Source organism: Oncorhynchus mykiss, chromosome 25, assembly GCF_057628025.1.
Source record: "Oncorhynchus mykiss isolate SJ-2025 chromosome 25, ASM5762802v1, whole genome shotgun sequence".
Lineage (NCBI taxonomy): Eukaryota > Metazoa > Chordata > Actinopteri > Salmoniformes > Salmonidae > Oncorhynchus > Oncorhynchus mykiss.
In genome coordinates, this window is record NC_143046.1 from 50,911,909 (window position 1) to 51,056,087 (window position 144,179).

A 144,179-nucleotide genomic window follows, 5' to 3' on the forward strand; every position below is an offset into this window, starting at 1 on the left:
GCCCCTACCTGGGGTCGAACCAGGGACCCTCTGCACACATCAACAACAGCCACCTTCGAAGCATCGTTACCCATTGCTCCACAAAAGCCGCAGAACAAATTCTGCAAGGTCTCAGAGCGAGTGACGTCACCGATTAAAACGTTATTAGCGCGCACCCCGCTAACTAGCTAGTCATTTCACATTGGTTACACTAGCTCACTTGATTCATCTCATCAAGGGCTTGATGATTATTTGACAAGTTGAATCAGGTGTGCTAGCTCTGGAATAGATCAAATACATGGAACAAATCTCTCTCCCCGAGGAGAGGTTTAAGAACCACTGCTCTAGTCAACCCGACAGACAGATTCTGTGACCCAAATGGCACCCTAATCCCTGTCTAGTGCATTACATTTGAAGGGACCATGAGGCTCTGGTCAAAAGTAGTGCATTATAGTAATACGGTGCCATTTGGGACACAAGACTGTGACTAATGTTCAAGAGATCATAAGATCAGGACAAAGCAAGCTAAATCAGTTTTTTTGTCCCTTGTACACTATTCAATTGACTTGATGTTTTGGAGTGTTTCGCTTTTTTCTTCAAGCTAGAGAAGGTTTTCTTTTGGGCCTTAGCATTAGACAGTTTTCATTGAAGTCCAACATGGCTTCATATTACAGTTAGAGTCCCATATTCTTTGCAGTAACATAAAAAATAACTGGCTCATCCCACCAATTCGGTGCATTTTAAGAAGTGTAACTTGGTTTCACCTAGTTTTAACATTCTGTCACAAAGAGCACATTTTCAAGTTCATAAAAAACAAGTGTTCCCATCTCAAGAGGTTAAATATCCAAATTAGCAGGTGCCAAATAAAGTAACAGGGTTGACCGTAGCAGGGTTGATGATTTCATCTTGAAGGAAAATGTAGCTTTCTTACAACCAAACTATCTTTGATGTAAATAGCATGTTATAGAAGGGTCCAGACACTTTACTACACTTTACTACACTTTGCTACAAAACACCTAAATATGTCCTTTTAGAAATGGACAAGCCTAGCAGTATAGTGATTCAGGTCTTTAGATGTTGTACACATGAAATTGTGTCATTCCAAACTTTATCCGCAATGTTATATTCCATAGTAGCTTCGTTTCACTGTTTCAAAGACGCATTAGTGACATGGCAGGATATTTTTTTAAACAATTACTGCTTTGCATACAAGACAGTGAAATCTATGTGTTACAGCGGGATCAGTCATCAGACGTGGCGGGCCCGGCATAGCTCTTGGTATATGTCTGTTTACGTTTATGGGTGGTCAATTAAGGAAGACATCCTCTTCTGCAAACTACTGGAAACCAGGACAACAGGAGAGGATATTTTGAAAGTACTGGACAGATTTGTGACATCAAATGGACTTTGGTGGTCAAGATGTGTTGGTATCTGTACTGATGGTGCAAAAGCCATGACAGGGAGATATAGTGGAGTGGTAACGCGAGTGCAAGCAGTTGCTTCCGACGCCACTTGGGTACACTGCAGCATCCACCGAGAGGCTCTTGCTGCCAAGGGAATGCCTGACAGCTTGAAATATGTATTTCACTACAGTGAAAATGGTTAACTTTGTTACCCTTTCTAGCGCTGGCGTTCCACTAGCGGAAGCCCTCGACAACATTCCGCTGAAAAGGCAGCGCACGAAATTCAAAAATATTTTTTAGACGTGTCATTTTCACACATTAACAAGTCCAATACAGGAAATGAAAGATAACCTTCTTGTTAATATACCCATTGTGTCCAATTTCAAAAATGCTTTACAGCGAAAACACAATATATGATTATGTTAGGTCATAGCCAAGTAAAAAAAACACAGCCATTTTTCCAGACAAAGATAGGAGTCACAAAAAGCAGAAATATAGATCAAATTAATCCCTAACCTTTGATGATCTTCATCAGATGACACTCATAGGACATCATGTTACACAATATATGCATGTTTTGTTCGATAATGTGCATATTTATATCCAAAAGTCTCAGTTTACATTGTCGAGTTACGTGCAGTAATGTTTTGATTCCAAAACATCTGGGGATTTTGCAGAAATACTCATAATAAACTGTTATTCACAGAATTAAAGATAGACTTCTCCTTAATGCAACCGCTGTGTCAGATTTTTTTAAAACTTTACGGAAAAAACATAAACTGAGAACGGCGCCCAATCCAGCCAGAGAAACATCTGCAATTTTGGGGTCAACAGAAGTTAGAAATAACACTATAAATATTCACTTACATTTGATGATCTTCATCAGAAGGCACTCCCAGGAATCCCAGTTTGAAACAAGTCAAACGATGTATGGAATCAATCTTTAGGATGTTTTTAACATAAAACATCATAAGCTTCCAACCGGAGAAGTACATGTGTCTGAAGAAAACACCATGGAACGAGAGCTAACTCTGTCGGGAGCGCGCGTCACGAGCCTGAGACGCTCTGCCCGACCACTCACTCAAACAGCCCCCAACGATCCCCTCCTTTATAGTAGAGCCCTCAACCTAGTTTCTAAAGATGGTTGACATCTAGTGGAAGCCGTAGGAATTGCAACTTGACTCCATATTTGGTAGGCCAAGCTTTGAAAAACCACAAACCTCAGATTTCTGATTCCTGTTTGGATTTTTTCTCAGGTTTTTGCCTGACATATGAGTTCTGTTATACTCACAGACATCATTCAAACAGTTTTATATCCAATACTAATAATAATATGCATATATTAGTATCTGGGACAGAGTAGGAGGCAGTTCACTCTGGGCACGCTATTCATCCAAAAGTGGAAATGCTGCCCCCTATCCCAAAGAAGTTAAAGCAAGGCCCCTGAACTCTCGTGTATTTTCTGCATTATGCAATGATATGGGCAGCGACCATGTAACGCTTTTACAACATGCCGAAGTTCGCTGGTTGTCAAAGTATTGACACTTTTTTAAATTGAGAGACGAGCTTAAAGTTTCCTTTACTGACCATCATTTCCACTTGTCTGACCGCTTGATGATGACGAGTTTCTCACACGACTGGCCTATCTGGGTGATGTTTTTTCTCATCTGGATGATCTGAATCTGGGATTACAGGGACTCTCCGCAACTATATTCAATGTGTGGGACAAGAAGTTGGAGCTCTTTTCTGTCTGCATTAACAAGGACAACACACAAATCTTTCCATCATTGTATGATTTTTTGTGTGCAAATTAACACAAGTTTACGGACAATGTCAAATGTGATATAGCAAAGCACCTGAGTGAACTGGGTGCGCAGTTACGCAGGTACTTTCCCGAAACGGACAGCACAAACAACTGGATTCGTTATACCTTTCATGCCCTGCCTCCAGTCCACTTATCTGAACAAGAGAGCCTCATCGAAATTGCAACATGTGGTTCAGTGAAAATTGAATTTAATCAGAAGCCACTGCCAGATTTCTGGATAGGGCTGCGCTCAGAGTATACTGCCTTGGCAAATCATACTGTTAAGACACCGATGCCCTTTGCAAACATGTACCTATGTGAAAGTGGATTCTCAGCCCTCACTAGCATGAAAACTAAATACGGGCACAGACTGTGTGTGGAAAATAATTTAAGACTGAGACTCTCCAATACAACCCAACAATGCAGAGTTATGTGCATCCTTTCAAGCACACCCTTCTCATTAACCTGTGGTGAGTTATTCACAATTTTTCATGAACATGTAAGATGGTGAAATAAAAAGCAAAATTATTAATTATTGTTATATTATTATTTGTGCCCTGGTCCTATAAGAGCTCTTTGTCACTTCCCACGAGCCATGTTGTGACAAAAACTCACACTCAAACAGTTCTATTTTTGTTTCATCGGACCAGAGGATATTTCTCCAAAAAATACAATCTTTGTCCCCATGTGCAGTTGCAAACTGTATTCTGGCTTTTCTATGGCGGGTTTGGAGCAGTGGCTTCTTCCTTGCTGAGCGGCCTTTCAGGTTATGTCGATATAGGACTTTTACTGTGGATGTAGATACTTTTGTACCTGTTCGCTCCAGCATCTTCACAAGGTCCTTTGCTGTTCTGGGATTGATTTGCACGTACCAAAGTGCGTTCATCTCTAGGAGACAGAACGCATCTCCTTCCAGAGCAATATGACAGCTGTGTGATCCAATGGTGTTTATACTTGCGTACTATTGTTTGTGCAGATGAACGTGGTACCTTCAGGCGTTTGGAAATTGCTCCCATGGATGATCCAGACTTGTGGAGGTCTACAATTTTTTCTTTGAGGTCTTGGCTGATTTATTTTGATTTTCCCATGATGTCAAGCAAAGAGGCACTGATTTTGAAGGTAGGCCTTGAAATACTGTACATCCACAGCTACACCTCCAATAGGCTAATTGACATCATTTGAGTCAATCAGAAGCTTCTAAAGCCATGACATCATTTGAACTGTTTGGCCATAATGACCGTTATTATGTTTGGAGGAAAAGCTGGGAGGCTTGCAAGCCGAAGAACACCATCCCAACCGTGAAGCACGGGGGTGGAAGCATCATGTTGTGGGGGTGCTTTGCTGCAGGAGAGACTGTTGCACATATATTGAAGCAACATCTCAAGACATTAGTCAGGAAGTTAAAGCTTGGTCGCAAATGGGTCTTCCAAATGGACAATGACCCCAAGCATACTTCCAAAGTTGTGGCAAAATGGCTTAAGGACAACAAAGTCAAGGTATTGGAGTGGCCATCACAAAGCCCTGACGTCAATCCCATAGAAAATCTGTGGACAGAACTGAAAAAGCGTGTGCGAGCAAGGAGGCCAACAAATCTGACTCAGTTACATCGATCTGTCAGGAGGAATGGGCCAAAATTCAGCCAATTTATTGTGGGAAGCTTGTGGTAGGCTACCCGAAACATTTGACCCAAGTTAAACCATTTTAAGGCAATGCTAACAAATACTAATTGAGTGTATGTAAACTTGTGATGTAATGAAAGAAATATAAGCTGAAATAAATCATTCTCTCTACTATTATTCTGACATTTCACATTCTTAAAATAACGTGGTGATCCTAACTGACCTGAAACAGGGACATTTTACTGGGATTAAATGTCAGGAATGGTGAAAAACTGAGTTTAAATGTAGTATTTGGCTAAGGTGTGTGTAAACATCCGACTTCACCTCTTGTATATTTATTTCTATAATTTATTACAGCCCGGCCACAAACAAAGCAATGCATATAAAACATCAAAACAGGTACAGATTAACTAAGAATAAAATATTAAATTCTTAATAATATTTAGCAAAAAACTTTTCTCTCTTGCTTCAGAAAGAGCTGTAAAACCTGGACCTGTACAAATCAGCTGGGCTTGACAATCTGGACCCTCTATTTCTGAAACTATCCGCCGCCATCGTCGCAACCCCTATTACCAGCCTGTTCAACCTCTCTTTCATATCGTCTGAGATCCCCAAGGATTGGAAATCTGCCGCAGTCATCCCCTTCTTCAAAGGGGGAGACACCCTGGACCCAAACTGTTACAGACCTATATCCATCCTGCCCTGCCTATCTAAGGTCTTCGAAAGCCAAGTCAACAAACAGGTCACTGACCATCTCGAATCCCACCGTACCTTCTCCGCTGTGCAATTTGGTTTCCGATCCAGTCACGGATGCACAGCAGCCACGCTCAAGGTACTAAACGATATCATAACCGCCATCGATAAAAGATAGTACTGTGCAGCCGTCTTCATCGACCTGGCCAAGGCTTTCGACTCTGTCAATCACCATATTCTTATCGGCAGACTCAGTAGCCTCGGTTTTTCTAATGACTGTCTTGCCTGGTTCACCAACTACTTTGCAGACAGAGTTCAGTGTGTCAAATCGGAGGGCATGTTGTCCGGTCCTCTGGCAGTCTCTATGGGGGTGCCACAGGGTTCAATTCTATGGCCGACTCTTTTCTCTGTATATATCAATGATATTGCTCTTGCTGCGGGCGATTCCCTGATCCACCTCTACGCAGACGACACCATTCTGTATACCTCTGGCCCTTCCTTGGACACTGTGCTATCTAACCTCCAAACGAGCTTCAATGCCATACAACACTCCTTCTGTGGCTTTCCAACTGCTCTTAAATGCTAGTAATACCAACATTTTCAACCGTTCGCTGCCTGCACCCGCACTCCCGACTAGCTTCACCACCCTGGATGGTTCCGACCTAGAATATGTGGACATCTATAAGTACCTAGGTGTCTGGCTAGACTGTAAACTCCCCTTCCAGACTCATATCAAACATCTCCAATCTAAAAATCAAATCTAGAGTCGGCTTTCTATTCTGCAACAAAGCCTCCTTCACTCACGCCGCCAAACTTACCCTAGTAAAACTGACTATCCTACCGATCCTCGACTTTGGCGATGTCATCTACAAAATAGCTTCCAATACTCTACTCAGCAAACTGGATGCAGTTTATCACAGTGCCATCCGTTTTGTTACTAAAGCACCTTATACCACCCACCACTGGGACCTGTATGCTCTAGTCGGCTGGCCCTCGCTACATATTCGTCGCCAGACCCACTGGCTCCAGGTCATCTACAAGTCCATGCTAGGTAAAGCTCCGCCTTATCTCAGTTCACTGGTCACGATGGCAACACCCACCCGTAGCACGCGCTCCAGCAGGTGTATCTCACTGATCATCCCTAAAGCCAACACCTCATTTGGCCACCTTTCGTTCCAGTTCTCTGCTGCCTGTGACTGGAACGAATTGCAAAAATCGCTGAAGTTGGAGACCTTTATCTCCCTCACCAACTTCAAACATCTGCTATCTGAGCAGCTAACCAATCGCTGCAGCTGTACATACAGTGCCTTGCGAAAGTATTCGGCCCCCTTGAACTTTGCGACCTTTTGCCACATTTCAGGCTTCAAACATAAAGATATAAAACTGTATTTTTTTGTGAAGAATCAACAACAAGTGGGACACAATCATGAAGTGGAACGACATTTATTGGATATTTATAACTTTTTTAACAAATCAAAAACTGAAAAATTGGGCGTGCAAAATTATTCAGCCCCTTTACTTTCAGTGCAGCAAACTCTCTCCAGAAGTTCAGTGAGGATCTCTGAATTATCCAATGTTGACCTAAATGACTAATGATGATAAATACAATCCACCTGTGTGTAATCAAGTCTCCGTATAAATGCACCTGCACTGTGATAGTCTCAGAGGTCCGTTAAAAGCGCAGAGAGCATCATGAAGAACAAGGAACACACCAGGCAGGTCTGAGATACTGTTGTGAAGAAGTTTAAAGTCGGATTTGGATACAAAAAGATTTCCCAAGCTTTAAACATCCCAAGGAGCACTGTGCAAGCGATAATATTGAAATGGAAGGAGTATCAGACCACTGCAAATCTACCAAGACCTGGCCGTCCCTCTAAACTTTCAGCTTATACAAGGAGAAGACTGATCAGAGATGCAGCCAAGAGGCCCATGATCACTCTGGATGAACTGCAGAGATCTACAGCTGAGGTGGGAGACTCTGTCCATAGGACAACAATCAGTCGTATATTGCACAAATCTGGCCTTTATGGAAGAGTGGCAAGAAGAAAGCCATTTCTTAAAGATATCCATAAAAAGTGTTGGTTAAAGTTTGCCACAAGCCACCTGGGAGACACACCAAACGTGGAAGAAGGTGCTCTGGTCAGATTAAACCAAAATTGAACTTTTTGGCAACAATGCAAAACGTTATGTTTGGCGTAAAAGCAACACACCATCCCCACTGTCAAACATGGTGGTGGCAGCATCATGGTTTCGGCCTGCTTTTCTTCCGCAGGGACAGGGAAGATGATTAAAATTGATGGGAAGATAGATGGAGCCAAATACAGGACCATTCTGGAAGAAAACCTGATGGAGTCTGCAAAAGACCTGAGACTGGGACGGAGATTTGTCTTCCAACAAGACAATGATCCAAAACATAAAGCAAAATCTACAATGGAATGGTTGAAAAATAAACATATCCAGGTGTTAGAATGGCCAAGTCAAAGTCCAGACCTGAATCCAATCGAGAATCTGTGGAAAGAACTGAAAACTGCTGTTCACAAATGGTCTCCATCCAACCTCACTGAGCTCAAGCTGTTTTGCAAGGAGGAATGGGAAAAAATTTCAGTCTCTCGATGTGCAAAACTGATAGAGACATACCCCAAGCGACTTACAGCTGTAATCGCAGCAAAAGGTGGCGCTACAAAGTATTAACTTAAGGGGGCTGAATAATTTTGCACGCCCAATTTTTCCGTTTTTGATTTGTTAAAAAGGTTTGAAATATCCAATAAATGTCGTTCCACTTCATGATTGTGTCCCACTTGTTGTTGATTCTTCACAAAAAAATACAGTTTTATATCTTTATGTTTGAAGCCTGAAATGTGGCAAAAGGTCGCAAAGTTCAAGGGGGCCGAATACTTTCGCAAGGCACTGTAGTCTATCGGTAAATTGCCCACCCAATTTACCTACCTCATCCCCATACTGTTTATATTTGTTTACTTTTCTGCTCTTTTGCACACCAGTATCTCTACCTGTACATGCCCATCTGATCATTTATCACTCCAGTGTTAATCTGCAAAATTGTAATTATTCGCCTACCTCCTCATGCCTTTTGCACACAATGTATATAGACTCTTTTTTTTCTGCTGTGTTATTGACTTGTTAATTGTTTACTCAATGTGTAATTCTGTGTTGTTGTCTGTTCACACTGCTATGCTTTATTTTGGCCAGGTCACGGTTGTAAATGAGAACTTGTTCTCAACTAGCCTACCTGGTTAAATAAAGGTGAAATAAAAATAAATTAAAAAAATAAAAAGTGATTTGACTGTGTTGCCCATGTGCTTTTTGTGTGGCATTGTAGTTTGAATATTAATAAATATAGTATGTGAACTGCTACTGTGTTTAACTTTGGTAGTGTTAAATTTTTTACCACAATGTTAAGTAATTTACTGTAATCTAATGGATTCAGTTTATACAGTACACAACTGTTGATTAGATAATAATTTACTGTGATAGTTAAGGGATTTTCTTACAGTGGAGCTAACCCAAAATTCACAACAATATCCAAGCAAATAACTGCCATTAGGTTACTGTGAAATGCATAATAAACTCAACAGTGCAGCTCTTTATTGTCACATGCTTTTGAAAAGATGGCAGTACTAACTGTATTAAAAGTGGTGATAAACCTTTGATCAACATAACCATCAGCCACGTAAACTGGTACAACACTTCCGCTGAACGCCATAGGATGTTTTTGTGTTGGTTAAGGGCAGTCAGGTCTACCTGTTACTGGTTCTAAATTTCTTGAATGGGGCATGCTTATTTAAGATGGTGAGGAAGGCATTTTTTTAAAATAACCAGGCATCCTCTACTGACGGGATGAGGTCAATGTCCTTCCAGGATATCCCAGCCAGGTCGATTAGAAAGGCCTGCTCGCTGAAGTGTTTCAGGGAGCGTTTGACAGTGATGAGTAGAGGTCGTTTGACCTCTGACCCATTACGGATGCAGGCAACGAGGCAGTCATCGCTGAGATCTTGGTTGAAAACAGCAGAGTTGTATTAAGAGGGCAAGTTGGTTAGGATGATATCTATGAGGGTGCCCGTGTTTACGGCTTTGGGGTGGTAACTGGTAGGTTCATTGATATTGTGTGTGAGATTGAGGGCATCAAGCTTAGATTGTAGGATGGCTGGGGTATTAAGCAAGTTCCAGTTTCGGTCGCCTAGCTGCACGAGCTCTGAAGACAGATGGGGGGCAATCAGTTCACATATGTTGTCCAGAGCACAGCGGGGGGCAGAGGGTGGTCTATAGCAGGTGGCAACAGTGAGAGAATTGTTTTTAGAGAGGTGGATTTTTAAAAGTAGACGTTCAAATTGTTTGGGTACAGACCTGGATAGTAGGACAGAACTCTGCAGGCTATCTCTGCAGTAGATCGCAACACCGCCCCCTTTGGCCGTTCTATCTTGTCTGAAAATGTTGTAGTTCTGAATTTTTGGTGGTCTTCCTAAACCAGGATTCAGACACTGCTAGAACATCCGGGATGACAGAGTGTGCTAAAGCAGTGACTAAAACAAGCTTAGGGAGGAAGCTTCTAATGTTAACATGCATGAAACCAAGGCTATTACGGCTACAGAAGTCATCAAAAGAGAGCGCCTCGGGAATAGGAGTGGAACTCGGCACTGCAGGGCCTGGATTCACCTCTATATCACCAGAGGAACAGAGGAGGAGTAGGATAAGGGTACGGCTAAAAGCTATGAGAATTGGTTGTTTAGAATGTCCAGAACAGAGAGTAAAAGGAGGTTTCTTGGGACGATAAAATAGCTTAAGTACGATAATGTACAGACAAAGGTATGGTAGGATGTGAATACAGTGGAGGTAAACCTAGGTATTGAGTGATGATGAGAGACATAATGTCTCTAGAAACATCATTGAAACCTGGTGATGTCATCGCATGTGTGGGTGGTGGCACTGAAAGGTTGGATAAGGTATAATGAGCAGGGCTAGAGGCTCTACAGTGAAATAATCCAATAAACACTAACCAGATCTGCAATGGACAAGGCATATTGACATTAAGGAGAGGCATGCTTAGTCGAGTGATCATAAGGGTTCAGTTAGTAGTGAGGTTGGTTGGGGTAACGGCGATTCAGACAGCTAGCCGGGCCATCGGTAGCAAGCTAGCGTAGGACGGTGTTCTGTTTTTAGCCACTTCGTGCGTTTCCGTTAGTAGATTAGTGGGGTTCCGTGGTAGAGGGGATCAATCCAATTGGCAAAATAGATATAGCTATAGTGACCCAAGAAAAATTGTCCGAGAGACCTATTCAGATAGCAGGCAGCTAATGATTAGCGGGCCGCAGATGGCCGTTCAGGTAACGTCGCGACGGAGGAGCCAGTCGGATAACTCCCTCGTGCAGATAACGTCGTTAGTACAGTTGTGAAGGCCCGGTGGGGCTCCGCATCGGCAGTAAAACGTGTCCGGATAGGTGATTGTAGCCCAGGAGTGGTTGATGGAACTCGTCAGCTGGCTAGCTCCGGAATAATTGAAGTTTGCTCCGGGACCGATGTAAGCCAATAGTCACACGGATAGCAGCTAGCTAGCTGCGAGATCCAGGTGTAAATGTTCAGAGCTTTCGGTTGAAATCCGGGGATATGGAGAGAAAAATAGGTCCGGTATATTCTGGTCTGGGTCGCATTGTACAAAACTGGCGATAGCTTTTCAAGCTAAATGACAGCTGATGACCATCAACCGTGGTTAGCTAAATACTAACGTTAGCCAGTAAACTGGCTAGCTTCTGGCTAGCTTCTGGCTAGCTTCTGGTTAGCTCCTGGTTAGCTCCTGGTTAGCTCCTGGCTAGCTTTTGGCTAGCTTCTGGCTAGTTTCTGGTTAGCTTCTGGTTAGCTTCAGGCTAGCTTCTATTGTGGATTTCAGATTTGAGGTAAATAATACTTTTTTTTAAAATTGGTGAGGCGGGTTGCAGGAAAGTGTTTTGAAGTTGAGTTTTTGAAAAAGGAAATATATAAAAAATATGCGAAGAAAGATGTAAATATATATATATACACACTGGACACGACAAGACGAGGACAAAGGACGTCTGACTGCTATGCCATCTTGGATTGATGGTAAAGAGCGAAAGAACAGAATGGTTGTACAACCACACGAAATCAAGGTTATTAAGTAGTTATTTGTCAGGGGTGAGGGTGATACGTCTAACAATTTTTTGTTGTTGCATATCATTGAGGGTTCTTTACTGCTGTGATGGTTTAAAAAGTTTTACCTTAAACTACAGGCTACTGGTTGCAGTGAAAGGGTTCTTTACAGCTGTGATGGTTTAAAAAGTTTTACCGTACACTACAGGCTACTGGTTGCAGTGAAAGGGTTCTTTACAGCTGTGATGGTTTAAAAAGTTTTACCGTACACTACAGGCTACTGGTTGCAGTGAAAGGGTTCTTTACAGCTGTGATGGTTTAAAAAGTTTTACCGTACACTACAGGCTACTGGTTGCAGTGAAAGGGTTCTTTACAGCTGTGATGGTTTAAAACGTTTTACTGTACACTACAGGCTACTGGTTGCAGTGAAAGCACGGTAAACAACAAGTTACTGATTTTTTTGTATTCGTGCCAATGGTCTTGGAAGTGTACCAGTTTAAGTTGTTATGGTTATGGGTAACACTTTATTTGGATAATCCATCTTTAGATGCTCTACAGACTATCAGTAACATTTACCAGCCCTAAACCTTATTCTAACTGTAACTTTAGCAATCAGTTGCTTATCAACAGATAGTTTGTTGACAATATGTCCATCTGTAGAGCATCTATCTATCTATCTAACTATCCGGACTATCCAAATTAAGTGTGTTCTGTTATGTTGCAAAGGTTGAGCACCTTTCATCACATTTCACAGTAACTTAATAGCAGTTAGTTGCCTATGAATTTTGCATTACCTAACTGGCACCCAAGTGTTTCTAAGTTTTTGTAAATATCACAGCTCCTCATCTCGGGATGGGCCACGCTTTTTATGTGGACAATTGGTACAGCAGTCCCACACTCTTCCAGCATCTGCTCTCCAACAGCACAGGGGGCCGGGGCACAGTCAAGGCACAAAATTCCATGTTGAACTGCATCTTCGACGATTAATGTCCCTTTGCAGTTGCCCTTTTTTCTCCTCCCAGACGCGACCCTGTCTTTTTTTCCTCCTTTGTCTGCTCTTGAGTGTTTTGTTTCACTCTTCCCGGCCTTGCCTTCTGCATTTCCAATGTGTTGAGCTGCTATCGATCTCTGACAAGCGTTCTGATGTTTTTTGCCCTCTCTATGGTCTCTGCATACTGTATTTAAGGTCATTCAACAGTTGTTCCATAAAGGACAGTTATGAAATTAGAAAAACTTGACTTTTTAATTGTTTTGGTGGCTTATGACTTGACGGCGGTCACAATTCCTGCCATGGAATTAATTTGCAATCGATGCAGCTATTCAAGTACTATGTAACAAATGTAAATATAATGTTATTACTAGTTTTACTACAAAGTTATGAGAAACTTAATGTAAAGTATTTCCGACTAATGCTGTATGGGGTGTATAGGTAACAAGACCAAATGGACATATATCCTTTCAAAATGAATAATGTCTGTTTAAGGGAGTGAGTGTGATGCCCACATTCTTTCCATCTGTCTCTGGATCAACAGAAATGAGAGGTAAAGGGAACATTTAATAGAGCTTGCTTTACAAATCAACACAGATGTATCCAACAGGTCAACTGTATCTTTTTAACCCTTTCAAATACCACATGTTGCTATTTAGTTATCAAATGACACAGTGAGTGCACTGCCATAATCTTACTCTTAGAAAATGATATTGATTTAGCTCATATCTTATTAGTGAAGAGTATTTTGAATCTGCTTTAGATTACTTGTTTGGTGCACTTTGTCCGTGTCTAGTTGTTTGGGGACTCCAAGAGAGGGATGCTTGTAATCCAGTCTTTAATGAATGTGGTTGAAGACCGACACAGAGCTAAAGATATAAGCTACATTTAACGTCTACACAGCTCTGGGTTTACAGTGTGTGTGTGTGTGTGTGTGTGTGTGTGTGTGTGTGTGTGTGTGTGTGTGTGTGTGTGTGTGTGTGTGTGTGTGTGTGTGTGTGTGTGTGCGTGTGTGTGTGTGGATGCGTATGGAATGCGTACATGAATCTGTGAGCCATCACTGTCTCCACTCCCACTCTTCCTGAGTTCCCCCTGCTCTCTGTCTAACAACAATGTAGAAAATTCCATGAATACATATTTAAACAATGACAAACTCACACCTTCGCCACTCTTCTCCCCCTCCTCTTCCCTCAGCTCCCCCTGCTCTACGGCTTTCTGTCAACGAATCCTTGGTGGTAGACCCCGGGAAGGACGTGACCCTGTCATGCGAGGTGACCGCCGGATTGCCTAAACCCACCGTCACCTGGTCGCGCCACCTCAACCCGTTGCCGAGAAACTCGTTGGTAAGAGACGGGACTCTGGAGTTGCGCTCGGTGACGCCCGCCGACTCAGGCTTCTACAACTGCACTGCAGTCAACAATGTGGGGAACCCAGCCAAGAGGAACGTCAACCTCCTCGTCCGAAGTCAGTGTGTGTTTATGTTTGACTGTTTGGGCATGTCTAGAGGGTTTGAATTTGCACTGATACACAGTAGTGAGTGTATGTTCGACTGTTTGCAGTGATATACAGTAGGATCTGAAATTATTGGCACCCTTGATAAAGTTTAGCAAAAAAGACAACACAAAAACTGAGCTACAGTATATTGTATGCTAAAATGATGGGGAAATTATATTATTTTATACCAATACAATTGCTCAGAGAAAGAGATTTTGTTAACAAGTAATATTTTTCTCAAAAAGATAGGGGTCAAAATGATTGGCACCTCTGTTTTCAATACCATTCAATACCTCACCTTGCGAGGATAATGGCACGGAGCCTTTTCTAAAAACCCTTCCTTCCTCTATACAGAATATTGGCAGATCCTTGATATCCTTCGACTGCCGTCTTCAATTTAAAGCAGAGGTTTTCAATGGGGTTCAAAAAACTTATATGGCCATTGCAACATTTAGATTTTGTGGTCAATTAACCATTTCTTTGTGGATTTTGTGTGTGATTGGGGTTATTGTCTTGCTGAAAGATCCACTTGCGAAGTTTTTGGCTAAAATGTCCTTGTAATGGATAAAGTTCAGTGTGCCATTGACCTTAAGTGCCCCAGGACCAGTGGAAGCAAAACAGGCCCATAACATCAAAGATCCACCATCTTTGAGGTTATTTTTTTCTCATGCATCACTATTTCAACACCAAGAGCTCTATTTTCATGTAATCTGACTATGGCACCGGTTCCAATCTAAGTGCCAATGCTTTAAGCAAACTTTACATTTGTTGGATGACATGAAAATAGAGCTCTTTGGGTAAAACACCAGTGGAGGGTTTGGCATCGAAATAAGAATGCATGAGCAGAAAAATAACCCCACAAAAATAAGGTGGTGGATATTTTGTTTTGTGACTATCTTGCCAGGTCCATAGAACAGTTGCCCCAGGATTTAAGCTTGTTTAGGTGGGGTTTTGAGAAGGTCAATCAGGCTTTCTTGTGTCTCCTTCAGCAGTGGTATCTTCCTATGTTTACCAATGACCAAATTAAGTGTTCAAAGAAAAGAACCCCATCCCTACAATCAATTAGAGTGGAGGTTAGAACATGCTGTGGGATTGCTTTGCTGCTTCTGGTACTACAACGGGCCTTGAATATGTGCAAGACATCATGAAATCAAAAGATTCCACTCCAAAACACAATGTTCAACCTAGAGTCCAAAAACTGTGTGAGTCTTCCAGCATGACAACAACCTCAAACACACATAAAAGAGTGGCCAGTGAAGAGTCCAGATGTTTTATTTTTTATTCAAGAGCACATAAAGAGCATGTACAATACATACAAATTAACACTTCAGTCTTTTCACAAGTGCATAATGAGATTCATATGTTGAGTAAATGTTTTCTGTACAGAGCAAAGAGTCTGAATAAGAATACAATATGGATAAAGCCACATCAGAAAAAACTAAAATCCAGAAATTACAAAATGAAACCAGTACAATGTCAGGAACTCTGACCAGACATCTTCTTACCTATGCTGTCTTTGTTGCAAGATTGATGTAATTCTCTCCATGTCAGCAAGTTCCCCACATAGACCTAACCACATTTCAATCTAGTACACACTTAACTGTACTGGGAAAATGGGAATCTGATGACGGACTTTCAGTTGGTGGTGGGGAGGTGGAAGGTCGTGGAAGACCTGTTGCAAAACAGTAAGTGGGAGACACAAGGTTTGAGTTAACATAAATACTCCACTAGCTTCATGCCCATTGGTTGAAAGAAAGGAAAGTGATTATTGCATAGGTTAATAATTAATGATGGTGGAATTGCCTTAGTGTGCCACGCTCATAGGCCAAATTTAATAGGTGAATGACATTCCACACGTTTGCTTATAGTAGGAGAGAGGTGACACTAAGCTGATGAGGTACCATTATGACACTACCCTATAAATATCTGCTATGCTGATGAGGTATCATTATAACCACTACCTGCTATGCTGATGAGTGAGATAGGAAGCGATGTGAACCTCTACCTACATGTACATATTAGCTCAATTACCTCGACACCGGTGCCTCCGCACATTGACATTGACTCTGTACCAGTACCCCCTGTACAGTTGTGGCCAAAAGTTTTGAGAATTACACAAATATTAATTTCCACAAAGTTTGCTTCTTCAGTGTCTTTAGATATTTTTGTCAGATGTTAGTATGGAACACTGAAGTGTAATTACAAGCATTTCATAAGTGTCAAAGGATTTTATTGACAAATACATGAGGTTGATGCAAAGAGTCAATATTTGCAGTGTTGACCCTTCTTTTTCAAGACCTCTGCAATCCACACTGGCATGCTGTCAATTAACTTCTGGGCCACATCCTGACTGATGGCAGCCCATTCTTGCATAATAAATGCTTGGAGTTTGTCAGAATATGTGGGTTTTTGTTTGTCCACCCGCCTCTTGAGGATTAACCACAAGTTCTCAATGGGATGAAGGTCTGGGGAGTGTCCTGGCCATGGACCCAAAATATTGATGTTTTGTTCCCCGAGCCACTTAGTTATCACTTTGTCTTATGGCAAGGTGCTCCATCATGCTGGAAAAGGCATTGTTCGTCACCAAACTGTTCCTGGATGGTTGGGAGAAGTTGCTCTCGGAGGATGTGTTGGTACCATTCTTTATTCATGGCTGTGTTCTTAGGCAAAATTGTGTGTGAGCCCACCCCCTTGGCTGAGAAGCAACCCCAAATATGAATGGTCTCAGGATGCTTTACTGTTGGCATGACACAGGACTTGATGGTAGCGCTCACCTTGTCTTCTCTTGACAAGCTTTTTTCCAGATTCCCCAAACAATCGGACAGGGGATTCATCAGAGAAAATGACTTTATCCCAGTCCTCAGCAGTCCAATCCCAGAATATCAGTCTGTCCCTGATGTTTTTCCTGGAGAGAAGTGGCTTCTTTGCTGCCCTTCTTGTCACCGGGCCATCCTCCAAAAGTCTTTGCCTCACTGTGCATGCAGATGCACTCACACCTGCCTGCTGCCATTCCTGAGCAAGCTTTGTACTGGTGGTGCCCCGATCCCGCAGCTGAAACAACTTTAGGAGACGATCCTGGCTCTTGCTGGACTTTTCTTCACAACAATTGAAACGCTCTTCTTGAAGTTTTTGATGATCCGATAAATGGTTGATTTATGATTCCAAGCACCACCCTCCTTTTGAAGCTTCCAGTCTGTTATTCAAACTCAATCAACATGACAGAGTGATCTCCAGCTTTGTCCGCGTCAACACTCACACCTGTGTTAACGAGAGAATCACTGACATGATGTTAGCTGGTCCTTTTGTGGCAGGGCTGAAATGCAGTCAATATTTTTTGGGGGGGATTCAGTTAATTTGCATGGCAAAGAGGGACTTTGCAATCCCGCAGCTGAATCAACTTTAGGAGACAGTCCTGGCGCCTGCTGGACTTTCTTGGGCGCCCTGAAGCCTTCTTTGCAACAACTGAACCGCTCTCCTTGAAGATCTTGATGATCCGATAAATCATACTGGCAGCAAAATCCTTGCCTGTGAAGCCCTTTTTGTGTAAAGCAATGATAACGGCACGTGTTTCCTTGCAGGTACCCACGATTGACAGAGGAAGAAAAATGTTTCCAAGCACCACCCTCCTTTTTAACTTCCAGTCTGTTATTCGAACTCAATCAGCATGACAGAGTGATCTTCAGCCTTGTCCTCGTCAACACTCACACCTGTGTTAACAAGAGAATCACTGACATGATGTCAGCTGATCATTTTGTGGCAGGGCTGAAATGCAGAGGAAATGTTTTTTGGGGATTCAGTTCATTTGCATGGCAAAGAGGGACTTTGCAATTAATTGCAATTCATCTGATCACTCTTCATAACATTCTGGAGTATATGCAAAGGCAGCAGACATTGTGAAAATGTATTTTTGTGTCATTCTCAAAACTTTTGGCCACGACTGTATATAGCCCCGCTATTATTATTTACTGCAGCTATTTAATTAGTTGTTATTCTTATCTCCTACTCTTGTTGTATTTTTTAAAACTGCATTGTTGGTTAAGGGCTTGTAAGTAAGCATTTCACTGTAAGGTTGGTAATTGGCACCTGACAAATACAATTTAAAATTGATTTGATTTGAATTGTACGACTTCACTTGATGAATGAAAAGTGACGATCCATTCAGACCACTATTTATCTGTTCAATATGTCAGTGTATTGTGTCTGTTTGTAACATATGTGATAATGTGAACGTATTATAAATTGTATTTTAATGTTTAATGACTCTTGGAAGATTAGTCCAAATGACGACTAAAAGAGATTCAAATCAGACCAGCCTTACTGATTGAACTTTTGTCAATCTTTTGAGGATGCATGTTCATTTTTCCAGCATTTTTTAAGATGATCTTTTAGCCAAAGCAAAGAAATATGTATCAGTTTAAGTGGATAGGAGTGGAATGTATGCACAGGAACAATACCTAGAAGGAGATTAAATGTGTCTGGGTGAATATCAATGATATATCAGAATTTCTAAACCAAATTACTGGATTTTGCCTAAAGTACCTATTGATCCACACTTCGTCCAACACATAGCAGATATTTCTTTGTTCATTTTATACATTTTATCAGGACTCATGAGAAAATGATTTTGTACTTTGAATTGGAATGCCCTTGTCTGGTTATGTAGTGGCTTTGTATAGTGTTTTCCATACATTCCCCCAACTCTCCTCTGATATCTGCACATGTATTTCAACTTACCATAAATTCCTACGATTCTCGGGCTCTTGACCAATTCTGCTATTTTGTGTTATTTTTGAGCTGATCTTAACTTGTTTCTTCTATTGTTTCATATGACCGAAAATAGCTTCTGGACATTAAAACAGCTATCACTAACCTCAATTTGGATGAAGATTTATTTTTCAATGAACTGGCGGCGCAGGACATACTGCTCACCCCGGACCAGGCCCCAATCCCTGACACTCGGAAGAGAAAGACGGCAATATAGAGGCCGACGTGCGGGTACCCTGATGAAACTACGGCGGCGATGAAATACAACACCTCTACCATCTGTTCTATTGGCGAATGTACATTCACTGGAGAACAAACTGGATAAGCTTCGTTCGAGACTATCCTATCAACGGGACCTGAAGAACTGGAATACCCTATGTTTCTCTGAAAATTGGCTGAACAAGGACATGGATAATATTCTAGTTGTTTTTTTATATGCATCCGCAGGACAGAACGGCAGTGTTGGGTACAGTGCCTTGCAAAAGTATTCATCCATTTTGGCATTTTTCCTATTTTGTTGCAATCAGAAGACATTCATTTACTCAATAAATGTTCCTTTTGTTCGATGAAGTCTCTTTATATCCAAAAACCTTTCTTCAGTAATCCACAGGCTCAAACTCAGTCAAAACAATCAGACAAAAAAATCTAAATTGTATCCGTAAAGTTCATAGAAACATGTCAAAAGATGTTTATATTCAAGCCTCAGGTTGTTTTTTAGCCGAAATTATCTTTAAGATTTCAACCGGACAACAACGTTGTCAATATAAAAGGTAAACAAGAAATGCACATGCACCTGAAAAAGCTCTGCGACACGTTAGGGTCCACTCGTTCAGACTGGTCTTACTCCCTCATTTATAAGAATACAAGCCTGAAATGATTTCTAAAGACTGTTTACATCTAGTGGAAGGCATAGGAACTGCAAATGGAGTCCTAAGTCAATAGATACTGTAATGGCATTGAATAGAAAACTACAAAACCCCCCAAAAAACTACTTCCTGACTGGATTCTTCTCAGGTTTTCACCTGCTAAATCAGTTCTGTTATACTCACAGACACTATTTCAACAGTTTCGGAAACTCTAGAAGGTTATCTATCCACATCTACCATATGCATATCATATCTTCTGGGCCCGAGTAGCAGGCCGTTGAATTTGGGCATGTTTTTCATCCAAAATTCCGAATGCTGCCCCCTACCCTAGAGAGGTTAATCTATATCTAAGACCTTGCTGCTGTCTTCTACCGTACTTCCCATTCTCTTTGCTAATGATACCAATTAGATTTTTGATTCACTAATTAATGAAGCCAACTCAGGCATGCCCATATTTTCTGAATGGTTCCAGATAAAAACAAACATATTTAAATGTTTTAAAAAAATCCAAGAATAAGAAATATTGTTTAAAAAAATCACATCCACTAGACTCCTAATAGATTTTTTTTTACATAATCTTTTTTTTACTAGGCAAGTCAATTGACAATGACAGCCTACCCTGGCCAAACCCTAACCCGGATGACGCTGGGCCAATTGTGCACCACCCTATTGGACTACCAATCACGGCCTTTTGTGATACATCCTGGAATCAAACCAGGGTCTATAGTGACACTTCTAGCACTGTGATGCAGTGCCTTAGACCGCTGCACCACTCAGGAGCCCTGATGAAACATTGTACTGGAAAGACCATTGATCAGAAATACAGTGTAGACATTGGTAATGTTGTAAATGACTATTGTAGCTGGAAACGGCAGATTTTTTTTAATGGAAAATCTACATAGGCGTACAGAGGCCCATTATCAGCAACCATCACTCCTGTGTTCCAATGGCACGTTGTGTTAGCTAATCCAAGATTATCATTTTAAAAGGCTAATTGATCATTAGAAAACACTTGTTAGCACAGCTGAAAACTGTTCTGATCAAGAAGCAATAAAACTGACCTTCTTTAGACTAGTTGAGTATCTGGAGCATTAGCATTTATGGGTTCGATAACAGGCTCAAAATGTCTTTCTTCTGAAACTCGTCAGTCTATCCTTGTTCTGAGAAATCAAGGCTATTCCATGCGAGAAATTGCCAAGAAACTGATGATCTCGTACAATGCTGTGTACTACTCCCTTCACAGAACAGTGCAAACTGTCTCTAACCAGAATAGAAAGAGTGGGAGGCCCCGGTGCACAACTGAGCAAGAGGACAAGTACGTTAGTGTCTAGTTTGAGAAACAGATGCCTGACAAGTCCTCAACTGGCAGCTTCATTAAATAGTACCCGCAAAACACCAGTCTCAAAATCAACAGTGAAGAGGCGACTCCGGGATGCTGACCTTCTAGTGTAATATATATATATATATATATTTATTTATTTAAAAAATTACGAGCACCTTATAAACTGTATGCACCAAAAACCCTGTTGTTTTGACAAATGGCAATTCATCACTCATACTGATTAGGGGGTAAATCAGGTTGTATGCGCTGTCTGCAGCAAAGTGATGATATCTGTTGGTATTATCACAAAGATTAGTGCTTTGGTTCATCAGGCTTGCGTTCTAACGCTATGCTATAGCTTAATTTACCCATATCTCATTTACTATAATATTGTCTGGGCCAGTACATATGCATCCTACCTATACAAATTACTCATCATCCAAGGCTAGACACCTTCTCTAATTACCTTGCTCCATCTGCACCTTTGTTTAAGAAACACTAATGATTGAATCTACAAATACTCATACCTCCCAGGTTACCTAAACCCTTCAATGGATTCATCCAAGTTAATTTTGAAGTGCATCTACAGTATATAACACAAGACACTGTGATATCCTTCACCCTCCCCAATGCTGCACCTCACATGGTCAAATCTCTATAAGATATAGAGGTACCATACTCTGGAATTCTTATCTTCACATTGACAAAACATCATCCCTCAAAAGCTTCAAGAAAAGACTGGGGGTCAACCTGATAACCCAAGCTACTCAGTAATCAACTCCATATAATCTAACTCTCACATGCACACACACACATTTAAACAAGATCTCACCCCGTGGGGTCAAAATGATTACAAGAACGGTGAGCAAAAATCCCAGAACCACACACCTAGTGAATGACCTAGGGGGGACCAAAGTAACAAAGCCTACCATCAGCAAGGGCATTGAAGCTGAAACGTGGCTGGATCTTTCAGCATGACAATGATCCCAAACACACCGCCCGGGCAAAGGACAGGCTTCGTAAGAAGCATTTCAAGGTCCTGGAATGACCTAGCCAGTCTCCAGATCTCAACCCCATAGAACATCTTTGGAGGGAGTTGAAAGTCCGTGTTGCCCAGCAACAGCCCCAAAATATCACTGCTCTAGAGGAGATCTGCATGGAGGAATGGGCCAAAATACCAGCAACAGTGTGTGAAAACCTTGTGAAGAATTACAGAAAACGTTTGACCTCTGTCATTGCCAACAAAGGGTATATAACAAAGTATTGAGACAAACTTTTGTTATTGACCAAATACTTATTTTCCACCATAATTTGCAAATACATTCATTAAAAATCCTACAATGTGATTTTCTGATTTTTTTTCTCCTTTTGTCTGTCATAGTTGAAGTGTACCTATGATGAAAATTACAGGCCTCGCTCATCTTTATAGGTGGGAGAACTTGCACAATTTGTGGCTGACTAAATACTTTTTTGCTCCGCTGTATATAAGAATTTATCAACTCGACAAACAACACTAGGCTCTATTATTATGGTGGGAGATTTTAATACAGTCTTAAATACCTCTATGGACCGGAAAGGAAATCACACCACAAACTATCACCTTCAGGCACTTAAGGAAATCATGAATGTCATGGATATATTGGAATTAGTGGATATATCGAGACTTAAATACCCTGACCTAGTGAGATATACATGGCGGAGGCTTAATCAAGCTAGTCGTCTTGACTACTTTCTTATGCCATTTTCTCTGGCACCAAAAGTTTAAAAAGTGTTGATAGGGGACAGAATGCGGTCGGATCATCACATAACTGGCATATATATTACTCTTACAGAATTTCCACGTGGGCGAGGATATTGGACATTTTATCAAAGCCTACTAGATGATAAATTGTTTAGATCTAGGACAGAATAATTTATAAGATACTTTTTCAGACATAACATAGGTACAGCAGATCCCCTTATTGTATGGGACACTTTTAAGTGTGCCTTTAGAGGCCATGCAATTCAGTACTCATCAATAAAACAATAGCAATTTAGATCAAAAGAGTCCATATTAACAAAGGAAATTGAAGGACTGACAGTACAGTTAGATAGCAATTTAAACGGTACCATAGAGGCACAGAATAAGTTAGAGGAAAAACAAAAAGAAATGGAGGAACTTATTCAAGAATGATCCAATGTAATAGACTATAAAAATGTAGCGAACTGGATGGAATATGGGGGAAAATTAACCAAATTCTTTTTCAATCTTCAATATAGAAATGCTACCAAAAACAATGTCACGCATAATTCATCAAATTTTATTTTGAAAGAAGAAGTAAAGTACTTTGTTTTCGTTTCAGGCTCCTCCATCTCCACTAACTGAAACTAATTGTATGGATTTTTTTCCTAATAATATTGTAAAATCAACATCTGTACAGAAAGACTCATGTGAAGGCCAAATTACACAGGAGGAACTGCTTGATGCAATTGGGGCCTTTAAGGATGGGAAAACTCCAGGGCTGGATGGCATACCAGTGGAAGTATACAAAACTTTTTTTGATATACTCAAAGGACCATTATTAGCATGTTTTAACCACTCCTATATGAATGGTAGATTATCAGACACACAACAAGAAGGTCTGATATCATTATTACTGTAACAGGACCCAAGTGGTGTATATATAAAGATCCAGTCCATTTAAAAATTGGAGACCTCATACACTTCAGTGTTGTGATGCAAAGATCCTAGCAAAATGCTTGGCGCATAGAATTTAAAAAGTATTTTCAGATATTATTTATCCTAATCAGACAGGTTTTTTACATGGATGATACATTGGAGATAATATAAGACAAGTACTGGAAACAATAGCATACTATGAAATATCGGGTGCACCAGGCCTGGTTTTCATAGCTGATTTTGAAAAGGCTTTTGATAAAGTATGACTGGAGTTTATATATAAATGCCTAGATGGTTGGGATGGTGTTCTTCGGCTTGCAAGCGTCCCCCTTTTTCCTCCAAACATAACGATGGTCATTATGGTCAAACAGTTCTATTTTTGTTTCATCACACCAGAAGACCTGATCTTTGCCCCATGTGCAGTTGCAAACCGTTTTTATGGCGGTTTTGGAGCAGTGGCTTCTTCCTTGCTGTTGTCAAAGTGTGTTCATCTCTCGGAGACAGAATGCGTCTCCTTCCTGAGCGGAATGACGGCTGCGTGGTCCCATGGTGTTCATACTTGCTTACTATTGTTTGTACAGATGAACGTGGTACCTTCAGATGTTTGGAAATTGCTCCCAACGATGAACCAGACTTGTGGAGGCCTACAATGTTTTTTCTGACGTCTTGGCTGATTTCTTTTGATTTTCCCATGATGTCAAGCAAGAGGCACTGAGTTTGAAGGTCGTCCTTGAAATACATACACAGATACACCTCCAATATACTCAAATTATGTCAATTAGCCTATCAGAAGTTTCTGGGGCAATGACAACATTTTCTGGAATTTTCCAAGTTGTTAAAAGACACAGTCAATAATGTAACGTAAACTTCCTAACCGACTTGTCAAAACTATAGTTTTAAAAATACATTTGTGGAGTGTTTTGAAAAACTAGTTTTAATGTGTCACAATAGTAATCATACAGTACCAGTCAAAAGTTTGGACACACCTACTCATTCCAGGGTTTATCTTTAGTTTTACTATTTTCTAGTAATAATATTGATGACATCAAAACTATGAAATAGCACATATGGAATCATGTAGTAACCAAAAAAGTGTCAAACAGATTTTATATTACATTTGAGATTCTTCAAAGAAGCCACCCTTTGTCTTGATGACAGCTTTGCACACTCTTGGCATTCTCTCAACCAGCTTCATGAGGTGGTCACCTGGAATACATTTGATTTAACAGGTGTGCCTTGTTAAAAGTTAATTTGTGGAATTTCTTTCCTTCTTAATGTGTTTGAGCCAATCAGTTGTGTTGTGACAAGGTTGGGGTGGTATATAGAAGATGGCCCTATTTGGTAAAAGACCAAGTCCATATTATGCAAGAACAGCTCAAGTAAACAAAGAGAAATGACAGTCCATCATTACTTTAAGGCATGAAGGTCGGTCAAAACGGAAAATTTCAAGAACTTTGAGTCCAGTCGCAAAAACCATTATGACGAAACTGGCTCTCATGAGGACCGCAACAGGAAGGGAAGACCCAGAGTTACCTCTGTTGCAGAGGATAACTTCATTAGAGTTACCAGCCTCAGAAATTGCTGCCCAAATAAATGCTTCAGAGTTCAAGTAACAGACACATCTCAACATCAACTGTTCAGAGGAGACTGCGTGAATCACTTCAAAAGGACACCAATAGGAAGAAGAGACTTGCTTGGGCCAAGAAACACAAGCAATGGACATTAAACCGGTAGAGTAGGTGAACTTATGATCTCTGTATGTGTGGTTCCCAACGTGAAGCATGGAGGAGGAGGTGTGATGGTGTGGGGGTGCTTTGCTGGTGACACTGTGATTTATTTAGATATCAAGACACACTTAACCAGCATGGCTACCACAGCATTCTGCAACGATATGCCATCCCATCTGGTTTACGCTTAGTGGGACTATCATTTGTTTTTCAACAGGGCAGTGACCCAAAACACACATTCAGGCTGTGTAATTTTAATTTACCAAGAAGGCGAGTGATGGAGTGCTGCATCAGATGACCTGGCCTCCACAATCTTCCGACCTCAACCCAATTGAGATGGTCCGGGATGATTTGGATCTCAGAGTAAAGGAAAAGCAGCCAACAAGTGCTCACCAAATGTGGGAACTCGAAATGGAAAAGCATTCCTCATGAAGCTGGTTGAGAGAATGCCAAGAGTGATCAAAGCTGTCATCAAGGCACAGGGTGCCTACTTTGAATAATCACACATTTTGATTAGGGGGGAAATGGGGTTATATGCGCTGTTGAAACTAACACAACTAAAAAAACACATGGAAGCCGTAAATATTGTTAACTTCACTCATTAGAGGACAATCTGCTGAGAAAACCAGTTACATTTTGGAGTGATTCATTTTGATTTTAGGGTCGCCAAAACAGAAAAAGAAACGCAACACTTATTTGTCAAACACTCATTGTTACATCATGTTGAAATCAATAGATTGAGAGAGGATGGATTGCACTTCCAGCTCAAACTAACCTTTCAAAAAAAACACACAGATTCTGTGAATAATATGTATATCACTGGTTAGAGGACAACGTGTAGAAGAAAGCCAGCTACATTTTGGATTGTTGCATTTTGTTTCAATTGGGCAGTCAACGCAGAAAGGTCAACACAACACTATTTTGTTAATCACTCATATCGATATCAATTTGAAGACAGCAATGATTTGTCCGCTGGGCGCTGTTCTCAGATAATCACATGGTATGCTTTCGCCATAAAGCCTTTTTGAAATCTGACACCTTGGCTGGGTTAACAACAAGATAAGCTTTATTTTGATGTATTGCACTTGTGATTTTATGAAAGTAAAATACTTATAGTAATTTAATTTGAATTTGGCGCTCTTCAATTTCACCAGATCTTCCATAAGAAGATTTTAAAAAAGGAGCAGACAAAGTGTGTTCCGGGATGTATGTTTTTGTCTTGCACATATGTGTATGTGTGTGTGTTTTCCCCTTCCATGTTAATGGCAGTCACACGAGCACAGGTGGCGAGATAGCACGCAGACGAGTGCTTCGTAAGCGCCTCGCTAATGTATAAAGTGCAACACATGGTCTCCATCTACTTGAGCGCGGAGGGCTAGCCATATGACGGTGACGTTAAGTCTCCCGTCATCACCAACCCACTTGCCGAGCTAGTTTGCATGCTTGGCAAAGCATGGAGTTGCAATGTTTTTATTTTTCCTCTCCTGCACTCTCACTGGTACTAGAGATGTTACATCAAAGCAGCTAACTTCAAAGCAGTGTGCTGATGTGTGTATCACTTTATCAGAAGCACGTCATCAATGAAGTCCGAAGCGTGTTGCAAGATCCCACTTATTTCGCCGTGGCCTTTTCTGATTTCCAGCTGCTTTCAAACACGGACCTCTACTGCACGTGTATTTACAAATATAGTTAGGATTTTGTACAAAAATAATCACCTGACTGGTATGCAACATTCAGCGATGTAAGGGTATGAGGTGGAATACTGTTGAATGCAAACTATTTTTTAAATTTAGTATGGTATAAGCTTCTGTCTTAAGGATCTTAAATATTGCCATATGTTCAGTTTCTTTTAAATAGTCAACTTGAAGGCAAAAAAGAGAAGCATGATGTAAGATGCAAACCTGGTATTCTATCTGATTATAATTTACTAAAGCCAATGACTTTACCGCGGCTCCACAGTGTTTAAATGAAAATGGAGAAAAAATACTTCTGTCAATCACACACTGCTATTTATTGCTGACCAGCAGATGTATTTAATATGCGTTGTTAACAGATAATGAAGCTCTGGTTAATGAACTGTTTTTCGGAAACAATTTGGTGAAATCGCCGAAAAAACTATGCCTCTTGTTAAGGTTTTCCTCCGTCGAAGGAGAGGAGGACCAAAATGCAGCGTGGTTATTTGTAAACATCTTTAACAAAGATGAAAAACGAACAATACAAAAACAATAAACGTAACGTGAAAAACCTAAACAGCCTTATCTGGTGCAAACAAACACAGAGACAGGAACAATCACCCACGAAACACTCAAAGAATATGGCTGCCTAAATATGGTTCCCAATCAGAGACAATGATAAACACCTGCCTCTGATTGAGAACCACTCCAGGCAACCATAGACTTTTTTAGACAACCCCACTAACCACAATCCCATAACCTACAAAAAAACCCTAGACAAAACACACCACATAAATAACCCATGTCACACCCTGGCCTGACCAAAATAATAAAGAAAACACAAAATACTAAGACCAGGGCGTGACACCTCTACCATAGACCACTTGTAATTCCTATTGGAATCCAGCAATAGTTATGATTTTTGAGAATGACTACCAGGAACATTGTGAGGTGACTGCCTAAGCCATTTAAACTGGAACAACCATTTCAGTTATGGGTGCACAAAAAATCCAACTTACTGATTGGATAGTTGAGAAATGTATGTTATTCATCTTTGTGTAGCATTATACAAAAACACAGATATAAAAAAAACGATTTAAAACATCTACATGTAATTGAGCATGATTATGGTACACATTTGGCTTTTAAGGGTACCACCTCAGTGACAAAGCCATTAGTTCCATTTATTTGGCAGAAATGTACCTTCACATGAACCCTTTTTTAGAGTGAGAGTGTGATGACTGTACCTTTTTTTAATTCAAAATATTGGCTACATAAATGTACCATTATACTCTTTATCCGCACATTTTACTAAAAGGTACTGCACAGTACCTGAAGGTACATTATGTGTATTTTGATATTTTCGATGGGACAGCCATTGTTGTTAGGGTGGATCTCTCTCCTTTTCTCATTGTTTATTCTCTTTTTAAAATCCCTACTCTTCTCCCTCCCTCCCTACCTCCCTGATCACACCTACGTGCCTTGATTGTTCCCTCCCTCATTCTTACTTCATCACTTCTACCTTTTCCTCTTCTTTCTTCCTCTTCCCATTCTCTCTTTCTTATGCTCTCTCCTTCCTCCTTATTTCTTTCTCTTATACTTTCCACCTTCTCCCACCCCATTCTTCCTTACCCATCTCTCCCATTCTCCTTCCTTACCCCTCTTTCCCTCCTCTTGCCTTCCTTTCCTCCTCTTCCCCTCTACACACCCTTCTCTCCTTCCTCCTTCAACCAACTCCTTCCCTCCCTACACCCCCCCTCCTCACCCCCTTCTATTCCCCTTCCCTCCATCTCTCACTTCAGGTATGGGTAACCTTACCTTCCAGATCACACCCGACTCCAACAAGGACAGTGAGAGCATCCAGATGGGCCGTGACCTCAAGCTTTCATGCCATGTGGACGCGGAGCCCCAGGACAAGGTCAACTGAATAATAATAATAATAATAATAATAGGGACCTCTTTATAATGGTCTCATAATGATGCTGACTAAATAAGTTGAGAGAATTGAGAGGGATGAACATTTTATTTAAAGAGACATATGCCTTGTTAAAATACATTATAAAAGGTTGTTACATGCTTATAACAAGTTAATTAATTCAGTAAAGTACAGTACCAGTCAAAGGTTTGGCCAAGCCTACTCATTCAATGTTTTTTCTTTATTTTACTATTTCCTACATTGTAGAATAATAGTGAAGACATCAACACTGTGAAATGACACATATGGAATCATGTAGTAACAAAAAAAGTGTTAAACATATTTTAGATTTTAGATTATTTAAAGTAGCCACCCTTTCCCTTGATGACAGCTTTGCACACTCTTCAGCATTCTCTCAACCACTGCACCTGGAATGCTTTTTCAACAGTCTTGAAGGAGTTCCCACATATGCTGAGCACTTGTTGGCTGCTTTTCCTTTACTCTGCGGTCCAACTCATCCTCAATTGGGTTTAGGTTGGGTGATTGTGAAGACCAGGTCATCTGATGCAGCACCTCATCACTCACCTTCTTGGTCAAATAGCCCTTACACGGCCTGGAGGTGTGTTGGGTCATTGACCTGTTGAAAAACAAATGATAGTCCACCAAGTGCAAGCCAGATAGGATGGCATATCACTGCAGAGTGCTTGTGTTTCCTGGCCCAAGCAAGTCTCTTTTTATTATTGGTGTCCTTTAGTAGTGGTTTCCTTGCAGCAATTTGACAGTTGATGTTGAGATGTGTCTGTTCCTTGAACTCTGTGAAGCATTTATTTGGGCTGCCATTTCTGAGGCTGGTAACTCTAATGAATGTATCTTCTGCAGCAGAGGTAAACCTGAGTCTTCCATTCCTGTGGCGGTCCTCATGAGAGCCAGTTTCATCATAGTGCCTGAAGGTTTTTGCTACTGCACTTGAAGAAACTTTAAATGTTCTTGAAATTTTCCGAATTAAATTACCTTCATGTCTTAAAGTAATTATGGACTCTCGTTTCTCCTTGCTTATTTGAGATGTTCTTGCTATAGTATGGACTTTCAGTACGCACACCTGCCTTTCCCCGTCATGTGCATCAACGCTCATTGGACTCACGTGGACTCAATTACTTGTGTAATTTCCTTCCCTACATCTGTCTGTTTCCTAGCTCTGTTTTCTGCTTCGGGATTGTTTGTCATATGTCCTTGTTTACCCATGTGCTGATGCTGTTCCTGTCGTGTTATTTGTCCGTTCCTGAATAAATGTTTGACTTCCTGTACCTGCTTCTCCTGTCTGCCGTTGGTCCTCACAAACACATTAATTGAAATGCATTCCAGGTGACTAACTCATGAAACTATTTTAGAGAATGCCAAGAGTATGCAAAGATGTCATCAAGGTAAAGGGTGGCTACTTTGAAGAATCTCAAATATAAATATATTTGGATTTGCTTAACACTTTCTTGGTTACTTCATGATTCCATATGTGTAATTTCATAGTGTTGACTTCTTCACTACTATTCCACAATGTAAAAATGTTTAAACATAAAGAAAAACCCTTGAATGAGTAGGTGTTTCCAAACTTTTGACTGGTACTATGTGTGTGTGTGTGTGTGTGTGTGTGTGTGTGTGTGTGTGTGTGTGTAGCAATATATTAACACAATTAAATAACATCTTGCTATATTATTATACTATTAGGTGAACTACACGTGGTACCAGAATGCGGTGCTCATCTACAACTCGGACAGCCTGATTGTGCTGCACAGCGACCCAGACATGGCGCCTGGTACTAGCAGTCTGGAGATCGTGGACATGAAGTTCCACGACCAGGCCACCTACAGCTGCGTGGCCAACTTCCCCGGGAGCACAGTGCCCGAGCTGAGGGTAGATGTCAACATCACCCAGAACAGCGGTAAGGGAACTGTTCCTTTGTTCTGTTGCCATGTTCACGTGCTATTAGAGTTATTGGACGCTCCTAGTTCCAAGTGGGAAATTTCACTTTACCATCCAAGTCGGATTTACAAGTGGGAAACACAGAGAGGATGTTGTTACCCGAGTTGCCGAGTAGTGACGTTTCACCACTGACCTTTCACCTTTTCAACCAAAAGATGACAACAAATCCATTTATGATAATTACAACCTTATCAGTAGGGATAATTGAATTTGTTTGATCAGGGAATCATACTGAGATCAAGGTCTCTTTTACAGATGAATTACATAAATGACAGAAAATACACACATCAAATATAAATACAAAATGCAAGCAGAAAGAAGAACACAGTCAAAAAAAACGAACACATTCATCAGTAATAAGGTCCTCAATCAGCTTTCTGAATTACCCAGGAGGCACCAGAACATCAAATTGAAGAACATGTTGAAGAAAACTAAAAGCTGATTTCTAAAACTCAGTTGAGACAAAAGCAATTTCCAGAGTTAGCCATCCCTGAGACTGGGTGTGGTACGTCATATGTCTAAAGTTTACCAATGACTTTTAGTAAAAAGGGCTTTATAAATTAAAACATTTTTTTCTGAGGTCTTGGCTGATATCTTTTGATTTTCCCATGATGTCAAGCAAAGAGGCATTGAGTTTGAAGGTCGGCCTTGAAATACATCCACGGGTACACCTCCAATTGACTCAAATGATGTCAATTAGCCTATCAGAAGCTTCTAAAGCCATGACAACATTTTCTGGAATTTTCCAAGCTGTTAAAAGGCACAGTCAATAGTGTAACGTAAACGTCTGACCCACTGGATTGTGATACAGTGAATTAATCTGTCTGTAAATGGTTGTTAAAAAATTACTTGTGTCATGCACAAAGTGGATGTCCTAACCATCTTGCCAAAACTATAGTTTGTTAACAAGAAATGTGTGGAGTGGTTGAAAAACGAGTTTTAATGACTCCAACCTAAGTGTATGTAATCTTCCGACTTCAACTGTATATATAACCACTTTAATATCCAATAGAAATAGCCTTGCTAATGTCAACATTTAACCTCACTCACTCTCCCCCTCCACCCTTCGTCCGGCTGTCCTCATCTTTCTTTATCTTTCTTTCTATAAACCCTGGTTTTCCTTTGGGCAACCCTTTCTAAAATATTTTCTTGCCCTCCTCCCTCTTCCTCTCTCTTCCACTCTTCTCTTTATTTCCCTCCTCACTCCCCCCTCTCTCCCATCCCACTCCCTTCACACGCCCTCTTACACCCATCCCCCTTTCTGCCCCCCCTCACAGTTACTCCCCCAATTTTAACGGTGCCAGAAGGGGGCCAGGTGGTGAGCGTGAGGGAGGGAGGCACCACCGAGCTGGTGTGCCTGGTTGATGGCAAGCCCCGCCCACCCGTGCTTTGGTCGCGCGCCGACAAGGACCTGACCATGCCCACGGGTGAGTGGGCGGTGGAAACACGCGACGGGCGCCTCCGCCTGACCAACGTCACCCGCGACCTGATGGGTGCCTACCGCTGCCAGACGGCGCCATACAATGGCCTCAACGTCAAGCCACGTCAGGCACAGGTTCAGCTGAATGTACAATGTGAGTCGCAAAGTGCTACATTTTCCATGAGATGTCTGTTTATTGTTTATTGACCTATATGGTGTGCAAGGTTTTGTTCAGTCCAGTAGTAACACACCTAATGAACGAATCAAGCAATCTTCACATTTTTTGATTGGTTGAATAAGCTGTGTTACTGTAACAGAGGTCATTCAGAACCACAGTTGTAATGAGTGATGTTTGCCTGAGACCTGAAGACCTGATTCAGTTTGCCCAGCTAACAATATTCTGTCATTAAAACTCAATCAACAATTTTTTCAAATCGATAGCTAGTAGTATTAGATTAGAATGGACTGCCGTCACTGTCTCAATTCAATTTCCAACTCTGTTACTAACATACAGAACAACGTTGCTAATTAACAAATGGTATCAGAAACCAACCCGTCTAAGTGTGCATACCCTGTTTATTGCTTGTGCGAGCAATTAGCGACTAAGCTATTAACAAACACCCCCCTTGTTTACATTTAGACTTCTTGGTAGTCTGCAGTAAGAGTGCTTTTGCCTGCTGCGCTTCAATAATGCTTCCATTATGAAGCGGGCTCGTTCATAAAGTTCAAAACCCTAAAAGCCTTAGAATTCATGAAGATTTCTCTTCTCTTGGCCCCATCACAAAGGCAAGCCAGAGAGCCTATTCATTAACTGTATGGTATGTGATGTTGCTTGACGCTCATGAAAATACACCTTCCCACTTTACAGTTTTGTAATGGTGCCATTGAAGGTGTGTTAGTGTGTTTTGTTTTCAATGTGAGCTGTGCCATTGTTGAAAAGAACTGTGTCCTCATTTTCTCACCATCCTATACAGTTCACTTTAGTATGCGCTATTGTGTAAACTGTGAAATAAAATAATATAAATCGGTGGATGAGGCAAACAATACAATCCTGGCCATAGAGAAACAGAGGCTCAAAGGATAGCCCTGAAACGCACATTGTTCCGCTGCCTGTATTTCCCATGAAATGTGATGTGCAGTATGGCCCCCTTGATGTCCACCCAACTATACCCTTAGCCGCTGAAGAATAAGGAACAGAGGAGTATTCAATTGTGTCAGGCCCATGGGGCCAAACAGAAAGGAAACTATGTGGTCCGGTCAAAAATGCAACTCATTTCTACTTTTGATGGATTGGTTGTCCGTGAATGCTTTGATTGGACTGATCATGTCAACATCATACTTTCAAAATCTTAGCTAGCAAGATAGCAGTCATCATCATGAATTAAGTCAACAATCTACTGGCAAATCCTTTTCATTCCTTGTCATATGAAGAGAAATAATGAAGAGAAATTATATATAATACGTATCGGTGCTCATCGGCCATTGGACATAAACATTACACAACAAGTTGGAAATCGCAAATGCCAGTGGTTCAGATAAAATCAGTGGCTAACTGCAGGCATTGCAAAGCAATCAATTTCTGCTATTCAGTGGAGTAGGTGTGTTGTCCAAGTCTGGGATTAAGGGTATATTTTCCAAGCTTTAAAGGACATTTGCCATGCTGTCAATCCAGCATGACTTCTGCCATGCTCAAAACAACTGGAAGCTCGGAACTGGGAAATCTCAGACTTGAATGAGTTCAAGACAACTGGGAACTCTGACTGGGAAAATACGTTTTGAAGTTGGGAACTCGAGCCTCTTTCTCGAGCTTTGACCTTGAAATCTCTGACGTCATCATCATTCAACCTTTTTCCTAAGTTCCCAGTTGTCTTGAAAGCACCATTAATCCATAGAATGCCAGCCTTTGATGACAAAGTTTGATGACAAAATTTGACCACGAGGGACCCCTGCGCCACTGTCCTGTTGAAGTGAGCACAACAACGTGAGTCCAAAATTGTATTGTATGCTACTGCATAAATTATGTAATATGCCAGGGAGATATGACCAGTATACTGTAGCTAAGAAAGTAATACTAAGTGTATGTTGTGTAGTAAACTGTTAGTAGCCCATGTGACTCACCCTAATAATTGTGTCCCTTTTCCCCACATAATTTAGCCTATTGTTCTGACTTGGTGGCGCAAATGTAGCCTATAGCCTGTTTTAGAAACATTTAATCATTGAATATTGTAGGAGCTTTCATTGTCAGCTTCTTTGCCCCCTTTATTTATCCTACGGTTCTGATGTTGTGTACAGGGAGAATTCTGTAAGAACGGCCCATGTTCTGAGTTCTGTCACTGTAAATTTCAAAAGTGCTGAACACATAGCTATATTGACTACGTCTGTCCTAACTCGCTCATTAATGTCTTAATCGAAATTACGGATGTTTATGCCATAGTTTGTACATCTCAATTGTCAGTAGAAACCACATTTGTTTAAGCAAGTCAGCCATATCAGCTATGTTTTTAAAAGGCAGTAAATTAGTCTGAATGAACTGTTTTGCTTCCAGACAAGGCTCCGTTGATAGCTAGGTGTAGCAGTGGTAAGGTGTTGGGACAGCTTTATGTAGGCCCTAACAGTTTGTGGGCACTGTTTGTTACCGTTATTGTGCAATGAATGTGTTGTTTAGTGTTGTGTAGTGACTTTGCTGGCATGCATCTAAAAATTTGTTTTTTTGCCCCACCAAGATTTTCCAGCTAAAATTGCCACTGGATAGGCTAGATGGGTTGTTGTTGCAGACACCTATTCAATCCTCTCAGATCTCCACAAGTGCCTTGTGGATAGGGCCTTAAAGGTTGTTTGGGATTCATGGTAAAGGATATGCCCAAACCAGCTTGCTTAGCGAATGAAGCTAGTTTAGCCCCAAATGCATGCTAGCTTCAGTAAAGACTACTATGACATGGAGCTGTCATTCCAAACCCTTGCAACCCACATCCACTGTCCGTCCACATCGTGAGAAAGATACTGCTAGATTTACAAGACTGGCTAATGCAGGTGGGGCGGAAGGGCGACACTAGTCCACTTCAATGATTTATTGGAGAGAGAGAGAGAGAGGGATTAGAGAGAGAGACAGAAGAAGATAAAGTGTAACTGAGAGAAGATAGTTAGTGATCAAGAGAGGTAAGGAGAGAGAAATGGAAGGAGAAAAGAGAACCAGGGAGAGGAGGGAGAAGGGTGAGAATAAAAAACGGAGAGGAAGAGAGAGTGAGGTAGAAGTTGCAGAAGCCCTTTGCCAGGGAGCAATCGGCGCTTTGGAAACCAACGATTCCCCCTTCCTTTCCCCCCTCCCTCCTTCCCTCCTGGTTTGTATTTATTTATTTGTTTATTAATTTTGTTTTGTACCCTTCATTTGTTTTTGTACCCTTCATTTAGCATTTTTGATCGATACCCGGGGAAGATGCTTCTCTATAGTTAAGGGAACTCCCCTCTTTCTCTCTTCCTCCATCCTTCTCTCCTTTTCTCCTCTTCCTTCTTTTATACTCCCTAGCCCTCCCTCTCTTTCTAGCTCCTCTTACCATGACATGGATGTTGTTCCTCATTGCTATTCTCATCATCAATTAGGCAGCATCTCACTCTGTCTCCCTCTATCGCTCTCTCACTCTTGTCTATTGCATATCACCTCTCTCCCTTCTGTGTCCCTTTTGTTTTTCCTCCCTCCCTCGCTCCGTCTAGCTGACTCAATCATCTCCAGTCTCTCTCTCATTCACTCTAACACTACACTCTCTCCGTCATCCGTCTTCCTCCATCACTTTCTCTTTTCACTACACACACACACACACATACACATACACATACCACCTTTTCTCCCTTGCACTCAATGCAGATCAATCTACCCAATCTACCCTGTCTACCATACTGTAAATGTCTGGGGACTAAGTGATATGTCTGGATGTGTTTGTGTGTGGATTTGTGTTTGTGAGAGAGTGTCTGTCTGCCTCTATGTCTGTCCACCCTGGTTCGAATCCAGGCTGTATCACAACCCCCCGTGATTGGAAGTCCCATAGGGCGGCGCACAATTGGCCCAGCGTCGTCTGGGTTTGGCCGGTGTAGGCCGTCATTGTAAATAAGAATTTGTTCTTAACTGACTTGCCTAGTTAAATAAAATACAATACACAGCTCTGGAAAAAAAATAAAGACACCTGCAAAATGATCAGTTTCTCTGGTTTTATAGGTATCTGTTTGGGTAAAATTAACATTTTTGTTTTGCTCTATAAACTACAGACAACATTTCTCCCATATTCCAAATAAAACTAGTGTCATTTAGAGCATATATTTGCAGAAAATGACAAGTGGAGAAAATAATAAAAAAAGATGCAGTGTTGTCAGGTAGGTAGTTGGCTGGATGGGCTATTTACAGATTGGCTATGTACAGCTGCAGCGATCAGTAAGCTGCTCTGACAGCTGATGCTTAAAGTTAGTGAGGGAGATATGTCTCCAACTTCAGTGATTTTTGCAATTCGTTCCAGTCATTGGCAGCAGAGAACGAGAAGGAAAGGCGGCCAAAAGAGGTGTTGGCTTTGGCGATGACCAGTGAAATATACCTGCTGGAGTGCGTGTTACGTGTAGGTGTTGCTATGGTGACCAGTGAGCTGACATAAGGCGAAGCTTTACCTAGCAAAGACTTATAGATGACCTGGAGCCAGTGGGTTTGGCGACGAATATGTAGCGTGGACCAGCCAACGAGAGTATACAAGTCGCAATGCTGGGTAGTATATGGGGCTTCGGTGACAAAATGGATGGCACTGTGAACGACTGCATCCAATTTTCTGAGTGGAGTGTTGGAGGCTATTTTGTAAATGACATTGGCGAAGTCAAGGATCGGTACGATAGTCAGTTTTAAGGGTATGTTTGGCAGCATGAGTGAAGGAGGCTTTTTTGCGAAATAGGAAGCTGATTCTAGATTTAATTTTGGATTGGAGATACTTAATATGAGTCTGGAAGGAGAGTTTACAGTCTAGCCAGACACCTATGTATTTATAGTTGTCCACATGTTCTAAGTCAGAACCGTCCAGAGTAGTGATGCTAGTCCGGCGGGCGGGTGTGGTCAGTGATAAGTTGAAGAGCATGCATATAGTTTTTCTAGCATTAAAGGGCAGTTGGAGGCCACGGAAGGAGTGCTGCACGGCATTGAAGCTCATTTGTAGGTTTGTTAACACAGTGTCCAAAGAAGGGCCAGATGTATATAAAATGGTGTCGTCTGCGTAGAGGTGGATCAAAGATTCACCCCCAGCAAGGGCGGCATCATGGATATATACAGAGAAAAGAGTCGGCCCGAGAAGTGAACCCTGTGGCACCCCCATAGAGACTGACAGAGGTCCGGACAACATGACCTCCAATTTGACACATTGAACTCTATCTGAGGAGTAGTTAGTGAATCAGGCGAGGCAGTCTGCCAATAAGAATGTGGTGATTGACAGAGTCAAACGCCTTGGCCAGGTCGATGAAGACGGCTGCACAGTACTGTCTTTTATCAATGGCGGATATGATATCGTTTAGAACCTTGAGCGTGGCTGAGATGCACCCGTGACCAGCGGAGAAGGTACTGTGGGATTCGAAATGGTCGGTGATCTGTTTGTTCACTTGGCTTTCGAAGACTTTAGAAAGACAGGGTAGGATGGATATAGGTCTGTAACAGTTTGGATATATAGTGTCTCCCTCTTTGAAGAGGGGAAGACCTCGGCCACTTTCCAATGTTTGGGAATCTCAGATGAGTGTTGGCGGATAATTTTAGGAAGAGAGTGTCCAGATTGTCTAACCCAGCAGATTTGCAGGGATCCATATTTTGCAGCTCTTTCAGTTGAACATCAGCCGTCTGGATTTGGGTGAAGGAGAAGCGTTGGGGGCTTGGGCCAGTTGCTGAAGGGGTTGCACAGCTGTTGGCCGGGGTTGGGGTAGCCAGGTTGTCGGTATCAGGTCCTTATTTAAAGATAGATTGTTTCGCCCCTTCCACAACCACTTGGTGGAACTCAAAACTACAGTGCTGGTTTTTCATTATTTGGTCCATTATGCATGAATGTGAAGACTCAACATTTTTTGTTTGCATGTCATGCTTAAATTTGTTAATCTTCTCAACCAAAATGTTATTCAAGTGGTTGGCAATATCAAAGGGTTTTGTCATGAACAAGCCATCTGCCTCAATGAAGGATGGAGCCGAGCTTGCTTTTTTGCCAAAAATTTCATTGAACCTCTTGACACATACCAACAAACAGGTGTGATCATTCTCCATGGTACCTGCAGCATACGCTCAAACCGGTGGGATTAGAACGCTTATTTAGAATGTCTAGTTTCGATTGACGCAACAGTCGGTGTTTAAGCTAGCCATATTGTTCTTTCACAGAAACATTTTGTATCAAACACAGTCCTTAGAAAGTTTTTGTATGCAATCAGATGCAGTTCAGATATTCACATAAGTAGCTACAGCATATCACAATAATCCAAACTGAAAAATGTAGGCTACATTAGTCCTAGCTTTAACTGAGAAGAGATTGACATAACACAAGAGATCATATTTAGCTAACTCTCGGCTGACAGAAACCACAATATGAATTAGCTAATTGCAATTACAATTAATCACGTCACGGGGGAGCTCACCATTGCTCAACATAATTGTGCACAACACTTTCTAAAAATCTAAAGTAATAGCCACCATGTTTGTTTTTTTGCTTCAACCAAAGATAAGAGGAGGAGACTAGAAGAGTTTGGTCTGTTAACAGTCTGCATGTTGAAGGGGGTGTGTCGTCTACGATTATTCACTTCCCTTCATTTCCTTCCAGAACTTTACTCAAAAGATAAGTGAAGCATTCCTTCATCTAATTTTAACATCTTTGGTCTGACAGATGTTTACGTGACACCCAGAATACAGTGTATAATGTCAACAAACATGTTGCAACACATAGCTTGCAAATAACTTAGCATTAGCTCATTATAATCAGTAGATCTTTCAAAAAGTGTTTTACAAACATCACAGGTGTCATATTTGTCCCCAGTACTTGAAAACATGTGAATAAAACTGTAAATACATTATATTCATATACATGCATACTGGATGCTACAGTAAACCTTCAATACGATATACAGAAAATAAGGCACTTACTTTGATAGGAACGCACACATGTCCAAAGTTATTATTTGGAAGTAAAACAACAGTGAATGCAATATTAGCACCAGCCAGAAAATGTGCCGCAGGGGGGAAAGTATATGCAAGACTGTGCAAATGTCTGCATTCTTGTTCTGCGGAAACACCTTGTTTGTCCAGCTCATTATTGCTTCAAACATAAATTGTCTGCAACAGTGAAATGGGCTACTTCTATGTGTTAAATTTGTACAGCATTCTCACTCACGGGTGCAACAAATACAGTATATTTCAAGGCATGCCTCAAAATATGTAAATAAGCCAGAAACAACAATAGCATGCACCCACTAGTGGTCAAAAGGTTTTTGGCGCTTCAAAATGACTGTAAGGAACTATATTCTGTGGGGTGGAATTACCAATGAAAATACTGCAATTCTTTTCCCAGCCCACAGCATTTTCCCACAATGCACCATCATTTAAACCAGTATGCTGCAGTATAATGTTTCAGAGTATTTTACTGTTGATCATGCCAAAAATGTATTTGTATAATTTACAGTTTTCTGTTACAGCGCACTGCTGTGAGGCTGGGGTTTTAGCCCACATAATGTATTTATTATCATTAATACATCTCTCCCTCCCTCACTATCTTCCAATATTGATATTTCTCTCCTTTAAACCTAGGAGAGGAGCTGCTTCTACTACTAGACTATGTGGGGACACTTTATTTGAAGAGTATCTACATAAGGAAATCATAACCCGTTTATAACGCATATATAACCAAATCATTAACACCATTTTTCCTCCCTACACTCAGATGCTCCAGTCCTGGACCCGGTTTTCCAGGATGTTCGCTCGCCCAACTACCAGTTTGTAACCCTGCGCTGCATCATTCAGAAGTCCAACCCGCCACACATGGCCAGCATCCGCTGGACGCGAAACGGCGAGCCCCTGACCTCCCTGACCCCAAACCCCCAGGAGAACCCGCAGCTGAAATTCAAATTGGACCCCAGCAACAACGGCACGTACAAGTGCCATGTCAACAACGGTGTGGGCTCTTCTACCTGCACCTTCAACATCTCATGTGAGTACCAGAAGCTGCTGAAGTTTCTAGTGGGGTTGTGGTCAATTCCATTTAAATTCAATCAATTTGGGATGTAAATTGGAATTTCCATTTACATCCTGAATGGGCTAAATTGAAATGGAATTGTCCCAGGTTACTGGAAATTGATTTGACCTTGTTTCCTGGTTTCATTTCATAAATTTGCACCTTGACTTGACAGGTTAGAAAAAAGACTGGATAGGTGGGGAGCAGAAATATCGTTATGGCTACACCTACAAAAGAGAGTTTCGCTTTGTGTGAAATATAGGACTGAAAATTAAGTATATGAAAACTTTGAAAACTTTTACTAATGGACTTAATCTGACCCACTGATACGCAATAGATAAAAGTATTAAACCAACCAACCAACTAACTCTCCCCCTCTCTCCTTCCCCCTGTTCTTCTCCCTCTCTCCCTCCCTCACCTTTCCCTCACCTCTCCCTCCCCCAACACTGTAGCCCGTCCATACAACGCTGAGTTCTACTTTGACACGCCCAACCCCATCCGCAATCTGAAGGGCAACAACTTCTCCTACAACCTCCAGTGGACCCAGAGAGAGCCCGTGGCTACAGACCGGATCATTGGCTACTGGGTCAACGTTCGCAATGTGAGTCACTCATACAGACACTCACTCACTCACTAGGGATGTGCACAGGGTTTTGAATATTATCCTTTCCTTTTCTCTTCCTCTCTATCCTCCCTTCATATTCCCCATCTCCTTCCTTTATTCTCCTTTCTCCCTTTCTCTTAAAACTTCTTGTAACTAGGGGGCAGTATTTTCATTTTTGGAAAAATAACGTTCCCAGAGTAAACGGGCTATTTTGTCAGGACAAGATGCTAGAATATGCATATAATTGACAGCTTAGGATAGAAAACACTCTAAAGTTTCCAAAACTGTAAAAATATTGTCTGTGAGTATAACATAACTGATATTGCAGGCGAAAGCCTGAGAATATCCGGGAAGTGACTCATGTTTTGAAAGCTCTGCGTTCCGATGCATCTCTATTGAGCAGTGAATGGGCTATCAACCAGATTCCTTTTTCTACGTATTCCCCAAGGTGTCTACAGCATTTTGCCGTAGTTTCACGCATTTATGTCGAAGAATGAGCGTAAGCGACTATATTGCGTAAGTGGTCACCTGATGGCTCTGAGTGATTCTTGCGTAAAATACAGAGGTAGCCATTTTTCCTCTCGGTCCTACTGAAAAGCCAACTGTCCTTGTTGATATATTATCGAATAGATATTTGAAAAACACCTTGAGGATTGATTATAAACAACGTTTGCCATGTTTCTGTCGATATTATGGAGCTAATTTGGGATATTTTTCGGTGTTTTCGTGACTGCAATTTCCGGTCGATTTCTCAGCCAAACGTGAAGAACAAACGGAGCTATTTCGCCTACAAAAATAATATTTTTGGAAAAAAGGAACATTTGCTATCTAACTGGGCGACTCTTGAGTGAAAACATCCGAAGCTCAAAGGTAAACGATTTAATATGATTGCTTTTCTGATTTTCCTGACCAAGTTGCCTACTGCTAGCTGGACATAATGCTATGCTAGGCTATCGATAAACTTACACAAATGCTTGTCTTGCTTTGGCTGTAAAGCATATTTTCAAAATCTGAGATGACAGGGTGATTACCAAACGGCTAAGCTGTGTTTCAATATATTTAACTTTTGATTAGGAATATTTTCTAGTAATATGTCCGTTGCGTTATGCTAATTAGTGTCAGATGATGACAGCGATCCCGGACACGGGTAGTTACAACAGGTTTTAAAGCCTGTGATGACAAATGAACCCCCCTCCCTCACTTTTGGTTTTTGGAATATGGGAAACACATCTGAGAGTGTTTAGGCCTATATGTAAATGTAATCTTAAATGTAATATACGTTAATGTCTTTCCTGTCTTGAAGGTGATACGTCATGACATTGCATGTGTTGCAAAATCTATACCTATGTAGCTATGCAAAATGGCAATCCTGCATAGTTGTGTAGCAAAAACATGCAGATGTGTTCAGCCCCACAATGAATTATTACCCAGCAGCATACCACCCTGCATTCCACTAATGACTTGCCTTTGAAGTTAAGCATGGTTGATCCTGGATGGGAGACCAGATACAGCTGTAAGTGGGTTTTGAGGGCCAGTAGGAGGCACTCTTTCCTCTTCTGTAAAAAACATTGCCCTGTGTAGGGTGCGGGATGTTAAATGGGTCCTATCTGTGGTCACTAAAGATCCGATGGCACTTATCGTAAGAGTAGGGGTGTTAACCCTGGTGTCCTAGTTAACTTCCCAACCTGGCCACCTACTGTAAACATCTGCATCTTCCAATTGGCTCATTCCTCACCCATTTAACTATTCCCCAGGTCGTTGCTGTAATTGAGAATGTGTTCTCAGTCAACTTATCTGGAAAAAATAAATTAATTAACTTGATGCGTTTTTGCATTGTGAAAGTGAATCATAAATACGGCTTTAATGTCTCGGCCCTTTTACTTTATTTATTTTTTCTTTTTCACCTTTATTTAACCAGGTAGGCAGGTTGAGAACAAGTTCTCATTTACAATTGCGACCTGGCCAAGATAAAGCAAAGCAGTTCGACACATACAACCACACTGTTACACATGGAGTAAAACTAACATACAGTCATTAATACAGTATAAACAAGTCTATATACGATGTGAGCAAATGAGGTGAGATAAGGGAGGTAAAGGCAAAAAAAGGCCAAGGTGGCAAAGTAAATACAATATAGCAAGTAAAACACTGGAATGGTAGATTTGCAGTGGAAGAATGTGCAAAGTAGAAATAAAAATAATGGGGTACAAAGGAGCAAAATAAATAAAATAAATACAGTAGGGAAAGAGGTAGTTGTTTGGGCTAAATTATAGGTGGGCTATGTACAGGTGCAGTAATCTGTGAGCTGCTCTGACAGTTGGTGCTTAAAGCTAGTGAGGGAGATAAGTGTTTCCAGTTTCAGAGATTTTTGTAGTTCGTTCCAGTCATTGGCAGCAGAGAACTGGAAGGAGAGGCGGCCAAAGAAAGAATTGGTTTTGGGGGTGACCAGAGAGATATACCTGCTGGAGCGCGTGCTACAGGTAGGTGATGCTATGGTGACCAGCGAGCTGAGATAAGGGGGGACTTTACCTAGCAGGGTCTTGTAGATGACATGGAGCCAGTGGGTTTGGCGACGGGTATGAAGCGAGGGCCAGCCAAGGAGAGCGTACAGGTCGCAATGGTGGGTAGTATATGGGGCTTTGGTGACAAAACGGATTGCAACGGCCCTGAGGTGGTCTTTCTAAGCATCAGTGTAAGGCATTGAGGCAACATTGTGTGGTGGTTGTTTGTTCACTGGGAAGGGCCTGAAGTTGTCTTCCATCAATGATCCAATGTAGGCTAGTGGTCTAAAGTACACCCTGGGTACAAACACTCTGAACATGCACATGAAACGTTGGTTTGACCACTTACTTTCTTTGTTGTAAATTTGTAAATTTCAGGTGTGGCAGTTGACAGGACATGTGACAGTTGACAGGACATAGCAATGTTCCCCCTTAGCAACTCTCTCTCTCACTCTCTTTCTCACTCTTCCCGATGGCCTCCTAATTTCCCCATTAAACAACGTAATCAGCTATTCATAGAAACCTTGGCCCACATTAAGAGAAGGAAAGACAAAGAGAGAAAGAAAAAGAGAGAGAGAAAGATAAAGAGAGAGAGAGGTAAATAGGGAGATGGGGAAGAGAGGGAAATAAAGGGAAAGAGAGGGAGAGGGGAAGAGAGCAAGTATGTTGTTGAATTATACAAGAGCTGCAGTATTCAAAGAAAAAAGCGCACACACACAATTGAAGCCAGAAAGGGAGAGAGTGAGTTAGGGGGCTGGATTAGTCAGCTTGGTTTTGTGCAGCTGAAAGCTAAACGCCATGCTCTTTAAAACTCATTCCTTAAGTAAGCATCTGCTGGGAGACACAGGAATTAGCATCTTGCATGCTAGTTGGTAGGATAAGTTTCGTGAATGAGTTTGCACACTCCTTCTGCTGCTTGGACATGTACAGTATGCATTGTTGTTGATGCCCAACTAGCACATAATGTTCTGAGAACCATATGTTTCTTAGAGCATGGTGACAGCATGGTTGTCCTATGGTTATTTTGCACACAACCTTCCCCAATCTTCTGGAAATGGCTGCGGATACCCAGCCTACACATAACGTTCTGAGATGGGAATATTTCTCAGCTGGGAATTTCAGTACTTGAGCGTAACATTTCCTAAAAGTTTCCTCATGGTTCTAATTAAATACATTTTCTCAGACCATTTCACACATACCAAGAAATGGGTGTGATCATTTTACAATGGTCCCTGCAGCGTACGCTCAAACCAATGTGATTAGAACGTCCAGTTTCGATTGACGCAACAGTCAGCATTTCAGCTAGCCAAACTGTTTTTCACAGAAACATCTTGCGCCAACACAGTCCTACAAAGTTATATCCTGAATGTGACCAGTTCATTTTTGGATGCAATGTTCAGACATTCACAGAAGTAGCTACAGCATAACACAATCATCCAAACCGGAAAATGTAGGCTACATTTGTCCTTGTGCTAACTGAGGAAAGATTGAAGTAACATAAGCAGTCATATTTAGATAACGCCCAATTTTTCAGTTTTTGATTTGTTAAAAAAGTTTTAAATATCCAATAAATGTCGTTCCACTTCATGATTGTGTCCCACTTGTTGTTGATTCTTCACAAAAAAATACAGTTTTATATCTTTATGTTTGAAGCCTGAAATGTGGCAAAAGGTCGCAAAGTTCAAGGGGGCCGAATACTTTCGCAAGGCACTGTACATACACCTTAGCCAAACACATTTAAACTCAGTTTTTCACAATTCCTGACATTTAATCCAAGTAAAAATCCCCTGTTTTAGGTCAGTTAGGATCACCACTTCATTTTAAGAGTGTGAAATGTCAGAATAATAGTAGAGAGGATGATTTATTTCAGCTTTTATTTCTTTCATCACATTCCAAGTGGGTCAGAAGTTGACATACACTCAATTAGTATTTGATAGCATTGCATTTAAATAGTTTGATTTGGGTCAAACATTTTGGGTTGCCTTCCAAAAGCTTCCCACAATAAGTTGGATGAATTTTGGCACATTCCTCCTGACAGAGCTGGTGTAACTGAGTCAGGTTTGTAGCCCTCCTTGCTCGCACACACTTTTTCAGTTCTGCCAACAAATGTTCTAAAATATTGAGGTCATGGATTTGCGATGGCCACTCCAATACCTTGACTTTGTTGTCTTTAAGCCATTTTGCCACAACTTTGGAAGTATGCTTGAGGTTATTGTCCATTTGGGAGGCCCATTTTCGACCAAGCTTTAACTTCCTGACTGATGTCTTGAGATGTTGCTTCAATATATCCACCAAATGTTCTCCTCATGATGCCATCTATTTTGTGAAGTGCACCAGTTCCTCCTGCAGCAAAGCACCCCCACAACATGATGCCGCCACCCCTGTGCTTCAAGTTTGGGATGGTGCTCTTCGGCTTGCAAGCCTCCCCCTTTTTCCTCCAAACATAACGGTGGTCATGATGGCCAAACAGTTCTATTTTTGTATCATCAGACCAGAAGACATTTCAGCAGTGGCTTCTTCCTTGTTGAGCGACCTTTCAGGTTGTCGATATAGGACTCGTTTTACTGTGGATACAGATACTTTTGTACCTGTTTACTCCAGCATTTTCACAAGGGCCTTTGCTGTTGTTCTGGTATTGTTTTGCACTTTTCTCACCAAAGTACGTTCATCTCTAGGAGTCTTCTTCCTGAGCGGAATAACGGCTGGGTGGTCCCATGGTATTTATACTTGCATACTATTGTTTGTACAGATGAACGTGGTACATTCAGGCATTTGGAAATTGTTCCCAAGGATGAACCAGACTTGTGGAGGTCTCACATTGTTTTTTCTGAGGTCTTGTCTCATTTATTTCGTTTTTTCCATGATGTCAAGCAAAGAGGCGCTGAGTTTGAAGGTAGGCCTTGAAATACATCCACAGGAACACCTGACTCAAATGATGTCAATTAGCCCTTCAGAATATTCTAAAGCCATGACATAATTTTCTGTAATTTTCCAAGCTGTTCAAAGGCACAGTCAACTTGGTGTATGTAAACTTCTGACCCACTGGAATTGTGATACAGTGAATTAAAAGTGAAATAATCTGTCTGTAAACAATTGTTGGAAAAATGACTTGTGTCATGCACAAAGTAGATCTCCCAACGGACTTGCCAAAACTATAGTTTGTTAACAAGACATTTGTGGAGTGGTTGAAAAACGAGTTTTAATGACTTCAACCTGAGTGTATTTAAACTTCTGACTTCAACTGAAGGACCCTCTCTTATCCAATGTGTCGTACTCCCACACTTAAAACAACCAATTTCTCCACCCCTGGCAGGCTTTCCAGATTTATAGTTTTTTTCCCCCAGTTTTTTAATCCCCCCCCGTAATTATATATGTCCATGCACTAAGGGCATCTACCACTCCCAATACAGCAGATTTGACAGGAGACCCGCCAGGAGTTGCGATTTCCCTACTACAGTACTTATTTTCCACCATAATTTGCAAATAAATTCATTAATAATCCTACAATGTGATTTTCTGGATTTTTTTTCCTCATTTTGTCTGTCATAGTCGAAGTGTACCTATGATGAAAATGACAGGCCTCTATCATCTTTTTAAGTGGGAGAACTTGCACAATTGGTGGCTGACTAAATACTTTTTGCCCCACTGTATAAGGTCCCACAATTGACTGTGCATGTCAGAGCAAAAATAAAGCCATGAGTTTGAAGGATTTGTCTGTAGAGTACCGAGACAGGATTGTGTTGAGGCACGGATCTGTGAAAGGGTACCAAAACAGTTCTGCAGCATTGAAGGTCCCCAAGGACACAATGTCACCATCATTCTTAAATGGAAAAAGTTTGGAACCACCAGGACTCTTCCTCGAGCCAGGCCAAACTAAGTAATCGGGGGAGAAGGGCCTTGGTCAGTGAGGTGACAAAGAACCCGATGTTCACTCTGACAGAGCTCCAGAGTTCCTCTGTGTAGATGAGAGAACCATCCAGAAATACACCCAGAAACACTCTGAAGTTTCTAAAACTGTTTCATTGATGTCTGTGAGTATAACAGAACTCATATGGCAGGCGAAAACCTGAGAAAAATCCAACCAGGAAGTGGGAAATCTGAGGTTTGTAGTTTTTCAACTCTTGGCCTACTGAATATTCAGTGTCTATGTGGTCTAATTGCACTTCCTAAGGCTTCTACTAGATGTCAACAGTCTTTGGAACCTTGTTTGAGGCTTCTACTGTAAAGGAGGGGCTCATCAGGGCTCTTTGAGTCAATGGTCTGGCAGAGGGCCATGAGCTCGTGACTCGCGGTCATGTGAGAGGTAGCTCTCGTTCCATTGCATAAGAAGACAAAGGAATTCTCCGGTTGGGACTTTATTGAAAATTTATGTTAAAAACATCCTAAAGATTGATTCTATACATCGTGTGACATGTTTCTACGGCCTGTAACGGAACTTTTGGACTTTTTCTGGACCTAGTGCTCGTGCCTCATGAAGATGGATTACTGGGCTGAACGCGCTAACGACAAGAAGGAATTTGGACATAAATTATGAACTTCATAGAACAAATCAAACATTTATTGTGGAACTGGGATTCCTGGGAGTGCATTCTGATGAAGATCATCAATGGTAAGTGAATATTTATAATGCTATTTCTGACTTCTGTTGACCCCAACATGGCGGATATCTCTTTGGCTTGATTTGTCGTCTGATCGCCGTACTCAGATTATTGCATGGTGGGCTTTTTCCGTTTTAAAGTTTTAACGTTTTTTTTAAATCTGACACAGCGGTTGCATTAAGGACAAGTGTCTTTAATTCTGTGAATAACACTTGTATCTTTTATCAATGTTTATTATGAGTATTTCTGTAAATTCATGTGGCTCTCTGCAAAATCACTGGATGTTTTGGAAGCAAAACATTACTGAACGTATCGGGCCAATGTAAACTGAGATTTTTAGATATAAATATGCACTTTATCAAACGAAACATACATGTATTGTGTAACATGATGTCCTATAAGTGTCATCAAAGTTTAGTGATACATTTTATCTCTATTTCTGCTTTTTGTGACTCCTATATTTGGCTGGAAAAAATTACTGTGTGTGTTTTTGTGACTTGGCACTGACCTAACATAATCATATGTTGTGCTTTCGTTGTAAAGACTTTTTGAAATCGGACACAATCTGTAGATTAAAAATAATTGTACCTTTCATTTGGTGTATTGCACTTGTTAATGTGTAAAAGTTACATATTTCAACAACAAGAAAAAATTTGCGCACTGCCTTTGCAGCGGAATGTTGTTGAGGGGTGCCGCTAGCGGAACCCCTAGCCATAAGAAGATTATAATGCACTTTGTAATGTGAACGTGTTTTTTCATTCCATTCCACTTATTTAAATGTTACTTGGAGGTAGGTTTCAAACGGCTTTACTATATATATCAGTTAGGCAAGTTAAACCCACCATTATCTGTTGGGTCCCATTTCTCACCATCTTCCTCTCCCCCCCTCTTTCTATCCCACTCTCTGTTTACCCTTGATGAAGCAGAATGAAAAGATGAATCAGATGAACCTGTTCTCCAAGCAGATCGACAAGGAGCCGGTGAAGGGAGGCCTCATGTCCTACATCCTGACTGACCTGAAGATCCCCCTCTCCTATGAAATCCGCCTGGCCCCCATCACCACCTACAGCACAGGAGACTATGTCAGTCGCACCATCAAGTACTCAGAGCGTGAGTAGGGCCCGGTGACTGGCTTGCACCTGGAGCCAAAATGGACACTTTTTAGTTAGTGTCTAATGACAATAATAATAATAACAACAACTAATCCGTAGCTGGCCAAGCAGGGTTGGGTTCAATTGCATTTTAATTACAGTCAATTCAGAAAGTTAACCAAATTCCAATTCCAAATATTCCTATTTGAAAAGCATTTAATTTGAATTTCATTATACTTCCTGAATAGACTGGAATTGAAATGGAATTGACCCCAACCCTGTGGCCAAGTAGGCCCTTTTTGTTATGTTAATTTAAGCAATTATTTAAATACATTTTAAAATGTGTGCTACTACCAAGGTTGGGGAGATTACTTTCTACATGTAATCTCTTACAGTTACAAGTTACCTGTCCAAAATTGTAATCAGTAACGTAACTTTTTTACCCAAACTCAGTAACGTAATCTGATTATATTCAGTTATTTTTAGATGACTTTCCCCTTAAGAGGCATTTGAAGAAGACAAAAATGAATGTTATCAATCGAACCACATCTATTGCAGTTGAAATCAACATTAAAGTTTACATAGCTGGCCATACAGTATATGGATGTTACATTTCACTTTATGGCTTTATGTAGGCTTTATGTAGGCTTCTTCTAACCCATTGCTTTCTACCACATGTAATAATACAATTAAATTATATCTTTACATTGAAAACCAAACTCTATCAGAATTCCAGTCATTCCAATTAATGTTAAACCCCTTGATCTTCAAGAATAGGACTTGGAAATATGGAAGTATAGATTATGCCAAAAATCTCACATTTGGACTCATCAGATCAAAGGACAGATTTCCACCGGCGTAATCTCCATTGCTTGTGTTTATTGGCCCAAGCAAGTCTCTTTATATTATTATTGGAGTCCTATGGTAGTGGTTTCTTTGCAACAATTCAACCATGAAGGCCTGATTCACGCAGTCTCCTCTGAACAGTTAATGTTGAGATGTGTCTGTTGCTTGAACTCTGTCCAGAATTTCTTTGGGCTGCAATTTCTGAGGCTGGTACCTGTAATGAATTTATCCTCTGCAGCAGAGGTAACTCTGGGTCTTCCTTTCCTGTGGCGGTCATCATGAGAGCCAGTTTCATCATAGCGCTTGATGGTTTTTGCGACTGCACTTGAAGAAACTTTAAAAGTTCTTGACATTTTCCGGATTGATTGACCTTCATGTCTTAAAGTAATGATGGACTGTTGTTTATCTTTGCTTATTTGAGATGTTTGTTTTTTTTGCCATAATATGGACTTGGTCTTTTACCAAATAGTGCTACCTTCTGTACAAGTGATTGGCTAAAACACTTTAACAAGGAAGGAAATTCCACTAACTTTTACAAAGGCACACATGTCAATTGAAATGCATTCCAATTGACTACATCATGAAGCTGGTTGAGAGAATGCCAAGAGTGTGCAAAGCTGTCATCAAGCCAAAGGTTGGCTACTTTGAAGAATCTCAAATATAAACACTTTTTTCGTTACTACATGATTCCATTTGTGTTATTTCATAGTTTTGATGTCTTCACTATTATTCTACAATGTAGAAGGTGTGTCTTTCGAAGGTGTGTCCAAACCTTGGACTGGTACTGTATATATAATTTAGTCCAAAAATTGATATGGCAACTATAGATTTGCCCTTTAAATATATCAAAAGTGTGCAAGTTTGAGCATGTGTGGATTTTTTTTTATCAGCATGAATTAGATTGAGCAATAAAGCACCACTTTTATTCCATAGGCTTGGATCCGCACTATGCAGCTGTTGCAAGAGTGCATTTTTCCCTGGCTGTCCACTGGTTTCAAAAACAATGACTGATAGTCAGGTTAAACTTTTTGAATTCAACCATAATTGGGTTGAAATACACATTTAGATTTGTGAACAGCCATCCACAACAACCACAATCTGTAAAGTGCAAATAGCTAAATGTATTTCACATTAATGAGCTATGTAGATATCAATAATAAGGGATATCTGTATCGCTGTAGACTACATCACTGCTGTCATCCTTAACTTTTTTCAAACTGGATAATCTTTGGATTACAACAGCAGTCACACCATTGGAAAACATAGCTTTTTCAAAAGTATCTGTATTCTGATTACAATATTTTTGCTGGTAATTTAATGGATTAGAGTTACCATTTTTTTGTAATCCCTTATTTGTAATCTGTAACTCCTCAACCCCGGCTACTACAAAGTTTTATGAAAGTGTATTGTGGTAATCAATGTGTATTTCCTCTTTTACAGCCTACAATTACCCAAGACCTTCAGGTAAGAGTGCCCTAAAAAAGAATTAGGAAGTGCATGAACTTCGCCGAGTGGAACGTAAATTGTAATAGATTATGTTTTGATTATAACACCATCGTGAAAGGTGAACAGAGAGATACAGGCTTCTTCCCAAGTGGAACCCAATTAGTGCACTAGGGCTGACTTTGTGTGGCGGGCATAATTAGTGTTTGTCTGAGTGAGTGGGTTGGTTGTTGTGTGTGTAATGTAGTGTCTTGACTTTACTTTCATTAATCTGATGACTGTTATTTATTTAATCTACTAACTATGTTTAAATGTTACCTGATTAAATGAATCATGTAACAATTAACTCATTAGGAATTTGGGGCACCACAGAAGAGGCTGTTTAAAGAGTTACCATCTCCCAAATTAAACTCTATAAGGTATATATTACATCGATAAACAGTCATCCTATTAATCATTACCTCTTATGATATCATCATTCTAAACAGACGTTACCTCATGCATTTGCAAAATATCCCAGCCCTAATCATAATTCAGTACGACACAAATTGGTTTAATTATTTATTTACTAGCTAACTAATTAATACCAGGATAACGTACACAATTAATAGATGAGGCAAAGGTCCCTAGCGGACTGACACAATATGGCATTTTACCCAGTGAGAGAGAAAGAGAGAGAGAGAGAGACGATTCGTCTATACATTCTATAACTTTTCTCCCATTAATCACATACTTTGCATATGAACCGCAGCCCGTTTGGAATAAGAAATCATGAATTTATTTACGTATGGTTGGCTTTGTCCATCATGTAGTCCTGAATAGTTCACAGACTTCACTCTTCCATTGGCTCCTGAAGCTGCTCATTTGAAGAAAAGCCAGCCGTGCCGATGGTTCCACTGAGTGTAGCATACGGTGATTTGAGACTCGTAGCAGGATGGGATGGTTTGAAGAGTTTGAGATATTTGACTCAGGACAGATAATCAGGTGTACCAGTGATTGTCTGAGAGGGGAGTTTGTCGCCTCTTCCTCCTCATGTTGATTATTCAGGGTTCAGGATTCAGACCACTATTGACATGAACTGCAGCTCTCCGTCTCTGGTCTAAAGGATGGTGAGTTTATTTCTTCACCTCGTTTTGAGGATAAAGTTTCAACCATTTCAAACATGTAGCTATTGCTTCACGTTTCCTGGTCTAAAGGAGATATTTGACTCAGGACAGATAATCAGGTGTACCAGTGATTGTCTGAGAGGGGAGTTTGTCGCCTCTTCCTCCTCATGTTGATTATTCAGGGTTCAGGATTCAGACCACTATTGACATGAACTGCAGCTCTCCGTCTCTGGTCTAAAGGATGGTGAGTTTATTTCTTCACCTCGTTTTGAGGATAAAGTTTCAACCATTTCAAACATGTAGCTATTGCTTCACGTTTCCTGGTCTAAAGGTTGATCCTTCATGCACACCTGGTCAAAGGGGGCTTTCCGTCATGCTGACAAGCTCCCTGACCTCACTTCGGGCGTGGTTACTTACTTGTACAAAGTATTATCAAAAACAATTATCTTATTAGAAAACTTAAATCACATTCCAATCAACAAATATACTTTCATAATTGTTCTTATTATAAGCACAACATGCTGGATGAAAACTTGACAGATAAAGAGGATATACAGTTGAAGTTGGAAGTTTACATACACCTTAGCCAAATACATTTAAACTCAGTTTTCCACAATTCCTGACATTTAATCCAAGTAAAAATTCCCTGTCTTAGTTCAGTTTGGATCACAACTTTCTTTTAAGAACGTGAAATGTTAGAATATTAGTAGAGAGAATGATTTATTTGAGCTTTTATTTATTTCATCACATTCCCAGTGGGTCAGAAGTTTACATGCACTCAATTAGTATTTGATAGCATTGCCTTTAAATTGTTAACCTTGGGTCAAACGTTTCAGGTAGCCTTCCACAAGCTTCCCACAATAAGTTGGGTGAATTTTGGCCCATTCCTCCTGATAGAGCTGGTGTAACTGAGTCAGGTTTGTAGGCCTCCTTGCTCGCACACACTTTTTCAGTTCCGCACACACATTTTCTACGGGATTGAGGTCAGGACTTTGTGATGTTCCACTCCAATACCTTGACTTTGTTGTCTTTAAGCCATTTTGCCACAACTTTGGAAGTATGCTTGAGGTCATTGTCCATTTGGGAGACCCATTTTGCGACCAAGCTTTTAACTTCCTGACTGATGTCTTGAGATGTTGCTTCAATATATCCACATAATTTTCCTTTCCTCATCATGCCATCTATTTTGTGAAGTGCAACAGTCCCTACTGCAACAAAGCACCCCCACAACATGATGCTGCCACCTCCGTGCGTCACGGTTGGGATGGGGATCTTCAGCTTGCAAGCTTCCCCCTTTTTCCTCCAAACATAATGATGGTCATTATGGCAAAACAGTTATATTTTTGTTTCATCAGACCAGAGGACATTTCTCCAAAAAGTACATTCTTTGTCACCATGTGCAGCTGCAAATCATAGTCTGACTTTTTTTATGTCGGTTTTAGAGTAGTGGCTTCTTCCTTGCTGAGCGGCCTTTCAGGTTATAGGACTCATTTTACTGTGGATATAGATACTTTTGTACCTGTTTCCTCCAGCATCTTCACAAGGTCCTTTGCTGTTGTTCTGGGATTGATTTGCACTTTTCGCACCAAAGTACATTCATCTCTAGGAGACAGAATGCTTCTCCTTCCTGAGCGGTATGATGGCTGCGTGGTCCCATGGTGTTTATACTTGCGTGCTATTGTTTGTACAGATGCACGTGGTACCTTCAGGCATTTGGAAATTGTTCGCAAGGATGAACCAGACTTGTGGAGGTCTACAATTTTTTTCTGATGTCTTGGCTGATTTCTTTTGATTTTCCATGATGTCGAGCAAAGAGTTTGAAGGTAGGCCTTGAAATACATCCACAGGTACACCTCCAATTGACTCAAATTATGTCAATTAGCCTATCAGAAGCTTCTAAAGCCATGACATCATTTTCTGGATTTTTCCAAGCAGTTTAAAAGACACAGTCAACTTAGTGTATGTACTTCTATGTACAGTGCCTTGCGAAAGTATTCGGCCCCCTTGAACTTTGCGACCAATTTGGCCACATTTCAGGCTTCAAACATAAAGATATAAAACTGTATTTTTTGTGAAGAATCAACAACAAGTGGGACACAATCATGAAGTGGAACGACATTTATTGGATATTTCAAACTTTTTTAACAAATCTAAAACTGAAAAATTGGGCGTGCAAAATTATTCAGCCCCCTTAAGTTAATACTTTGTAGCGCCACCTTTTGCTGCGATTACAGCTGTAAGTCGCTTGGGGTATGTCTCTATCAGTTTTGCACATCGAGAGACTGACATTTTTTTCCCATTCCTCCTTGCAAAACAGCTCGAGCTCAGTGAGGTTGGATGGAGAGCATTTGTGAACAGCAGTTTTCAGTTCTTTCCACAGATTCTCGATTGGATTCAGGTCTGGACTTTGACTTGGCCATTCTAACACCTGGATATGTTTATTTTTGAACCATTCCATTGTAGATTTTGCTTTATGTTTTGGATCATTGTCTTGTTGGAAGACAAATCTCCGTCCCAGTCTCAGGTCTTTTGCAGACTCCATCAGGTTTGACAGTGGGGATGGTGTTCAGCTGTGTTGCTTTTACGCCAAACATAACGTTTTGCATTGTTGCCAAAAAGTTCAATTTTGGTTTCTTCTGACCAGAGCACCTTCTTCCACATGTTTGGTGTGTCTCCCAGGTGGCTTGTGGCAAACTTTAAACGACACTTTTTATGGATATCTTTAAGAAATGTCTTTCTTCTTGCCACTCTTCCATAAAGGCCAGATTTGTGCAATATACGACTGATTGTTGTCCTATGGACAGAGTCTCCCACCTCAGCTGTAGATCTCTGCAGTTCATCCAGAGTGATCATGGGCCTCTTGGCTGCATCTCTGATCAGTCTTCTCCTTGTATGAGCTGAAAGTTTAGAGGGACGGCCAGGTCTTGGTAGATTTGCAGTGGTCTGATACTCCTTCCATTTCAACATTATCGCTTGCACAGTGCTCCTTGGGATGTTTAAAGCTTGGGAAATATTTTTGTATCCAAATCCGGCTTTAAACTTCTTCACAACAGTATCTCGGACCTGCCTGGTGTGTTCCTTATTCTTCATGATGCTCTCTGCGCTTTTAACGGACCTCTGAGACTATCACAGTGCAGGTGCATTTATACGGAGACTTGATTACACACAGGTGGATTGTATTTATCATCATTAGTCATTTAGGTCAACATTGGATCATTCAGAGATCCTCACTGAACTTCTGGAGAGAGTTTGCTGCACTGAAAGTAAAGGGGCTGAATAATTTTGCACGCCCAATTTTTCAGTTTTTGATTTGTTAAAAAAGTTTGAAATATCCAATAAATGTCGTTCCACTTCATGATTGTGTCCCACTTGTTGTTGATTCTTCACAAAAAAATACAGTTTTATATCTTTATGTTTGAAGCCTGAAATGTGGCAAAAGGTCGCAAAGTTCAAGGGGGCCGAATACTTTCGCAAGGCACTGTACTTCTGACCTCTGACCCACTGTAATTGTGATACCGTGAATTATAAGTGAAATAATCTGTCTGTAAACAATTGTTGGAAAAATGACTTGTGTCATGCACAAAGTAGATGTCCTAACCGACTTGCCAAAACTATAGTTTGTTAACAATACATTTTTGGAGTGGTTGAAAAACGAGTTTTAATGACTCCAACCTAAGTGTATGTAAATTTCCAACTTCAACTGTACTTTTCAAGTTACAGCATTTCATCCATACAGTTTTTAAGAACATCACAAATTTAAAAACAACATTACATTCATATTGTTATGTTAGAAATATTATTACATTAGTTCACTTTTTGAATGTTAGAGTTTGGGTGGGAACAGACATTCCTTTGGTTGATACTAAAGTTGAAGAGCGAGTCCTCTCCTGCTTAATTTACAACCAAGTGTGAGCTTTCAACCCGGCAGTTCCCTCCTCCCCCCTTTGCGAGTGGGAGAGGGTCTGGTTACTGTCAGCCGTTGCCAAGCTGATCTGACCCATTGTGATCCTCACAGACAGTCATGACAGTAGTTTTCCACAACACAATGGATTCATGTAATGGGTTGAAATTGATGTGATAGTTGTTGTTAGTAGCAACTGCGTGGATGGTTGGAGGATTGTTTTTCATTAGTTTGTGTGATTGAGTTGAAACAGACAGCAAATTATTGCTGAAATGCTAAATGCTGATTGAAGGGGGGTTGCCCATGTGATTAGCTGGTCATTTTAAATGTTCAAACTGTCTCTCCTAAGTTGTTTTTCTCTTAGTCTCTCCCGCTATGGCTTTCCTTACTATATCTCTCATTTTTTTCTTTCATACTGTCTTGATAATGTGTCCCTCTTTTTTCTCACATCTTCTCTCTGTGATCCCTCACTCTTCCCTCTTCCTCTCTCTGTGATCCCTCACTATTTCCTCTTGTCTCTTCCTCTCTCTGTGATCCCTCACTCTTCCCTCTTTTTCATCTCGCAATGTTATTGCTCATTAGCTCTGAATCACTCTTTCTTTAACACCTTCTTTCTTCACATTTCTCTTTCTGACAGACCATGTTTGTGGCTTTGAGGACAAGCACATCTGTGGTTTCTCCCAGGACCGGGGCGACAATTTTGATTGGACAAGACAGAACCACCTGACACAGAACCCCAAGCGTTCATCCAATACCGGCCCAGAGATGGACAGGAGTGGCACCAAAGAAGGTAGGTTACACTCTTAGATGTAAAGGAGCCTGGAATAACTTTTTGATGTTCTAAAAATGGCCACAAAGGGGGATCCTTCCCAGGTCACAAAGGTTTCTCGAGAAACTCCTCTTAACAGGTTCTTCGAGGAACTCCTGTGACATGATGCATATCTTTTCTCAGAATACGCATATACTGAGCTGCTTGTGTAAATGTTCAGACAGGAAACCTTTTTGTGATGGAAGGGGTAAAAATGTTTACATTTTTAATAATATATTGTAGCAGTAGCATATCAGAAGACGTGAGGCATGGCCTAATGTCATTCCTGTTCATCATATAAAGTTTGTACACTACAAATACAAAATGTCCTTGAATGTTTATCCATATTACACATGCTAATATAATATTAGCATTGCTGATTACATAGAGCCCCATGACAGTCATCCAAAATGCAATGACCTCTTTATATAGTAATAAAGTGTTAGTTACTCCACCATTGGGATTTGCATAGGCTCTTGAGGAACTGACACAAGTCTTTAAGCCTCATTGAAGCTACAAAACTGTTAGTGTTCAACCTTAATGTAAAGCCTCGGAGGGGATTTTGTTGTGGGGAATCTTCAGAATGGATAATGATAAGCAACCTTTATTCTCATTTTCAAGTGTGGAGCTGCAGCATTTCTGATCTAGGATCAGGTCCCCCCTTTTATTGTTGATGGCTTAAAAGGCAACACTGATCAGCACTCCTACTATTAGACACTTTGGTATATGGGTCCAGGTCTTTTGAGCAGTAATGATCCAAAAAGGACCTAAAACCTACTCAACATATTTTTGAAACTTTTGACACAGGGCCGATGAGAATATACTAACGTAGGTACACATTATTTCATAGCACTTACAATTCTCATACCTATTTGTGGCATGCAGAATTCACAATGATTTACAGATAAACCCACATATAAAAGGGGACCAAATCCTCTGTCTCCCCTCTACCACCCATCTAGGTTGCTACATGTACATTGAGGCCTCTAGTCCCCGGGTCATGGGGGACACTGCCCGTCTCTTGTCCCCCCTCTACAACGTGACTGCTGCCAGGGGCCCCAAGGGCTCTGGTCGTTTCCCTTACTGCATATCTTTCTTCTACCACATGAAGGGCAAGCAGACCGGTGAGTACATAAGCCACACCGGTTCAGAAGTAAAAGTTAGTAGCCTTGTCTAAGCTAGAATGTTTCTGCAGCGTGAGGCAGCTTGATGTACAAGTACACCCCCTGGACAGGACACTTGTTTCGCAGGGCCTTCAAACCTTTTAGGTTTGGTGTCCCACAAGCGGTGATACTGGAGTGCGCGCAATTCAATAAATAATCATACAAATTATGGATATTAAACATTTAGGTACATGTAAGTGTCTTATATCGGTTGAAAGCTTAAATTCTTATTAATCTAACTGCACTGTCTGATTTACATTAGCTATTACAGCGAAAGCATGCCATTTCCAAGACTGTGTTCCTGTACTAAAACTGATATATCTTGTTCGTTTTTAAAATTACAAGCCTGAAACCTTGAACATGACTGAACAGACTGCTGACACCCTGTGGAAAGCCATAGGAATTGCATCCAGGGAGCTAATTTCCAGTATGCCCTTATACTTTCCATTGTAAAAGCATGGTCTCTAACGTAGGCTAATGTGATTAGCATGAGTTTTTAAGTAACAAGAACATTTCCCAGGACATATCTGATATGGGCAGAAAGTTCTTGTTAATCTAATGGCACTGTCCATTTTACAGTAGCTATTACAGTGAAATAACACCATGCTATTGTTTGAGGAGAGTGCACAATTATTAACTTGAAAAAAAAATAATAACCCAATGAAGTACTTTTGGGCAGTCTTGATACACCCTTTTGAACAGATAAGCAATGGTTCATTGGATCGGTCTAAAACTGTGCACATACACTGCTGCCATCTAGTGGCCAAAATCTAAACTGCACCTGAGCTGGAATAATACATTATGGCCTTCTCTTGCATTTCAAACAAAATGGTACAAAATTGTTTTAAATGCATTTTTTTTGTATTATCTTTTACCAGATCTAATGTGTTATAATCTCCTACATTAATTTCACATTTCCACAAACTTCAAAGTGTTTCCTTTCAAATGGTGTCAAGAATATGCATATCCTTACTTCAGGTTCTGACCTACCGGCAGTTAGATTTGGATACATGTATGTAATTTTTGGTGAAAATTGAAAAAAATATTAAAAACCTTTTTTAAGTGCAGGGTCTCGTGCCTGTGGGGACCTGGACCAATTTAACCCCTGAGTGTACATAGACATGCACACACACATATACATGCATGGACGCATACACACACACACGCACGCAAACAGCCAGACATACACCATACACATACGCACGCAGCACAAACACACACATCCACACAGACAAATGTTCAAATTTACGGGCACACACATACACAGGGCAGACTGGCATAGCCCTTGCTGCTGCCGTGAGACAGTCTCCCTAGCCAAGACAAAGTGGGCATGCTTACTTTATCATTGTCTTACTTGGACTGGACAGGAGACGACAATAGGCACATAAGGACATAGATAGATGGGACAATAAGGACATAGGGTGTATTTGACATCTGTCTGTCAAGTGTGTGTCCCTGCATGCATGTGTATGTACTCCTCAAAAGCATGTAGTGGTGGTAAGAGAAGGGGGCAGAGGGGTTGTCGCTGGTTGATTTACGAGTGGGGGCATGATGCAATCAGTCACTGGGGAGGTGGTTCATCATAGCGCATGCTATCGGACGGGTTTATCGAGTACATAGATCTTGTGGCACACTTCATCCATGTCAACAACCTGGACCTGCTGATTTATGAGTGTGGAGGATCTGAGTGTGTTAAAACAAAGCTGTGTGTGTGTGTGTGTGTTGTGTGTTCCCCTTGGAACCATTGTCCCCCCATCACTCTACAGGTACTCTAAGTGGTGTAGTTAGAGGTGTTCCCTCTGCAGAAAATAAAGTGATTCTAATCTATTATATTATAGAGGAGGGGTTGTATCTGTTGTATAGGGAAGTTTAGGAGTAAAACCGATGCCTAGATCCCAAATCGATCACAACCTCTTAACCTCTTAATTCTGTTAACGGATGCACACCTCGCTTCCAGTTCCTCAGTCCTGCAAATCTTTAATTGGCATTGAATCTCTCTGTCGATCTCTCTTTATCCCTCCCTCCATTCTCAAATTGTTTAATTAGTCGTTGCCCACCGTCTGCCCCTGAACCCTCACCCAGACCACTCAACACAATTTCTCCCTTTCCTTATTCTCTCATTCTCCCTCCCTGCTATCTCTCTCCCTTCCGCATTAGCTCGGTCTCTTCTGAATGGCTGCCCGTTGGCAGACTAGACACCAAAATATCCTCCCTCCCTGCTATCGCTCTCCCTTCCGTACTATCTTGGTCTCTTCTGAATGGCTGCCCGTTGGCAGACCAGACACCAAAATATCCTCCCTCCCTGCTATCTCTCTCCCTTCCGCATTACCTCTGTCTCTTCTGAATGGCTGCCCATTGGCAGACCAGACACCAAAATATCCTCCCTCCGTGCCGAGGCATTATCGACTCACTTCTCAAGAGTAATGCTTTTTTAATAAGGGCTGACTCTTTAAGTCAGACTGCCATGACCCTAGAAGACAAGGAAGATCAGCTGTTCAAAATGGAAGTGGAGAGACAGTAGTCCATTAATCCCGGCCCTTATTTTAGAGGGAATTCCCCTACACTCTTAGAATTATTATTATTCACCTTTATTTAAACTGGGAGTCACATTGAGATACAACTATTTTGCCAGAGAGCCCTGTATACGTTTACAAATAAAACCTAATACATAAATAAAACACAACAGCCCTACATAAACATGACAAATTAAACGCACTATAATAAAACACATTATACACAACATTAAACATATTTAAGAAAAGCAATCGCATTCTGTAACATAAAAGCCTGAAAGGCAACCGAATATCTAATTGCATGAATTATGTGTATTGTTCCACGCATAAGAGTCCTAAAATCGTCCCCGGTGATAAAAAGTATTGCTGAATGGAATAAACAGAGGCTGCCACATGCACATAAATAATGTCTGAATAGCTAATTTCACGGAGAACAATCTTCCTTCTATTTTCAGAAGTGAACCAGGATTTATTTCTATATAAAAAACAATCATAGATCTTAGCTTTGTCAAGTTTTCAATTTGTGTTTTAAAAGGCAACTTGTCATCAATCCAGATACCCAAGTACTTGTAGTGAGAAACTTGCTCAATTTGGGCTCCAATTGGAGTGCAAATACGCAAGTCCCTGGGGTAAACATTACGATACCTAGAGAACAGCATAAACTTAGTTTTATTTGCATTTAACATCATTTAAGATCAGAAAGTGATTTTGGGATTGAGTCAAAACCATGCTGAAGGTCTTGAATGTTCTGCAGCACTGAAGAGGAGCAGGAATGAATAACTGTGTCAGCTGCGTAGAGATGAATGTTATAGGTGCTAACAGTATTTCCAATATCATGTATATATAGTGGGGCAAAAAAAGTATTTAGTCAGCCACCAATTGTGCAAGTTCTCCCACTTAAAAAGATGAGAGAGGCCTTTAATTTTCATCATAGGTACACTTCAACTATGACAGACAAAATGAGAAAAAAAATCCAGAAAATCACATTGTAGGATTTTTAATGAATTTACTTGCAAATTATGGTGGAAAATAAATATTTGGTCAATAACAAAAGTTTCTCAATACTTTGTTATATACCCTTTGTTGGCAATGACAGAGGTCAAATGTTTTCTGTAAGTCTTCACACACTGTTGCTGGTATTTTGGCCCCTTCCTCCATGCAGATCTCCTCTAGAGCAGTGATGTTTTGGGGCTGTTGCTGGGCAACACGGACTTTCAACTCCCTCAAAAGATGTTATATGGGGTTGAGATCTGGAGACTGGCTAGGCCACTCCAGGACCTTGAAATGCTTCTTACGAAGCCACTCCTTCATTGCCCGGGCGGTGTGTTTGGGATCATTGTCAGGCTGAAAATCCCAGCCACGTTTCATCTTCAATGCCCTTGCTGATGGAAGGAGGTTTTCACTAAAAATCTCACGATACATGGCCCCATTCATTCTTTCCTTTACACGGATCAGTCGTCCTGGTAAAACAGCCCCAAAGCATGATGTTTCCACCCCCATGCTTCACAGTAGGTATGGTATTCTTTGGATGCAACTCAGCATTCTTTGTCCTCCAAACATGACAAGTTGAGTTTTTACCAAAATGTTATATTTTGGTTTCATCTGACCATATGACATTCTCCCAATCTTCTTCTGGATCATCCAAATTCTCTCTAGCAAACTTTAGACGGGCCTGGTCATGTACTGGCTTAAGCAGGGGGACACGTCTGGCACTGCAGGATTTGAGTCCCTGGCGGCATAGTGTGTTACTGATGGTAGACTTTGTTACTTTGGTCCCAGCTCTCTGCAGGTCATTCACTAGGTCCCCCCGTGTGGTTCTGGGATTTTTGCTCACTTGTGATCACTTTGACCCCACGGGGTGAGATCTTGTGTGGAGCCCCAGATCGAGGGAGATTACCAGTGGTCTTTTATGTCTTCCATTTCCTAACAATTGCTCCCACAGTTGATTTCTTCAAACCAAGCTGCTTACCTATTGCAGATTCAGTCTTCCCAGCCTGGTGCAGGTCTACAATTTTGTTTCTGGTGTCCTTTGACAGCTCTTTGGTCTTGGCCATAGTGGAGTTTGGAGTGTGACTGTTTGAGGTTGTGGACAGGTGTCTTTTGTACTGATAACAAGTTCAAACAGGTGCCATTAATACAGGTAACGAGTGGAGGACGGAGGAGCCTCTTAAAAAAGAAGTTACAGGTCTGTGAGAGCCAGAAATCTTGCTTGTTTGTAGGTGACCAAATACTTATTTTACAACATAATTTGCAAATAAATAAATTAAAAATCATACAATGTGATTTTCTGGATTTTTTTCCTTCTCATTTTGTCTGGTTGAAGTGTACCTATGATGACAATTACAGGCCTCTCATCTTTTTAAGTGGGAGAACTTGCACAATTGGTGGCTGACTAAATACTTTTTTGCCCCACTATGTTTTACTTAATACTTATTTTTCTTAAAACTGCCTTGTTGGTTAAGGGCTTAACCTGTCCTATTCAGCATGTGATAAATTCAATTTGATTTAATTTCATGTTTGGTGGGCCACGATACATTTTAATTTAGCCAACCATGTCTTACCCTGCTCTGAGTGGGTGCGATGTTTATTCATGCACATGAATGTTTGCAAGTAGAAGTTGTGTTTATTTAATTCAATGAATGGTTTCCTTTGTTCATATTTCCCAGTGAATCTTCAAGTTCTGTGTGTCTGTGTCCTATGTATGTCCCTGTCATTTTTGTAGTGCATCATAAGGGAGCACTCGTCTCAGTTCACATTGAAAAGGCTATGTGACCTGCGCTCCAAGCTTTTGAGTTAGAACTTTGAACTTTGTTCCATGTATTAATGGTGTTGAAATATCATGAATAGTCATTAAGTCTAATTAAGATGAATGCAACAATGTAGCAATGGATGTGGAAATGGCTTATCAGTTGTAATTACAAATTGGATAATTGTATGGTCCTGGGGGCCTACCTGTTTGATATCCTGTTAGACAGACTCGGTTTGGTTTCTCAAGGGGAGTCTGTACAGTTTTGCCCTCGACCTGTTTTCGTTCAGAAAGGACAAGCTATTTCTTTCGTGCTATTTCTTGAATATATTTGTTAAATCTACTTGTATATTTTGTGTGATATGATGCTTTCACCATTGGATCACCAAGACCTGTAAATAAATCTACACTCTGAGCACTTACAACTGATACAAGGTCCCTATTTTACAATTACATTTGCTAATCAAAATGTGTTCAAATAAAATAAATGTAAAGGGCTGTCTGGTCATAGGTAATAGACAAGATTTGTAGTTGAACAAGTCGTTGCATGTGTAGATTCTTTTTTTTACTTGACATGAGACTTGAATTGAAAACTTGTGACTCGCCTTGAGACACAAACCTTGTGACTCGAATAATAGTGACTTGGTCCCACCTTTGCTGCATTCAAAGTAAACATTGCTGAGATGGAGGATCTTCAGCAGTTCGGATTGAATACTGGCCTTGATTGCTGATTACAGCTCATTACGTAGCGCTTGGTATGACTACTAAGTCTGAAAACGTCTGAGAAACTTGACACTTCTTCTTTACTGGCCTTGTTAATAAGTTCAAAGGCAACAGGAAGAAAGGTCCTGTTTGGCTCAGTCGGTACAGCATGACGCTTGCATGCCAGGGTTGCGGTTTTGATTCCCATGGGGGACCAGTTAGAAAAAGTATGAAAATGCATGCACTCTGGATAAGAGTGTCTGCTAAATGACAAAAATGTAAAGATACGCATTATTATAACAAGTTAGAACAGGGCAAGCTGCCAATGGACTACAGTATTGTGTGGCCAGACACCCCATTCACATGGTAAGAGAGGTTACAAAAGCTGGTGCCGTGCCACACACACACTCTGCCAATCTCCCACTCCTATTCAATCTTTGTCACGATATCCCATGATATACAGTATTTCAGCATAAGAGAGAGATGGCCATATATATTCATAATCGCTACTCTGTTCTATTTATATCTTCTGTGTCCTTCAGGCAGCAGGAATATGAAATCCCATGAGGCCTGTGTCGAGCCGCATGCAACATGGCTAATGATAATAACAACAATTCTGCATTTCATCTGTAGAAAAACCATTTCTCAGGAACTGAAGTGCTAGATAACAAATTGAGTGACTCTTAATAGTGTTGACAACTGCTGGAGGAATGCAATGATTCAGCTCCTGGGGAGGAAGGAGTGGGGTGAGGGAGTGTCAGAGTTAGTGTCACTATAGCAACTAGGCTCTCTTTCTCGCTTTCTTTCTCCCTCTCATGGTTTTCTTTCCTTCTCCATCTTTCTCTCCAATTCCTAGTCCTGTTTGTCCTTCCTTCTCCCTCTTTCTTTCTCCACACTTCTCTCTCCATCCCCTCCATCTCTCCTTCTATTTTAGAAGCGGTGATTAACAAAAAGTGATAAACATTGTGATGATTCCTCGGCAGTCCTGCGGCAGTCCTGCGGCTGTCTCTCTTTCTCTCTCTCTGGGCTAACCAGATCTGTACAATTGTTTTAATGGATCCAAAGCTCATTAAATGTTGTTTAATGCTGCCGCTGATCCCAAAGAGGGAAAATGAGGTTGCGGGAGACACAGAAACATGGCTTATGGGTAATTAAGAGGGAGAGTGAGGATAGAGGGAGAAAGACAGACAGATAGAGGATGAGTGAGTAAGGGTGTCACGGCCTGATCTGTTTCACCTGTCTCCACCCCCCTCGAGAAGTCACCCATTTTACCCACTTATCTCCTGGGTATTTATATCTGTGTTTTCTGTCTGTCTGGGCCAGTGTGTCTTGTTTGTTCAAGTCAACCAGCGTTTTGTCTCAGCTCCTGCTTTTCCCCAGTCTCTTTTTTTGACACTTGCCTGTCCTGACTCTGAGTCTGCCTGCCATCCTGTGCCTTTGCCATTGCTCTGGATTACCAACCTCTGCCTGAACTGACCCTGGGCCTACCTGCCATCCTGTACCTTAGTTCACTAATCTGGATTATCGACCCCTGCCTGCCTTGACCTGTCGTTTGCCTGCCGCTGTTGTTGCAATAAACATTGTTACTTCAACACAGTCTGCACTTGGGTCTTATCTGAAACCTGATAGAGGGAGGCAGTGAGTGAGTCTGTGAATCCTCTCCTCTACCAAGTCGCTCAGAGGGCCCTGCATTGTCACGTGTTGCTGACGAAACTCAGAGGGTAACTTCCAGAGAGTGGCGAGGGGATCAATAAACCCATCAACTATGGGACACACTCGTGACTTGAATGATGTTCCACTTTTAAATAATAATAAAATGAACATGAAATTCACACTAACAAATCCCCCTGTTGTTTGACAAGATATTAACCTCAGTAACAGTTAAACATTTCATTTGGGAGTTATTTCATCTGTTACATATGTCAAGTCTCAAAATCAAACAAATGCAAGTGACATATAATTAGGCAAACCTCTCAATACTTTTTTATCAAATTGGCCAAATTTCAAACATACCGCGGTGTCGGGATAGCACTTCGCTCTGACGCATGCAGCCTTGCCGGCTTTGGCCAACGTGGTTGTCGAAGGGTCTAATTCAGCGTCTCCCAAACTCGGTCCTCTGCACCCCAAGGGGTGCATGTTTAGTTTTTTCCCCTGACACTACACAGCTGATTGAAATGATCAAAGCTCGATGATTAGTTGATTATTTCAATCAGCTGTGTAGTGCTAGGGCAAAAAGACAAAACGTGCACCCCTTGGAATCCCGAGGACCGAGTTTAGGAAACCCTGGGCTAATTAGCCCCTACCCCAGGGTTTTCCAAACTCAGTCCTGGGGCCCCCCTGGGTGGAAGTTTTGGTTTTAGCCTTGCACTAGACAGCTGATTCAAATAATCAAAGCTAATCAAAGCTTGATGATGAGTTGATTAGGGAGAGATTTGAAATTCAGCCACTGGGATTCAGCCAGTGAGTGAGTGAGTACTGAATTGAAGTCTCCACACTTCTCCAAAAGTGTGTACTCATTCAGTAACCCCATGCATTCAAAAGCATTGGATTGGTACTTACCGGTCCTGAGGATCTCAGTTTTTTAGTGGAGTTATCAATCAGACACTTATCAGACCAACATGTCAGGATAGGTCAAAGTTAACTGAATATGCTAAGTCACACTTGGTTTTCAGACACACTCCAACAACCAACCACCATGGGAGGGGTTCAACTTTAAAGGTCAACAGTCAAAAATCATGTTTTTCATGAAATGTGACAATATTTGGATAAAACCAGATCAAAGTATGACAAATGACTGCTTCTACATTGATAAAGTTTGATTATAAAGTTACTGGTCCCCTCCCCCACGTCAAATACTTGGATTCAGGAGGCGGGATTATTACAAAGAGAGGGTGACATCCCCTTAAATCAAATTGTAATACACCAATGGTTACATTATATTCTCTTAACTAATTTAAGTAAATACAGCAATTTTCCTCATCCATTTATACAGAACATCAAAATCAAAACAAATTGTATTGGTCACATACATGTGTTTAGCAGATGTTATTGTGCGTGTAGAGAAATGCTTATATTTCTAGCTTGGGCGGTGCAGTTGCCGTACCAGGTGGTGATACAGCCTGACAGGATGCTCTCAATCTGTAAAAGTTGTGAGGGTTTTAGGTGCCGAGCCAAAGTTCTTCAGCTTCCTGAGGTTGAAGAGGCGCTGTTGCGCCTTTTTCACCACACCGTCTGTGCGGGTGGACCATTTCAGTTTGTACGCCGAGGAACTTGAAGCTTTCCACCTTCTCCACTGTGGTCCCGTCGATGTGGATAGGGGGGTGCTCCCTCCCTGTTTCATGAAGTCCACGATCAGCTCCTTTGTTTTGTTGATGTTGCATGAGAGGTTATTTTCCAGACACCACACTGCCAGGGCACTCACCTCCTCCCTGTAGGCGGTCTCGTCATTGTTGCTAATCAAGCCTACTACTGTTGTGTCGTCTGCAAACTTGATGATTGATTTGGAGGCGTGCGTGGCCACGCAGTCATGGGTGAACAGGGAGTACAGAAGGGGGCTGAGCACACACCCTTGTGGGGCCCCATTGTTGAGGATCATCAAAGTGAAGCTGTTGCTTCCTACCTTCACCACCTGGTGGTGGCCCGTAAGGAAGTCCAGGACCCAGTTGCACAGGGCGGGGTTCAGACCCAGGGCCCCAAGCTTGGAGGGTACTATGCTGAGCTATAGTCAATGAACAGCATCCTTACATAGGTATTCTTCTTGTCCAGATGGGACAGGGCAGCGTGCAGTGCGATGGCGATTGCATTGTCTGTGAATCTATTGGGGCGGTAAGAAAATGTATGTGGTTCTAGGGTGTCAGGTAAAATAGAGGTGATATGATCGTTTACTAGTCTCTCAAAGCACTTCATGATGTCAGAAGTGAGTGTTACGGGGCGATAGTCATTTAGTTCAGTTACCTTTGCTTTCTTGGGTACTGGAACAATGGTGGCCATCCTGAAGCATGTGGGACAGTAGACTGGGATAGGGAGAGATTGAACATGTCTGTAAACACTCCAGCCAGCTGGTCTGCGCACGCTCTGAAGACGCGGCTAGGGATGCAGTTTGGGCCGGCAGCCTTGAGAGGGTTAACATGCTTAAATGTCTTACTCACATCGGTCACGGAGAAGGAGAGACCACAGTCCTTGCTAGCGGGCCACGTCGGTGGCACTGTGTTATCCTCAAAGCGGGCGAAGAAGGTGTTTAGCTTGTCTGGAAACAAAATGTTGGTGTACGTGGAATATACACAGCTGTCACTATAACCGAAGAGAATCGTCTTGGGAGGTAATACGGTTGGCATTTGATTGTGAGGTATTCCAGGTCGGGTGAACAAAAGGACTTGAGTTCCTGTGTTATCACAATCACACCATGAGTTATAAATCATGAACCATACACCCACGCCCTTCTTCTTCCCAGAGAGATATTTATTCCTGTCTGCGTGATGAACTGAGAACTCAACTTGCTGTACGGACCCAGACAGTATATCCCGAGAGAGCCATGTTTCCATGAAACAGAGTATGTTACAATCCCTGATGTCTCTCTGGAAAGAGACTCTTGCACTGAGCTTGTCTACGTTAATATCCAGACTGAATATTAGCGAGTAATTGTAAACTATTAGAGCTCCCCCCTACTTTGTGCAATTTCCGCCTGAAGACATACCCAAATCTAACAGCCTGTAGCTCAGGCACAGAACCAAGGATATACATATTCTTGGTACAATTTAAAAGACAACACTCTGAAGTTTGTGTAAATGTGAATTGAATGTAGGAGAATATAACACATTAGATCTGTTTTAGATGAAACAATGAAAAAAAAACATACTTTTTTATTTTTATATCATCATCTTTAAAATGAACAAGATAAAACAAACACTCAGAGAGGATGATGGGGACAATTTCAGTGAAAAACATAAGAGGGCAACAGTGCTTGTGCAAAGTTTCAGAATGATAACTTACAAAATGAGTGTGCTACATGACATTTATCATGAAGTCATACAGGTGTCCCACACAAGTAGCCCAAATGTACCCAAGTGGCCAAATTGGTGAAGGTATACATTATGAAACAAATAACTATATACAAAATACCAAAATGGTATTCTAACACACCCCCCCCCCAAAAAAAAAAAGAAAAATAAATGAGAAAAAAAATTGGGGAAAAAAAATAATTATTGATAAAAATAAATATATATACACATTTACTAAATAACATGGGTAACTATTTACACACTTTCAATATTTGGAAGACCCTCAGTCCTCTATCAAATCAAATCTATTTATATAGCCACAGCCTAAAACCCCAAACAGCAAGCAAGGCAGGTGTAGAAGCACGGTGGCTAGGAAAAACTCCCTAGAAAGGAGGAAAAAACCCAGGAAGAAACCTAGAGAGGAACCAGGCTATGAGGGGTGGCCAGTCCTCTTCTGGCTGTGCCGGGTGGAGATCACAGTGGTTGTAGAGGGTGCAACAGGACAGCACCTCAAGAGTAAAAATGAACAGTTTAGGGTTCAATAGCCGCAGGCAGAACAGTTGAAACTGGAAAAGCAGCAAGGCCGGGTGGACTGGGGACAGCAAGGAGTCATTATGGCAGGTAGTCCTGAAGCATGGTCCAAGGGCTCAGGTCCTCCGAGAGAAAGAAGGAGAGAAAGAGAGAGCAGACTTAAATTCACACAAGACACCGGATGAGACAGGAAAAGTACTCCAGATATAACATACTGACCCTAGCCCCCACCCACTTTGCCATATAACCCCACTAACTTTGCCAAAACTCTAGACAATATTCTGCTGCTGATGCCAGATGCCATAGCAGTCTCTTTCTGATGTAAAGCAGAGGGTCACTGAGCATGTGGTGCATGTGATGGGAGAATTCATCTTGAAAACAACACAGCAACACCTCCATGCTGTGCCCTTTTGGCCCTTAGGCACATCCATGCCTGCACAAATATATTTGGGCAGATGAACACTTGTGGCAGGAGCAGAAGGGACAGGGCTTGGTGCAGTTGTGCTGTAGCCAGCAAGCTCCTTGATGCTCCCGCTAATTTTATATAAAATGAAATGGGTAAAGTACACGTTAGCTAGTCATTGTGAGTGAGGGTCTGTTTGTTTGTATGAGAACGACCATAGCCTTTGTCTGTGTGTGTGTGTGTGTGTATATATATATATATACACACCATTTATATATACAGTGCCTTGCGAAAGTATTCGGCCCCCTTGAACTTTGCGACCTTTTGCCACATTTCAGGCTTCAAACATAAAGATATAAAACTGTATTTTTTTGTGAAGAATCAACAACAAGTGGGACACAATCATGAAGTGGAACGACATTTATTGGATATTTCAAACTTTTTTAACAAATCTAAAACTGAAAAATTGGGCGTGCAAAATTATTCAGCCCCCTTAAGTTAATACTTTGTAGCGCCACCTTTTGCTGCGATTACAGCTGTAAGTCGCTTGGGGTATGTCTCTATCAGTTTTGCACATCGAGAGACTGACACTTTTTCCCATTCCTCCTTGCAAAACAGCTCGAGCTCAGTGAGGTTGGATGGAGAGCATTTGTGAACAGCAGTTTTCAGTTATTTCCACAGATTCTCGATTGGATTCAAGTCTGGACTTTGACTTGGCCATTCTAACACCTGGATATGTTTATTTTTGAACCATTCCATTGTAGATTTTGCTTTATGTTTTGGATCATTGTCTTGTTGGAAGACAAATCTCCGTCCCAGTCTCAGGTCTTTTGCAGACTCCATCAGGTTTTCTTCCAGAATGGTCCTGTATTTGGCTCCATCCATCTTCCCATAAATGTTAACCATCTTCCCTGTACATGCTGAAGAAAAGCAGGCCCAAACCATGATGCTGCCACCACCATGTTTGACAGTGGGGATGGTGTGTTCAGCTGTGTTGCTTTTACGCCAAACATAACGTTTTGCATTGTTGCCAAAAAGTTCAATTTTGGTTTCATCTGACCAGAGCACCTTCTTCCACATGTTTGGTGTGTCTCCCAGGTGGCTTGTGGCAAACTTTAAACGACACTTTTTATGGATATCTTTAAGAAATGGCTTTCTTCTTGCCACTCTTCCATAAAGGCCAGATTTGTGCAATATACGACTGATTGTTGTCCTATGGACAGAGTCTCCCACCTCAGCTGTAGATCTCTGCAGTTCATCCAGAGTGATCATGGGTCTCTTGGCTGCATCTCTGATCAGTCTTCTCCTTGTATGAGCTGAAAGTTTAGAGGGACGGCCAGGTCTTGGTAGATTTGCAGTGGTCTGATACTCCTTCCATTTCAATATTATCGCTTGCACAGTGATCCTTGGGATGTTTAAAGCTTGGGAAATCTTTTTGTATCCAAATCCGGCTTTAAACTTCTTCACAACAGTATCTCGGACCTGCCTGGTGTGTTCCTGGTTCTTCATGATGCTCTCTGCGCTTTTAACGGACCTCTGAGACTATCACAGTGCAGGTGCATTTATACGGAGACTTGATTACACACAAGTGGATTGTATTTATCATCATTAGTCATTTAGGTCAACATTGGATCATTCAGAGATCCTCACTGAACTTCTGGAGAGAGTTTGCTGCACTGAAAGTAAAGGGGCTGAATAATTTTGCACGCCCAATTTTTCAGTTTTTGATTTGTTAAAAAAGTTTGAAATATCCAATAAATGTCGTTCCACTTCATGATTGTGTCCCACTTGTTGTTGATTCTTCACAAAAAAAATACAGTTTTATATCTTTATGTTTGAAGCCTGAAATGTGGCAAAAGGTCGCAAAGTTCAAGGGGGCCGAATACTTTCGCAAGGCACTGTATATACCATTTCATATAAAATGGTATTGTGTAGAGAATGCAAACCCATACATCTCACCATAGCCAGCATGCATCCTCCAATCAGTCTACATTAGAGGGAGCATCAAGGAGCTTGCTGGCTACAGCACCAAGCCCTGTCCCTTCTGCTCCTGCCACAAGTGTTCATCTGCCCAAATGTATTTGTGTAGGCATAGATGTGCCTAAGGGCTACAGACCCTCACTCACAATGACTAGCTAAAGTGTACTTTACCCATTTCATTTTATATAAAATGGTATTGTGTAGAATGCAAACCCATACATCTCAACACAGCCAGCATGCGTCCTCCAATCAGTCTACATTAGCGGGAGCGTCAAGGAGCTTGCTGGCTACAGCACCACTGAACCAAGCCCTGTCCCTTCTGCTCTTGCCACAAGTTTTCATCTGCCCAAATATATTTGTGCAGGCATGGATGTGCCTAAGGGCCAAAAGTATATATATACACACACAGACATAGGCTATGGTCATTCTCATACAAACAAACAGACCCTCACTCACAATGACTAGCTAACGTATACTTTACCCATTTCATTACATCTTTATATATTGCAAATAAAATGTAAAAACAATCACAAATAATATTTTATATTTATTTCAAACAACGGCATTAGCATGAGAGCAACTTACCAGTCCAAAACAATGTCCTCTCCGTTCAAAAAATATGCCTCAGTTTCAGTCTTCAAAATGGAGTCTTCAAAAAAGCAGATCTGTCTCATTTTCACGATGCATTTCCTCTAAAATTGTTTCTACATTCGTATATCTAGTCTTAGAATTAGTTTTCCATGACTTATTCGCCATGATTTTCGATAAATAAACAGCTGAATATTCAAGTCACCGAAATACTGCGTGCATAATAAGCTTTGCTCCTTCGCGGTAGAATTGGCAATGGCGAAAGAACGGTCCTTACGCCAGCGTTCAATGGAAAGGTTTGTCTTACAACAAAGAATCATGGGATATTGCCGTTTACCTCTGCTCATTGGCTATCTACCCAGCTAGATTTCAAGACGATCAGTGGTCATTGGGTTAAAAGACAGTCGATCAACGAGACAATGGTCATATAATTGGTGCACAATGGGCTCGTCACTTGTTGTCTTCCAATCGTTTTTTCCAGGTCAATACGTCCCGCAAAATGACCCATCAGGTTTGGTTGTGTTACATACAAACAGTTGATTGCAAGGAAACCAAACATGAATGGATAAAGTCAGGGAAAGTCTGTCTATTTTACGTTGGATGTTACGTCGAAAATTGAATGACACGAAATTCAACGAGATAAGCGTTCACAAAATGTTTTGTGTTAGGCTATAAAAAATGGAGTTAACCGAACAAAATACCATTCATTGTGTAACAATGAGCCTTGGGATTGCAACCAGAGCAAGATCTTCAAAGGTAAACGATTTATTTCAATGCAATCTGTGATTTTGTTACGCAAGTGCTGGCTGAATAAGTAGTTTGATATGGGCTCAGATAATTGGAGCGTATTCTTTCGCAATAAATCTTTTTTTTTTTTTAATCTGACAACGCAGTTGGATTAGCAAGATTCTAGGCTTTCGAACCATGTGAGACACTTGTATTTTCATGAATGTTTAATATGACTATTTATGTAGCGATCACCTATGTTGTTGAATTTAATCCCGCTAACGGGTTCGGAGCGCAGAGAGGTTAAAGGAATTTTATTCCTTTATGTTCATCAACCAATTCAATTAGAACACTCTGCCCATTTCTAAGAATTTGTAAGATACCTATTTGCATAAAATGGACAGAGACCAGTCTCAAAATCAATCAATAGCGTTTATTCTAGAGAGTACTGCCCATGGTACAATTTATAACAGGTTATATACTAAAAATGACGTCATTGGTTTTAAACTGTCCTTCCTCCACTCCGATACAATGGCAGTATAGTTCACAAGCCTTCCCACATTGTCCACCACCTGGTAAATAATCTACTACTAGCCCAAGGTCTCTCCTCTCCCTGTATAGAGACAGGATGTTCTGTAAGGAACACAGCCTTCCAGCCAGTCTGACGATAGTTCCATTCGTTTCTAACAAGGAACAGACAGTCCTTCTAATTCTGGACGAAAACTACACACATTACATTCAGTATTATGATTATAATAAGATTCATACATCCATACAGTAACATAGTAGTATTCTGTTTAGTCATAGTTCGGATTGAAATGTATACATAATTTAGTCATTATTCATAAAAATCCCTTAACATATCCACCCTATGATTAAATATTATACATCCAATCACACATCTAGTTTTATTAAAAATATTAAAAGGCATACATCTATTTTTCTTAGAAACATTTCTTGTTATCAAAAAACCACCTAACAGAAACCAATACTTGCATTCACACCGACTGTTTTAGGCCTTCATCAGAATCATAACTCTTCTTATCAGGATTTTCATCAAAGAAACAGTCTAACATCAAAACAAGATACAACCTAAAATCTCTAAACATCAAAAATGGTCTTATAGGTTCCTCACATGTGAAGGATCAGGATTCATTAATCTACTAGGTCTAAGGCATGTATTCATCATTGCACTGGTCAGAGCTTGGTATCAGTCCATATCTCACCATCTGTTGTCTCATTGATTTCTCCAGAGTCCTGGAAAAGAGAACCTTTCACACCGGAATCATCCGCACAAAACGAACACAGTCACACAGGTGAAGGTAGCCCACAATAAGGTGACCATGACATTTTTCCATTTTACAAACAAACTGTCAATCCAATTAGTCAGAGAAGTGTCCACCCCAGAGTTTTCTGCCAGCTCGTGAGCTAGGGTGGTTAAACCAGCCAGGGCCTTGGTCACTGATCCATCCGGAGCTGTGTCATCGGGTTTGAAATTACAACATTCTGCTCAGAATCTCATACACCCCCCACCCTTTTCAGCCAGTAACATATCTAATGCGACTCTATTCTGCCAAGCCATCAAGCTGGTCGCTTTAGTCTGCGCTGCCAATCCTTTTATTGCATCTCAGATATAATTGATGAAGCCCTGTTGATAATAAATATAACTGATCCAGTCCACATTCTTATTGAGAGTGAACCACTAGAAAATACTTGACTCTAATCCTGCTAAGATCTGATTTCTTGCTTTGAACTCGTCCCGTACCTCCCCGTGGAACCCCAATGTTATCAATATATACTCTCTTGTCAAAAGACCCAGATGGAGTACTTATTTTTTCCCGCTTGGCCAACTTCATGTCATGGTGTTGAATGAGTGTGAAAGGCATTCCCAATGCACGGGAGCGCATAGGCCTGTCCAATCTGTAGGTAAATTTAGCCATAACATCATTCCCCCACACAACCACCAGATGTCAGCCCTGGGCCACTTTACCTTATTGAAATCCCCAGGGCTCAACCAGCCTGTCAGATCACTCATAGTCTCATCAGTAGTAACATTCTCTGTCCTATTGCAGGTACTAACTTCCCCTACATATTTCCCATAAATACTGTACCCGGCCAAACAGTAAAAGTCTCCTCCTGCCACTGTAAAGGGAGGAAGCCTCGATTTAAGGGGACCCTGTGAATATAAATAGTGCAGATAAATGCAATTGTCATTATCTGGCATTCCTGCTATCATGAACAGCTTTACCATACAGGCCGTTCCTCTAGGTGAATTAAATCCATTAAAACGTTAGCTTTCTGACATGGCACATATTGCACTTTTACTTTCTTCTCCAACACTTTGTTTTTGCATTATTTAAACCAAATTGAACATGTTTCATTATTTATTTGAGGCTAAATTGATTTTATTGATGTATTATATTAAGGTAAAATAAGTGTTCATTCAGTATTGTTGTAATTGTCATTATTACGAATCAATTTAAAAAAAATTGTCCGTTTAATCAGTATCGGCTTTTTTTGGTCCTCCAATAATCGGTATCGGCGTTGAAAAATCATAATTGGTCGACCTCTACTCTGTACATGGATGTAGATATTCCATAAAAAATCTGCCGTTGCCAGCTACAATAGTCATTTGCAACATTAACAATGTCTACACTGTATTTCTGATCAATTTGATGTTATTTTAATGGACAAAAAATGTGCTCTTCTTTCTAAAACAAGGACATTTCTATGTGACCCCAAACTTTTGAACGGTAGTGTACATAACATGAGCAAGTCTACTTCTGGTAAGCTTCCCAGTAAAAAGCATTAAAAACAGTCAAGCAACCCAGAAAAGTGCTGAAGGTAGCCCATATTAACATACAGTGCCTTGCGAAAGTATTTGGCCCCCTTGAACTTTGCGACCTTTTGCCACATTTCAGGCTTCAAACATAAAGATATAAAACTGTATTTTTTTTGTGAAGAATCAACAACAAGTGGGACACAATCATGAAGTGGAACGACATTTATTGGATATTTCAAACTTTTTGAACAAATCAAAAACGGAAAAATTGGGCGTGCAAAATTATTCAGCCCCCTTAAGTTAATACTTTGTAGCGCCACCTTTTGCTGCGATTACAGCTGTAAGTCGCTTGGGGTATGTCTCTATCAGTTTTGCACATCGAGAGACTGACATTTTTTCCCATTCCTCCTTGCAAAACATCTCGAGCTCAGTGAGGTTGGATGGAGAGCATTTGTGAACAGCAGTTTTCAGTTCTTTCCACAGATTCTCGATTGGATTCAGGTCTGGACTTTGACTTGGCCATTCTAACACCTGGATATGTTTATTTTTGAACCATTCCATTGTAGATTTTGCTTTATGTTTTGGATCATTGTCTTGTTGGAAGACAAATCTCTGTCCCAGTCTTAGGTCTTTTGCAGACTCCATCAGGTTTTCTTCCAGAATGGTCCTGTATTTGGCTCCATCCATCTTCCCATCAATTTTAACCATCTTCCCTGTCCCTGCTGAAGAAAAGCAGGCCCAAACCATGATGCTGCCACCACCATGTTTGACAGTGGGGATGGTGTGTTCAGCTGTTTTGCTTTTACGCCAAACATAACGTTTTGCATTGTTGCCAAAATGTTCAATTTTGGTTTCATCTGACCAGAGCACCTTCTTCCACATGTTTGGTGTGTCTCCCAGGTGGCTTGTGGCAAACTTTAAACGACACTTTTTATGGATATCTTTAAGAAATGGCTTTCTTTTTGCCACTCTTCCATAAAGGCCAGATTTGTGCAATATACGACTGATTGTTGTCCTATGGACAGAGTCTCCCACCTCAGCTGTAGATATCTGCAGTTCATCCAGAGTGATCATTGGCCTCTTGGCTGCATCTCTGATCAGTCTTCTCCTTGTATGAGCTGAAAGTTTAGAGGGACGGCCAGGTCTTGGTAGATTTGCAGTGGTCTGATACTCCTTCCATTTCAATATTATCGCTTGCACAGTGCTCCTTGGGATGTTTAAAGCTTGGGAAATCTTTTTGTATCCAAATCCGGCTTAAAACTTCTTCACAACAGTATCTCGGACCTGCCTGGTGTGTTCCTTGTTCTTCATGATGCTCTCTGCGCTTTTAACGGACCTCTGAGACTATCACAGTGCAGGTGCATTTATACGGAGACTTGATTACACACAGGTGGATTGTATTTATCATCATTAGTCATTTAGGTCAACATTGGATCATTCAGAGATCCTCACTGAACTTCTGGAGAGAGTTTGCTGCACTGAAAGTAAAGGGGCTGAATAATTTTGCACGCCCAATTTTTCAGTTTTTGATTTGTTAAAAAAGTTTGAAATATCCAATAAATGTCGTTCCACTTCATGATTGTGTCCCACTTGTTGTTGATTCTTCACAAAAAATACAGTTTTATATCTTTATGTTTGAAGCCTGAAATGTGGCAAAAGGTCGCAAAGTTCAAGGGGGCCGAATACTTTCGCAAGGCACTGTATGTGGACTAAGAAACAAGGTTCATGAAGTCAATAATTTACTTGTACCATGTGACATTCATATTCTGACTATCCCTGAAACTCACTTAGACATTACAACATTCATATTCTGACTATCCCTGAAACTCACTTAGACATTACCTTTGATGATGCAGTGGGAGCAATACATGGTTATAACATCTACAGAATATACAGAAATGCCAATGGGGTGGTATTCTGAACCACATTCCTGTTAACGTTTTATGGCTGCAGGGGCAGTATTGAGTAGCTTAGATGAAAGCTGCCATTATCAAACGGCCTGCTCCTCAGTCATAGTTGCTAATATTTGCTTATTATTATTAGTATTGGATAGAAAACACTCTGAAGTTTCTAAAACTGTTTATGTCTATGAGTATAACAGAACTCATATAGCAGGCAAAAACCTGAGAATTCCACTTCCTGTTTTTTTGTGGCAGATTTTCAACCAAGGTCTCATTGAAATTACAGTGGGATGTGGATGAGTTCTCACTTCCTACGCCTTCCACTATATGTCAGCAGTCAATAGAACTTTGTCTGATGACTCTAATGTGAATGGGGGTCGATTGACACAGGAAATAGTCACCACAGCCATGAGTGGACCATGCTTTCACCAGGCGCATTCACAGGGGAAGGACTTACGTTCCACCGCTCATCTGAAGTAATTCTAATTCTCCGGTTGGAACGTTATTCAAGATATATGTAAACAACATTCTAAATATTGATTCAGTACATCGTTTGACATGTTTCTACAGACTTTTATGGAACTTTTGGACAATTCGTCACGTTCTAGTGGACCCGCTTTGTGATTTTAGAATTGTTTACCAAACGCGCTAACCAAAGTAGCTAATTGGACATAAATAACTGACATTTTTTAACAAATCAAGCATTTATTGTGGACCTGGGATTTCTAGATCTGCATTCTGATGAAGTTCATCAAAGGTAAGGAAACATTTATCATGTATTTTCTGGTTTCTGTTGACTCCAACATGGAGGCTAATTTGGCTACTGTTCTGAGTGCCGTCTGAGATTATTGCATGGGTTGCTTTTTCCGTAAACTTTTTTTGAAATCTGACACAGCGGTTGCATTAAGGAGAGGTATATCTATAATTCCATGTGCATAACTTGTATTATGATCTACATTTATGATGAGTATTTATGTTGAAACAATGTGGCTATGCAAAATCACTTGATGTTTTGAAACTAGTGAATCTAACGCGTCAATGTAAACTCCAATTTTTTTTATATAAATATGAACTTTATCAAACAAAACATGCATGTATTGTGTAACATGAAGTCCTATGAGTGTCATCTGATGAAGATAATTCAAGATTAGTGATTCGTTTTATTTTTATTTATGCTTTTTGTGAATGTTATATTTTGCTGGAAAATGGCTGTGCTTATTGTGGTTTGGTGGAGACCTAACATAATCGTTTGTAGTGCTTTCGCTGAAAAGCGTATTTGGAATCGAACACTTTGGTGGGATTAACACGAAGATTATCTTTCATTTGGTGTATTGAACTTGTTAATGTATGAAAGTTACATATTTCAACAAAAAAACATGTAATTTCGCGTGTTGCCTTTTCAGCGGAATGTTGTCGAGGGGTGCCTCTAGCCATAATTAAGCTAGGAAGACAGCCAACCTAATTATGCATTGAATTACCGCTACTACTTGTGCTTAAGAGAACCCAATATATTATTCAGTCTCATATCTAGGCAGCGTGCAGAAACAAAGGGAAGTGCTCTCAGCAGAAAATGAAAATTAACTTCTAATAAACTTAGATTGGGGTACAAAACACAACAGTGAAAATAAACAGAAAATGAACACACACACGTTTGTTTTTCTAGCCTCGTGGCGACCATTTTTCCCCCCTATTTTTCCTTACCCCTTAAACCTATCCCTAATTGTAACCCTTACCCTAACTCCTAATTTTAAAATAGCCTTTGTCCTCATGGGGATGTGGGAAATGTCCCCACAAGGATAGAAGAACAAGACCACACACACACACACACACACACACACACCCCTCCAAAGCCCCTCAATTAGCTCTGTTTTCCCCTCTCTACCCGAACATGTAGGTACCCTGGACGTGTGGCTGAGGGTGAAGAGCATCGCCTCTGTGGACACTAAGGTCTGGAGCCTGATTGGGAACCAGGGTCCTGACTGGAACCAGGCCAACATCATTGTCAACCCCAGCGGACCCTTCCAGGTAAGGCCGTCCACGAGTATGCCTGGACAAAAATGTACCGTATTGACAAAATATTCCAATGACTGCTTTAGATTTCATCGGCATTCTGGAAAAATGTTAATTTGAAAGTTTTCTTGAACTTGAGTTCAAGAAACTTCCACATCACATTGTAGGGGGATGACTACTAATGTAAAAAATTAAATCAAAAACAATTCTGACAAAATGTTTGCTCACACTTTATTTGGATAGTCCGGATTGTCCAAATAAAGTTTTACCCAAGGTTTTTATAGGACGCCGATGATTTATGATGAGAATGCGTAATCCACAGAATGTTCAGTGCTTTTTTGTACAAAATAAAGTGATTTGTAAACAAAAACAAATAGCAACATTTTGCAAAAATGTAAATATGTTTTACCAAATGCAGTCGTCCTGCCCATCCCTGGTCATGAGTAAGCCTGATATTCCTGGTTGGCACGCTATGGAGGTCCACTCGGCTCCACAGGAGCCTCAGTTGCACTTTACTCCCACTCATCCCTATGGAGGTCGGGCATGCTGAAGCGCTGACTCAGTGTGCGGTGTGTGTAGTGTGCAGTGATTACCGCTCAGGGCTCCATCTCATCTCCCCAGGTCCCCTGTTTGTGCTGAGTCAAGTCTATATAGTGTGTGTGTATGTGTGTGTGTGTGTGTGTGTGTGTGTGTGTGTGTGTGTGTGTGTGTGTGTGTGTGTGTGTGTGTGTGTGTGTGTGTGTATGCGTGTGTGTGTGCATGTGTGTGTGTACATCTGTGTCTTATCTGGGTCATTGTAAGAGTTTGGATATATGGCTCTTATGTATGTGTACATGCCTGTATTTGAACGTGTGTATTTACAGTAGAGGAACATGCACATATTAGTTTGCCAGTCAGCAACCTGCTAGTTGGAATATCGCAGAATACAAACAAAGTAGTCATTCCTTACTCAAGGCAATCAAACAGGCAAAACGTCAATATAGAGACAAAGTTGAGTAACAATTCATAGGCTCAGATACGAGACGTATGTGGCAGGGTCTACAGAGATTCACGGACTACAAAATAAATACTAGCCATGTTGCGGACAAAGAAATCTTGCTTCCGTACAAGCTAAACACCTTCTCTGCCCATTTTGAGGATAACACAGTGCTAACAACGCTGCCCGCTACCAAGGACTGTGGGCTCTCATTCTCCGTGGCCAACGTAAGACATTTAAACGTGTTAACCCTCGCAAGGTTGCGGGGCCAGGTGGCATCCCAAGCCGCGTCCTCAGAGCATGTGCAGACCAACTGGCTGGTGTGTTTACAGACATATTCAGTCTCTCCCTATTCCAGTCTGCTGTCCCCTCCATTGTTCCTGTACCCAAGAATACAAAGGTAACTGAACTAAATAACTATATCCCCGTAGCATTCACCTCTGTCATCATGAAGTACTTTGAGAGACCAGTCAAGGATCACATCACCTCCATCTTACCTGTCACCCTAGACCCACTTCAATTTGCTTACCGTCCCAATATGTCTACAGACGATGCAATCGGCATCACGCTACACACTGCCCTATCCCATCTGGACAAGAGGAATACCTATGTAAGAAGGCTGTTCATTGACTATAGCTCAGCATTCAACACTATAGTGCCCTCCAAGTTCATCTGTAAGCTCGAGGCCCTGCGTCCGAACCCCGCCCTGTGCAACTTGGTCCTGGACTTCCTGAGGGGCCGCCCCCAGGTGATGAAGGTAGGAAACAACACCTCCACTTCGCTGATCCTCAACACTGGGGCCCCACATGGGTGCGTTCTCAGCCCTTTCCTGTACTGCCTATTCACCCATGACTGCATGGCCAAGCACGCTGCCAACTCAATCATCAAGTTTCCAGACGACACAACAGTAGTAGGCTTGATTACCAACAATGATGAGACAGCCTACAGAGAGGAGGTGAGGGCTCTGGGACGGAGAGACTAAGCATATTTCTACAGGTTACTATCCAAATGTCAGATTAAGACTCTTTTCCTTATTCACACAACTCGCATATCACAGTCACGAAATGCTATTCTCAAACATACCTAATCAATTAGTTGTTTTTCAACAATATTTCAACCTGCAGGAATATTTTCTAATTTCTATCTCATGATTAGTTCCTAGGATAATGCATATTTCAATACTTCTTAAATGGGGTACAGGTTTAAACCAAGTACAGGTTTACCTTACAATCTTATACTATATCATACAGATTCCGGATGTTTTAACATTAAATGGCCAAAACTAGTTCACACTGATTCTAGATTTTTAACACTAAATTACCAAACCCAGGGCATACCTGGCTAGTGCATTTAAAATATTTGGAATTCACCACTTCTGAGGATCACTTAGACAGTCACAAAGACACTTTTCAGAATGAGGTCCTTCTTCCCATTGGGTTTCACCAGGTACCGTGCTTCACACAGAACCCACAGTCATCCTGGCCCCTAACCCTTACAAAATGCACCAATCCCAACTGTGATCAATTCAGTGTCAGGACGGCTCTAGGTCGCCCGTAACCGACCAATGACAGGTATCTTTGAGTCGACGCTCGCTGCCTCTCAAATCAAAGGTGGGTCTATCTGCTTCGTTCCCAAAGTGTGGTCTCCCTGAGATCCCAAGTTTGAGGGATCCCTCGTGCACGATTTACCCAGGTCGTCAGGAGCGGTCACCAAGTGAAGATTTACATCCCATCCTCGCCAAATGTGGTGGTTAATTTCTTTACTATCAAATGAGGAGAGACAAACGTATCACACAAGTCAGAGTTATACTTAAAGTCACCATTGGCCTCATGGTGAAATCCCTAAGCGGTTTCCTTCCTCTACGGTAACTGAGTTAGGAAGGACGCCTGTATCTTTGTAGTGACTGGGTGTATTGATAAACAATCCATAGTGTAATTAATATTTTAACCCTGCTCAAAGGGTTATTAAATGTCAGTTTTTATATTATTAGCAATCTACCAATAGGTTAACTTCTTTGCGAGACATTGGAAAACCTCCCTGGGCTTTGTAGTTGAATCTGTGTTTGAAATGCACTGCTCAACTGAGGGACCTTACAGATAATTGTACGTGTGGGTACAGAGATAAGGTAGTCATTCAAAATCATCATAAAATCTATTATTGTACACAGAGTGGGTCCATTCAACTTATTATGTGACTTCTTAAACACATTTTTACTCCTGAACTTGTGTAGGCTTGCTGTAACAAAGAGGTTGAACACTTATTGACTTTAGACGTTTCAGTTATACATTTTTCATTAAAAAAAACATGATTCCACTTTGATATTATGGGGCATTGTGTGTTGGCCTATGACAAAAAAAAATCTCTATTTAATACATTTTTTATTCAGGCTGTAACACAACAACATTTGGAATAAGTCAACTGATGTGAACACTTTCTGAATCCACTGTAGCTACAGTCCACTAAGGTGAACTCAACTCAGACTGATGGTGGGAGTTAACGTTAGCTTGCTTTCCCGCAGCAGTTTCAATCTTGTGAACTAGTTAATGGCATTTTCTCAACTTTATCAATCAGATGGATAGCTGGCCAATATATTTGTCATCACAAAACCAACTGTTTTCCCTTGCATCTATAGTTTGCAAGTTGATAGTAAAGAAAGGGTGAACGATAGAGCTAGCTAACTGCTGTGGCAATGCCAATGGCTAGCCAGGAGTTTGTCTGAAATGTTGACTTACTGTTGAACAACAATTTCCAGTGCAATTAGTCCACTGCCAGTCCTATCAACTGCTTGCTGAACACAGTTGATTGAATAACTTTTCTCCATACATACGGATGATAAACGCAGGTGAAATTAGTGGAAGGGAGGGATTTCGCAGAAGAGTTTCCTTTTGCGAGGGAGGATATTTCACTTATTTCCTTCACACAATGGAAATGACAATTGTTAACGCCATTTCCCCCAGACGTGAAGTGACAACTTCCGCGAGAATTTTACTACTGGGTAACCAAGATTACATCAGTAAATAACATCTTTACTAATGCTGCAGAAATGTGCTTGAAAGTAGTATCCAGATTAATCGGATGTAGTGAACACAATATAGTAGCCATGTCTAGGAAAACCAAAGTTCCAAAGGCTGGGCCTAGTATAGTGTAAAAGAGATCATACAATACGTTTTGTAGGTATTCCTATGTTTGATGTAAACAATATCTGTTGGTCCGTGATGTGTACTGAGGAGCAAACAGACACTGCACTTGACACATTTATGAAATTGCTTATTCCAGTTGGTAATAAGCATGCACCCAATAAGAAAATGACTGTAAAAGCTGTTAAATCCCCATGGATTGATGAGGAATTGAAAAATTGTATGTTTGAGATGGATGAGACAAAAGGAATGGCAAATAAGTCTCTGCACAATCGATTGGCAAACGTATTGCAAATTGAGAAATCATGAGACTAAACTGAATAAAAAGAAGAAGAAACTACACTATAAAACCAAGATAAATTAAATAAAGAATGATAGTAAAAAGCTTTGGAGCACCTGAAATTAAATTCTGAGAAAAAAGGCTAAATCAGCTCCATCATTCACTCCCTGATCTGTTTCACCTGTCCTTGTGCTTGTCTCCACCCCCTTCCAGGTGTCGCCCATCTTTCCCATTATCCCCTGGGTACTTATACCTGTCTTCTCTGTTTGTCTGTTGCCAGTTCATTTTGTTTTGTCAAGCCTACCAGCGGTTTTCCCTCTGTTCCTGTCTCGCCATTGTTCCTGTTTTCTTGTTTTTCCCGGTTGTGACCTTCTCTGCCCACCCTGAGCCTGCCTGCCATCCTGTACCTTTGAACCCACTACTCTAGATTACCGACCTCTGCCTGACCTGAGCCTGCCTGCCGTCCTGTATCTTTGCCCCACTACTCTGGATTATTGACCCCTGCCTGCCTTGACCTGTTGTTTGCCTACACCTGTTGCTGTAATAAACATTGTTACTTTAACACAGTCTACATTTGGGTCTTAACTGAAACATGATACATTCATCACAAAACCAACTGATATTGCCAACTACTTTAATGATTTTTTCAATGGCAAGTTTAACAAATTTAGGCATAACATGCCAGCAACACATGCTGACACTACACTTCCAAGTATATCTGACCAAATTATGAAAGACAAGCATTGTAATTTTAAATTCTGTAAAGTGAAAAAATTGTCTATCAACAATGACAAGCCACCGGGGTCTGACAACTTGGATGGAAAATTACTGAGGATAATAGTGGATGATATTGCCACTCCTATTTGCCACATCTTCAATTGAAATCTAATAGAAAGTGTGTGCCCTCAGGCTTGGAGGGAAGCAAAAGTAATTCCACTACCTAAGAATAGTAAAACCCGCTTTACTGGCTTATATAACTGACCAAAACAGCCTGTTACCAACCCTAAATAAACTTTTGGAAAAAAATGTGTTTGACCAGATACAATGCTATTTTACAGTGAACAAATTGACAACAAACTTTCAGCAAAGAGGATGACATAGAGGAGGACATTCAACTAGCAAAACACTTACATAAATGACTGATTGGTTGAGAGAAATTGATGATAAAAAGATTGTGGGGGCTGTTTTGTGAGACTTCAGTGCGGTCTTTGACATTATCGATCATAGTCTGCTGCTGGCAAAACGTATGTGTTATGGCTTTACACCCCCTGCTATATTGTGGAGTTACCTGTCTATCAGAACACAGAGGGTGTTCTTTAATGGAAGCCTCTCCAACATAACCCAGGTAGAATCAGGAATTCCCAGGGCAGCTGTCATAGGCCCATTACATTTTTCAATCTTTACTAATGAATTGCCACTGGGTTTGAGGAAAGCCAGAGTGTCTATGTATGCGGATGACTCAACACTATACATGTCAGCTACTACAGCAACTGAAATGACTGCAACACTTAAAAAAGAGTTGCAGTTAGTTTCAGAGTGGGTGGCAAGGAATAAGTTAGTCCTAAATATTTCTAAAACTTAAAGCATTGTATTTGGGACATATCATTCACTAAACCTCAACTAAATCTTGTAAACTGATTGTAAACTGTCATGGTCAAAACATATTGATACAACAGTAGCTAAGATGGAGAGAAGTATGTCTATGATAAGCTGCTGCTCTACTTTCTTGACAGCACTGTCAACAAGGCAGGTCCTACAGGCCCTAGTTTTGTCGCATTTGGACTACTTTTCAGTCGTGTGGTCAGGTGCCACAAAAAAGGGCTTAGGAAAATTGCAGTTGGTTCAGGACAGGGCAGCACAGCTGACCCTTGAATGTACACAGAGAGCTAATATTAATAACATATATGTCAATCTCTCCTGGCTCAAAGTGGAGGAGAGATTGACTTCATCACTGCTTGTATTTATGAGAGGTATTGACATGTTGAATGCACCGAGCTGTCTGTTTGAACGGCTCGGACCCCATGCATACCCCACAAGACGTCTCTTCACAGTCCCCAAGTCAGAACAGACTATGGGAGGTGCACAGTTCTAAATAGAGCCATCACTACATGGAACCATATTCCACATAGAGTAACTCATGCAAGCAGTTACATTTTATTTTAAAAACTTTATGGAACAGCGGGGAAAAGTGAAGCAACACAAACATAGGCGCATTCACACACACATGATAGCATACGCACTATGCACACACACGTACACATGGATTTTGTACTGTATATATGTGGTAGTGGTGGAATAGGGGCCTGAGGGCACACAGTGTGTTGTGAAATCTGTGAATGTATTGTAATGTTTTTGCCTTTGCTGGAACCCAGGATCCTGAATAAATTCAATGATTTGTGATATGTGACCCAACGAAATAGTGTTAAACTAAGTGTTCACAAACAAATAAATTAACACTTTATTAGATTTGATGCTGTTACTCTTTTTTAGTGTTAGGGAATAACACATATTATTTTGTGAAGTAATTGGTAATGCCTATAGGAATCCAGCCAGTTGGAGAATATTAATATAATATTTTGAAGATAAATACACAACGCAGAGACAGAGGATGAGAGGTCAATACAGTACTAAAGATCAAGGGAAATAGTGTTTCTTTCTTTAACAGGGGATTAATGCAGAGACAGGGGATGAATGTCTATATATTGAGTTTGAAATAGAATACTTGTTATTTGGCCATTGGCCCAGTTTTATTGCAAGAAATTCTAATTGGTCAACCACAGGCAAGGGCTGGGTTATGAACTACATCCTGAGAATCACTAAAGAGAGAATCACTGAGGACAAGGGAGAATGACCATCTATTTCCAAGCATGATTTGTCCCATTTGCATAAACCAATTTTCCTCCCCCTGATTTGCCTTGGGGTCTGTGTTATTAAAGAATAACATTAACTGCTAACATTTGGTACCTTGACCCGGATGCATTGGTCTCAACAACAATGAGAAAAATGTATCAACTGTGTGTTGATCCAGAAGAAAGACAGAAGGCTGAGCACAACCCACACTTTGGGAGTCAACTCTTAATCTCCTGATTAATGGCATAATTGCTGGGTGAGCCTAGACCAATATAATTTTAAAAGAACCAAATCAGGTAAAAATTAGTGCATGCAATGAGTGATATGTACAGCTGAAGTCGGAAGTTTACATGCACTTAGGTTGGAGTCATTGAAACTCATCTATTTTCTTGTTGACAAACTATAGTTTTTGCAAGTCGGTTAGGACATTACTTTGTGCATGACACAAGTAATTTTTCCAACAATTGTTTACAGGCAGATTATTTCACTTATAATTTACTATATCACAATTCCAGTTGGTCAGAAGTTTACATACACTAAGTGGACTGTTACTCAGGCCCAGAAGCCAGGATATGCATATAGTTGGTAGATTTGGATAGAAACCACTCTAAAGTCTCCAAAACTGTTAAAATAACATCTGAGTATAACAGAACTGATTTGGCAGGTGAAAACCTGAGAAAAATCCATCCAGGAAGTGGGATATTTTTATGTTTGTATTTTTCTATTAAATGCCATTACAGTATCCATTGCCGTAGGAGTCAAATTTCACTTCCTATGGCTTCCACTAGATGTCAACAGTCTTTAAAACTTGTTTCAGGCTTGTATTCTGAAAAATGAGGGAGTAAGAGCACTCTGAATGAGTTTACACCACAGTGTCACAGAGCTTTTTAATGCGCGAGACCGAGAGTGTGCCTTTCTTGTTTACCTTTTATATTGACGACGTTATTCTCCGGTTGAAATATGATCAATTATTTAGGCTAAAAACAACCTGAGGATTGATTATAAACATTGTTTGACATGTTTCTACGAAGTTTATGGATTTTTCATCTGCCTGTTGTGACTGCGTTTGAGCCTGTGCATTACAGAACAAAACGTGCAAACAAAACAGAGGTTTTTGGATGTAAAGAGACTTCTCAGGGCCCTGTTGGATCGGAGGGTGAGGGCTAGGGACATTCCCCCCCCCAGAAATGTCCAGAAACGTGCAGGTGCCTTGGTGGAGGAGTGGGTAACATCTCACAGCAAGAACTGGCAAATCTGGTGCAGTCCATGAAGAGGAGATGCACTGCAGTACTTAATGCAGCTGGTGGCCACACCAGATACTGACTGTTACTTTTGATCCCACCTTTGTTCAGGGACACATTATTCAATTTCTGTTAGTCACATGTCTGTGGAACTTGTTCAGTTTATGTCTCAGTTGTTGAATCTTTTTATGTACATACAAATATTTACAAATGTTAAGTTTGCTGAAAATAATTGCAGTTGACAGTGAGAGGACATTTCTTTTTTTGCTGAGTTTACATAATTCCATACGTGTTATTTCATAGTGTTGATGTGTCACTATTATTCGACAATGTAGAAAATATAAACAATAAAGACAAACCCTGGATTGAGTAGGTGTTCTAAAACTTCTGACTGGTAGTGTGTGTGTATATATATATATATATATATATATATATATATATATATATATATATATATATATATATATATATATATATTTGGGGTTAAATAAATATACAAACATAGAGATATATATTATACAACTTTTGAAGTTAATATAATGCCATTGTTAAGTAGAAAAACCACTCTGGAAAAGGACGGAACAGCTCCTCTGAATATGAGCATAAAAGAGATTGTAAATTCACTGTCTAGGTATATGAAGAACCATTTCAAAGTAGAGAAGTGTATGCAATTGAAAATAAATAAATATTTCATCATTGTTGACAAAGACACGATTGACTTTAACTGTTTTAACCAAAGTAAGAAAAAGGGATGATAAATCATTTCTGGAGAATCATGACAGGGCAATGAAGAAGGATGAGGAAAGTTTCAAAACTCTTGGTGAACAGATCAAAACCTTAAATGAAGAAATTCAACAATTACAGGCAAGGGTCGTAAAAACAGATTTGGTTCCAACATGTGGAGGACCCTTTGTTCCCTCAATCTACCCTCAGGCTGAGTTGTGCAAGGATGATCTGGTTTCAAACATCTGGTCAGCACTTCCTGGCTTTGAGTCAACAGATACTGACAGCAGTGACAAACGATGTCTTAGGCCAACCAGAACACAGGCTATAAAAGTAAGTAAAGACAAACCTCTAGTGACAGTAATCACACAAAAATCAGCATATCCAAAACAGTTGGATGAATGTTCAAGAACTTTGAAGCATCCACGAGACGTGGGTATCAGAGTTGTGCAGGTTCCGAGTGAAACCAACAACATTATTAGTTCAGCAAAAAAGAAACCTGGTGAATGTCATTATTGCAGGATTTCTGGTCACCGGCAACGAGAATTTCAGAAAAGAAAACATGTTCCTATGAGGAATGGCCAGGAGAAGCATGGTTCGTCTAAGGGAAAATGGAATCAAAATAACAGCCCCAATGACGCAATGACGTGGCACACCATGTAATCCAGTTACTCTGATGCTTCCCCCAGAGACCACAATACTTGAAGATGACTGTTGTGAGTTGTTTTTGGATCTGCTCCTTGATGGGTTTATTAAGAGTAATCCGTTGGTAAACCCTGAGTTTATTTTACACACAGATGGTTCAAGCATTGTGGAGGAGGGAATGAGGAAGTTAGGCTGGGCGTGGGCAGTTACTACAATGGATGTGATAATGACAGGCACGTTAGATTTGAGAAAAGCAGATGTTCACTTTATGAGTGACACAATGCTTAACTATTGCATACAACTCTCTAATGCAGTAGGGGAAGCAGACAGACAAGTAAAAGAGGTGTGGGGAATAACTCCCGAGGGGGGAAATTACGTAGTACCAGGACAGTGGCATTAGGGCCAAAATAATTGAGACATTAGGGCCAAAATGGGAAGGTCTTTATCAAGTTTAGCTTCTAACGAGGTCAGCAGTAAAAGTCCAGGGAAAATCAAGATGGATACATGACACTCATTGCAAGGTTGTCCATTTTGACGACAAAGCAGAGCCTGGAGAATGAAGAACTGATTGATTAGCAATTGGGGGCCAATCTCGGGTGAAGAAGCATAGTAAGATGATCAGAACCTGATAAGCTTCTGTGTTGTACACCGCAGTCATCATATTTGGGATATCTAGGTGACATGTCCAACTTTTTCCTGAAAATCAGGACATGTTTACATAGGGAAATCTACAGTTGAAGTCGGAAGTTTACATACACCTTAGCCAAATACATTTGAACTCAGTTTTTCACAATTCCTGACATTTAATCCAAGTAAAAATTCCCTGTTTTAGGTCAGTTAGGATCACCACTTTATTTTACGAGTGTGAAATGTCAGAATAATAGTAGAGAGAATTATTTGGCCCAGTTTTATTGCAAGAAATTCTAATTGGTCAACCACAGGCTGGGGCTGGGTTATGAACTACATCCTGTCCGTTTGTTCTGTGGAGAGAATCACAGGAGAGAATCACTGAGAACAGGGGAGTGATTTGTCCTATTTGAATAAACCAATTTTCCTCCCCCTGATTTGCTTTGGGGTCTGTGTTATTAAAGAATAACATCAACTGCTAACAATATCAAACAATTGGAATAATTTATCACCCACAACATGCATTCATAATGATTGCTATGGTCAAGGACTTGACAAACAATACTACCTAAACTGGAACATCCATCTCTAAATTGGGTGCAATAATTCCAACCCCTTACAGATTAGTGATGAGTCTTTTCTGTGAGCCGACTCATTTTGCTACATTCACGTAAAAGAGTGGCTCCCAAACAGCTCTTCGTTAATAATGCTTAAAAATCGACCTAGAACCAATGTATATCCCAAAAGGTAGGCAGATCGTGAAATGTTGTTCAAATCCATTTTTACCTGGCCAACTTATTAGACATTCTCACAATTACGGCCCTTATTTTACACAATGAAAAAATCAGCACGGTCCAGACGCACTCTCCATGCTATTTATTGTTTCTGCAGTGAGAATTCACCCTCTGTAGAAAGTTATTTTGTAACTTATCTGCAGAAAACGTTAGTTTTGAGCTCAAAAAGCAGTAGTAGCAGTATCCAAATGTACAGGTCTTTCACTGATGTGATTCGGTTCCTGACGTTCATCAAAAAGATCTGTTCAAAAAGAGCTGTTCGTTTGCGAACGACCCTTCACTATTACAGATTGGATTAGTTTAGAAGAGTTTATCTTTGTATAGTATAATCAATGTGCATGCAGAAACATAGATACTAGAACAAACTATTCTTAACCTCAACCTGCAACAAAGCATTCAGGGAGGAATGATAATGAGGACCCTCACATGTCTTTTTCACTCTGAGAGAGTTGACTGAAATACAACAAAACCACGCAGTGTTGATTCCACTGTGAATAAAATGACACTTATTTTGGTAGCGACATGGTGAAAATGTTAATCCCACTGGAATCAACACTCAGTTATAACACTCACAACACATTACAACACTTTTTACCTTAACACCAACACTTGCAAATTTGCTGTGCATGCCCGTGTGTAAAGTGTGCATGCATCTGCATGCCCTCAAGCCTGTGTGTGTGCGCCTGTGGGTGTGTGTCATAAGGGAGCCGAGCCAGACTTTAGGGACAGCCCTGTTCTACTGCTACAAATGTATCCCCTCCAGCAGGAGAAAACAAAGTGAGGAGAGCATAGTCATTTAGACAGACACGCACACAGCTCCACTTACAGATGTTTACACAAGCTTTCAAAATCTCACGCAGATACCCCAATCTTTACAAAGATAAACCACACACATCAATAACAAGCACACACCACATGGACATACATACACGTGCACAAAGACATACATACATGCACAAAGACATACATATGTGCACAAAGACATACATACATGCACAAAGACATACATATGTGCGCACACACACACACACACACACACACACACACACACACACACACACACACACACACACACACACACACACACACACACACACACACACACACACACACACACACACACACACACACACACACACACACACACACACACACACACACACACACACACAAACACACACACACAGCTTTATAGCTGTTTTATTCATGGGGCCTTGGCAGCTCTCTTCCTATCTCTCTCTTTCTCCTCCCTCTCAATCCTCTCCCTCTCTCTTCACACTCATGTCTCTCTCAATCTTCTCAATTTCACCTCTCTTGCTCTCTCTCGTAGCCATAGTGCGTGTGTGTTGGTGCTTGTGTGTTTGTGTGCATGTGTTTCTGTGTGTGTGTTTGTGTGTGTGTCTATTCAGAGCCCCCGGTAAGGCTTGTCTGCCCTATAATAAATCAGGCTTGTACTGTCGGCAGCGTTGGCCTCTGCCTATTAGATGAGGGGATTTACTCGAAAGAGCTATGGAAGTGAATACATGAATAAAAATGAATAGCAAGACCTGGCCGACTAGACACACAAACACACACACATATGCACACAAGGACAAAGGTTTGTAAGGTGTGTGTGTGTTCGTGTGCATTTATAGCAGTGTGACTAATACCATTGAGTATAATTGGACATTGTGTGAATGGGCTCTTTTCCTCGACACCACCTGTCAGCCCACTACGGCCCTTTGGCCAATTAGCCTAACCACCCCTCCGCCCTTCTTCTACCTCGCGGACAAATCAAATAAAGATCCCTCGCAAATTAGTAGACCGGTCACATCTATCAGAGTCTCACCCGTTCGTTCACTCCCTCCATCCCTGTCAAAACCTCCTCTTCAGGCATTCTTTATTTATTCAAAGGAGTCCCTCGTTCCAAGGAGTGTATTCTGGGATTCAATTAGAGAATAGCAGCGAGAGAGCCGCGCCATCCACCTTTGTGCTAAATTGGAAGAAAGAGAGAGCGAGTGGTCAGAGAGCTGGTAGTTGATGAGCCCCTGGTCAACTGTGGGTCAAGAGGCTGTGTGGCGTTTTGTCCTTATATGGACGAGTACGCGTGGCGGGGGTTGTCCTGTGGTGCCTTAATTGCAACCTGTAGGGATGCAACCATAATAAGCATACACTCACAGCAATGAATAGTTTAAAAATGGACACGCACAGAAATATCAAGGCACTCTAACACACACGAGCCAGAGTATACACTAACATCAATGAATGCCCGATGCCTCACACTCAATATGCCTCAATCATTCGCCATGGATATGCAGTATCACTTTTTTGTTTTCTCATTTAGAGATTAAGAATGGATTACCCACCAGTCTGAGGTGAATGCTATTATGGATGAAAGTGTATTCTCCTTGTTGTTGCTGTGGTGGTTGGTGTGGTTTCCTTTTTTCTCCAAATGGAATACGCTCTAAGTGACAAAATAAAAAAAATTAAAAATAAAATAAAAACAATATTCTGAGTGGTAAATCACTTGTAGGTCTATGTCATTCTTGGCAGCAATTTGGCACAATACTTTGGTGGTATTGGCAATGCAAGTGGAAGTTAATTTTCTATGGAACGCCAAGTTATTCCCTTTTAAAGTCTGTTTTTCTCTTTCCCTGTCCAGGTGGTGTTTCAGGCCATTCGGGGATCGGGCTACGAAGGGGACATTGCCATCGATGATGTATCAGTCACCAAAGGGAAATGCAAGCAGGAGAATTCCGTTTCCAACACAGGTATGTATGTCACAATATTACTGTAGGTGTAGGGGGAAGTTGCCCCTTGACGCAGATCTTAGGTCAAAATCTGTCTATTAATCTCACCAATTCACTAAAGGCAGACACGGTCTATCACATTCTCACCATTACAAACCAAACACAGTATAAGGAAAGAATTGTTCAGTTTCACCGAAACATTGTCGAGATCTTGCCCTTTCACAGACGCTGGCCTTTTTCCAAAGCTATACTCTATCCTGTATGGTTACTTTGAAAATGTAATATGCAATAAATAAACGCTTTCTGCAGCAGGTGGATGAATTTACAAATTGTTTTAAGATTTGGGGAAACCAGAGACAGAGGGATAGAAGGGGGGAATTTAGTTAACCAGAGAGCAGAGACCCTAACAATGGAAACTGGTGGCAGAATGATATTAATGAGGAGAGATATTTAAGGCGTTAGAGAGAAGGCGAGAGAGCAAGAGATTAAGAAAGACGAAGTGAGGAGAACGAATTGCAGAAGACATGTGGCATAAAAATCATAATGGGGGCGGAAGAGCTGCCCCCAATGGGGCAACAAAAGTGCCAGCACTCAACCATAACACTTGTTGGCAGTACAACAGAACAGATTAACCGGAACGACATTTAATCTCACAGGTGGCCAAAAAGAATAATCTAAAAGCCACGCCCCTACTAAACCACACCTTCAGTCTTATGATCGGACCCAACTGGCTAGTTAAAAAATAACCCAAAGTGTGTTCTGTCTATTTACCCAAAACTGGGTAGCTTTTAACCTAGCATTTTTTTAGTGTAGCAAGGCACTACGCGCCTTGACCTTCATTGACACTGCTATAGGATTCCTCCATGCTACCCACACCAGACTCTATACAATGGCTTCATACAGCCCTGACCAAAGCACTAACCATAATTGAAAGAGCTCTTCATTGCCAATGTATATGCAGCCACAATTGAACAACTCCACACAATGGCTTCTATTGACAATTATTTACCTGTAAGTGAGAAAGCTCTCACTGTCAATGTATTCTTGTGTCCGTTGACCACCACTGACCACAGTGATTGAATCAAGCTGGCACTAAACTGATTTGAAGCTGCCCCTGACCTCAAGCGCAGTCTGGGAAATAGAGATAGAGAACCATTAACATTTTGTTTGTAAATTAATGGGGGATCTTGGGAAATGGTAAATTATAAAAAGATAAAGCTACTGTATGATCACAATATCGAGGGATCAAGTTAGACATACTGTAGACTAGTGGTCTGGTACAGTGTTGATATCTCTGTATTTTTACCACTCATGAGGGTGCCCACGTTAATATTTTCAACACTTATGGGTGTGCCCAACATAGCTGAAGGCACATGCATTTCCCCACAGATCAAATGGGGAGGTAAGCGACCTGACTATCCAACACATTACAAATCTCTGTGCATTGGATGCCTTCCTTACCGAAAGCAACAGGCCAAGACAACCAAAACAAATCAAGAGACATCGGTGGGTCAGTAAATAATTAATGAGAAAACCACTCTACCTCCCCCAAAACACCTCATCTGAGATAGCAGCGAAAGAGACGAGGGCTAGTGGGGAAGAAAGGAGTTATAGCAGGGATCCTAAAGGAATACAGTGAATTATTGATGGAGGGTGTAAACAGGAAACTAGGCTACGCTAGTGTGATTGACGCAGTGGTGCAGCTATTTTCTTTATTTTTTAAAATTTTTACTTGGCAAGTCATTTCAGAACAAATTCTTATTTACAATGACGGCCTACCCCAGCCAAACCCAGATGACACTGGGCCAATTGTGCACTGCCCTATGGGACTCCCAATCACAGAAAGATGTTATACAGACTGGATTTCAACCAGGGACTGTAGTGACACCACTTGCACAGAAATTCAGTGCCTTAGACCTCTGTGCCGCTCAGGAGCCCAGATAGATTAGCTGAGACAGATTAGTTATTATTGGATAGAGGAGATTGGGTAGAGGAAAGATGCAGCCCACACACCTGGGCAACCTGTATGTATAAGCAGACGCAACGATGAAGAATGATATATGTGGGTAATATTTAGGACTAACTTATTCCTTGCAACCCACTCTGAAACTAACTGCAACTCTTTGTTAAAACCTTTTATGGCTGCTGTCCCTGTACAGGGATCAACATCAGCGGAAATTTCAGAGTGACAACTAATAGTACTCGATACAACTCAAACTTTCATTAAAACACACATGCAGGGTACTCAATTAAAGCTACACTCGTTGTGAATCTAGCCAACATGTCAGATTTTTTAAATGATTTTCGGCGAAAGCATGAGAAGCTATTATCTGATAGCATGCAACCCCCCGAAATACCTAAAGGGGACGTAAACAAAAGAATTAGCGTAGCCAGCGCTACACAAAACGCAGAAATAAAATATTAAACATTCTTTACCTTTGACGAGCTTCTTTGTTGGCACTCCTATATGTCCCATAAACATCACAATTGGGTCTTTTTTTTTATTAAATCCGTCCAATGTATACCCAAAATGTCCATTAATGAAGCCCGTCTGATCCAGGAAAAAACTGCTTTCCAAAACGCAACGTCATTTTTTTAAATTAAAAAAGTTGCCTATAAACTTTGACAAAACACTTCAAACTACTTTTTGTAATCCAAATTTAGTTATTTGTAAACGTTAATAATCGATCAAATTGATCACGGGGCGATCTGTATTCAATAGCAGCAAGTCTTGAAATCATGGTCCATATTCTCTCTTCCATAACTTCCCCCGGTGTACTCGATGACAGGAAGTGCCTATTCCTCATTTCACCAAGGATTAACTTCAACCAAATTGCCAAGTCTGGCGACATCGAGTGGAAGCTGTAGGAACTGTAAACTGGTCGCTATCTATTTTCCCTTGCCATAGACAGTACAGAGACTGGTGGAGGGATTTTTTTGTTTTGTTTTTTTGTGAACAGTTTTCCTTGGGATTTTGCCTGCTACACACGTTCTGTTATAGTCACAGACATGATTTAACCAGTTTTAGAAACTTCAGCGTGTTTTCTATCCACACATACTAATCATATGCATATACTATATTCCTGGCATGAGTAGCAGGACGTTGAAATTTTGCGCGATTTTTAACAAAAAGCTGAAAAAAATCACAGCCTCCTTAAGATTAAGTGTTGCAGTCATTTCAGTCGCTGTAGTAGCTGACATGTACAGTGTGAGTCATCCACATACATAGACACTCTGGCCTTTTTCAAAGCCAGTGGCAATTCATTAGTAAAGATTGAAAAAAGTAATGGGCCTAGACAGCTGCCCTGGGTAATTTCTGATTCTACCTGGATTATGTTGGAGAGGCTTCCATTAAAGAACACCCTCTGTGTTCTGTTAGACAGGTAACTCTTTATCCACACTATAACACGGGTTGTAAAGCCATAACACATACGTTTTTCCAACAGCAGACTATGATCGATAATGTCAAAAGCCACACAGAAGTCTAACAAAACAGCCCCCACAATCTGAAAAAAAACACCATGACACTGTCACACCCTGATATGGTTCACCTGTCCTTGAGATTGTCTCCACCCCCTCCAGGTTTTGCTTATTATCCCCAATGTATATATCCCTTTGTTTCCTGTCTCTCTGTGCCAGTTCGTCTTGTTTGCCAAGCCTATTTGAGTAGCAGCAGTGTAAAAAAAGGAGGAGAGGTCAATGCAAATAGTCCTGGTAGCCATTTGATTAATTGTACAGCAGTCTTATGGCATGGGAAGATGCTAAGGAGCCTTTGGGACCTAGATTTGGTGCTCCAGTACCGCTTGCCGTGCGATAGCAGAGAGAACAGTCTATGACTTGGTTGGCTGGGGTCTTTGACACATTTTTGGGCCTTGCTCTGACACTGCCTAGTATAGAGGTCCTGGATGGCAGGAAGCTTGGCCCCGGTGATGTACTGGGCGTACACACTACCCTCTGAAGCGCCTTATGGTCGGATGCCGAGCAGTTGCCACACCATGCAACCAGGCATGATGCTCTCGATTGTGTAACTGTAGAACTTTTTGAGGATCTGGGGACCCATGCCAAATCGGTGTTGTCGTGCCCTCTTCACTTTGTGGCAACCGTTTTGGGAAGTCCCTTTTGTGTTTCAGCATGACAATGCCACCGTGTACAAAGCAAGGTCCATATAGAAATGGTTTGTTGAGATTGGTGTGGAAGAACTTGACTGGCCTGCACAGAGCCCTGATCTCAACCACATCGATCTCCTTTGGGATGAATTGGAATGCCGACTGCAAGCCAGGCCTAATCGCCTGTCGTGGTGTGCTTGGACCATGTTAGTTTGGTGGTGATGTGGACGCCAACCTCCTCCACTACAGCCCCGTCAATGAGAATGGGGACGTGCTCGTGTCTCCTTTTCCTGTAGTCCACAATAATCTCCTTTGTCTTGATCATATTGAGAGGATGTTGTCCTTGCACCACGCGGTCAGGTCTCTGACCTCCTCCCTATAGGCTGTCTCGTCGTTGTCGGGGATCAGGCCCACCACTGTTCTGTCATCGGCAAACTTAATTATGTTTTTGGAGTTGTGCCTGGCCGTGCAGTCATGAGTGAACAGGGAGTACAGGAGGGGAATGAGCACGCAGCCCTGAGGGGCCCCCGTGTTACCTACCATTACCACCAGGGGCAGCCCGTCAGGAAGTCTAGGATCCAGTTGCAGAGGGAGGTGTTAAGTCCCAGGGTCCTTAGCTTAGTGATGAGCTTTGAGGCCACTATGGTGTTGAACGCTAACCTGTAGTCAATGAATAGCATTCTCACATAGTTGTTCCTTTTGTCCAGGTGTGAAAGGGCACTGTGAAATGCAACATAGATTGCATGAACTGTGGATCTGTTGGGGCGGAATGTAAATTGGAGTGATCTAGGGTTTCTGGGATAATGGTGTTGATGTGAGCCATGACCAGACTTTCAAAGCACTTCATGGTTACAGACGTGAGTGCTACGGGTTGGTAGTCATTTAGGCCGTTTACCTTAGGCACAGGGACTATGGTGGTCTGCTTGAAACATGTTGATATTTCAGACTCAGACAGGGAGAGGTTGAAAATGTCAGTGAGGACACTTGCGAGTTGGTTAGCGCCTGCTCGCAGTACACGTCCTGGTAATCCGTTTGGCCCAGCGTCCTTGTGAATGTTGACCTGTTTAAAGGTCTTACTCACGTCGGCTGCAGAGAGCGTGATCACACAGTTGGAACAGCTGATGCTCTCATGCATGTTTCAGTGTTATTTGCAAAGCGAGCATAGAAGTTATTTAGCTCATCTCTTAGGCTCGTGTCACTGGGCAGCTCTTGGCTGTGCTTTCCTTTTTAGTCTGTAATAGTTTGCAATCCCTGCCACATCTGACGAGCATCGGAGCCAGTGTAGTACGTTTCGATCTTTGTCCTGTATTGAAGCTTTTCCTGTTTGATGGTTCGTCGGAGGGCATAGCGGGATTTCTTATAAGCTTCCGGGTTAGAGTCCCGCTCCTTGAAAGCGGCAGCTCTACCCTTTAGCTCAGTGCTGATGTTGCCTGTAAACCATGGCTTCTGGTTGGGGTATGTATGTACAGTCACTGTGGGGAAGACATCATCAATGCACTTATTGATGAAGCCAGTGACTGATGTGGTGTACTGCTCAATACCATCAGAAGAATCCCGGAACATATTCCAGTCTGTGCTAGCAAAACAGTCCAGTAGTTTAGCTTCTGCTTCATCTGGCCACTTTGTTATTGACCGAGTCACTGGTGCTTCCTTCTTTAGTTTTTGCTTATAAGCAGGAATCAGGAGTATAGAATTATGGTCAGATTTGCCGAATGGAGGGTGAGGGAGAGCTTAGTACGTGTCTCTGTGTATGCAGTAAATAAAGGTGGTCTACAGTTTTTTCCCTCTAGTTTCACATTTAACATGCTGATAGAAATGAGGTAAATCTGATTTGAGTTTCCCTGCATTAAAATTCCCTGCGTGAGTGTTTTCCTGTTTGCTTACAGCTCATTGAGTGCGGTCTTAGTTACAGCATCGGTCTGTGATGGTATGTAGACAGCTACGAAAAATACAGATGAAAACACTCTTGGTAGATAGTGTGGTCTACAGCTTATCATGAGATACTCTACCTCAGGCGAGCAAAACCTCGAGACTTGCTTAGATATCGTGCACCAGCTGTTGTTTACAAATATACAATGACCCTTTGTATTACCAGAGGCTGCTGTTCTATCCTGCCGATAGAGCGTATAAACTGCCAGCTGTATGTTATTAATGTTGTCGTTCAGCCACAAATCGGTGAAACATAAGATATTACAGTTTTTAATGTCACGTTGGTAGAATATACGTGCTTTTAGTTCGTCCCAGTTATTTTCCAGTGGTTGTCCATTGGCTAACTATACGGATGGCAAAGACAGATTAGCCACTACTCGCCTGATCCTCACAAGGCACCCCAATCTCCTTCCTCAAAATCTCAGCTTCTTTCTCCTGCGAATGACGGGGATGAGGGCCTATTCGGGTGTCTGGAGTATATCCCTCCCGTCAGATTCATTAAAGAAAAAATATTTGTCCAATACAAGGTAAGTAATCAATGTTCTGATGTCCAGAAGCTCTTTTCAGTCATAACAGACGGTAGCAGCAACATTATGTACAAAATACAAACAAAATACCACGGTTGGTTAAAACCTCTTCAGTCTACCCCCTACTTTTTCAAACATTCTGTTAAAAATCGCACAACATTTCAGCGTCCTGCTACTCATGCCAGGAATATAGTATATGCATATGATTAGTATGTGTGGATAGAAAACACTCTGAAGTTTCTAAAACTGGTTAAATAATGTCTGTGACTATAACAGAACGTGAACAGCAAGCGAAATCCCAAGAAAAACCTGGTCACAAAAACCACAGAAAAGTATTAATCCGCCAGTCTCGGAATTGTTTATTGCAAGCAAAAATATATAGCAGGGAGCTTGCAGTTCCTACAACTTCCACACGATGTCGCCAAAAACGTAATTTCCATTGACAAAAATCCTTTGTGTAATGACAAATAGATCCTTCATCTTCATTTCGTCCAGCATACAGCAATCGATTTTGGAAGAGAGACAAAGGACATCGTTTTCTTGAGTAGCTGCTATTGAATACAGATCGCCCAGTGATCAATTTGATCTACTTATTAACGTTTACAAATACCTAAAGTTGGGTTACAAAAGTAGGTTGAAGTGTTTTGTCAAAGAATATAGGCAACTTATATAATTTTTAAAAATGACGTTGCGTGTTGGAAGGGAGCTTTTTCCTGAACCAGACAGGCTATACAAATGGATATTTTGGGCATGCATGGACGGATTTAATCGGGAAAAAGACCCAATTGTGATGTTTATGGAACATATAGGAGTGCCAACAAAGAATATCATCAAAGGTAATGAATGTTTTATATTTTATTTCTGCGTTTTGTGTAGCGCCGGCTACGCTAATTATTTTGTTTACGTCCCCTTCAGGTATATTGGGGTGTTGCATGCTATCAGATAATAGCTTATCATGCTTTCGCCGAAAAGCATTTTAAAAATCTGACTTGTTGGCTAGATTCACAACGAGTGTAGCTTTAATTCAATACCCTGCATGTGTGTTTTAATGAACGTTTGAGTTTTAACGAGTACATTTAGCATTTAGCGTAGCGCATTTGCATTTCCAGGTGTCTAGATGGGACATCTGCATCTCAGTTAGGAGCAAGAGGTTAAGAGCCAATAAAACGGCAGCCATTCTCTCCATTACGCATTTACTGTAAGCAGCCATTACTATACCAAACACAATTAAAAACATTTTGAGTATGAATGCTGATCTAGGATCAGGTCACTCCTCTCCTTGTCCTTTCTAGGGTAGGCGTTCCGCTAGCGGAACCCCTCGACAACATTCCGCTGAAAAGGCAGCGCACGAAATTCAAAAATATTTTTTTGAAATATGTAACTTTTACACATTAACATGTCCAATACAGCAAATGAAAGATCATTTTCTTGTTAATCTACCCATCGTGTCCGATTTCAAAAATGCTTTACAGCGAAAGCACAATATATGATTATGTTAGATCACCGCCAAGTCAAAAAAAAACACTTTTTTCCAGACAAAGAGAGGAATCACAAAAAGCAGAAATATAGATAAAATTAATCACTAACCTTTGATGATCTTCATCAGATGAAACTCATAGGACATCATGTTGCACAATACATGTATGATTTGTTCGATAATGTTCATATTTATATCCAAAAATCTCAGTTTACGTTGGCGCGTTATGTGAAGTAATGTTGTGATTCCAAAACATCCGGTGATTTTGCAGAACTACTCATAATAAACATTGATAAAAGATACAATTGTTATTCACAGAATTAAAGAGACTCTCCTTAGCTTCTTAATGTATGGGGGGCAGCATTTTCACTTTTGGATAAATAGCGTGCCCAATTTCAACTTCCTGCTACTCATGCCAAGAATATAAGATATGCATATTATTTGTAGATTTGGGTAGGAAACAAAGTTTCTAAAACTGCTTGAATCATGTCTGTGAGTATAACAGAACTTATGTAGCAGGCAAAACCCCGAGGACTAACCGTTCAGAATGTTTTTTTTTAGGTTTCTGTCTGTTCATTGGGAAACAATATTTCTTAGGCACTTGTTTGTTTGATTTGGTTGAGGTTATTCCTTTGTGCAATGAAGAAATATGGCCATCTTGGAAAAAGGTAAAAGCTGTTGAGAGTGCGCAAGACTTGAAAAGTAGCGTTAGTTTCTTATCATCCTCTATTGAAAACAGATAGACCCGTCTTCATTTTGATCTATTATTTACGTTTAAAAATACCTAAAGTTGTATTACAAAACGTAGTCGTAAATGTTTTGGCAAAGTTTACAGGCAACTTTTGAGATATTTTGCAGTGACGTTGCGCAATTTGGAAGCTGTTTTTTTCTGGATCAAACGCGCCAAATAAATGGACATTTAGGATATATATGGATGGAATTCATCGAACAAAAGGAGCAATTGTGATGTTTATGGGACATATTGGAGTGGCAACAAAAGAAGCTCGTCAAAGGTAAGGCATGTTTTATATTTTATTTTTGGGTTTTGTGTAGCGCCTGCAGGCTTGAAATATGCTACTCTCTTTGTTTACTGTTGTGCTATCATCAGATAATAGCGTCTTATTCTTACACCGAAAAGCCTTTTTAAAATCTGACATGTTGGCTGGATTCACAATGAGTGTAGCTTTAATTTAGTATCTCACATAAGTGATTTAATGAAAATTCGATTTTTATATAATTTTATTTGAACTTGCCGCGCTGCATTTTCCCTGGATTTTGGCCAAGTGGGACGCAAGCGTCCCCTATACCGTAGGAAGTTAATGCAACCGCTTTGTCAGATTTAAAAAAATCTTTACGGAAAAAGCATAATCTGAAAATGGCACTCAGAGCCCAATCCAGCCAGAGAAATATCCGCCATTTTGGAGTCAACAGAAGTCAGAAATAACACCATAAATATTCACTTACCTTTGATGATCCATCAGAAGGCACACCCAGGAATCCCAGTTCGACAAAAAATGACTGATTTGTTCCATAAAGTACCATAATTTATTGTCAAACAGCCACTTGTTGTTAGCGTGTTCAGCCCAGTAATTCATCTTCTTGAGGCGCAAGCACTTCGTCCAGACAAAAACTCAAAAAGTTCCGTTACAGGTCGTAGAAACAAGTCAAACGATGTATGGAATCAATATTTAGGATGTTTTTAACATAAAACATCTAAGCTTCCAACCGGAGAATTCCTATGTCTGGAAAAAAAAAGCACTGGAACGAGAGGTAACTCCGTCCAAAGACGGTTGACATCTAGTGGAAGCCGTAGGAAGTGCAATGTTATCGATATCCCTCTGTGTATTCGGTAGGCCAAGCTTTGAAAAACTTCAAACCTCAGATGTCCCACTTCCTGGTTGGATTTTTCTCAGGTTTTCGCCTGCCGTATGAGTTCTGTTATACTCACAGACATCATTTAAACAGTTTTAGAAACTTCAGTGTTTTCTATCTAATACTAATAATAATATGCATATATTAGCATCTGGGACAGAGTAGGAGGCAGTTCACTCTGGGCACACTATTCATTCAAAAGTGAAAATGCTGCCCCTATCCCAAAAGAGTTGTCTCCATATGATCTAAAAGGCTAAACCGATCCTAGATCAGAGCTTTTACTCTAAGACACTAAATACATACAGCCCCAGATCTTTAGCCATCGCAGACCCCCTACTTAACTTGTTCTCTATGGGAGAGGACGGGAAGAATAAAGAGCTTGTCACGTTCTGACCTTAGTTCCTTTGTTTTGTCTTTTGTTTTAGTATGGACAGGGTGTGAATTGGGTGAGTTGTCTATGTTAGTTTGTCTTATGATTTTCTATTTCTGTGTTCGGCCTGGTATGGTTCTCAATCAGAAGCAGCTGTCAATCGTTGTCCCTGATTGAGAACCATATTTAGGTAGCCTGTTTTGTATTGTGGGTTGTGGGTGATTAGTCCTGTTTCCTGTGTTCACGTTACGGGACTGTTTTGTCGTCGTTCATTTTCTCGGTTTATTGTTTTTTTTCGTTGTTAAAGTATTTTATTAAAATGGATAATCATCACGCTGCATTTTGGCCCTCCTCTCTTTCCCCAGACGACAAGCGTTACAGAGCACGTGTGTGTGTGTATCTGCATTTGCATGCTATCTGACAAAAGGAGAGGAAGGGTTGCAAATGTCTCATGAACTCTAGGTGCTTTGTGATTACATTTCTTTGAATCCCTATGCTTACACAGAGTACCAAAAAAGCAGTGACATACATTTTTTTAAAAGCACAGTACATCATCTGTCTTATGAGCTTTGAATTTCCTGCCCAACACAACAGCTATTCTTTGAAAGGGTTTGGTGTAGAGATCTTCATTTCGAACAAGGGGCGAACAGTTTGATGATGACATAAATGGGTAAATTGTCTCTTAGATGCTACCTCAAAGCACTTATAACAACGCATCCAATCTCCATTGTGAATCCTGCCTCTGAAGTGATAAAAAGCCTTACTCCCCTCATTCCACTCTCAGGTTTTTAAAGTTCCAGATGTGGTTTTAGTACTGCATCTCCTCACATGTTCTTTCTTCATAACACTTTGGGATTGAGTTGCAATATCTCATAAGGCTTTATTTGTAATTTCTCTCATACTTTTTTCACATATGGATTACTAGACTAGATAAAAGTATTGTACAGTAACTAAATGCCAAAAGGCTTCAACTCTTTACAATCAATGTGACTTGTTGGTTGTGGTCAATAGTCTATTGTGCTCCGACCATTTAGTTTGTTCTGTTTGTGTTTTCCACAGTTCTGATTGGAGGAGCCCCGGTGCTGTGCTCTCAACCATTGGCCGCCTCACTGACCTTCGCCCTATGCTCCTATCTACTGCTGCTCTACAGATGATGAGCACAACTCACAGCGTCACCTGTCCACCTTTCTGTTTTCATCGCCAATCCATCCTTCATATCTCCCATTCCACCCTGGCTAAGCTTGTACCTCTTCTTGTACCACTTCTTCTCTCGCATTCTTCTTTTCCACACTCACACTTTTACAGTCTTATGCTGCTGTTTTCCCCAGTCATACTCATCTCCTTGTGACCTTTGACACCCAATATCCAACCCCTCACAGCAGACACTCACCCGGCTTCATACTTCTCTTCACTCTCTCACTCTTCCGACACCTCCATCTACTCTTTCCCAACCCCGTATTCCTGGGACACAAGTGTCGGACACTCTACCAAAGATGACAAAGGACAAAATAAAAAATATGGGTGGGGGAGGGGCTGAGGATTATAAGAGAAGGGGTGGTCTCCCCCCTGTTTTTGAACCCTCCCCCTCGCCTGCTTGGGCTGGGTGCTAGGTAGCTGCCGCATCACGAAGGCAGACTGAGTGACTGACAGAGAAAGAAAAATAGAAAGAAAGAAGCTCCCACTTGCCTCTCCTCTACCAGTCACTGCAGTAAGACCTGCGTTAGATTGTACATATACATTTCTCTATATAATATATATTGCAAAAGTTTAAATAACATTTAAGTGAAGAAAAACACTCATGGACACGGACGACTTTACAGGCTACGACAAGACTGAACTAAAGAAGCACAAATTTATACAATCTATTCTTTCTTTCTTTTCCAAATAAGTGTTTTTTTGAAGTACTTTTACTGCATGAGGTTTTTATTTCATATCGGTCAGCGATAAAAGGGGATCTCCCACTGGGCAAAAACTGGTTTAATCAATGTTATTTCCATGTCATTTCAAATCCCAAAATCAATGTGATGACATTTAATCAACTTGGAAAACTAATTGGATTAGCAAAAAGTAATCAATGTAAGGGCATTTTGTATTTTTTTTACCCAACTTTTAACCTAAATCCAAAAAGTGGAATTATTTTGTTGATTTCACGTTTAATTCACGTTAGTTGACAACTCAAGCAAATTCAAATCCAAAATATATTTTGAACTGGCATCTATACCCAGTAGGCTTGTTCATACTAAACAAAAATATAAACGCAAAATCAACATTTTTATTTGTCACACGTGTTTTGCAAATGTTATTGAGCGTGTAGTGAAATGCTTGTGTTTCTATCTCCAGCAGTGCAGTATTATACACACCAATCTAAGTAAAGGAATGGAATTAAGAATATATAAATATATGGACGAGCAATGTCAGAGCGGCGTAGACTAAGATACAGTGGAATAGAATAGAATACAGAATACACATATTAGACGAGTAATGTAAAATATGTAAACATTATTTAAGTGACTAGTGATTTCAAATCTATGTACAGTGCCTTGCGAAAGTATTCGGCCCCCTTGAACTTTGCGACCTTTTGCCACATTTCAGGCTTCAAACATAAAGATATAAAACTGTATTTTTTTGTGAAGAATCAACAACAAGTGGGACACAATCATGAAGTGGAACGACATTTATTGGATATTTCAAACTTTTTTAACAAATCAAAAACTGAAAAATTGGGCGTGCAAAATTATTCAGCCCCTTTACTTTCAGTGCAGCAAACTCTCTCCAGAAGTTCAGTGAGGATCTCTGAATGATCCAATGTTGACCTAAATGACTAATGATGATAAATACAATCCACCTGTGTGTAATCAAGTCTCCGTATAAATGCACCTGCACTGTGATAGTCTCAGAGGTCCGTTAAAAGCGCAGAGAGCATCATGAAGAACAAGGAACACACCAGGCAGGTCCGAGATACTGTTGTGAAGAAGTTTAAAGCCGGATTTGGATACAAAAAGATTTCCCAAGCTTTAAACATCCCAAGGAGCACTGTGCAAGCGATAATATTGAATTGGAAGGAGTATCAGACCACTGCAAATCTACCAAGACCTGGCCGTCCCTCTAAACTTTCAGCTCATGCAAGGAGAAGACTGATCAGAGATGCAGCCAAGAGGCCCATGATCACTCTGGATGAACTGCAGAGATCTACAGCTGAGGTGGGAGACTCTGTCCATAGGACAACAATCAGTCGTATATTGCACAAATCTGGCCTTTATGGAAGAGTGGCAAGAAGAAAGCCATTTCTTAAAGATATCCATAAAAAGTGTTGTTTAAAGTTTGCCACAAGCCACCTGGGAGACACACCAAACATGTGGAAGAAGGTGCTCTGGTCAGATGAAACCAAAATTTAACTTTTTGGCAACAATGCAAAACGTTATGTTTGGCGTAAAAGCAACACAGCTGAACACACCATCCCCACTGTCAAACATGGTGGTGGCAGCATCATGGTTTGGGCCTGCTTTTCTTCAGCAGGGACAGGGAAGATGGTTAAAATTGATGGGAAGATGGATGGAGCCAAATACAGGACCATTCTGGAAGAAAACCTGATGGAGTCTGCAAAAGACCTGAGACTGGGATGGAGATTTGTCTTCCAACAAGACAATGATCCAAAACATAAAGCAAAATCTACAATGGAATGGTTCAAAAATAAACATATCCAGGTGTTAGAATGGCCAAGTCAAAGTCCAGACCTGAATCCAATCGAGAATATGTGGAAAGAACTGAAAACTGCTGGTCACAAATGCTCTCCATCCAACCTCACTGAGCTCGAGCTGTTTTGCAAGGAGGAATGGGAAAAAATTTCAGTCTCTCGATGTGCAAAACTGATAGACATACCCCAAGCGACTTACAGCTGTAATCGCAGTAAAAGGTGGCGCTACAAAGTATTAACTTAAGGGGGCTGAATAATTTTGCATGCCCAATTTTTCAGTTTTTGATTTGTTAAAAAAGTTTGAAATATCCAATAAATGTCGTTCCACTTCATGATTGTGTCCCACTTGTTGTTGATTCTTCACAAATAAATACAGTTTTATATCTTTATGTTTGAAGCCTGAAATGTGGCAAAAGGTCGCAAAGTTCAAGGGGGCCGAATACTTTCGCAAGGCACTGTATATAGGGTAGCACCCTCTAATGTGCTAGTGATGGCTATTTAACACTCTGACGGCATTGAGATAGAAGCTGTTTTTCAGTCACTCGGTCCCAGCTTTGATGCACCTGTACTGACCTCGCCTTCTGGATGATAGCGGAGTGAACAAGCAGTTGCTTGGGTGGTTATTGTTCTTGATGATGTTTTTGACTTTTTGTGACATCAGGTGCTGTTGGTGGCCTGAAGGGCAGGTAGTTTGCTGCGGTGATGCATTGGGCAGACCGCACCACCCTCTGGAGAGTCCTGTGGTTGCTGGCGATGCAGTACCAGGCGGTGATACAGCCTGACAGGATGCTCTCAATTGTGCATCTATAAAAGTCTATTAGGGTTTTTTCCTCAGCCTCCTGAGGTTGAAGAGGCGCTGTTGCAAACCATTTTAGTTTGTCAGTGACGTGTACACCCAGGAACTTGAAGGTTTTCACCTTCTCCACTGCAGTCCTGTCAATGTGGATGGGAGAGTGCTCCCTTTGTTCTTTCCTGAAGTGCACAACCAGCTCCTTTGTTTTGTTGACAATTGGTGGGAGGTCATTTGCCTTGCACCACACTCCCAGGGCCCTCACTTCCTCCCCTTCTCGTCATTGTTGGTAATCAGACCTACTACTGTTGTGTCGTCTGCAAACTTGATGAATGAGTTGGACGTGTGCATGGCCACGCAGTCATGGGTAAACAGGGAGTACAGGAGGGGGCTGAGCACGCATCCTTGTGGGGCCCCAGTGTTGAGGATCAGCGAAATGGAGGTGTTGTTTCCTGGGGGCGGCCTGTCTGAAAGTCCAGGTACCAGTTGCACAGGGCGGGGTTCAGACGCATGGCCTCAAGCTTAATGATGAGCTAGGAGGGTACTATGGTTTTGAATGCTGAGCTATAGTCAAAGAACAGCGTTCTTACATAGGTATTACTCTTGTCCAGATAGGATAGGGCAGTGTGCAGTGCGATGGCAGTGGGTATAAGGTGTCAAGTAAGGTAGAGGTGATTTGATCCTTGACTAGTCTCTCAAAGTACTTCATGATGACAGAAATTAGTACTACGGGGCGATAGTAATTTACCTTTGCTTTCTTAGGTACAGGAACAATGGTGGACATCTTGAAGCATGTGGGGACAGCAGACTGGGATAGGGAGAGATTGAATATGTCCGTAAACACTCCAGCCAGCTGGTCTGCGCTCTGAGGACGCAGCTAGGAATGCCAGCAGCCTTGCGAGAGTTAACACAATTAAATGTCTTACTCATATTGGCCACAGAGAAGGAGAGCCCACATTCCTTGGTAGCGGGCCGCGTCAGTGGCACTGTGTTATCCTCAAAGCAGGCGAAGATGGTGTTTAACTTGTTCGGAAGCAAGACGTTGGTGTCCGCCACGTGGCTGGTTTTGCCTTTGTAGTCCATGATTGTCTGTAGACCCTGCCACATACGTCTCATGTCTGAGCCGTTGTATTGCGACTCCACTTTGTCTCTATACTAACATTTTGCCTGTTTGATTGCCTTACAGAGGGAATAACTACACTGTTTGTATTTGGCCATATTTCCAGTCACCTTGCCATGGTTAATGCAATGGTTTCCGTTTTCAGTATAGCATGAATGCTGACATCTATCCACGGTTTATGGTTAGGGTAGGTTTTCAAAGTCACAGTGGGTACAACATCTCCTATTCACTTCCTGATAAACTCAGTCACCGTATCAGTGTATTTGTCAATGTTATTCTCGGAGGCTACCTGGAACATCTCCCAGTCCGTGTGATCCAAACGATCTTGAAGCGTGGATTCCGATTGGTCAGACCAGCATTGAATAGTTCTTAGCATGGGTACTTTCTGTTTGAGTTTTCGCATATAGGAAGGGAGGAGAAAAATGGATTTGTGATCAGATTTGCCGAAAGGAGGGTAGGGGAGGGCCTTGTAGGCATCCTGGAAGTTGGAGTAACAGTGGTCGGGTGTTTGAGTAATGTGAGTACTACAGTCAATGTGTTGATAGAACTTGAGGGGGAATAGACACGGCTGTGACTATAACAAAAGGGAATTCTCTTGGGAAGTAATACGCTTGGCATTTAATTGCGAGGTATTCTGGGTCGGGTGAACAAAAATACTTAAGTTCCTGTACATTATCACGAAACACCCCCACCCTTCCTCTTCCCAGAGAGATATTTATTCCTGTCTGCGCGATGAACTAAGAACCCAACTGGCAGTACGGACTCAGACAGTATATCCCGAGAGAGCCATGGTTCCGTGAAACAGAGTATGTTACAATCCCTGATGTCTCTCTGGAAGGAAATCCTCACACTGAGCTCGACAACTTTATTATACAGAGACTGAACATTAGCGAGTAATATACTCGGAAGCAGTGGGTGGTGTGTGCGCCTTCTAGGTTAAACTAGAAGTCCACTCCGAGTACCTCTTTTCTTCCGGCGATGTTTTGGGTCAGCCTCTGGAATCAGTTCAATTGCCCTGAAGGGTATGAAGAAAGGATCCGATTCGGGAAAGTTGTAATGCTGCTGAGTTACCGGCACTGTGATATCTTCCCAGCTGTATGTGATAACACAAAAAAATTATGGTCTAATAATGTACAAAATAACACATAAAAAAAATATTGCAAAGTGTCCTAAAAGCCCTATCTGTTAACACCTTTTTGTCCATATGCAACAATTTCAACGATTTTACTGAGTTACAGTTCATATAAGGAAATCAGTCAATTGAAATAAATTCATTAGGCCCTAATCTATGGACTTCAAACATGAGTGGGCCTGGGAGGGCATAGGCCCACCCACTGGGGAGCCAGGCCAAGCCAATTAGAATATGTTTTTTCCCACAAAAGGGCCTTGTTATAGACAGAAATACTCCTCAGTTTCATCAGCTGTTCGGGTGGATTGTCTCAGACAATCCCGCAGCTGAAAAAGCCGGAGTGGTTACACGTGGTCTGCGGTTGTGAGGCCGGTTGGACATACAGTATATTTACAACTATCTGTAGGTATAGGCAGGAGATATGCAAGGTGGAAATGCCTGACTTTTTTTATTTTTACAAACTAAGCCCATATTATCAAGCTAAATCAATTTGAGACCACACACGTTCCTGTCCATGGTCTTGTGCTTTACTAGAAAATGAATGGACGTTGTCTTTCACACTCATGAGTTCTACCATAATCATCTATGTGTAGCTAGGGCACGTACAGTATGTATAACATTACTGTTAGTTGCAACACACCAAGCATTTGAGACACACGATGTGTACTGGATCCTACTAACTGTAGTATGCGGCTGTATTCGGGAGAGTGTCGGAGGGTCCACTTCAGAATATATTTACAGTATACTGCAGAAACATTGCTGACACTGATTACAGTTGAGTAACCTGCATAGAAATTCTCAGGGTCTATACTGATCATGTTAAATACACAATGGAATAAAGGGTACAGCACAGAGATGGATAACTATAAGCCTTGGACTAGGTTTGATGGTGCATTTTTAATCTTTGTGTCTCCTGTGTTCTCTATTATAGAATATTTCTCAACGTTAACACTGATGTAAATTCAGGTGAATTCCTTGGTAATGAAATTAATATGTGGGTAGGAATACTATGAAATGGGCAAAACCACTGAAATAAGGGAAAGTACACTTTTTGGGGGATAATAATTATGAACAGATATTAGATTTGTTTTCATAGTTAAGGTGCCTCCATTGATCAGTAATTGGTATTAATATTAAGGCATTTTTATTTAATGGCCTCTCTTTCCAAACCTCCTATATGAATTGTGCACATAACTGATCAATGTTCAGTTGGCTGTAAGTTTTTGACATTGACAAATGTTACTAACCCTAAAACTTAGGTTTTATTTACTGTCCATTCACCAGATCAATTGGAAATGAAACTAGCCTGCATACTCCAAATGAAACCATGAAATGCCTGAAAGTGAGTCTATTTTGTGTTGGCAAATAAGATACAGTGCATTCAGAAAGTCATCAGACCCCTTTTTCCACATTTTGTTAGGTTACAGCCTTATTTTGAAATGGTTTATAAAAAAAGGAATCCCTCAACAGTTGACACACAATAGCCTATAATGACAAAGAAAACAGAAATAGCACATTTACATATGTTTTCAGACCCTTTGAAGCACCTTTGGCAGCGATTACAGCCTTGAGTGTTTTTGGGTATGACGCTACAAGATTGGGAAGTTTCTTCCATTCTTCTCTGCAGATCCTCTCAAGCTCTGTCAGGTTGGATGGGGTGCATCGCTGCACAGCTATTTTCAGGTCTCTCCAGAGATGTTCGACTGGGTTCAAGTCCGGGCTCTGGCTGGGCCACTCAAAGATATTCAGAGACTTGTCCCGAGGCCACTCCTGTGTTGTCTTGGCTGTGGGCTTAGGGTTGTTGTCCTGTTGGAAGGTGAACCTTTGCCCCAGTCTGAGGTCCTGAGCGTTCTGTAGCAGATTTCATCAAGGACATCTCTGTACTTTGCTCCGTTCATTTTTTCCTCGATCCTGACTAGTCTTGCAGTCCCTGCCACTGAAAAACATCCCCACAGCATGATGCTGCCACCACCATGTTCCACCGTAGGGATGGTGCCAGGTTTCATCCAGACGTGACACTTGGCAATCGGGCCAAATAGTTCAATCTTGGTTTCATCAGACCAGAGAATCTTGTTTCTCATAATCTGAGAGTCCTTTGGGGGCCTTTTGGCACTGCAGAGTGCTGCAGAGGTAGTTGTCCTTCTGGAAGCTTCTCCCATCTCCACAGAGGAACTCTGAAGCTCTGTCAGAGTGGCCATCGGGTTCTTGGTCACCTCCCTGACCAAGGCCCTTCTCCCCTGATTGCAGTCTCAAGGATTATCACTGGAAACAGGATGCACCTAAGCTCAATTCAGAGTCTCATAGCAAACAATCTGAATACTTATGTAAATAAGATATTTCTGTTTTTATTTTTAATAAACGAGCTGACATTTCTAAAAACCTGTTTTTACTTTGTCATTATGGAATATTGTGTGTAGATTAATGAGGGAAATTATTTTTTTAATCCATTTTAAAATAAGGCTGTAATGTAACAAAATGTGTAAAAAGTCAAGGGGTCTGAATACTTTCAACAGCAGGACCGACTGAGTGTTACTGTATAGGTCTTCACATGTCCTCACCACCAGTGCAGACAATTCTCCGTTAACAGAAAGGGTGCATTCCAGACACAGCAATGTTGATCAGGGTGAGTTAACCAAAAACACAAAGATCATCTTTAGCCTTTTAAAGATAATTCTTCATCAGTTGCCTACAAAAGAACTTAAGATGATCTTAGTGCTAAAGATGATTGCTATGTTTTTGGTAAAGTCACACCAAATCTTTAAATGCCTGGTGAAGTCTTTAACATCTAATAAACCACATCAGCATGATGTAATGCAACTATAATCTGCTCAGACCTGTACAGGATCTGTGTACTTGGAGCACACTCCAATGAGTGAACCCTCCACAATGCAGTCAGATTGGTCAGAGTAACTACGCATCTCCTGCCTGGCTGCGCAAATGTGTGCAATACGGACATATTCAAGACAAAGACAGTGTGTGTGTATATGCACTTCAGTGAATAATTGAAGAAAAGTATAGCAGTGCTGGGTGTTGCTTATTCTTTGTCATGTACTGAAATATTTTAGAAGAAAAATACATTTGAAATACGACTCCATAATGTATAAATTAATAATCATGAAAGAACAAAAAGAGATGATGTTGGCGTCTTTTTTGTCATGTTTGCCAATACAGTGGTTTCTCGCACATTGAGTCACCATCACACGTATATAATATCTCCACAAAAACAACTCTTTGTGACTTGCTATGGGATGTAAAAATGCAGAATGTGACAAACTACCACTCTATCCACCTGTTTGTATTCAAGCCTTGCATATTACACTTAACCCCAAGTTGAACCACAAGTAGTAAGTTGAACACAAAGTCAATGAAACATCATTAATACTTCAAATGTTTGTGGTACTGACTCAAAACAAAATGAGAAGTCATTCTATTTTGTATTTTTTGCACCCATTTTAATTTATTTTTTTACCTTTTTAACTAGGCAAGTCAGTTATGAACACACTTATTACAATGACAGCTTAGGAACAGTGGGTAAACTGCCTTGTTCAGGGGCAGAATGACAGATTTTTACCTTGTCGGCTCAGGGATTTGATCTAACAACCTTTCGATTACTGGCCCAAAGTCCCTGGAATCCTACAACCCTACTTGGAAGACTGATTAGGCCTGTAAAACCATGAGTTTTAGGCCACTGCATTAGGATAAAGCTAGGGCCTCAAAACAAGCCCTCATGATATATGTATTGCCATAAAGTCTTCCATTTTAATGATTACATTCACCTAGGAACTAATTTGGTGAATGCCATAGAACAAAAATGAATAAAATCAACAACCCTCTCTCTGACACTAACACATACAGTCTTGGGTGGTAACTCTACAATCCACTTGAAAAGCAAAGCACACTGGGAAAGTATATTGGAGGTGTGGCTTAGTGGGGGGTATTACTCCAAATGTGCAAGCTGATACAACTCAAATCTGGACCCGCTACAGGGTCATTAACTAGGGTTCCATCCAAGCTTTTTCCTCGAGCAAAGTACATGTCAGATGAAAAATGTAATGACAGGCCTGATGGAAAATAAAACATTTGTCAACTAAACTAAATACGCTACACAAGGTGGGATCTTTTTGTGTTAGTAAAATTAATTATGCAAGAAATTACTGTGAAAAAGCATTTATGCACAAATATTGACATAAACTTGGAGTCACGCGATGACATGTTGTGTGGTCCTCCCACTACGGCTCATTGGGAAAGCATGCAGTTTATTTGGTACCTACCGGAGTGCTCTCCTTTGTCTATACCCATTTAGCATTGTTCACACCCTCTTAAGCCAGCCCCACCCATCTCTTTAAGGATTCACATGTGAATTCTTAAAGAGATGGGTGGGGCTGGCTTAAGAGGGTGTGGAAGTAAAGACTAAACCTAAAAGTGGTGAAAGTAGTAGCCTACAATAAGGAAAAATTATATTTCTGTCCATCTCTTGACTTTGAACTCACATGTGAATCCTTAAAGAGATGGGTGGGGCTGGCTTAAGAGGGTGTGGAAGTAAAGACTAAACCTAAAAGTGGTGAAAGTAGTAGCCTACAATAAGGAAAAATTATATTTCTGTCCATCTCTTGACTTTGAACTCACATGTGAATCCTTAAAGAGATGGGTGGGGCTGGCTTAAGTGAGTAGTGTAGTAAAGACTAAACCTAAAAGTGGTGAAAGTAGTAGCCTACAATAAGGAAAAATTCAATTTCTGTCCTTCCCTTGACTTTGGTGCAGGGCATGTGATGTCCATAGCCTCCTCATCACAAAACTCTGATCTTCTCAAAAGCATAAGTTTGTCTAGCTGTGTCCAGTCCAGGTGGTGCTTATACCGGGAGACCATCTACGGAAGGAAGGATTTCAGTGTTGCGCAGCAGCTGAAAGCTGGTGTTGACGGAGTCCGAACGCTCCTTGGCGTCCAGGCTCCAGAGCTTTGAAGCTTTAAAACAGGAAATAGACATTACAACCTTGCACAACATCAATTCACCTCCCAAGTGTATATAAGAAGAATAACCTCACACAATGCAATGAAAATGATATTCACCTGAAGTGCTGGTACTGCTTGAACAGTGGCAGCAGATGTTGTTGCCAGCCATAGCTTTCCACCAGCACTGTACCATCCTCCAGTCCAACCAGCTGTGGGATGTTGACCCCTGTCACAGTGATGTCCTTCACAACACCATCAATCTCAGACAAAGTGTTCACTCTGGTCTTTCTGAAGCGCTGGTTGAAGAGGCCGTAACACCAGTCGGGGGCAAACTTGGTGTGGCCTGTGATCAGGAAGTGGAAGGTCCAGACTGGGGTGGAGCTTGTGCATGGTCCGCCAGGCACAATACCAGAGCACAAACTTGTTCTTGTTGTGGCCACTGCAGTTGCGAGGAGTTAAAAAAGTACATGGGACCTGGCTCAAACTCTCAAATGTTGTTTTTTGCCATCATTGTAAGTCTGACACAAACACACTATATGATACATTTAAAAATAAGAAGTAGTGTGAGTTGTCACAACCTGGCCCATGGGAAGTGACAAAGAGCTCTTATAGGACCAGGACACAAAATGAGTGTAACAAATGCACTGAGAGTCAGGAAGCAAGTTCAGTGAGTGAGTGTTTTTATTTTATTTATTAAACACAAAACACACCAACATGAAACAGAATCAATAACACCTGAGGAAAGAGCCAAGGGGAGTGACAGATATAGGGAAGATAATCAAGGAGGTGATGGAGTCCAGGTGAGTGTCATGAGGCGCAGGTGCGCGAGACGATGGTGACAGGTGTGTGGGATAATCAGCAGCCTGATGACATAGAGGCGGGAGAGGGAGTATGCATGACAATGAGTATGTCAATTCCCACGAGCCAGGTTGTGACAAAGAGCTCTTATACGACCAGGGCACAAATTATAATAATCAAGATATTTTCTCTTTATTTAACCATCTTATATAGAAAACCTTATCGAAAAAATGTGAATAACTAATGAGAAGGGTGTACTAGAAAGGATACTCATAACTCTGCAACATTGGGTTGTATTGTAGAGAGTCTCAGTCTTAAGTAATTTTCCACACTGTGCCTATATTTAGACTTCATGCTAATGAGGGCCTAGAATCCACTCTCACATAGGTACGTGGTTGCAAAGGGTATCAGTGTCTTGGTAGGATACTCTTGAGTGCAGCCCAATCCAGAAATCTGGCAGTGGCTTCTGATTAAATTAAATTTCACAGAACTGCTTGTTGCAATTTCGATGAGGCTCTCTTGTTCAGACATTGGTAAGTGGACTGGAGGCAGGGCATGAAAGGGATAATGAATCCAGTTGTTTTTGTCATCCATTTCGGGAAAGTACCTGCATAATTGCGCACCCAACTCACTCAGGTGCTTCGCTATATCACATTTGACATTGTCCGTAAGCTTGAGTTCATTTGCACACAAAAAAATCATACAATGATGGAAAAACCTGTTTGTTGTCCTTGTTAATGCAAACAGAGAAGAATTCCAATTTCTTAATCATAGCCGGAATTTTGTACCTCAGATTGAATATAGTTGAGGAGAGGCCCTGTAAACCTAGATTCAGATCATTCAGGCAAGAAAAAACATCCCCCAGATAGGCCAGTCGTGTGAGAAACTCGTCATCATGCAAGCGGTCAGACAAACAAAAATTATTGTCAGTAAAGAAAACTTTAAGCTTATCTTTCAATTTAAAAAAAATAATGTCAATACTTTGCCCCTTGACAACCAGCTCACGTCTGTATGTTGTAAAAGCGTTACATGACCGCTGCCCATATCATTTCATAGTGCAGAAAATACACAAGAGTTCAGGGACCTTGCTTTAACAAAGTTAACCATTTTCACTGTAGTGTCCAAAACGTCTTTCAAGCTGTCAGGCATTCCCTTGACAGCAAGAGCCTCTCGTGGATGCTGCAGTTTACCCAAGTGGCGTCGGGAGCAACTGCTTGCACATGCGTTACCACTCCACTGTCTCCCTGTCATGGCTTTTGCGTCATCAGTACAGATACCAACACATCTTGACCCGACAAAGTCCATTTGATGTCACAAAGCTGTCCAGTACTTTAAAAATATTCTCTCATGTCCTGGTTTCCAGAAGAGGATGTATGCCTTAATTGACACCCATAAACGTAACGGACATACATTATACCAAGAGCTGTGCCAGGCCCTCCACGTCTGTTGACTCATCCAGCTGTAATGCATCGATTTCACTGGCTTGTATGCGAAGCAGTAATTGTTTAAAAACATCTCATGCCATGTCACTGATGTGTTGTGAAACTGTTGTTTGATGAAGGGATTATCCGTATAGTTTTTTGGGCCTTTTCCCCCAGCATTGCCGCAGACATATTCGCGACAGCAGGAAGAATGAAGAACTCCACAATAGTATGGAGCTTGCCTGTCCTAGCCACTCGGTAGCTCATCCTATAAGAAACTTTTCTAGCCCCTTCTTATTGATGGTATCTGTTGCTTTTATACATTTCTTACTACTTGAAAGTCATCTTAATTCTCACTCAAAAAACTCCTGTAGCTTATTTTTCAAATCGGCATGTTTTATTTCTAAATGTCTACACAAGAGTGAAGGTTTCATCGAGTTGTGAGATAGTAGTTTTGCACATATAACAGTGGCTGAGGAAAGGCACTACTCCCAATATAAGTGAACCACAAATCAATGTAGTTCTCATCATATTTGCGCCTCTTCAATGGTCCAACGTCCCTGTCTGTTGTTCAGTGCTTTCCCGGGTAAGGGGGCAGTAGCTCTTCGGCTGCATCAGATTTACAACTGTCAGTGTCCATGCTAGCTGTGCTAACAACAAATGTAGAATTACTGATGCTAGCATTGGATGTGCTCGTGTAAGCAGAACAACTTGTGTCGTCGACAGGTGCAGGTGTAGTACTGCTGGTAGTTGCAGTACTACCAGTAGAGCTGGTATGTGTCTCTATGGTCGCAGGCCTTACTAAATGGACAGTTTGAATATGTGAGTATTATTATTTTTTTAATAAATGTGAATCTCATTTTTATTTGGCGTTCCCCCGATGGCAATGCGCGTATCCCAGTTTGGGAATACCTGTTCTACAGAATTGGTGTCCCCCCGCGCGACAGCTGCGCTAACGTAGGCTAATGTGATTAGCATCAGGTTGTAAGTAACAAGAACATTTCCCAGGACATAGACATATCTGATATGAACAGAAAGTTTAAATAATTCTTAGTCTAACTGCACTGTCCAATTTACAGTAGCTATCATAGTTTGAGGAGAGTGCACAACTTGAAATGTATTAATAAAAATTATGCACATTTGGGTAGTCAATACACACCATTTTGAACAGAAATACAATGGTTCACTGAATCAGTCTAACACTTTGCACATCTAGAGGCCAAAATCAAAATTGCGCATAACCTGGAATATTCCATTTTGGCCTTTCTCTTGCATTTCAAAGTTGATGGGGGAAAAAAAACAAAAAAAAACAGATGCCTCACGTCCTCAACTGGCAGCTTCATTAAAGAAAAATGAAAAGCGCACATTTGAAAATCCCAAACTCTAAAAGTAATTGGAAAGGTACAGTGCCTTGCGAAAGTATTCGGCCCCCTTGAACTTTGCGACCTTTTGCCACATTTCAGGCTTCAAACATAAAGATATAAAACTGTATTTTTTTGTGAAGAATCAACAACAAGTGGGACACAATCATGAAGTGGAACGACATTTATTGGATATTTCAAACTTTTTTAACAAATCAAAAACTGAAAAATTGGGCATGCAAAATTATTCAGCCCCCTTAAGTTAATACTTTGTAGCGCCACCTTTTGCTGCGATTACAGCTGTAAGTCGCTTGGGGTATGTCTCTATCAGTTTTGCACATCGAGAGACTGACATTTTTTCCCATTCCTCCTTGCAAAACAGCTTGAGCTCAGTGAGGTTGGATGGAGAGCATTTGTGAACAGCAGTTTTCAGTTCTTTCCACAGATTCTCGATTGGATTCAGGTCTGGACTTTGACTTGGCCATTCTAACACCTGGATATGTTTATTTTTGAACCATTCCATTGTAGATTTTGCTTTATGTTTTGATCATTGTCTTGTTGGAAGACAAATCTCCGTCCCAGTCTCAGGTCTTTTGCAGACTCCATCAGGTTTTCTTCCAGAATGGTCCTGTATTTGGCTCCATCCATCTTCCCATCAATTTTAACCATCTTCCCTGTCCCTGTTGAAGAAAAGCAGGCCCAAACCATGATGCTGCCACCACCATGTTTGACAGTGGGGATGGTGTGTTCAGCTGTGTTGCTTTTACGCCAAACATAACGTTTTGCATTGTTGCCAAAAAGTTCAATTTTGGTTTCATCTGACCAGAGCACCTTCTTCCACATGTTTGGTGTGTCTCCCAGGTGGCTTGTGGCAAACTTTAAACGACACTTTCTATGGATATCTTTAAGAAATGGCTTTCTTCTTGCCACTCTTCCATAAAGGCCAGATTTGTGCAATATACGACTGATTGTTGTCCTGTGGACAGAGTCTCCCACCTCAGCTGTAGATCTCTGCAGTTCATCCAGAGTGATCATGGGTCTCTTGGCTGCATCTCTGATCAGTCTTCTCCTTGTATGAGCTGAAAGTTTAGAGGGAAATCTTTTTGTATCCAAATCTGGCTTTAAACTTCTTCACAACAGTATCTCGGACCTGCCTGGTGTGTTCCTTGTACTTCATGATGCTCTCTGCGCTTTTAACGGACCTCTGAGACTATCACAGTGCAGGTGCATTTATACGGAGACTTAATTACACACAGGTGGATTGTATTTATCATCATTAGTCATTTAGGTCAACATTGGATCATTCAGAGATCCTCACTGAACTTCTGGAGAGAGTTTGCTGCACTGAAAGTAAAGGGGCTGAATAATTTTGCACGCCCAATTTTTCAGTTTTTGATTTGTTAAAAAAGTTTGAAATATCCAATAAATGTCGTTCCACTTCATGATTGTGTCCCACTTGTTGTTCATTCTTCACAAAATAATACAGTTTTATATCTTTATGTTTGAAGCCTGAAATGTGGCAAAAGGTCGCAAAGTTCAAGGGGGTCGAATACTTTCGCAAGGCACTGTGTATATATGTATATATATATATATATATATATATGTATATATATATATATATATATATATATATATATCACACACACACACCTGTTCTGAAAGGCCCCAGAGTCTGCAACACCATCAAGCAAGTGGCACCATGAAGGCCAAGGAGCTCTCCAAACAAATCAGGGACAAAGTTGTGGACAAGTACAGATCAGGCTTGGGTTAGAAAAAATTATATAAGAAACGTTGAACATCCCACAGAGCACCATTAAATCCATCATTAAAAAAATTGAAAGAATATGGCAACACAAACCTGCCAAGAGAGGGCCGCCCACCAAATCTCACAGACCAGGCAAGGAGGGCATTGATCAGAGAGGCAACGAACTGACCAAAGATAACCCCGAAGGAGCTGAAAAGCACCACAGCGGAGATTGGAGTATCTGTCCATAGGACCACTTTAAGCCGTACACTCCACAGAGCTTGGCTTTACAGAAGAGTGGCCAGAAAAAAGTCAATGCTGAAGGAAAAAAATAAGCAAACACGTTTGCTGTTCACGAAAAGGAATGTGGGAGACTCCCCAAATATATGGAAGAACGTACTCTGGTTAGATGGGAAAACACTACGACTGGCGCAAACCCAACACCTCTCATCACCCCGAGAACCCTATCCCCACAGAGAAGCACGGTGGTGGTAGCATCATGCTGTGGGTATGTTTTTCATCAGCAGGGACTTGGAAACTGGTCAGAATTGAAGAAATGATGGCTGACGCTACATTTTTTATTTTATATTTCACCTTTATTCTCATTTACAACTGCGACCTGGCCAAGATAAAGCAAAGCGGTGTGACAAACAACAACACAGAGTTACACATGGGATAGACAAACATACAGTCAATAACACAGTAGAAAAATCTATGTACAGTGTGTGAAAATGTAGTAATATTACAGAGGTAAGGCAATAAATAGGCCATAGTGGCGAAATAATTACAATTTAGCTTTAACAATGGAGTGATAGATGTGCAGATGATGATATGCAAGTAGAGATACTGGGGTGCAAACCAGCAACAAAAAAAGAACAATATGGGGATGAGGTAGTTGGGTGGGCTATGTACAGGTGCAGTGAACGGTAATCTGGTCTGACAGATGATGCTTTAAGTTAGTGAGGGAGATATAACTCTCCAGCTTCAGTGACTTTTGCAATTTGTTCCAGTCATTGGCAGCAGATAACTGGAAGGAAAGTGAGCCGAGATAAGCCAGGGCTTCACCTAGCAAAGACTTATAGATGACCTGGAGTCAGTGGGTTTGGCAACGGATATGTAGCAAGGTCCAGTCAATGAGAGCATACAGGTCGCAGTGGTGGGTAGTATATGTAGCTTTAGTGACAAAACAGTGGCTAGATGTGCCAAGCTTATAGAGACATACCTCAAGAGACTTGCAGCTGTAATTTCTGCAAAAGGTGACTCGACAAAGTATTGTCTTTGGGGGGGTGAATAGTTATGCACGCTCAAGTTCCTGTTTTGTCTTATTTCTTGTTTGTTTCACAATCAAAAATATTTTGTATCTTCAAAGTGGTAGGCATGTTGTGTAAATCAAATGATACAAACCCTCCAAAAATCCATTATAATTCCAGATTGTAAGGGGGTGAATACTTTTGCAAGCCACTGTGTATGTATGTATGTATGTATGTATGTATGGAGCGTTGGACTAGTAACCGGAAGGTTGTGAGTTCAAACCCCCGAGCTGACAAGGTACAAATCTGTCGTTCTGCCCCTGAACAGGCAGTTAACCCACTGTTCCCAGGCCGTCATTGAAAATAAGAATTTGTTCTTAACTGACTTGCCTGGTTAAATAAAGGTAAAATAAATAAAAAAAAATAAATGTATGTATGTATGTATGTGTGTGTGTGTATATGTAAATAAAACATGTCTTACCGAGCCTTTCATCCACGCAAGTTTCTTCAACTGTCCTCTGACTGTGATTAGAGTGATGTTGATGTGCCGTGAAGCCAGCAGATTACAGATGGCCTTTGCCGATCGCTCATCATCTTCATTCATCAGTGAATAGTCTCACTGGAAATACGGGCGACAACTGATGCATTGGTCCAGAGCCAGGCGGTATTGGCATGTTCATTACAGTATGTACTGTAGGCTATGTTTACATGTCCGACAATAAACAAATGCAGGCTGCTTCTATCTTCAAAATGCTTTATTATCCAAATGTTTAAAGTGTGTGGGTGACCTCATGCAACCGCAAAATGTTGGAAAAAGCTGTACAGTACTGTATTTCTTCATCAGCATATTTATGCTTTCCTTAATAAAATAATGATAAAAATACTCTTTCAAAATGCAGATGTTTATTTAGTTATGGATCCATAACAAATTACTATGGGAATACATTTCACTGAATAACAGAAATATTGGAACAAAGTAGACTAATGAAGGTAAACAAATTGTTGCTTACTGGAAAATACTCTAACACACACGGTCATGTTGTACAGTGCCATTATGGCTATTAGCAGGTAGCTGGACACCTAGACTTGTGTAGAAGGAGGGTGGGGGGAGAATTATATCATCAAATGTATTTCTTAGTTAGGTTGTCTGTATCACAACCAGGCATGATTGGTTGCAATTCCAGGCTAATCCACCAGAAAGACAAAACAAATAATACAACAAATATTGTGGGTAAACTCAAATATCCTCATTTGAACCTTAACCATGTGGAAGGGGGAAAAAGTATTATTATTTTGTATCACATCCGACCGGGCGGTGCACAATTGGCCCAGCGTTTCTCTCCCTCGAGAAACAGAAATACATGTTTTGGTCTTACAAATATTACTTTGGCCTTTATTCAGATTACAATCGCTCACTTTCATTTTTTAGTAAACTAAATAATCTCAAAAATATCAAGATAAATAATTAAATTGATGGCACAATCAGACAGACCGGCACATACATAAAGCTGAGTGACTCACTCATTCATGTCTTTGGATCAAAATAAATAAGTACCAACATTATTTCTGATAGCCTTTAAGAAAGAAATGTTTTGGTTATCCTGACCAGTATTATATTTTTTACCAACACCTCTCTGTATTTTGATCATTTGTGGATGGGGCCTCCCGAGTGGCGCAGTGGTCTAAGACATTACATTGAAGAGCAAAATGCATTAAGAGAGATGCAGGTTTGATACCTGTGCCAGGAGACCCACGAGGTGGCTTTTGGTTTTAATTTAGAATCATCCAATCCTCTGTAATTATTGGCAGAGTCACTTCATATTTTTCTATATACTGTAGGCCTCCCATAGGCAACACGAGTCTCACTAGTGTTGAGTTATGTGCTGTTAAAAGTGGTGTAGGTCTTGTTTATTTAAAGAGCATATTGACGTTAGAAGCAATAGGATGTGAAGCAATAGCCTGCTACTATTTTAGCACCGTTTCACGCTGCTCTGGGGACTGGTCTTGAACTATTATTTTTGGATCTTCATTGTTGGACATAAAAGGAACTACGACAATGATGAGACAGCCTATAGGGAGGAGGTCAGAGACTTGACAATGTGGTGGAAGGACAACAACCTCTCCCTCACCGTGATCAAGACAAAGGAGATTGTTGACTACAGGAAAAAAAGGGCCGAGCATGCCCCCATTCTCATCGACGGGGCTGTAGTGGAGCAGGTTGAGAGCTTCAAGTTCCTTGGCGTCAACGTCAACAACAAACTAACATGGTCCAAGCACACCAAGACAGTTTTGAAGAGGGCACGACAAAACCTATTCCCCCTTAGGAGACTGAAAAGATTTTACAGCTGCACCATCGAGAGCATCCTGACAGGTTGCATCACTGCCTGGTATGGCAACTGCTCAGCTTCCGACCGCAAGGCACTACAGATGGTAGTGCGTACAACCCAGTACATCACGGTGCCAAGCTTCTTGCCATCCAGGACCTCTATACCAGGCGGTGTCAGAGAAAAGCCCTACAAATCATCAAAAACTCCAGCCACCCTAGTCATAGACTGTTCTCTCTGCTACCGCATGGCAAGCGGTTCCGGAGCGCCAAGTCTAGGTCCAAGAGGCTTCTAAACAGCTCCTACCCCACAAGCCATAAGACTCCTGAACAGCTAATCAAATGGCTACCCAGACAATTTGAACCCCCCCCCCCCCCCCCCCCCCCCCCCGCACCCCACGCTGCTACTACTACTGTTATTATCTATGCATAGCCACTACATTAACAACCCTACCTGCATGTACATCATTATCTCAATTACCTCGACACCGGTGCCCCCGCACATTGACACATTGACTCTTTACCGGTACCCCGTGTATATAGTCCCTTCATTGCTGATCTTTAATTATTTGTTTTTCTTATCTCAATTTTATTATTATTATTTTTTAGGTATTTTCTTAACTGCATCGTTGGTTAAGGGCTTGTAATTAAGCATTTCACTGTAAGGTCTACACCTTTTGCATTTGGCACGTGACAATACAATTTGATTTAATTTGATAACTAAATAAACATCGGCATTTTGAAAGAGTATTTTTATCATAATTTTTTATCATAATCTAAAGATGGCGTTATAAATTACATTGTTTTAGTTTGAACTTGCAGACAGGCACTAAGAACAGCGAAAACGTGTCCCTAGTCAGCGCCATTATTAGTGCAATGCCCCTTAAAGTGTTACTCTGTGCTACCTAGTGGGTGGGGGGGTGGACACCCCCTCCTCCTCCTCCCTTCCCCGTGGTCCAGGCGCATCCCATGCCCCCTACCCTCGTGCATTGAACCTTGCGCACTTTCAGTGGATACAGCTGGAGGACTGCAAGGCAATCCTATTGTGCGCCACTCGGGAGCCATGAACAATATGACCAATATATATTTTCCTGCTAATAACAGGGCTTAATAATACATCTGAGAATTTCCAAGGGACTTTTATATCATTCTAAATTCATTATAATAATAATAATAATCACTTTGTTTAAAAAATAACACCATTTTGGAGATGATGGTTTCAAGGAATGTAAAATGAGAGGAAAAAGATCATTCTTTTACATGGGGTGAGACATTGTTACTAATTTGTAGATAAAGCCAGTTTGTTATTTATAATTATTTATTTATGTTTTTAGAGGGAGAGGAACCAAAAGCCTACAGTCATGGGTCTCCCAGTCGAGGCCGGCACAGGTATTGAACCAGCTAGGCAGTGTCTTAGACCATTGCGACACTCAGGCACTGTACAACGTGACCGGTCTAAAGAGCAAACTAATCCAAACACAATAAAATAATAAAAACCTTAGCATAACAACAGTTTTAGTAAGTAAAACTGAAGTTGTGCACAATTTCAGTTTCTATTTAGGTTTATGTCGCCCATTCATTGTCAGTTAGAGACGCAGATAGGACCCAAAAGCATAATCAGTGCTCTAACTCTCCCTTGCGCTGGTCTGGAGCAATGAAGTGGTGATGCAGGGTACCATACAGAACCACAAATTACCTCTAAGTACCGTAGCATAATCACAAAACCTTCAGTGGATGTGGGTGGTCTTTTTTATCTCATCTCTCACTGATCATTTCTGTCATGCCCTGATCTCTGGCCTCAGTTCCAGGTGTAACACACACACACACACACACACACACACACACATCACGGGCATGTACTATAATATGTGATGATGTATGCTTTCAGCCCCTTTATTATTGTCAGTTAGTCTCGTGTAATGAACAGTGTTACAAGCTAATGTAGCAGACTGTATAACAGTAGCGTATGGTCCAACAATGTGAACATTATTAGAGATGGGAGGGTAATATACTGGACCGCTCTGCCTTGTTGTTCAATGGAGTCTAATGAAACCTCTCTTTCAGTAGTGGGCACAAAGAAAATAAAAGAAAAAAATGGAAGAAAGAAGTAGAGGCTGTAAGGCACAACAAGGTGAGCGTGTCTCCATCTGTTTTAATGACCTCATGATACAGTTCAACTCTATGGATACAGTTCTCCCAAGGCGCTAATGTGTCTGTCTCCTCACTGAATGAGGTTAATGAATGGACGATATAAAACAAATAGAAACTAATAATTGTGCACATGACTTCACAATTGAATTTGAATGAACTGAATGATGAGGATGAAGAGTGTGATTGAATTTAGAACAATAGTGGGTAACACTACCTTAAGTGTACTTTAATTAATATGTAAAGAAATAGCAATACATGCATTTATAACATAGTATTTACATAGTAATTACATATAACTATGTAATTACACTGTAATAAGGGTTTAGAGGTTTAGGTTATTACACAAGTGGAAGGACGTGTAATTACATCAGCTTGTCAGAGGTTATTTCACGTGTAATTATTCATCATTGCTAGTTAGTGCTAGTTTGACCACCAGAAGGGCATCTTTGAGAAGCTTTTGACTGTTTTTAATATTGGCTGTACGAGAGAATTTAAAACCTTTTTTGTACGAACATAGTATATGGGATTGATTTTAAGAAATGTAGCTTAATTAATTTGATTCATTTTATGGTGCTTCTATTCCAAGAAAAAAAAAAATTATACATATGACAGACAGCACATGATTCAGTAACACTAAACGAGTATCCAAGTGGTATATAAACTCAGCAAAAAAAGAAATGTCACTTCAGCAAACTTAACCTTTCTGATCTCCCCATCCCGGATCCGGGTTCGTGAATACAGACTCAAGCTCATTACCATAACGCAACGTTAACTATTCATGAAAATCGCAAATGAAATGAAATAAATATGCTAGCTCTCAAGCTTAGCCTTTTGTTAACAACACTGTCATCTCAGATTTTCAAAATATGCTTCTCAACCATTGCAAAACAAGCATTTGTGTAACAGTATTGATGGCTAACGTAGCATTTAGCATTAACATTCAGCTGGCAACATTTACACAAAAAAACAGAAAAGCATTCAAAAAAATCATTTACCTTTGAAGAACTTCAGATGTTTTCAATGAGGAGACTCTCAGATAGCAAATGTTCAGTTTTTCCTGAAAGATTATTTGTTTAGGACAAATCGCTCCGTTTTCTGCGTCACGTTTAGCTATGAAAAAAACCCTGTATCCAGGATTGTGTAAATCTATCAGCAAGCTCATTAGCATAACACAACGTTAACTATTTATGAAAATCGCAAATGAAATGAAATAAATATGCCATCTCTCAAGCTTAGCCTTTTGTAAACAACACTGTCATCTCAGATTTTCAAAATATGCTTCTCAACCATAGGAAAACAATAATTTGTGTAAAAGTAGCTAGCTAGAGTTAGCATTTCGCGTTAGCATTTAGCGTTAGCATTAGCGTTAGCATCCAGCACGCAACATTAACAAAAACATAAAAGCCTTCAAATAAAATCATTTACCTTTGAAGAACTTCTGATGTTTTCAATGAGGATACTCTCAGTTAGATAGCAGATGCTCAGTTTTTCCAAAAAGATTCCTTGTGTATTAGAAATAGCTCCGTTTTATACATCACATTTGGCCACCAAAAAAAATCCATAAATTCAGTCCTCAAAACGCAAACTTTTTTCCAAATTAACTCCATAATATCGACTGAAAACATGGCAAACGTTGTTTAGAATCAATCATCAAGGTGTTTTTCACATATCTCTTCATTGATACATCGTTCTTGGACACATGCTTTCTCCCCTGAATCAAATGGTAAAGTGGAAGCAGCTGGCAATTGCGCACCGAATTCGACGCAGGACACCAGGCGGACACCTGGGAAATGTAGTCTCTTATGGTCAATCTTCCAATGATATGCCTACAAATACGTCACAATGCTGCTAAGACCTTGGGCGAACGACAGAAAGTGTAGGCTCATTCGTTGCGCAATCACAGCCATATAAGGAGAGAATGGAAAACAGAGCTTCAGAAATTCTGCTAATTCCTGGGTGATGCATCATCTTGGTTTCGCCTGTAGAATGAGTTCTGGGGCACTTACAGACAAAATCTTTGCAGATTCTGAAACTTCAGAGTGTTTTCTTTCCAAAACTGTCAAGAATATGCATAGTCGAGCATCTTTTCGTGACAAAATATCGCGCTTAAAACGGGAACGTTTTTTATCCAAAAATGAAATAGCGCCCCTAGAGCTCTAACAGGTTAACATGTGCAAATATTTGTATGAACATAAGATTCAATAACTGAAACAAACTGAACAAGTTCCAAAGACATGTGACTAAAATAAATGGAATAATGGGTCCCTGAACAAAGGTCAAAATCAAAAGTAACAGTCAGTATCTGGTGTGGCCACCAGCTGCATTAACTTCACTAGGGTAGAGGGCACTATTTTCACCTCCGGATGAAAAGCGTGTCCAAAGTAAACTGCTTGCTACTTAACATAATGTCTGTGAGTGTAACAGAACTGATTTGGCAGGTGAAAACCTGAGAAAAATCCATCCAGGAAGTGGGATTTTTATGTTTTCTATTGAATGCCATTACAGTATCCATTGACTTATCCATTGACTTAGGACTCAAATTGTACTTCCTATGGCTTACACTAGAAGTCAACAGTCTTTAGATGAGAGTAACGGGCAGGTGGAGAGAGTAAACCAGGATGTGGGTAGGTTTCTGCGGTCATATTGCCAGGACCTCATCCCTTGGCGCAGAGATGCCCTAAATCTCACTCCGCCACTCCTCCACTAACCTCTCTCCTTTCCAGTGCATACTGGGGTATCAGCCGGTTCTGGCACCTTGGCATCAGAGCCAGATCTAAGCTCCTGTGGTGGACGAATGGTTTAAGCGCTCGGAGGAGAACTGGGACGTCACCCATGTGAACCTGCAACGGGCCGTGAGGCGGCAGAAGGCGAGCGCCAACCGCCACCACAGTGAGGCCCTGGTGTTTGCACCGGGGGACCGGGTCTGGCTCTCGATCCGAAACATGCCCCTCCTCCTGCCCTGTCGGAAGCTGGGTCCGCGGTTTGTGGGGTCATTCAAAGTCCTGAGAAGACTGAATGAGGTATGCTACAGGTTTCAGCCTCCCCCAGATTACCGTATTAATCCCTTGTTCCATGTGTCTCTCCTCAAGCCGGTGGTGGCTGGTCCACTCCAGGAGTCTGAGGTGTGGGAAGATCCTCCGCCCCCTCTGGACATCGAGGGGGCCCCGGCGTATGCTGTTAGAGCCATCCTGGACTCGAGGCATCGGGCGAGGGACCTTCAGGTCCTCGTGGAGTGGGAGGGGTACGGTCCGGAGGAGAGATGCTGGGTGCCTGTGGAGGACGTCTTGGACCCTTCGTTGCTGCGTGAGTTCCATCGTCTCCATCCGGATCGCCCTGTGCCTCGTACTCCGGGTCGTCCCCGAGGTTGGTATTGACGTTAGCCGCGCATCAAGGGGAGGGGGGGGGGGGGTACTGTCACAACTTCCGCCAAAGTCGGTCCCTCTCCTTGTTCGGGTGGCGTTCGGCAGTTGACGTCACCGGCCTTCTAGCCATCGCCGGTCCACTTTTCATTTTCCATTTGTTTTGTCTTTGTCTTACACACCTTGTTTCAATTCCCCAATTACTTGTTCATTATTTAGTCCTTTGTTACTCCATGTTTGTTTGTGAGTGATTGTTTTCATGTAATACGGTCCGTTTATGTGGGTTCACTTATTTTGTATTGAATTTGTCTATTTTGAGTAAAATACGTTTATTTACTCATATCTGCTGTCCTGCGCCTGACTCCTCTACACCAGCTGCACACAGACTACATTACAATATCTGTATTCCCAGTCATGTGAAATCCATAGATTAGGGCCTAATGAATGTATTTCAATTGACTGATTGCCTTATATGAACTGTAACTCAGTAAAATCTTAAGTTGCTGCGTTTTGCATTTATATTTTTGTTCAGTGTATAAAGTAACAGTTAAGTCAATTTATAGTTTGACCAGGTTTCCGGCAACCTTTACGACTGGAATTTCAAATGGTACTATACCTAAATCTACATGCCTGTAACCCTGGTTCTCCTTAAAAAAGTACAACATGTCTACAGTATCGGAGCATAAACAGAGGATAATTGCAAATTGCAGTTGCATAAAGGTAGGGGGAAATGCCTCAAAAGTGCTTGGCCTCCTAGATTGAAAACGGTTTCCAATTTCCCTCACCTACACAGCAAAAACATTGCTGAGTCATCAGAATAACTTCCAAACCTGACTGAAATGTGACAAGGCATTTGAATAACGTTCACTTGCTAATTGCTATACGAATGTGATTTCAGTTGTGTTTGATGTGCCAGGTGGAGCAAACACAGGTGTCTGTAACGGTACTTGCAGCCACAGGATGTGAATGAACTCTAATTACTGAATTCAGTAATATGGTACACTCTAAACCCCAATGTGCTGTCATTACTCAAAAGTTTTGAGGAAAACCTTTGCACTTAATATATCTGAGTACAGTTACTTAGTGATTTTGTAGTCATTACTCAAACCGATAGTCACGACCCCAAAGTTTCCATCCACTTGGAGAGAGATTTTCATGTGAATATTATAAAAACAACATGTGCATTTTCCCACCAGAGATGTGCTTCCATCAAACTTGACATGTAGCAGATAAAAGGCTGTGCGTGATGACGTAGTGTACATACAAATATATTTTGCTGGTAAATTCCCATGTACCAAATAAGAAATACGAGTTAAATGGATCTCCATCACATTTTCAACTCAACTTTATTTTGTGTTTATATAGCAAGTGTGCCCACTCAGATATTGGCATGTGAGTTCTATCCAAGTGCTCTGTGGCGAGAGTACATGTATAGCCTACATGATGAGATTATTATGGACAAAAGAGCAAGATTATTTTGTCAAACGGCAGCCAAACATCAACGATCATGTCACCTGATCAGAGGATGTGGGCAGAATGGAGCAAGCAGCAGAGCATGCATCATTTGTGTGGAGCTTGGAGCAGATAAAACAAAACAATTTGGGGCCTCCAACTTCTCCCCTGCTCCAATTTCAATCCGGTACCACTCAGCCACAAACTCTGGTCATCACAGTTATTTTAATTAGGCCTATTCTGTTGTATTTATTTAGACTACCTTGCCACTAATGCTAAGAGATGTTGATATGAGTCGGCCAAGAAATGGGTCACACAGCCTGTGTCATTGATGGCAAGACAAGGAATGAGCCCATGCAGCACCAGAAGCATTTTGGGTTCTATTTAGGCTATTGATTAAAAAAGAGGAGACTAAGTTTGTAACCGTGCTAAAATGTGAGCGCAACAGAGCCTGTTATAACTGAAGTCACCACGTAGACTATCACCTAAGTAAGTTCTTGTTTAATAGCCTATGACATGTGGTTTAAATGATATGATAGCCTACATCAAAACCAAATGGTACATAGTCACCAAAGTAGAAGGGCTTTTTGTTAAACAAAAATATTTGGAGCAGCAGATTCTTTTCCTGTGAGCGCTGAGCGAATTTTAGTGGAGCATGGGCAGTATTAGTGGGATTTCTAACTGCTCAATGTCACACACTGCCCCAGAATAAGACCAGAATAATTATTGGGAAAGAAGCATCAAGCTTATCACCTTGCACTTTCACCACCCTGTAAAGTTCATTATATGTAACCCGTTTCAGGAAACTAGGCATGTCACGGGTCACTACTTCAGTTTTTTGGGGGCAGAAATGCCTTCTCGAACATGTGAACTTTCGTGTGCCTTAAGCCACAGAAAAAGCCATCACCCTTTCCGCTAGCCATGATTGGCTGAGGTAATGAGTGGGCTGGACATGCCGAGAGATGAGTTTGGATTGGTCTGCCATATAGTAGGTTTCTGTCTATTTGAGCTGGTCAGTATGTGTAGGGTAATCCTGTCTAATGTGGCTTTAAAAAATGTAACAAAAGACTCCATCCAGTATGCAAGTATACCTTTCAATAGAAAGTCACTGCAACAACTGTTTCAAAGCATTCTCATCTGTGTGTGCCAGAGCGCAGAAGCGCTCAACACCGGTTGAATATGGCCGGTGTCAGTAAACGGCAAAAAAACGTAATTAAATTGTTGTCTGGAGCACAGTTACAGTCACCAACACTCTGGATAACATGAAAACAGCCTAACCAGCTCTGCTAGGGGGAGTAAAATGGTCAGAATTTGGGTGGGGGCTAAAGGTTTGGATGTTTCTTATGGCATTGCACTCGGGCAGTGTGAACCAGTGACTTGACACAACAACGTGCCAAGCAAGCTGTAAATACGAAACCGAAACAACACAGAACGTCTTATTTAATTAAGTGGGTTGCAGTCTGCCATGAAGCATTCATCAATGTATACGGGTAAGAGTCCAACTACAGTTTCATATACTCTGCGTTTCTAATTTTTTTCAAGTTATTTTCATTGCAAGTTAAAACTGTTAGATGTTAGCTAGCTAGCTGACGTTAGATGTTTGGCTCACTAGCTAACATTAAGTTTATGTGTAGTAATGTTAGCTCAGAATGACATTTCGCATTGCAAGTTATATCCTAATGTTAGCTAGCTAACATTTAACCTATTTGGTTAACTTAGCTAGCTATGACAATCGGTTTGTATTGCTAGTACTCTATGGATTGGGATTATAGTTCATTGTTTAGCTACGTAGCTATGTACATGTCTAAACAAAAGACAGCAAGTTCAAGCTTACTGTTAACTAGCTAGCTGACGTTAGATTGCTGGCTCGCTAGCTAACATTACGTTTATGATCTGTGCTGTAATATTATCTCAGGATGCCATTTCGCATTGCTAGCTAACTAGCTAACCTTGAACCTATTTGATTAACTTTAGCTAGCTGGGTCAATATCACAAAACAGCACCATTTGGACCATGCAACATTTTACATTTTTATTTCAGAATTTGTATTTCTTATGTTTTACTGTAAAAAGGAAAAATTTGACTTGTAGAAAAACATGTTGGCAAAGCTCCAGAACTTAGAGTTGGATAATTATAAACTAATTTTCAGTGAATCAGCCATTAAATATGTTCACCCTGTTACGGACATGCACTTACCTGTCTTTAATTACTTTCATTGGACTACTTTAATATTTACATTTCCATAAAGCTATTGTGTCCCTTTGTTCTGGTCAAATTATAAAGAAATAACTGATTTTGTTTACAATATGTAGTTTTATACAGAACTTAATCTAATTTGCACCTTATCTTTCTAAATTGAGAAAGTTATTAATTATATTTTATCCAAGTTTATAATTGGCTGGCTGTCTTACCCTTTAAAATACAATACACAAATTCTTGATATTTGACAATGTAACTGAATTAATTTAAAAAAGATGCCAAGAAAACAGGGTGGACCAAGGTATAACAGGGTGGACATTGAACATTGAATACTCAACACTGAATAGACATCTACACAATAATTAATGTAGTAACAACATTGTGACTGCTATTTAGTTACATATTCATTGTGAAAAACAACAATACAAAAATACATTGCCGGTACAAAATCATTGGAATTAGCATTAAAACACATTCTTCTCCCCCTTTCACACCAAATGCTCTTCCACATACTTCCAGGTGGATTTTTCCATCTGCACAGAGCGTTTATTAACAACCTGTGGCTCTGGCATCAGAAAAATGATCTGTCCATCAGAGTACCAACAAATAGCTTCCTTTGGACTTGGCCAGAAGAATTTGTTGATGCCATTCAGGTGCATGCACTTCACCTTAATGTATTTTCCTCTAAATCCAGAAAGTTTAGCTTAGTTTAATTTAGTTTAATAATCTTAAATGCCTTATCTTAATAAGCATATTCTAACCTTGAAGGCCCAGGCTGATTTTCAGGAGTTGAGGGGTGTGTGTGGGTCTGCAGCAACACAGTAGCCTTGGCCCTGGCTCTGAGTATCATTTTTGAATCTTTCAATTTCTTCCTATCTGTCACTGAGTTCAGCTATTGCCTTCTTCCCTGTCTCTTTGTCTTTCCTCCATTTCTCCCTCTCTTTCTCTAGATTCTCTCCTTCTTTCTGGGTCAGCATTACGTCGTTCTCTGCATTGCGGCTGTCTTTCTGCTGCACTAAGAGGTGCCATTCCTTCAGAAAGACCTGATTCAATTGATATTTATTTATTCTTAAAATACTATACATGCTATATATACTGTAATTATGTAATATAATTGATGAACAAAATCTATTTTGTAACACATTACTGCAAGATATCCATTTGTCCATCCTGTTAGGTGAACATGGATAACAAGGTGGACAATAACAGGCTGGACATTTTGAGCTAAAATTAGCAACTATACTCCAAGTGGATGTGATGAAGCTAGGATAATGGCTGCCACTTGAAAAGGAATTTGCATTGTTTGACAAATATATTTTGAAATTATCACCAAAATATAATGATGACAATGTAATAGTATGAAATCTAGATACTCACCAGGTTCACGACAGTTGTTTTCCCAACAAGGAAGTAACAAAATGTCCTGTTTGTGATGTCATTGTAGTGCCAGGAACCACAATGCAACAAGGTGGACAATGACTTTGAGTACATTCAGAAAATGGTCAATATTCTTATAAAAAGTTAACATTTAACCTCTTGAAACTCTAGGGGCAGTATTTCATTTTTGGATGAAAAACGTTCCCGTTTTAAACGGGATATTTTCTCACGACAAGATGCACGACTATGCATATAATTAACAGCTTTGGATAGAAAACACTCTGACGTTTCCAAAACTGCAAAGATATTGTCTGTGAGTGCAACAGAACTGATGTTACAGGCGAAACCCAGATAAAAATCCAATCAGGAAGTGCCCCATTTTTTAAAGCGCTGCATGCCAATGACTCCTTATATGGCTGTGAATGGGCTACGAATGAGCTTACGCTTTCTACGTATTCCCAAAGGTGTCTACAGCACTGTGACGTCTTTTTACACATTTAAGTTGAAGAATAGCCGTAAGGAACCACATTGAGCTGTGGTCACATGATAGCTCCCGCAGAAAATCTTGCATAAAGTCCAGAAGTAGCCATTTTTCCAATCGCTTCTTATGAGAAACCAATTGTCCCGGTGGATATATTATCGAATAGATATGTGAAAAACACCTTGAAGATTGATTCTAAACAACGTTTGCCATGTTTCTGTCGATATCATGGAGCTATTTTTGAAAAATGTTCGGCGTTGTAGTGACCGCATTTTCCGGTCAATTTCTCAGCCAAATGTGAAGAACAAACGGAGCTATTTCGCCAACAAAAAATAATATTTTTGGAAAAAAGGAACATTTGCTATCTAACTGGGAGTCTCCTGAGTGAAAACATCCGAAGTTCTTCAATGGTAAATTGTTTAATTTGATTGCTTTTCTTATTTTCGTGAAAATGTTGCCTGCTGCTAGCAGGGCATAATGCTATGCTAGGCTATGATAAACTTACACAAATGCTTGTCTAGCGTTGGCTGTAAAGCATATTTTGAAAATCTGAGAAGACAGTGTGATTAACAAAAGGCTAAGCTGTGTCTCAATATATTTAATTTGTGATTTTCATGAATAGGAAGATTTTCTAGGGATATTTATGTCCGCTGCGTTATGCTAATTAGTTTGAGGCGATGATTACTCTCCCGGATCCGGGTTTGAGAGTCGCAAGAAGTTTTAATGAAGAAAATTAGGATTTTTTTTTATATTTATAATTTTACTCCTAATTATTCTCATTGAAGTTGATTGAGCAGCACTTGGGACATTTAAAAATGGCCTCTTTCCACTGAAATAAATAGTCTAAAATGTACTTTGAAGTCTGTCATTATGCTTCTATTATCATGAAGGCATATACACACATGAGGATTCTTTTTGAAATTTGATCCAGTGTATATTTGTTACACTACCGTTCAAAAGTTTGGGGTAACTTAGAAATGTCCTTGTTTTTGAAAGAAAATTGTCCATTGAAATAATATCAAATTGAGCAGAGATATTAATGTTGTAAATGACTATTGTAGCTGTAAACAGCTGCTTTTTAATTTAATATCTACATAGACGTACAGAGGCCCATAATCAGCAACCATCACTCCTGTGTTTTAATGGCACGTTGTGTTATCTAATCCAAGTTTATCATTTAAAAAGTCTAATTGATCATTAGAAAACTCTTTTGCAATTACGTTAGCACAGCTGAAAACTGTTGTACTGATTAAAGAAGCAATAAAACTGATCTTCTTTAGACTAGTTGAGTATCTGGAGCATCAGCAAGTGGGTTTGATTACAGGCTCAAAATGGCTAGAAACAAATTTCTTCTGAAACTCGTCAGTTTATTCTTGTTCTGAGAAATTAAGGCTATTCCATGCGAGAATTTGCCAAGAAACTGAAGATCTCGTACAACGCTGAAGGACAGCATTGCGGAGTTGCCTATTCACTGTTGATGTTGAGACTGGTGTTTTGCAGGTACTATTTAAATCCAGTTCGTATTTTAGTAGAACTTTTGACTGACTGATGCCTTTAGTGAGAGGTCTAATGCTTTAATATTTAATCATATCTGCCCTCCGAATTCATATCTAAGGGGAATTTCATGCCATTATTAGTTACATTGCACGTTCAAACTTAAACAAACTTTCACTAAGAACAGCAGGAACGTTTCCCTAGTCAGCGCCATTATTAGTGCAATGCCCCTTAAAGTGTTGCTCTGTGCCACCCAGTGGGGCGGGGCGGGGGTGCACCCCTTCTTCCCCTTCCCCCTCCTCCCTTCCCCATGGGCTAGGCCCGTCTTCTGTGCTTGGCTCTGTGGGCCATCCCGTGCCCCCTGCCCTCGTGTCTTGAACCTCGTGCGCCCACTGCTATCTCAGCGGATAAAGCTGGAGAACTGCAAGGCAATACCATTGTCGCCACTCGGGAGCCATGACCAATATATATATTGTCCTGCTAATAACAGAGATAATAATATATCTGTGAGAATATCCAAGGGACTTTTATTTAATTCTAAATTAATAATAATCGCTTTGTTTAAAAAACAACAATATTTGAGATTATTTTGTTTTTGAGAAAAAGGCAATTTTTCTGTTTTTTCAATTTTTTTGTGTTACTTATTTGTAATTAATGCTTGTTAGTTAGAATGATTTATTTCTGTTTTTAGAGGGAGAGAAACCAAAAGCCTACAGTCATCTCATGGGTCTCCCAGTCAAGGCCGGCATGGTATTGGACCAGCATCTGTAGCAACACAGTTTGCACTGCGATGCAGTGCCTACTAGACCTCGGAGCCACCCTGGTGAACAACGTGACTTGTCGGGAGTAGGCTACATTACTACAGTAAATGTCACTTCTAGCCATAGCTGCTCCACTTGCCATTGTTCCATTTGTCTTGTTTCCCCGCACACCTGGTTTACATTCCCTAATCACACTACATATATATTCCCTCTGTTTCCCCCATGTCTTGTGTGGAATTGTTTTGTTACATGTTTCGTGTTACACGCCAGGCAGGTTTTTACCCGGGCACCGTGTTGAACTCGAGTGTGTTTAATTGTTAAACTTATGCATATTTGTGACTGGAGATTTGACGCCGTTGCATCTGTCTGTTGTTACTTCTGCCAATTAAAGTGTGTGCATCATGACAACTCTCCGCTCTCCTGCACCTGACTTCTTACCAGTAGCACACAACCTTACAGTAAGAGCAAAATAATCCTAACATTTTCACACCCTAATTGTAATCTAATTTGCTTTTAGAATGAAAACCTTAGTGTAACAACAACACCCTGTATAAGCTAGATGCAGGTGAGAGTGTGCAAGACGGTATTGAATATCACTGTCTGTCACCTCAAATGTGTCTCTCGACCTGTGTGCACCCACATTGTAAACTGTAATTCAAAGGCTAGGTTGTAGGAACCTCATGATAGTTAGTATCATGTAGTAGCCTAAACCTATCGCTGTTACATTAAGCTGGGTGAATGGAATTTCAATGACAGTCATCCAATATGTTGTAATAGAAATAAGGCCATGAACATGAAAAAAATTATCATCCTCCCTCATCTTAAATGGCACCGACCCCCACTGGTAGACACACACACAATTCCAGAACCCCTATACACCCACACTCGCCAGACACATTCCCAGTCACTTTCTATCCAACAGCTAAATCCCTAACATTAGTTCTCCTGAAACTTTTATATGGGTGGGGGCAGTTGAATGCTCAGAGCAGCACAATTGCAATTTAAAGGTAGAGTAAAGGTCATAGCACATGAAGGGTTCATTTAGGTTATGTTTAGTCCTGCTCGGTTCAGTATGGCATGCGTTAAACAATGACCGGTAATTAGTTTGATGAGGTTCGAGAATGAGTTTAACCCCAAGATTAATCACAAATCATGACAACGACACCGATGACAGCTAAGTACGAACCAGCCATATGTTCTGCTTGGCCATGTGTGAAAAAAGTCTGCCATTTCCATTCTGAATAACAAACCTGAGAAAAAAAGGTTGCATGAAAATGAATGGACAAGAGGATTTAATTGGCTGGGTTGATGGCAAGGCACAGAAGTAGGAAGTGTACGAGGCATAGAGGCGCAGCTCAGCGAGATTCCCAGGTGAGAACACTACTCGTGAATCTGTTAAGTCTCAGAGCAATTTACTGTGAACGTAGTGAGTGCGGATAACGGACCTTCTTCTTAGTCACCTATTAGCTTGCATCTCTCTCTCCCCTCATAGCAACGAGCTAGGCGAAGATAATTTGACCACATTGTGAGAGACAGAACCCCTCTCCCTTTCTTTCACAAAGGTAATCCCTCGTTATTTATTTTTTCCAAAGTGTGTGATGCACCCTCTCAGGATTTATGGACTGTCAGTTCCCAATCGTTGAACAGAACCTTGCGACGATGTATTACATACTACTGCATGGAAACGTGTTTGTGCAGGGGCGAGGACACAGTGATATAAGACTGCATGGCTATCCATAGGCATGGAATAAAATTCACTCTCCAGTTGCTGAACGGACCATTTCCATTTTTCAAGACGTACTGTCTGATCTATCCAGCCAGATTGAAGAATGAAGCCACGTTTTAGGTGTTCTGTAATTGCCTTCAGTCTCGTGTGCAGAGTGTGGTGAAAACAAAATGCTTTTTTGGAGTGTTATAACACAGAGATTATTTTATTTGATATCCCAAAGAAAATGACTTTGCTTTCTTGGTAGCAAAACCTTAATTCAGTCACACAAATGACTCAACTTGAGAAACATACGTACATTTTCGTAAATCAAATTGATAATTCACACAAACAAAACATAAAAATAAATGTTTTCATTGTGTTAATTGTCAATTTGATTTCCTTAAATGTATGAATGTTGCTGTTTGTGATATTGAGTCCTTTGTGTGGGTGGTAATTGATTAAGTCTTTGCGACAAAGAAAGCAACGTGCAAAGACTTGGCAGTTTCCGTGACAGTAAGTTTTCTAGCAGCTCCCAACTATTCTCCCTCGGTCTGCCGTATGAAAGCTTAGCGATACACCCATTAAAATGGCCCTCATTCAGTTACAGAGAGAGTATTGTCAGAAGCCATTGGTAATGAGGGGAATGAAAAGTAGTAATCAAAGACAAGAGAGTAAAAATTAAAACAGAGCAAATGCAAATGGCTGTTTAATGAGACAGTCATTTACAGTTCAGAGTCAGAAGCAAAACACCTTTTAAAAAAGTTGACTCACACAGAGAAATAAACTGACATTCTACTAAGAGAAAGAGGCTGTTTTCCAGGCTGACTACTGTATATTGCAGATGTCTGCTAGATTTTGTCTGGATAGTTGTTTAACATACTGTATCAGCTAACCGCATCATATGAGATTGCAATCTAATGCCTGACTGCGCAGTCGTTGACGTGGCACTCAACAGTTAGTTGATGCAATGCAATGTCTGCCTGGTAGTCGACCAGACATTCTGTATGTGACGGTAAGTGTCAAGTAATGACTGAGGAACAACTTGGAAACTACTGTATCCACTTAAAGCCACACAATGTCATTTTTCCAGTAAAAAAAGTGGAAGAATATGACTTTCAATTGCCTTACTGAGATTAGTACAACGGTCTTACCTTATCAATACCAGAAACCAGCAAATGGAAGGTTGGTACAAGATTATTTCCCAAAAATAAAACATTTAATTTGCAGATTAACAGCTGAGGGTAAACCAATTATTTAGTGCTTTGAACTGTAAATCAGATGTGTGAACTGATTCAGGAAACGAGGTGTATGTCGCAAGTCACAACTTCACAGGAGAGCTGTTTGAATGTTTAAAAAAAATGTAATCGAAATGCCTTCTCGAACATGTGCTTTAATATCAAACTTGTATGCCATCTGTAAATACGAACACAATTGTTAAATTACGAGCCTAGTTGGTTTATCCACAGAAAAAGTGAGCAACCTTCCCGCTAGCGATGATTGGCTGAGATAATGAGTGGGCTGGACATGCCAAGAGATGAGTTTGGATTGGTCTACCATGTAGTACGTGTCTATCTGTTGGAGCTGGTCAGTATGTTTAGGTAATCATGTCAAACGCGACTTTAAAGAAAAAAAAATGTGAACGTAGTAAAACTGCATAAACCTAATGTTAAGTTGAAGGGTACTCTTAGATAGCTAACATTAGCTGGCTGGCTCGCTAGCTGATGTAATGTGTATGCTTTCCACTTTCTGGAGGACTGAGTTTTGAAATCAGTGGAATTTGAGTATGATAGCTAAGGAGATGGAGAAAACAACAGTCTGGATAACATCATCAAACTAACCATGCATGGCATCAGACAGGAGACGCGTCCAACCACGGTGTATTCTGGTAAGATTCAGATATTACACATTTCTAATTTTGACAAAAACTGGTTTCCTTTCAAGTGTACTGTTAGCTAGCTAACGTTAGCTGGCTGGGTCAATAGCTAATGTTACGTGTATGAACTTATTCTTCGTATCGCAGACACATTTGCTTGACTAGTTATAGCCTTATAACCTGGTTGGTTAGCTACCTGCAGATTCATGCAGGGTAGTAACATCATGAGTTTTGATTAAGGTCCATTGTTTAGCTAGCTACCTACATGTCTTAAAAAAGACTAATCTAATTTTTACAAAGTATTTTAATTTCAAGTTAAAGTGTAAAGTGTACTAGCTATCTAGCTCGCTGACTAACATTACGTCATGTGTTGGGATTCATTGTTTACCTAGCTAGCTATCTAGCCACATTTCTTAACAAAAGACTCATCTTAGTGTGCCAGAGCGCAGAATAACTGATGCATTTTTTAACGCTGAACACCCGTTGAATGTCACTAAATGTTACAGCAGAACAGTTACAGTCACCAACGCTCTAGGGCGAGGAAAATGGTCAGAGTAGGGTGTTCTCTCATTATGTGTCTGGAAGTAGCTAGCCAATTTTAGCCAGTTAGCTTGGGTACTTGACTGTAGTTGTGAGGTCAGAGCCCTACTTATTGGCCAGAGCGGCCAGTGTGCACACTGAACACGAAACCACATCTAGAGCGAGTAATCTTCTCTCTTAGATATTTGGAAGTAGCTGGCAACTTAGTACAGAATGGTTGGATCAACCCTTAAAGAGATTGGTGGGGCTGTGAACAATGCTGACTGGGTGTAGACAAATTAGGACTTTCCAATAGTTGTACCAAAACGTTGAAAGAGTTACAGTACTTTCCCTTTGTTTCCTCAAATGTAGTGTATGATATACCATTTGTAGTCTCTGTCTCTGCTTTTATCTAATGTAAAAAAAAAAGAGAAATTCAAATGTTGCTACATAAGACCGAATCCAGGTGGTGAGTCACATATTAGGAAATATGTCAATATAAATGAATTCATTAGGCTGTAATTCCTTCTTGCATCTATGAGCTCTCCTTATTGCCTCGTTTTCCTTCTAGACTTCAGACCACATCACATCAACTCTCAAAAAAACCTACAGGCCAAACCTTCATCTCATTACCACTAACTGCTACACACAGCCTACATCGTTGTCACCATATTAACATCATAGTCAACATAGCTACTAGAACTAGCATATTAGGAAACCCGCTACAATCATGCATCACAGTTCACAGTCAGCAGGATGTAGTTACACCGGTGGGCCCCGGTGTCAATAAATGTGTAAAACCAAAAGCTTACCTTGACTAGGAGGAATTCCAGTGTTTAATAGCCATAGCCAGCTAGCTAACAGAGCATCCCTCTCTGTTTGAGTAGGCTGAACCAGGTAGCTTCATTCCCTAGCTAAGTAAGTGAAAGTGAAAAATACAGCAAAATATACCTATCGCTCCCTTGCTTCTTCATTTGAAAAAAACAAATATGTTCAAAACCCTTCAACTATTGTCTTTGTCTTTGAGTCAAATACTGTAACGCTTGTTGTCTGGGGAAGGAGAGGAGGACCAATGCGCAGCGTGGTAAGCGTTCATATTTTAAATACTTTAATGAACACTGAAAACAAAACAATAAACAACCAACGAACAGTCCTGTAAGGTACAACACTAAACAGAAAATAACCACCCACAAAACACAATGGAAAACAGGCTGACTAAATATGGTTCTCAATCAGGGACAACGATTGACAGCTACCTCTGATTGAGAACCATACCAGGCCATGAACTGTTCATGCTGCAAGAGCTCTGAAATTCACTGAGGAGGATGGTCCTCCCCTTTCTCCTCTGAGGAGCCTACACTGGTGTGTATAT

At 40.9% G+C, this 144,179-nt stretch overlaps 1 protein-coding gene and 1 long non-coding RNA gene across 2 annotated transcripts; both read left to right on the forward strand.

Annotated features, from left to right (window-relative positions):
• The first annotated feature begins 13,149 nt into the window (after positions 1 to 13,149).
• On the forward strand, positions 13,150 to 49,450 carry LOC110505249 (MAM domain-containing glycosylphosphatidylinositol anchor protein 1-like). Its single transcript, XM_090219292.1, has 8 exons — positions 13,150 to 13,156; positions 13,798 to 14,067; positions 28,910 to 29,025; positions 30,742 to 30,955; positions 32,274 to 32,570; positions 40,339 to 40,605; positions 41,082 to 41,230; positions 49,259 to 49,450. Exons 1-8 carry the CDS (start codon positions 13,150 to 13,152, stop codon positions 49,448 to 49,450), a joined length of 1,512 nt encoding a protein of 503 aa, XP_090075418.1.
• Positions 49,451 to 94,478: 45,028 nt separating this feature from the next.
• LOC149972031 (uncharacterized) lies at positions 94,479 to 106,824 on the forward strand. Its single transcript, XR_016491867.1, has 2 exons — positions 94,479 to 94,592; positions 105,912 to 106,824. It is a non-coding gene; the product is annotated as an uncharacterized LOC149972031 (long non-coding RNA).
• The last annotated feature ends 37,355 nt before the right edge of the window (positions 106,825 to 144,179 follow it).

Excerpts from the sequence above, each read along its gene's own strand:
- LOC110505249 (XM_090219292.1), top strand. Across the intron at positions 40,606-41,081 it reads CTGCACCTTCAACATCTCAT|CCCGTCCATACAACGCTGAG; the intron begins GTGAGTACCAGA and ends CCAACACTGTAG. Across the intron at positions 41,231-49,258 it reads ACTGGGTCAACGTTCGCAAT|AATGAAAAGATGAATCAGAT; the intron begins GTGAGTCACTCA and ends TTGATGAAGCAG.